The sequence below is a fragment of the Pieris brassicae genome, chromosome 1 (genome assembly GCF_905147105.1).
Source record: "Pieris brassicae chromosome 1, ilPieBrab1.1, whole genome shotgun sequence".
NCBI lineage: Eukaryota > Metazoa > Arthropoda > Insecta > Lepidoptera > Pieridae > Pieris > Pieris brassicae.
Genome location: NC_059665.1, coordinates 11,979,495 through 12,089,648, shown reverse-complemented (window position 1 = coordinate 12,089,648; position 110,154 = coordinate 11,979,495). Strand labels below are relative to the sequence as shown.

The following is a 110,154-nucleotide window of genomic DNA, read 5'->3' as shown; positions in this document are numbered from 1 at the left end:
CAAATATATATACTAACGTAACGCATCACGACTTGTAACAGTTGGTCATAGAACCGTAGCAGCCAATAAAGAGCATGACGATATATTTAACCGTATTATTTTCGAAATACATTTTCTAAATAATATGTACGGAAGTATGTGCATCCTTGGTTTTGTGTTAATCTATACGTACATACATTATGCTCGTAACATTTAAGATGTAGGCTTAAGTTACACCATAGGACAAAACATATGACAAACGGATGACATAACATACAGATAAGATACACTAATATTGTTAAAAGCTATACGCTATTCTATGGGTCATTAAACAGTATATTTCTACAGTAGCAGTACATTATACACACAGCATGTACCGTTCGAGTTACCAAGTTGGCGGCGAATAATTTCATAACCTTTGTATAAAATAAAATACTTTAAACTATCTACTTTATTTAATTTTGTTTGTATTATTTTTATTTTTATAAAAAAAAAACTAATTACACAAAAAGACACAACGCCCGCTATTCCAGATAATCGTTTTCGTTTTGTGTACCTAAGCGGGTTTCTACGTCTCCGTAAGTTAAAAATAAATCGTCGTGTTTGCGTCGACATCTACACATAATCGAGTAAACATTTGAATTTCTACATAAATTCTCGTATTCGCAAATTGATGTATGTATTTACTCTACCGTTGGCGGTTGAAATTTTAATGTGATTCGTTTCGTACCTAGCGTACGAGATAAATCTGTTAAGATATTTGTAGATTTATTAACCAAATTAAGAATTTCATTCAAGAAAGAAATTTCAGTTAAGAAAATGAATGAATAAATTGTAAATCTTATTGCAAAAAGAATAAGCGGGAACTATATTCTACATGATCTAAATTTTTAACAAATTTTGTTAATGGTTCGATGACTTAAGAATGTACTTGAGGCCTAGAATAAACTCTTATTCCGAGCCCATTGACAGATAGAGTCAGATACTGATGAGTTTAGATCCTAAATTGTATCCTATTTTTCGTAACGTGGCCTAAACTGAACTAATTAACACAAAATCTAATTACTGCTGAGGTCACGTGGAAACCTAGATTGGCCGGTGAACTCTTCCCGTGGACTGGCTGTTTAGTTTTAGGATATGAAGTAATGCAGTACGTAAAAACCAAATGGAAACTTTCTTTCCCACAAGTAATTAGTTGAAAGTATTAATTGCGTTCAACACTCATTATTCTAGGTTGAAAGCGTGGAAGCTTCGAGCTTTATTTATGCGTCTGCCTTTATTGCTATGCTTGTCTACCATTTACAGTAATGAAGAATGGAAACTATACTATTTGTATATTAAATTTCAAGAAAGTACTATAGCTATATAATATAAGATATGTGTGTACTACACATAAGTTACGAATACTGCTGTGCGACAATGAACGGTTCGGTGATCGTTGATACACTATTTATAACAATAAATATTTATACGTACCTCGACAGCCGATACATCTCTCGACTTAAAGATACGCAAAAAGGCACACAAGTGTCAGTCGTAGTCGAAAAAAATTGACAGATAATATTATACATATATTTATCTAAATTGGCAAATATCAAAAAAATACAAAATCAAAACCACTAAAAAGGAATGAAATCAAACGTGGCGATCGATCGTGTTAATAACTATATACTAACCTCAACAAAACGAACTAATAGGTTGGGGACCAAGTTTCTCCACATTTATTAAGAAAATTCACAACATTTTTTAATATAGTTTATTTACATTTAACTAAAGGATGTAGGTACCATTCTGTTTGATAACTTTTTGCCATCTTGTAGGACATGATGCCATTGCTATAGAAATTTTGGGGCTTCTGATGAAAATACCGCGACAATTAGTTTTGGCAGTCCTCTCGCGATGTTAACCTGACACTGACTAAAGAATTCTGAAGAGACCGAAACAGGTAGAAATCTGAAGTTGCAAGGTCAAGACTACACGGCGGATGCATTATCACCTCCCAGCCAAGCTCTCTTAATTTTTGCTGAGTGGCTAAAAATGTGTGAGGTCTAGCGTTATCATGATGAAAAATCACAGCCTTTCTGTTGATTAATTACGCAGCATCACCTTGTTGCGAGTTAACCCGGGATTCGAAACAGTCTGTGAAGCCTGACCGGCCGTTGACCACGACCTTTTTCGCACGTTCTTGTCGTACGTACGTCCACTTTTCATCATCAGTTATCAGCTTCTTCAAAAATGGTTCGGTTTCATTAGGTCGTAATAATCTTGCCAAATATCGAACTTATTTGTGTTGTCAGATTTTTTCAAATGCGTCCAAACTGTTTTGTGGTAAATTCCCAATTCTTCAGCTACGTCGTAACTACTGATATGCCGCTTCCGATGCGATTTCTCGCGGCATGCGTTGCATTTTTACCTTTTTTGTAGTAAATTTTTAAAATGTATCGATTTTCTTCATTAGATTCACTCATCTTGACAGAATGAAAAATAAATAATAATCACACATTTTTATTAATTAATTTGAATTTGGTATTATCTTCTTTAAAATTTAAACTCTTAATGATACCAAAACCAGTCAAATACAAATAGTATAGCCGAAGATATTTTATTACAAGTTCACATACTATAATGCGAAAACAGTTTTTCCCCAACTTAATATTTACTAGTAACTTATTAAGAACATACTCATTTTACAGAACGATCGTTTTCAAGTAAAAACCGTCGTCCTTGATTATGTAAATAAAACATTCAATTTCTCTTTTTTTAATATTCGATATTTTAAGCTACAATAAAAATGTAAGCCTTCCTGGCTTCAATTTAAACGACAATTGAATTAAGTGTTTGTAGCCCTTTTGCGTTTTTACAAAGCTCTTGAGCGGTATAATCTCTAGTATCATAAACAAAACTGTCATTGTAACTGTGCTTAATTCCTAGAACATATAGGAGAGTATAGAGTATGGCGGAAGTCTGGCAGTCACAAAGGCTACAGGTGTCGATCGATGCGACGCGACGAAACCGCACCATATCACACGGAACTGCATCGACCAGCGATTGTAGGTACGCTCCATCTTTGTAATTCAAAGGGCAATTAAGAGACCCTCAAAAGAAAGAAATAAAGGTCTTTTGTATTTCAAGAAGTTTTGAAATAATTTAACCTTGAAATAATTAGCTTTACTTAATTGGACAACGTAATAAAATTTGTTCAATCGTTTACTAAAAATGCATTATTGTTACAACTGCAAAACATGCAATTGGTATTAAATGTACTACCTACTTAAAACTCACATTAATATATTAAATGTTGACCTGAATTCTTCCTGCAATTAAAATAAGCAATAACAAAAGGGATGTTCAGTTTAAAAAGTGCACAAAACACTTTTTTCTGTCCTTTGTGGCCAAAGTTTGCAAAAATGTTAGTCATTATTCTCGATAAAGATGTTTAATCAATATCATCTTCTCAAGGGTATAAGATACGAAAATGTTAAAGAATAATTTCCAATTCAAACTTTAGATGCCCATGGAACTTTGATCTTCAACAATTCATTAGCTGAAAGCAAGTAGAGTCAGGGCACAAGTTTAATTGACTTTCAAGATTTTTAATTAGGAAACTGAAGGAAAGATACACGTAAAGGAAGAGCTGCTCGAGGCGACTTTTCAAATCGTTTTATATTTATTTAACTGAAATTCAGACTAACCGTATGAAGTATTAACTTCCTTAAATGTTTAACTATCGTGATATAAATTGCGCCGTGGCCATACGAGTACCTTAAGCGGCGCATATGGACTCATTACATATAAGTCCTCTTCGAATAGAAGTGCACCGTAAACTGTACATAAAAAAAATCCTTATCGAATATATACTTTATCAGTTTTCCACTTCGAACCGAGCATCCGTACCGTAAAATCTGTAAACGCAATTAAGTTTAAACTTTACCTAACACATTGCTTCCTATATTACTCTTCTACATACTTCAACCTTAATACTCGGGCACAGGGTCGAAATTAGCTTAACCCTATGGAAATGTAAGTTTGTCCGTCTGGCCTTTGTTGTCTAGACTAGACTAGGGAGGGGGTTGCATTTTGTTTTATTCCCACGTCTGTGTGTGTCGGATCGATGCGTGGGAGGGATGCATTTGTGATCATTGGATTTTCGAGTTACCTCTTGTTTTATGTCTGTCCGGTTTATGGTTGAGTGGGTTTGAAAGGTAAGCCTACGAGTCCCTATCGGTGATACATGTGCACCTGGACTCTACATTTTATTAAATTTTTAAAAAGCTTAATTTTACTTTTTTTGTTTTTCGAAGTAATCTCCGTTCCTCTCTACACGTCGTCGCATTTGATAGAACCACTGAGAAAAGCAGTGGGCCCATTCTTCCTTAAAGGAGTCTTCTATGGCATGTTCGTACGCTTTACCGCATCTTCAGGGCTCGTAAAGCGAATACCTCGAATGTTATCTTTAGTTCTTGGGAATAAATGAAAGTAACCGGGCGCCAGGTCAGGACTGTATGGCGGATGACTCATTATCTCGACACATGCCATAGTCAAATATTCAACAATCCGTTTTGCGGAGTGCGCTGAACCATTGTCGTGGTGAAGGAGGATCCTTCTACGAGGCCACTGCTGTCGAATTTTTTCCAAGAAACAGGCAAACAGCGATTGACCAGACAGATACCAGTCTGCAGTAACTGTCCTTCCATCTTCTAGCACAACTGTCGCGAAATGAATTTTCCGATCAAAGAATGAGGTAATCATCTTTTTTCCTTGACTTCTTCCTTTCTTTACGTTAGTTGGCCGATCCTCGAAAGAAAAAACCCACTGCAGCTCAGTGTCTTTTGATTTCGAGTTCGTAGCAATATATCCAGCTACCATCACCTGTGACGATGTCAAATACAGTTAATACATATGAGTCGCCGCTGTTGAACTTATCTAGCATTTGGCGACACCAGTCCATGCGACGGTGTTTCTGGTCGTCGGTTAAAGTATGGGGCATCCATCTGGTACAAAGCTCCCTGGTGCCTAAATGTTAGTGTAATATTTTTTTAACTTGACTCATACCAATGCCTCTGCTGATAGGTCACTCGGAAAGTTTAGCCGGTCACTCTCTTATCTTCCTGTATCATGCGTGCACAGCACTGATGTTATCTTCAGTAGTCGCTATAAAAGGACTCTGACGCGGATTATCATTGAGATTGCTACGTCCACGATTAAACTTTAAACATTTCGTTAAACCAAATGTAAATAGTGGCACGAGATGGAGCTTCATTAAGAAATGGTAATCGCAGCCTATCATAGCTTTGTTGTTGACTAAGCCCATCACGAACGTCATAATAATTGACCGAAAATTTTCCTTGTCATTTTCACGTGTAACAAGAGTTTTAGATTTGACGCCAATTCACAAAAACAAATGTCAAATTAATGCAATATACAAAATTAGGTTACCAAAGAGTTCTAAGTTCTTGAAATTCAAAAAAGTTTCCATTAGCAATGTTTCTAACTGGCTAGTTTTAAAAATGTTCAGTGTTACCCACGTATTAACATGTAACGATGTTAAAGGTTTTTTTTAAATTGTAGTCAAATCACAATTTCTTGGCCGACACTGATCAGCCTCGTGTGCCTGAGAGTCGCACACTTAAGCTGCTAGGCCAACACTGCTCGCAAATTAATATATGTATATATATATATATATATATATATTTATATATATATATAGGTTGGGGACCAAGTTTCTCCACATTTATTAAGAAAATTCACAACATTTTTTAATATAGTTTATTTACATTTAACTAAAGGATGTAGGTACCATTCTGTTTGATAACTTTTTGCCATCTTGTAGGACATGATGCCATTGCTATAGAAATTTTGGGGCTTCTGATGAAAATACCACGACAATTGGTCTTGGCAGTCCTCTCGTGATGTTAACCTGACACTGCCTAAAGAATTCTGAAGAGACCGAAACAGGTAGAAATCTGAAGTTGCAAGGTCAAGACTACACGGCGGATGCATTATCACCTCCCAGCCAAGCTCTCTTAATTTTTGCTGAGTGGCTAAAATGTGTGAGGTCTAGCGTTATCATGATGAAAAATCACAGCCCTTCTGTTGATTAATTCCGGCTGCTTTCTCTCAACTTCTTGCTTTAATCTCATCAGTTGTTCGCAGTAGAGTTCAGAATAGATGGTCCTGCCTGGTGGTAATAGCTCATAATGAATAATGCCCTTCTAATCCCGACACACACGCAGTATCACCTTGTTGCGAGTTAACCCGGGATTCGAAACAGTCTGTGAAGCCTGACCGGCCGTTGACCACGACCTTTTTCGCACGTTCTTGTCGTACGTACGTCCACTTTTCATCATCAGTTATCAGCTTCTTCAAAAATGGTTCGGTTTCATTACGTCGTAATAAAGAATCACAAATTAGTACACGGTTCATTAGATTTCTTTCAGTGAGCTCGTGAGGTACCCAAATATCGAGCTTTTTGTGTACACAGTTTTTTTACAAATGCGCCCAAACTGTTTTGTGGTCAATTCCTAGTTCTTCAGCTACGTCGTAACTACTGATATGCCGATCTTGCTCGACTTTTTCAAAAATGGCATCCATTTTTACCGTAATAGGGCGACCAGAGCGACGTGAATCTTTGACATCAAAATTTCCGAATTAAAAACGCTTAAACCAAATTTATGCTACTCTCATAGACACTGCACTAGGTTCATAAACATCGCATATTTTTTTCGCGGCTTGTGTGTGTGTATTTTTCACTTTTTGTAAATTATATAATGTATCGAATTTTAATTTAAACTTTTGGTTGGCACCAAAGAGATTTTATTACAAGTTCATACATACTATAATTTGCTTATTATTTCTCGCGTGTAGTTTCCCAAACTTATACTTACAACTGGCATAAAGTTAAAACTATTGCCAATATATATTTTAAAATTACTTTTTCCCCAACCTAATAGATAGAGATAGACATAAAGAAATGTTATTGAACAAAGATGCAAATTTCGCATCTCACATTACTACTTAAATTTTTAAGATTCAAAAAAAAACTTGAACAATTTTGTTCCCGCTGCCTGGTATTGGCCTTTACTCGAAAATCATACACACTGTAATTACAGTAGGTACCTACAGCATGACTTTATAAATTCACTATTTTGTAATTTCTATTTTTAATGCATTGCTTATTAAATGGCTGCAGCTATGGCTCATAAAATGTATGTAATCGTTCTGTAGTCATAAAACTACGTAAAAATCTTATCCCCTTAAGGTTGTTTTAAGGTATCTTACCTAATATACCTCTTAGACAAATTAAGTATCTTCGCAACAGGTTAGTCCTTATCTGATAAAATAATTATTGTATAAGAATAGTTATATATTCCTAGATAGGTGATAGGTGCCAGGAGACAGGAATCCTTGTAAATATGAGGGAGCGAAACCTAACCTAACCCTACATCCTTACGGCCAGTGATGCCAGCTTCTACAGAATGTTCCACCAACTTTAAATACACCTAAAGTTGTTGTAACGTTTGTTAGCTTCTAATATTAATTTAATTAAATTCTAAACATTTTTATGAAACATATTCTTAAGAATCTTTCTACAAGTGCGCATGTGCAATAGTTACTCATTTGACTCGTTCGGTTGTTTACGAGTTGTTACGAATTTACTCGATCATTTTCCCGAAGTGGGATGGTCGAGTCGGAGGAGGGAGTTGTGAATATAAAAGAGGTTGTGACACATGCGCACGGGCCTTTTCTTCGTACAAGTTTGAGGTTATACAGTTCACGTAAAATCAGTGAAGTAAATTATAGTGAATTAAGTCATCATTGAAGTGTTTAATTTCCTACCCTAAGAACTAAATCAACTACTGCTAACACGTTGTAAACTCGGTTTTAGATGTAATTTCAAATATTTATTAAAAATACTGATATGCAATAAATACTTAAATGTAGCATGAAAAAGCTTTACATTCAAACTTCAACTTAATACTTAGCTTCTGCGCCATCTAGGGTAACAGATGGAGCCCTACGGGAAGGGTAGTTTTGTTTGTCAAAGCAATCGGGTAGGCTCACCACGAGAGCTAAAACGCCCTTGAAGTAGTCTTTGTAAATTTGAGGGTATGGGAGAAATTTACAAACACAGAGCAATGTTGGAATCTCATTGTACCTAACGTATTAGGTTAGTGAGTAGCCGATGTAAATAGATTTCCATTGACATGTGAGATACTAATAATGAAAATATATAATTGTATTACAATTATGTCATCATGCTTCTGTTATTTCCAAACATATCCCTTAATATTCCATAGATTTGCAACGCTATCTGTTAATAAAAATAAAAACTTAAATTAATACTAATAACAAAACGTTTCCACCCATATACAACAGATGGCACTTTAACGACATTCATACCTGAAGCTTTAGGAAAAATTGTATATTACAAAATATATAACTTGTGTATAATTTTTAATATAAAAAAATACTATTCTGTTTTCGCGATCAAGAAGATCTTAATGTAACACCAGCTGTAGTCATGCATTCGGTTTCTTTCGAATATCCCGACTGTACTTTTACATTTCCAGTTGGAAGTCTTCTGCACAGATCATCCTTTAATATCACTTGAGGGCATTTGAGTATCTTCGTCGGAGGGGCTGGATAAGCCAATGGTTTTAAATTCATTTCAGTTATTGTTGCAGTAGTCTTGAATACAGCTTTGCATGACTTTGCTAAAGAGCCACCATTAGCGAGAAAATTCATATTTTTCTTTGTAATAAGAAAAGCGTACAAAAATATTTTTCAGTTCACAAAAGAGAAGTTACAGATAACTGTGCTTTAATTATTTAAACTAGGATACTGGATTGACACTTACTACGATATTTGTTGATACAATGCTTCATAGAAAATAATAATTTTATAGTCAATGACGCTGACTGACTTTTGACAGTTTAATAATGTATCTGATTAATATTAAGCACGACTAAGAAGTGCTACAGTCAACGCATTTTAAACTGGTCTGGTCATCGGGCAATAAATGTCACTGGACATATGCACGAGTTGCATTGCGTGCGTATCGTTACTTAGCTACCTGCGCACGCACTCTGACTCCTTATTGGTCGTCACGAGTATGGGTTGTTGTTTTTCTATAAGATATATATTTTTATGACACTTATTACATTACTTACGTTTAGTTACGCAATACGCACAATGAAGAAATTTATCATCTAGCGTGGTATTGGTAAATGGTAACATTTATCTTACAAATTAAAAACTTTTATTTTCAGACAGCGAAAATTTATTGCTAATTATATCTAACATAATTTAGCATATCGATTGTGACTATCTCGTCATCGATATGCACCTCTACAATTCTTACACACATCACTACACCTCTTCCTATAAGACCTGTAAGTCCAAGCAAGACAGACAGATAAATATGATTTATGGCTCTAAGCTCAGTTCATAATGCCTCGACTTTTTCTGAGATTCTGAACCCTGAGATCGTGCGTTCGAACCCTGGCTGTTTACCAATAGATCTTATCTATCATCTATAAGCAGCCAGTAAGTAAGTAGTAAGAATAATCTATAATATTATCTAACGTTAATATTTCGTAGCCCAACTGGAGTCTGGACTTACAAATTAGGTATATACGTACAATTTAAGTTTAAAACATTAATCAAACTGCGGTCGTATTTCTTTCATTTATATACACTGTGGTCGAATTACTAAAAAATACCACAGTCCAAACCTAAAATGACACTAACAATGACATTAGTATGCACAAATTGTAAACGCCAAACGGGCAACGATGTAGGTGTACATTGTACAATGATGGGCAGATGTATATAGTTCTATAGAATTTGGATAAGAAAATAGATATATAACATGTCTGATAACTGCAAACTTTGCTTTTAAAATTATGTTAGTCTGAGTTTAACTTAACTGGTTCTATACAGTGTACTTCGAGACAGTTCTTGTTATTAACAACAAAATGTCGTTTTCTTTTGGTACGCCTTCAAGTGCTCCAGCAACTGGTTTATCCGGGGGTTTTAGTTTCGGCGCTAACAAGTAAGTTATTTATTATATGGAAAATTAACATAAAACCTAAAGCACAGTTACACATTTACAACTCGACCCTCTATTTGCTCATTAACTTCTTAGGTGTATAACCTATTTGTATTACTTTAATATCACTTTATATAACCTATTTGTATTACTTTAATAATACTTTGACTATATCGTTGATGTGTTAATTTAGTATAATTTAATATTAATTGCCTTTATTGTCACTAGGCCTGCCACACCTGCCTTTGGTTTAGGTGGTACTCAGCCATCCTTAGGGCTTTTTGGTACGCCTGCTACATCAGCTCCAGCATTTGGAACAACAACCCCTGCTTTTGGTTCAACGCCAGCATTTGGTGCCACATCCACAGCCCCGACATTTGGAGCTAATGCTACACCTGCATTTGGGGCAAGTTCTGGTGCTCCTACATTCGGAGCTAGTTCTACTCCAGCGTTTGGATCCACAGCAACACCAGCATTTGGTGCCATATCTGTTGCCCCAACATTTGGTGCCACATCATCAGCACCTGCTTTTGGTGCAACAACTACACCAGCATTCGGCGCAACAACTACACCTGCATTTGGCGCAACAACTACACCTGCATTTAGTGCTACATCTAATCCAGCATTTGGAGCTACTTCTACACCAGCATTTGGAGCTACTTCTACACCAGCGTTTGGTACTGTTTCTCTATTAACATTAACCTTTGCTCTTCATTTACGCCTCTAATAGGCCAACAACAATCCAGAATCAAAATCTTAGCTAGTTATGTACAAAAGCGTCTTATGAGAATGACATTGATAACTATAACTTTATGTCATAAACACTGGACAGTTCACTTCATTAGTCAATGATGCAGCTGCTAAAAAATTAAATATGAATGTAGCATATATGTATGTAAAAAATAAATCAAATGTCTCTAAATTTACATTTACCAATAGATCTCAAATTGGAGTCCTTACTCTCCACTTGGAATAGTGTTTTGCTTAACAAGATAATGCAACATGTTCACTTCAGGGTTTCACTTTAAAAAATATGTAATGTTTTATGAACTACAACGCCGGCCTTCGGTAACACCTCATTTGGAAGTACTGGATTGAGTTTTGGAGCTACAACTACTACCAGTAATATTTAATTATATCAATATATTTATGATATTATACTTGACTGTGCTACTATTTGATAATAAACTAATTTCAGTTTTGAAAGCCTCTTTGAATTTACATGCACATAATTCTGAAATATTAAAAGCAAATAACTAATTTCAGGTCTTTCATTTGGTACAACAACGACAACAAGTGCCGGCCTGGGTGGCCTCGGCGGTTTTGGGTTTAGTGGTACAACCACTGCACAGCCTAACATAGGGCTGGGTGTTACAACTACTACAGGGAGCTTTGGTAAGCATATCTATATATATTTTTTTATTGTCAAATAACATATAAAATGTATGTATGTACATAGTATATCTATTAATAATTTAACCTTTGTTATTGCTTTAAACAGATATTTGCAGGCTTCAAGGAAAAACCATTTAACTGAGATTTTCAATAATATTTATACTTTTAGTTCAAAGCAGTCATTTCCAAATTAAAAGATTAGTATAATCTTGCCGCTACATATTCTTACAGTTAAAAATGTATCCCTAAATACGGCCGAAAATAATTCAATTTATACCGTAAAGTGCGCTAAGCGTGATTGTTATCCTACTGTAATACCGTCATGTGAGTTATTATTTCTTTCCTATGTAGTTTTTATATATTTACATCATGTCAAGTTAAAATTTGCAAATTTGGAATTTAATATTAGACTGCAACTTAAGTTGGCAACATGTAGTGGCTAAAATAAGTATATCTAGATTTATCGTACATTTTAGAAAATTATTTCTCAAAACTATTTGCAGATGGAAAATTAAATACGTCTAACGGACAAGAACCATGTCTATTGTTAGCTCCTAGAGAGGAACTAAGATTCGGTATATTATCTATAATTATTAATGGTTGCGTGATTGTAATTAGGCACGGATTAAGAGGATACAGTTTCGTGGCATCAGTGTTACAAGGGAGGCCGACATCCTTTTAAATAATACAATTGAATCTTTGGTCATATTCTACTCTTATTTGTAGATCATGTTTTGTTATGTGTTTTTAAGAATTTACAATGACATTATTATTTTTGTATTACAGCAACAACCAGTTTAGGATTGGGAGGTGCGGCACCCGCTAACACCGCGGGAGCTAGCGATGGCAAAAGTGAGTACAATATGTATTTGTGTTCATTAATAATTGTTTAAAATATTTAGGTTCATAAATATGTGAACTTTTTTAAGCTCACGCTTATTTGTGTCTAAAGAGAGATCGTCAATCATCAGAAGGACTCACAGATACACATTCTTTGCAGGTGAACCTCCGAAGCAGACAAAATTGCCAAACGAGGTATCGACAACGGTGGAAGCTTTTAAAGAATTTGTAAAGAAACAGAAATCACTCAGCTCCGATATCATGAGGGTGTCTATCAAGCCTCTGCAGAAGGTATTTGTCACTATCGAATCCGGCATCTTCGAATGCTAGTCGACTCCGACGTAACGGTGAACCCGTCCTCGCAGGTGAGTCGCGAAGCGGAGTGCACCCTGCGCCTGGCCATGTCCCTGAACGGCGAGACCTCTCGTTGTCGCGCTCAGTCGCGTCGGCTCCGCACCTCCGCCGCCGCCGCCCTCGCCGCCGCCGAGACGGCCAACCGAGACCCGCCGGGTAACTTTTCTTTCTTTCCTTATTCATTCTTCTAACTCTGCCTGCTTCCGGACGGTGCTCTGAGACCTTTGGACGATTTCTCAGGTTCCGAGTTGGAGGGGATGACTCCGCCGACGTACGTGAAGGACCTGATATCAGAATTGGAGCAGCAGATCATCACTTTCAGGAGACAGATGGACGTGGCCGACAAGCAGATGCAATCCTCGCCCAAACTTCTCACGGAACAGGGTCCGTCTTATTGTGATTGTGATGTTTCCCCGAAAATATTAGTTAAATTTGGAAATACACTCAAATATGAGGTCGCGTCGACCGCGAAAGTGTAAATAACGTTGAACGCGCTTCAATCGCAGAACTGACCATGGGCATGCGCCGAATGCACGAGTCGTTCGTGGCGTTGGCGGGGAGACTTCAGGCCGTGCACGCGCAGGTGCGAGCGCAGAAGGAGCAGTACCTCAACTTCAGGAAGTACGTGCTCAAGGACCCCACCGACGTCTTCGACACCAGCGGTGAGTCTCGCTCGTCGTCGGTCTCCGTCGGGAGACGCGCGCGATTCTCTGAGAGGCAAACGCGCCGTAACGTGGGCCGTCTCGAGATTTCGGGGTCGATCGTTTTGTTCCTTTTTCAGCGAGCGCAAGCCTGGACCAGATATTGCGAGACGCGGAAGGAACGAGGAAGAAGAGCAAGTCGGGAAACCCGAGCGAGTCGGGGTTCGACGGCGCCGTGCTCTCGGACCCCAGGGCCGCCTTAGGTGAGTCGAAATAGAAGTGATAAAGTGGACAAAGAAATAAAATATGGTCTTCATTCCGTGGGCTAATTTCAGGAACCGTGCAGCAGTTGGCCGGACCGACGCCGTTCACGTACCTCGGCAGCACTCTGTCGCCCTTCTCCGCCGCCGAGGCCCAAGGTTCGAAGCGGTTTGGAATTAACTATTTTATGTCACAGAGTAACTCTAACTAAACACGAGTTCGTCTCCGCAGGATCGAACTGGCAACCCACGCCGCAGGCGGTGAATTCGTCGCTGCACTTTAGCGGTTTCGGGTCGCAGACGGACAGTTTTCAGCTTCAAAAACCTCCCGGAAAACGCGGAAAGCAGTGATATTGGCGACATTGAACCGGGCTCGCTGCACTATCTTCCGACCCTTACGGTCTCGAAGGACAGCTATTACAATCTGGAAATTGTGATCTAGAACCCGGTCAGCCCAGTCAGTTTTTGAAGAAACATTGAGAAAATAAGCTTAGAGCGAGCGGAGAATGCTAGATACTTATGTAATTGCGAAATGGCTTTCTCGGTAGTGTAATATTATTCGCTATAAAGATGAGTTTAAGTTGATTCATTTTAACTCATATTATTGATTATATAAGAATCGCTCGACATCGAGAAAATATCCCAAATATGTTTATTGATAATTCTAATTTTTTAGTTAAAACTTTTTGTAATTTCATATTACAAGTTAAGATTTAATTTATAATTAAAATGATAATTCTGTTTATATGTAAACTTCATTCCATTACGATTTTATTTTTGTCTGTCCGTTACTTGTGGATATGTCAAAAGAAATCTTGCAAAAAGTGTACATATACAAATTAATATGTATCGTGTTTATGATTAGCATTCTTTAAATTTGTTAATAAATCTTTTCAGCATGATTTCTTATTTCGGTAAAGTCAAAGTCAAAAATCATTTATTCATATAGGTAACACAATTATTTTACATTTACTGTCGGTCTCAAATCAAGGACGTAGAAAGGAAGAGAAGAACTGGCAATTAACTCTCCGCCACTCTTTTTAATCGCCAAGTTTTTTTTTGTATTACACCTTTGTAATGAGCTGCAACCATTTCACCATATTCCACAGGACATAAGAATATAATAATAATACTAATTATATTGAAATAATTTGATACCACATGGATTACGGTTTGTTCCCACTTCACGTTACAACAGTCGTGGATGTTGACGATCGCCCCAGAATCTGGAAATGCAGCCGAGACATTCTGTCGTGTTACCTCTTTATACTGGAGCAATTCATATCCAAGCACTAGGTTCGTTTAAATATGCATTTATATTATAATACGCCTTAGCAAGCAGTTTTACTTTAACGTTGTACGATTTAAATTTATTTATTGACAACACTTGTATCTCACTAGGGATTTGCTGGAAATACGTATACAATTGTCTTGGAAAGAATTACTCGTTTTATGCAGCCTTGTGGTTGGTGCGCTAATTTTGTCTTTATTACGAGTACTATAATTATGGAAGCTACTATTATTTTTAAAGGTAAATTTTTCCGCACATACAAAACATGCTCAGAAATTTATTGACTTGCCAAAGTCAAAATAAGTAATTCCCTAAACTTCCTTCGGACTGACTCCCGTGGGGACAACCCACAGATCGCTCTTATAGGCCGCTTTTGCACTACAAATATCGATTGAATGTCAGCTGCATTACCCCACAAAATAAACGATCTTTGTGTATTCTCATCTGTAAGATCGCGTATCTACTTCACTGCGAACGCTGCAGAACTTAGCCTATTCGAAAGACTTTCTGCGTAGGTCCCACTGGAGTTTACTATCTAAAGTAATTCCCAAGAACACCGCATTATCAACAAAGTCTATTTCGTATTAAACCAGTGAATCGGAGATGGCACTATTTACATTCTCAAGTTATGGATGGTTTCACTTTAAATAAAAACGAAGTGTCATTAGCAAACAGTACTATCTCGTGAAGCTCCTTTACATGAAGTGGAAGGTCATTTATATAGACGAGAAATAAGAAGGGATCAAGTATGGAGCCTTGCGGTACACCCGTAGTAACAGCCGATCCCTGTGATATAGCTCCATTTACATTTACCTTTTTTTCTCAATACCGGCAGCACAGATATAGGTCTAAAATTTGTGGGGTCAGAAGTGCTGCCTGTTTTGAATAACAGTGTGATTTTACTTAGCTTCATCTGGTCTGATTATAGCTAACTCTGATCTGATAGTATCGATTACTGGATTTAAAATTAATACAGAAACACCCCTAAGATCTTTCGTTCTTTAACTTTAGTTGTTTAAATGTTTTTTTTTTATAATATCAATGCGGCTAAATATTAAGTGCAACATTCTTTTGCAATAATAAAAGGTAACATACATACAAAGAAATGCACTAAAGCAAAACTTATTTAATAAGTTAGTAAATAATAAAATAAGTGGCGAAAGGGTCAAAGAATTGCTCGAGTCGTTTATTCACTTCCTTATTTTGCTTATAAACGGGCGCTTACAATTCGTCTTTGACTAATTTCAAAATTTCGTCATCTTCCTCGGTCCAAATGTCCGGGTTCGATGTCATTTGACCTAACGTTTCCATTCTCCTCTCCATTGTCACTTTGTCCAATAAATGCTCCATCCTCATGTGCATGCAGTCGTTAAATATAGATGCATATTCACATATTTCGAAAATTCCCTCGACTACATCACTGCATTCGGCTATTGCAGACATTAATCTGGTCATCACTTCTGTGTCGTCTCCGTAAACGGCTCGGTTTACTTCTAAAAGATTCTCTTTGCTGATTTCGTTCTTGACGATGATTTTATTGCGTTTCAAAATGCACGCGACGAAACACTTACCCTGCATGGTGGATTGTGGGATACGTTTAAGAAAATTTTCAACGTCTACCATCGAAGCCTTGACTTGTCGCGCACATTCGGTTAAATTCCTTCGAAACGGCTCCACGTCGTCGTTCAATTTATTGAAGTTTTGTATCTGCTCTTCCTTCGATAGAGGCGTAAAGGAGAAAGTGAAATAGAATATCGATACAAGGATGAGGATGAATAGATTTGTCATATTCGATACCAGAATACACCTGTATTCTGGTTCACGTCAACGTTGCGCTCTACTAATCTTCATGGTAGTAACTGTTTTTGCTACAGTTAGCCTGTTAATTGGTCGTTAGCTGTTTACAATCGGCGTGACGTGTTATTCGTAGACTGGATTTAGGCACATTAAACTCTAGTTTAAATTGAGGGCGATTGCGATGTCGATAACCATTTTTATATATGTATTTTTGACTTTGTATCGCACAATTAAATATTTTTAACCGCACGTAAACCGCTTTAATGCTATGCTTTACATTGTATGCATTTAGTACACACTACGCTGAGCGAGAACAACGATTGGGAGCAATAATATAAATAATTCGATTTATTATATTTTATTTTAAGTAACATTGTACATTCACGCATATACTTACACATTTACACAGACAATCACAATATGTATCACATTAATGCATCTATCGACATACGTAGACACAAAAGAGCATTTAGTATAATTTCATACCTCAATTACCTAAGTACTGGTTAATATTTTTAAATACAAATCACTTTAAGTACGTATAATTAATTTTACAGGTTCGCCATCATTTTGGCATCTCGCTTTCTTGTTATTGCAATTTTTAGTGGGTTAGATAAAATGTTTATTGCTTACTAAATAGATTAAAAATAATATTATTAAATTGTATAAAAATTTTATGCTTACATTTTGACATACAATGAATATAAATTGATGGTTGTACTGGAAATCGATATTTACCCTTATTCCATAATTAATATTTTTCACTAGTCTAGCTTACCCCATCACAATATATAAGCTCATTCGTGGTATTACCATCAATTTAAGGCATTCGTACTAATAACACTGTTTACACGTTGCTTTGCCAAAGAAACGTGTGACGATTTGACTGAAATATGTAAATCAAACATGTTTACAACGTTTTAGGCGTTACGATAGGCTTTTTTAAACACAATCAATCAAATTTATTAGATTGCATAATGCTACTAGAAAATCGATAACATTCTCTAATCCATTAAAGGCGAATGTAAAAATCATGCATTACGAATAGCATTTTTTTATAATTGGCCCAATTACATTTTAAAAGTGCATTAGTGCAGAACCTGTATCGCGGTTTAGGACAATTGACTATTTTTGAGACTAAGGAAGGACACTAAGAAAGGATCCATTTTTAATTTTTATAACAAAAAATTAAAGAAATGAGCGACGAACTGTAGTTACTATTTGCAAGTTGTGCCTCAATTATCTAGTAAATAATATAAGTAGACCAAAGTTACGCACCGACGATATAATGTATACTATAAATAGGAAAAATTACACAAACTTTGCAATATTCATTATTTCAACGCAACTTCCGCTAAATGTTAATTGTATGGAGCAAGGTTGCACTTTGGTACATTAAGGCCGACTAAAATCATTAATAACACATCATTACATCACAAATTCAAAGTTTCGATATATTTACACGTTTTCCTACCTAATGTTTGGCAATAAAGTTATTGGCGGCCTCGTTAAAGAATAAGTTTAATCCCTTTCAAGCAATAATCACCATTTCGACCACCCTAGTCAAAGCACATTCACCTTCCAATTCGATACGTTACTGTGAAAATGAATGTTACAATATCTAAGTGTTCATTTCTAAAACTATAACGAGTAAAAATGAGTAATTGTAATTTTACCATTATTTATTTGAAGTGGCTATATCTATTTGCCACTGAGTGGAGTAAATGAATTAAAATGACTTTAAATTCCCATATTTTTAACATCTAGCAAATTAAAAATCTTAGGCTTCGACAGGTTCAGATACTCTTAATTGGTTCCATATCTACTAAATACTACAGAAACTACTCGTATATGTATAATCGATTAGATGTAAAAAAATTGTATAAATCTACATATAAAATGTAATAATTAGTTAATTAGATACTAGATATACGAGTATTATGCAAGTTAGAAGGTTTGCCTACATTCATTCATGATAGGTTTGTTTCACAAAATTACATAAACTTTAATAATATTACTTTCCCTTTAAAATCTTGTTTTCAAAACATTCATCTTCGAGCTCAATCTCATGAAGGTGTAATGATTGAAGTATACTGTCTATACTTTCATATCGCAAAAAAACTTGCTTTCACTTTTTCGCATCCCATGGCAAAACAAACATTGACCGAAATTTCTCACGTTCCACAGAAGACACGATCAGTCGGTCGGCCTATGCTTCCTCAGCTTCCACTAAAACCGGAAGGCTTGTATGATGTTGGCACGTGCTGGTAGCAGAATTAGAGAAGGCCGACAACCATGCGTCTATATCCCGCTCGGGGCACATAAACTTCGCTGAGATTGCATTGTCATAACCTTTTTGTCTGACAATAAATCCACTATTTGTTTCCAATCGCTCTACTGCAGTATTCCTTAAATTCACGATACCTATTGGTTTCGATAATCGTTTCCTTGGGTATATAACAGCGAAATGTTCCTGGGACGTTCGGTAGACGACCACTCGCACGTCCTGCCGAATTCCTCCAGGACCCAGGAGCACCAAGAATCCAGACTTTATTTCAGCATCGCAAGTCTTTTTGCTCAAAGGCCCGAAGTGTTCGGCGCGACAGGAAGACATGATATCAGCCGGCATTGTGTTTGTTTAGAAAAGGAACAAAACAAAAAACCGTGGCACTAGCGTTGCGCTAGAGGTGACGAATTAAACTGAATTAATTCTCCGAGCGTGATTCGCGCCGGCGCGGTAAGGTGCATAGTTGGCCGGTCGCTTGGTTCGTTGTATTACATTCTCTTTAAGCCTTTAGATCCAGCCGATAATTATTTACTTGTCAGACATTTCAAATCAAGTTGCATTCAATCACGAAGACTAGAACAATTACTTGTGCTTTTCAAATCAAATACCATACCATAGTTATCAGGGATTTTTTAAAGTCAATTAATTTATATACACAACACGCCTCGACACGTTTGCTAGAAGCAGTAATTTGATGTGAAACTAATCAATTACGATGTTTCGTGAGTACGTCATCGAAGACAGATATAAACTTAATTATTTTCAGCATGCGCCGGGTAAAGTTAATATTCAGCAGGAAAACTAGGAGCCGACTTAGAGATACTTATTTTAGAAAGCTGCGATTAGCATTTTCCCATTATGACAGTCTAACTAAATCCCAGTTTTGTAATCATCCATTAGCTAACTTTCATATTCACATTTTCTTGCCCGTTCTTCTCAGAACAAGGCCTGGTAATTTTGCGAACGGATGGCGTAGTCTTGCTCTTTCGCGAATTTAGTAAACGTTTGTGACATTCATAAGCATGCGCTAAGACTGAATAAACGTATTTTGGTTTTTGATTTCACACAAGAACATTTATTGTACAGGGACAGGCGTAAGGATACATAAATAATGTAATTTTACGAACATTCTTTAGTCTCTTACGCTCAGATATTGCTCAGTCATCATCAAATGGCATAAATATTAAACTTAAAATCCAGGTTATTTCATTTTAAAGGACTTGGTTGACATTTGAAATTTATTAAAAACTTATCTGGAAGAAAATAATAGCTCTTTAAAATAATAGGTTGTCTATAAAATGGCAAATATCTTTTACAATACCTGAAACTCGAAATGATTTATTTGCATAGTTAGGAAGACCACGCTTGGGAACAGTAACAGAGACAGTAATTTCAAGCTTAGTCTAGACGCATTCGATTCACGTGGGTAGACGTAATATTTACAGCCTGACCTTTTCGAGAAAGCCTTAAGGTCACAGCTAATAAACAGATCTCAATCGCGTCTTAAATTACGCCTCGGTATACTTATTACTTATTCCTCCAGTTGTACTTATTAGACTTAAGAACACTTAGAAAAACTGGTAGTTCCTAATTTTTGGTCGACCCTTTTGTTTGACAGTTTTGAGATCCTGAACTCCTCCTTGTTTGCATGAGTACGTCCACAGGTTGTCAGTTATCGAATCTTGACTGAAGTCAAATAACATACAACAACAACATACAGATATAGAAAATAAATAGTAACACTAAAAGCAAACCACTGCGAAAGCGTTTTGCAACATTGATATTTAGCGGAAGGTCGCATTCAACACGAGAATAAAATTCAAACATAACATTATTACATACTTAAGTTTTTCCATTGAAATTGCAAGTAAGCTTAGAGCATTGTTTTAGATTACACCTTCTTGTCTGTATTTGGACCCATACAGTAATTGAGTGGTTTGCGAAAAATCTGCACACGGTACCTACAATCGTCAGTACGTCAGTAATCAGGAGCATAGTTATCCAAAAAAGCCTTAACAGCAGAAAGCAGAGAATCTGTTATAATATAATTGAAAAACTTAGCGAGTTTATTCGTTTATAAAAGACAACAAATAACGGCATCGATGCTTTCCATATTCTCAAGGTTTTGATCGTGTTTTTGTAGATGTATTGAGACATCAAACTCAAAACTCAAAATAACTTTATTCATATAGGTAAACAAGAACATTTATGAACGTCAACAGAATAGATGTAAAATTAATTGTAAATTTACATTTACTACCAATTAGCAAGGCAAGAACTGGCAAGAATCTTTCCGCCACTCTTTTAGTAGTAAAAACGATGTATTCGTTTTATTTACTGGTTAGTGGTTTATCTTCTGGAGTCTGGTTGGTCGTACACTCAAATTGGTTCTGTTTCGAGTATTATACTGGTGAAGTCACCATTTGTTTTAAAATCGTTTATATTTTTTTGTACATACAACAAGGCTCCAAAAATATATTGACCAGATATTGTCATAATATTTAATTCGTACCGACTCCCTTGGGGAAACACAACCAATACCCCGAACAGCCCGCTCCTTCAGCACAAATATGAATTGAGCTGCAAAGACAGCAGCATGCCAAAGGCAAATAATAATAACTAAAGGTACAACCTTTACCTCCACCTCCTTCTGTGTTAATTTTGCTGTGAGGCCGACGTGCTAATCATTATTGCATTACTAGTAATACAAAAATAAAATATGTTACGTGTGGAACAAAAAATATAAGTTAAAATACATCTAATAAGATTATGACAATTATGTTTTAAAATATCAGAATATCTACACCACTGCACGATTTGTGACTTGTGGAGTAATAATATTTACATACTAATAAGCGGCCAGGTGCCAGGCCCAACAGAAGGATTAACAAAGAATGTGTTATCATAACAAACCGGCTAACCGCACTTGAATGTCAACTTACGGTTGCCAAGTGCATTTTCCAGGAAATTTATCATAAGCGACAGTCTTACGAGTACGTGTATTATAAAAAGCGCCTGAAATATAAATGCCGATTTTTTTTTAAATTTCTAATTTGAATCTGTGTAAATATCTCCTTTTATGCGTTGGTAGAATCGTGATTTGTACAACGAAAGATCAAAATGAGTAAGAATCATTACTTTGGATGGTCGGGTGAAAATAAAACTGGTGAAATTCAGAAGAAATTATTTATTTCTCTCGCAAATCGCCTAACTGCCATCGATATGGTTCTTTTGTCTCGTTACATCAAATGAAATATCCTTATCCTAAATTTCCAACTACAACATATACGCTAAAATCAATTTTCACAAGTAAACTTCAGCCAAACATTTTTAAAATTTCACTAATAATTGTAACAATTTACCTAAACGCTGGTATCAAAACCTACTCGTATCGAAGTCGAGAAACAAATTCGTTGTTTGGAAATAAAAGGGTTCCAATCTAAATCTACAAAGTTTCAAATTAAATACACTTACAAAAAATCAGTTCTTCATAGTTACCATGAGTATAAGGACGTAGAAATGAGTAAAAATATAATAAATACGGGAAACGACCCTTACGTAGAATATACACTTACCGCTAAAGGCTCACACGCGACTTGACACGAAACGACGGCTCCTTCGCAGACTTGTCGACGCTTCGTGTTCAAACGAATGAAGCTAACTTCGAAAAACACTCCTGTTATCTTTATCTTTCGTATTTTTCGAAGTAAAAAGAGTTAAACAGAAAACAATATTGAGCATTTTACACAAAATGAGTGCATGGTTTCCGACAATACAAAATGTTTAAACACTCACTCTACGTGGCCGAAATTCAGTTGATTTTTAGTCAAATTAATAAAAATAATTCACACCAACTAAAAAATAATTTTCCAAATTCATTAAAATGTCGTGAGTAAAGTTCCACAAAACGTCGGATAAGATCTATTCGTACAAAAGTCATGCACTCTCACATACAAAGTCCTTAAAATTATTGAATAATTTGTAGAAACAATAAAATTTCCTACAGCTATAACTACGATGAGAATTTCGGTGGCAGGCAAAGAAAGCATCTCTAAGAAAAAAATTGCACCTAGACGGAGCAAAGTCAGCGGAATAACCAATGAAAGTATCTGCCCTCGAAACCCTCCGAAGACTAACCTACGATCTGTATAGAACGCTGTTAATATTGTAATCTAGTATAATTGCTGAATTTCCTCTAAAATTAATTACTATGTGTTAATGAACTGAATGTTAATATCTAAACTAGTTCAATTTAAAATGGATCATTCGAAGCATCCCGACTCCATCGTAGAGATTGTCAAAAAGAAGAATACAGAATTTTAGCTTCAAATAAAAGTTAGCCGCTTCAGCACCCGGATTCCACATCGAGTCGAGCATCCGATTTTCCGCCGATTATCTGTCTCTGTGGCGGCCACCACGAATATTTGTCATGGTTGTATGTTTAAGTTAATTTATTATAGTCTAGTAACTGTAGGCTGTTGGATAGGATATATTTTCTATGATTTGATCGATCGCTAGTAATTGGAAAATTAAAGCTGTAACAAATAAGATAAGGGTGTGTGCAAGTAGCCATAGGAACCTGTCGAAAGTACTTTCGCTAATGATGCGATCATGACGGATGTCGGTGTTGTACACCTACAGGCAAATAAGGATGGGGTTCACAAATGGGGGCCGTATTAAACACAGGCGCTGGAGGTTACCACGAAGCAGACTGCGATATTCTACGTCTGAAACTGGGAGGCGTAACTTAAACATAAAGATAGCTAAGAAGTAAAAAAAATCTAGACTCCAGTAGCCGCCAAAGTAGTTTAGTAGCCGCCGTTTCCTACTGCAAATTGAGTACAAGAGCCGTACGTTCCAGCTGTCATCGTCCTGCACTTGCAGGCGGAACTTCTAGCACTGGCATATGCGACAAGAACTATATTATGTGACTAAAAATATGAGATTCTACATAGACTCTAGGGTGGCCTTGGAAGCAATAACTAAATCAAAATCACCTGTACCTAGAGAATCTAAGCGAACAGATAGCTCAACATCTTCAAATAGGATATAAAAAATAACCACTCTTCGAGATGCACACGGCATGGCAATAGGTGGTTGAAACGCCGATTAATCATCAGATCAAGTCGTCAGTGGAATTCCAATCATATTTCCTGACAGGCCTTCAATCGAAACCCACAGAGAAAGTGGTCGTCCCAAGCAAACCTGGCGACGTAAAACAAGAGGTTCTTACTGAGGTGTCATTTTGGACAGCACACTGCTTTGGAACAAACACCTCGAACATAAACTAAGCAAAGCAACGATCGCCTTCTATCAATTCAAAAAGATCCTACGCGCTAAATGGGGTTTGTCGCCTATTGTCCGCTGTTAGCGGTTGCATGAAAGCAACGACAACTATAGCAATGAATACATACAGCATACAGCAGGAGGCAGCAATAGCTGCCATCAGACTTATGGTACTGGATCTATGGGGTAAAAATCACCAGCGATTCTCAACAGGGCGATAGAGTACCAACCTCTAATAGCTGCGCCATGTGATAGAATCGTTAATCAACAAGAAATACCATGTACAAATGAGAGAAGAGGCTCAAAAACAGGGCGTGGCTGCGGCGCTGGCATATTCTCTCTTGATGTTAACATCAACATACACCTATTTCTAGGCACACACAGCTCGATTTTTCAATGTGAATGTGTCGCTCTAACCGAAGCGGAATTAATAACTTTTGTGTTAAGTTCGTATCCGACAGTGCGTCTGTGCTGATGGCTTTAGTCAGCATAAAGACAAACAGCAAACTGATACTGGAGTGTCACAATGCACTGGAGGCAATAACCCTAGCAAACAGAGTAACCATACAGTGGATAAAGGGACACAGGGTATTTCTCAGCAACGATGATGCTGCCGACGATCTTGCGAGGAGAGGCTCCGGAATGATGCCTGCTGGCCCGTATCCGCTCTTGGAATCGCCAAAGATCTGCAGAACTCAAACATCAAGTGGTCTCGAAGCGCGGACTACGGACCATTGTCTCCTTAATAAACATCTTTTTCTCCTAGGCGCAGACAGACAGCCAAGCCCGTGTGCAGAGGCTATTTCCGCGCAGAGGAATCAGTTACCCACGTAGTCCTGAAATGCGAGTGACTGTGACTAAACAACGTGCAGTAATCCTCGGAACAGTGAGATCGTGAAGCCTGCGAAGTGCCTAGAAGACTTCTGCTCTTTTGGAAAGAGTCAGGCTGGCTCAGTTAGCCAGGACTATACGCACAACGGATCTATTGAGAGTCTAAGTGCGGAAACTGAGTCCACAAACCAATTAAATACTTGGAAACGAGGTAAAATGCGAAGCTCGAGACCGAACGCGACGAAGGCGCACTCCGGACACCCCGTCATCCAGGGTTCTTAGGTCACCAAGTAAGTCAAGAAGTAAAACAAGACGACGTCTCACGTAACAGAAGATCCGTCCGAGTCAGAAAAAAATGTTAACTCTCAAATTTTACAGCTGGTGGTGGATTCAAATTCTATTTGAGTTTTTTATAAACAAAAACCCCATTCATGAAATAAAATAGTCGTAAATCTAGCGACGTGTTCTTGCTTATTTCGGCGGAGAACCGATTATGATTTCAAGAATTTACTTTAAGTTTACACTCAATAAAATGTGTAAGAGTAAACCCGTGCTCAGCGCCCGGATAGGAATAGTCGGAGACTCGACTCCACACGAATCCCGGGTAATCGGATCGGTAACGGACACGCGTCCGAACACTGCGACTTGTCTACGACGAGGTCGAAACGCCCCTCCCCGTTACGACGTCTGATCCGATTACGGCATTTCATATATCGTTGTACTAATTCTCTACTTTATTGCTTTGAATATCCGTTGCATAAAAATACCTCAGTAAAATATTACCATATCTCCAACTTTATACACGATATCATCTATTTTATAAAAATGGTTCCAAATTTTCTTTGATTTAAATTATAACAAAAGCGAAGCCGTCAGTGGGTCGCAAACGCAGCGAATCAAGTCAAAAAAGAAACCGATTATGTATAATATGGCAGCGGCGCAATCGCGAGTCGAGTCGCGACTCTCGCCGGCGTTCACCCTTCCGGGAACGGTTGTTGTAAAATAATAAGCGTATCGAAACTATAAATAAATTCACAAAATTCTATACAAACTAAGTTCAAATTTGATTTCACATTTAATATCATACACAAAATCGTCCGCGTCCCAAAACTATGAAGTCGGCGGCAGTGAGAAACTCGTCGTCACGATCACCAAAACGAATAGTCGAAATCTCTCGTCGAAATCCGCTTCACGCCGGACAGCTTACCGTCCGACGGTCGGGCGGTCGGTCACTCGGGCGGGCAGCTCTGAACGAAAGAGGCGGGAAAGAGCCCGGTCCTGCCGGTCCTCTGCAGCGTGCCCTTGTACCAGCCGTCGCCCCTCTTCTTGCAGACCGTCACTATGTCGTCCACTTTCAACTCCAACTCGTATTCGGAATTCGGGGGGTACGGGACCACGCAGCGAAACCTAAAGGTTCGAAAAGAGTGTCAGAGCACGCGTCGGCTCGCGTCAGAGCGACGGGTCAGCGAAACGTACCTCTCTTTGACCGGCTGCGAGTGATGTCTGTCCCTCCGGGCGGCCGTCACGTCCAGACTTTGCGACTTGCGATGCTGGTTCTGCCGAAGGCCTTCGTTGCTGCCGCGACTGAATAGATTTTAGTTAAAAACTAACGCTTTTACGCAACTGAGCGGAACCGAGATATTCAGAGTCGAGACGCATCGCGAGCCGGGAGCTGCGACCGCCGCGCGGGCTGGAATTCGGCCGATCGAATCGAATTCGGCTTTATTTAACGTAGTTTCCGACTCACCTCCGTCTCGACTCTCAATTCGTTCGTAGGTTCGCCTGATAAGTATAACAGCAAACCGAATAAAGCACATAAGAGCGATACAAAAGCGACAAAAGGCAAAATGCGTCAAAGCCATTTTCAACGATTCACGATTTTTAAATGAGAGTTGCCAAATCGGAAGAGCGACTCTTACGTGCGAGACGAGTGCAAATGCAAACCTGAGCATGCGATGATCGTGCGGTCGTTCCCTGTGCTTGGCCACTGTCGGACCCGCGGGGGCCGGAATCTGCCCCGCCGAGGTCGGTCCCGCGGGCGACGCTCGCAGCAACTGCGAGGGGCACGAGCCCGACCTGCGTGCAATCTACGCTCTAGTGTGCTACGGGGTTCTACGTGTGTGCTACGGGAGCGCTACGGTCGGCGGCATGTGCTACGGCACTCGATAGCTATCGAAAACGTTTCGATCGGTTTTGCATTTCGATATAATTTATGCTCCGACGAGGGTTAGTCTAGGCCGCGTCGGCTCTGGGAGAGCCAATCGCCGCACGCATCGCCGTTGGGAGGGGGCGAGTCTACTTTATCGGAACGAACGAATCCCGAGCACACCTCGCAGCGGTGAGGTGAAGACGACCGATGTACTGATGTGGACAAAACGAGTGAAACATTCAGCGAACACTACATGTGCAGCCACAGATGCAAATGAAGGCAAACCGGTTCAGTTAAGAGCGGGACAGAGTGAGCCCATACCGCACGTGCACGGGGTGCTGCGCGGCGAACACGAGTGACGCGTTGGGCGAGTCGTCGAACACCGGATTGTCCATGCTGTAGCCCACGGGCGGCGGAGACTTGCACTTCTTCATGGCCGCCAATCGCTTCATCAGGCTCACGCCGCTCGAGATCGACGACTTCTCGGACTTCGCTTTATCCTTCGCCTGGAATTCGACATTCGGCGGTTTAATTTCCGAGATGACGTCTATAACCGACGAAGTCGACTCTAAATCTTACTTTATCGGCTCGGGGAGCGCTCTGCTGAGGCTGGGCCGGCGCACTCCAGGGATACGTCGACGGCTGAGCTGAAATGGAAATCGATTATGTCACTTCGCGTCTCCCGATCGCTCCTTAAATTTAAACGGAAGGAAGAAAAGAGCGAAAGTTCGAAAGATCCCGAGGACGACTGCACTTACGGGCGGCGGCCGGAGGGCTGTCGGCCCTGGGCGGGGCGTCGGGCGGGGCCGGAGCGGCGGGGGCGGCCGACGGAGCGCTCGAGTTGCCGCCGTCGCTGGCCGGGGGCGCCGTCTTTCCGCTCGAAACGGACGCCGACTGCAATCGCAGGTTTCGAGTGGATAACACATATCGTCACTTCGCAAAGCGAACACAAAATTCAGAGCGGAGGCGGCGGCGTATACTTCATCGCGAATACCTTGTCGTGCTTGATCCGGTTGGCCACGGGCGTGAGGGGCGCCACGTAGTTCCCGGGAAAGACCCCCGCGCGCTGGAGCCGCTCGCACCAGCCCTTGTACCATCCGTCGCGACAGCGCTCGCGGACCGTGTACACGCCTGCGGACAATGGGTCTTTTCAATTCTGACGTCGCTCTTGACCTTCGCGGGATCCGCGCGACCTCTCGACCTTTTATCCTCACCTCCCTTCTTCAACTCGATCTCGTCTGGTTTTTGCGGTCTGTACGGATACAGCGCGACGTACGCGGCCGGCAGAGGGCGCTCGTCGCTTCGAGACCGCCGTCGTCTCCTCTCTCGCTCTCTCTCCCTCTCGCCCCGGACGTCTCGCTCTGGTGTGTGATCGAGCAGGGACGTCGCTAGGATTTCGGCCGAATGTCTGGAGGACGGTTTTCGTCATGTAGTCGCCGAGAAACGTTTCAGTGGAGCGAGTGGACTACGCGAACTGTTCCCCGAACGTGACTCAACTCACCTGTTCTGGTTGTGGCCTCCCTGCAAATGCGTGGTCGGCGTCAAACTGTGCCGTTTCTCTCTGTGATGGTGGTCCCTCGGGGCTCTCGTCGCCGCGTAGTTGTCTCTGCCGTGAGAGGGCGACAGGACGGCCTGCAGCCCCAAGCCGAAATTGAGAAGCGAGTCCGGTCCGCTGGATCTCGCCTCCGATCCAGCGGATCGAGTGATCCTCGACGAGCAGGGCAGACTCGTCGGCTCGGCCTCGCGAGCCTCGACGTGGGAGGACTCGGTCGGTAAACTTACGTTCAACGAGGTGTTCGTGGCCGTCGAACACTCGCTCGAGTTCGGAACCGCCAGAGCGTTCGGGTCTCGCGTTCGGGTTCGGTCTCGAGAGGTCTCTCGAGTCCGCTCCCGGATGTCCTCCGGCGCCGCGACCGTCGCGTTCCTCTCCGTGTCGTTGTCGGGCGAGCCGGGCAGACTGGGCTCGGCGCTCTCGCACGTGCTGGTGTCGGAGCTGGTGTTGGGCGTGGTAGTCGAGGACGGTGTGTTCGCGCTGGAGCTCGAGTCGGAGCTCAAGTTGGAATTGAAGCTCGCGACGGGAAAGCGTTCGGTGCGGACGTTCTGATAGGCGACGTCGGCCCCGTTCGAGTGATTGTCGAACTTGGCCCCGAACCTGTCGTAGTTGTCGTCGACGCGCGACACGCTCTGCACCCCGAGAGCCTTGTGCGCACTTGTGAAGTGGACGATGTCGAGGAGGTACTTGGCCCGAGTGGGCTCCGTGATCCTCGGGCTCGCGGCGCGGCGGGCCGACATCGGGCCCGACGTCTGGGACGGCCGGATCGCCGTTTGGGAGTTGGCGTGGGACGGCGGCAGAGACTGGCTCCCGTCGGCCACGTTCTGGTAGTTGCCTTGCGCCGAGGTGGGGGTCGAAGCGGACATCTGTTGATATCGATGAGGGTGCTGAAACGGCGAGAGACGGCGTTGAACGTCGAAACATGCTCAAACGAACCCTAGCGGAGCGATCTTAATTAAGGTAGTGGCGAATGACCTGAGCCTGAAGCCTGTGCTCCGAGTGTCCCGCTCTGACGTGCTCCGGCGCGGGTGGGACGGGGCGATTTATCGGACTGCTGAAGAACGTAAAGTTACTTGATTATTTGAATTTGAGAAAAATGCTGTTTATACGAAGACTGCCGGAAAGTACCTGTTCATGAGGTGCGAAGCGGCCTGGTTGAGTTCGACGAATGCGATGGGGAAGATGCCCACTCGTTGCTCGAGGCGACCCTCGGCCCAGTTCTCGTCCACTCGCCGGTGGACCGTGATTATAGCCCCTGCAGAGCACATTGTCACACGTCACAGGCGGAACCGCAATATAGGGAATATTCTATAATATCTAACGATGTATTTCTTTCTCAATTTACCCTTATCGAAAGCGAGACAGCCCTCCTCGTCTGGGGCGGACATCCGGAAGTCGTACAGCGCTTTGCACAAGGCGGGGGCCGCGGCCAACGGCACCATCACCTGGAACCACACAACCGAATGGGTCGTCAATAAAGTACTAGTAAACAAGAAACGATTTTAAAATATATTGACGTAATATAACACAGTAATATGCCGAGGTCTGATGGGGCCGAAAGTCTTTCAAATTTATATAAAAATTATTTAAAAAATACAGAATGACGCAATAATATTCGCTTCAGAAAGAAGAGCTAACAAGAAACTCTGTAGGAATAAACTGTGATAAACATCATTATAATTATCAATATGACATATTTAAAAATGTGTATGTATATGTTAAATCATACAGTTTAAACAAACACATGACTCACAAATGGAATGCAGTATTGGATAAACCAAACTACCTGCAAATAGGTGATAGGGAACATTCCGCTGCGACCGGAACTCTCTCCGTGATACCAGAAAGGGTCCAATTTCTTTTGCAGGAAAATCGTCTCTCCCTTTTTAAATGAAAGGTCACTGAAATGGGAATATGGGGCATAAACAAAAGTATTTATCTGTTGCTTTTTTCTACATTCTATATAAAAAATAAACCATATATCAAATCAGCAGCGGTACACATACAGATACACTCACCCGGGTTCCTTTGAAATATAATCGTACATAGCTCTCCCGTGCGGTGGCACCTGCTTGTCTGATCGAGACGATGGCTGCGTTTGTACCTGGCCCTGAAAGTAAGAAAAATTACAGAAACTGAGGTCTATGATCAACACCTAAGAATAACAATTGCAGCGGATATAAATCTAGCAGTAGCATTTATAATATGTTACCTGCGTGTGCGTAGTCCTAACTCTCTGTACAGAAACTTTCCTGGGTGCGGAGTTCTTCATGCCCTCCAGGATCCTCATGAGGAGGACGTTTGGAGGCAGTTCCTCCACCTTTGTCTCTACCAGTACCCGACACTCGGGGCATCGTAGCTCTTTGTGAGATTCGACTATTACCTTAAAGATACGAAATAAAATATTAAATACCTATAATTGAAAAACAGTGGCACTACAACCCTTGGGTGCGGCTGATCAGCCTTCTGTGCCTCGCACACCATCGATTTAGGTATCACGCGTGCCGGTTCATCACGATATTACCGTCGCCGTACAAGCGAGTGTTAAATGCGCTCATAGACAGAAAAGTCTATTGGTGCACAGCCGTGATTCGAAGTCGCGATCTCAAGTTTGAAAATCGCACGCTCAGGCCTTGTTTCACTAATCTAATCACAAATACGTGTTGAAAAAGTATCTATAAATTGTTTATTTCATGAACAAATTTGAGATTAGATTGTACTGTAAGATTTTAAAATTATTTGTTAAGATTCAGCTAATACAAATATAATTAATAAATAAAAATAAAATCTGATCACTTTATACTAACAGCTATACATATCACCTATTTATATGTTTCATGTACATGTACTTTATGTTTCATAATTTGTCAATCTAATAGGCAAATAATAGTTAAATGCGCGCATAGAAAGAAGAACGAAACTACGACCTCAGGGATGAGAGTCGTACGCTGAAGCCACTAGGCCATCACTGCTCAATAAAAACTGACTTGCCATTGACATTTATTGTATAGACATTTTGTATATAATTAGTTATCGTGACTAAAGAACGAATTGTTTGCGATATATCGTACGAGATAAATAGCTTTTTTTATTTATATTTAACAGAGACAGTTCTCTAATTATTTAGAAGCAATTTCATTACAATATTCCTTGCCAAATGAAAATAACAGTAAAGGCTTTGGCTAAGCTGCAGTAACAATAAACAACAGAACCCTCCCGGTGGCTGATTAAGACTAGGCAAATGCAGGAACTCGAATAGGTAAACATCAATAATGACAGGGCAATTCATTTCCTCTTTCCTGCCGCCTGTACTAGTCGGATGTGAGCAATTCAAAATAACGTTACAACCGCATCTACCAAAGACGCGCTCTGGAAATATAATAGTTATAAACGAAGGCTTCAACGTAAAGCTAATGTCATTCGCGTTTATAGGATAGAATATATGTCGTCTGATTCGGAGACAATATATAATAAATCTTCAAATTAAGTTAATAGGCTTGTGTCAAGGTATTTATAGGATTCGAGTCTAAACACCGAGACCCTTTTACCACGACAATACGCATCGACAAGATTTAAACCTTTTATAAAATATGAGATATTTCATCACGGAGCTTTACTTTTCTATTAATTATCCTACCCCTTCGACTAACACCAAATTATTATTTAATCCATTTATATTATATAGACGACATTTGACATTGACGAAGTAAATCGCAAATCGTTATCTTATCAGGGAAAACATTGGAGAAAATGAGTCAAGGTGCTGAAGTGTTCTTGAATATGTATAATATGTTTCCGTGTGCCGGTCAATTTTTGTCAATCAGAGCTATCGAGCAACCAAGCATTACCAAAACTGTTACACTTAAAATAACACTTCAAACACATTTATATTTTCTTATCGAATACTTTTATTTAAAACAGGAGAAGGCGAGCTATTCTAAGTAGAAAAAAAACGATCAACATTTGGATCGTATCCCCAATATGCCGACGGTAAAAAGAAAAGTCCCGTTGCCAAGAGTTACCGTGCTCTATTTATGAAACACACCGAAATACATTCGAGTACATAAGTAGGACGATTGCATGATCGATACTAGTGAACTTGTATTAACTTGAATGATTTAAATCAGGTGAAGCACTTGTCTACTCACATTCCCATATACTTTATTAAGCTAATATATTTAGTAAGCACTTGTATTCTCACACATATGAGACCATTAATAAAATCTAAGCCCTCTCTCTGGGTGTTGAAGTTAACACATTATAATTAAGTACAAACTTAAATTTCTGCTTTCCTAGATGGGAACAAGTTCCTTCATATTATTTCATACAGTATGATGAATAGTAAACGTCCTTTCATAGAACCAATACAATCACACAAAAACTAAAAACTTTAGTTTCGTTTCGTGCAGTTTTTATCTCATATTGAGATATTTTTAATTATAGAGAAAGCTAGAGCGAGATGATCACTTGCACTCCTAAGAAGGGAAAGAGGTTAATGAAACAGACATATTACTAAATACAAGTTCAAGCTATAAACAAACAACTATAAATAAAACTATTATAAGAATTTTAATCATTCAGACGCTAATATTTCGTGAATGTCATGTATTAATTGAAACAACGAGTTATGAATTAGGGCACGGATAATACTTTCTAACGTTTCAATATTCCGTAATTGATTGACGGCTTCGATTTTAATAAATCTAAACCGCAATATCGCGAGGTACTGTACTGTTGTGAGTCAACATTTTGCTTGAGACCGCTATTTGTACCAAACTATAAGAATTTATTTAACCGACGCTTCAAGTAATGATTAAGGGCAGAAGTTCTTTATTTTATAAAGCCGAAGATTGACATTATTGTCATAATTACATTTTATATAATATGAACCTGGAACGAATTATGCCAAATTTGATGAGAATTGTATAACATACGCGTGCCAAGCCGTAAATACATCGTTAATAATGATAAAGTACTGTTACGGAGCAATGGAAATGAGTTTGATATACATAAAAAAAAACTATTATTTTGGGGACAAATTAGCACAAGAAGAAGGTAGAAGGAAATAGAAAAACCGCAAGACAGAAAAATAGGAGTTATACAAGGAAGGAAGAGATGTAAATTAATTCAACAGCATATTTATTTATTAATACCAATAAAATTATCGTGAAAATAATAAAGTATTTTTTGCAGTCTTTGTTTTGGCAGAAACACCTTTATTTTATAATTGATTTAGGTACCCTACTTCAAGCTTGATGGTTGATGATTAATCTATAAAAAACTTGCTATAAATAAACTCTGCTATACATGTTGAGATTACCTGCTGTTCCAAATGGAAGGTGTTTTAATTCAATTATTTCAGAAACGATTTAATAAGGTTTTAACACTTATATTATTTTAAAAACTTCTTTTGATTTTGCGCCATTTCGCATATTATTTCGTGTTCATTATCAAATTACTATATGGAATGGGGGGGGGGGGGGGTAATTAAGGAATGAAACGAATTATATGAGATTATGTTACACTTTGATTTGAATTGTTTAATGTTTCTCGATGACGCAACATGCTCAATACCATCCTGACGGACAGGTTTGCAAAATGAATGAGAGTAGAGCAAGCGAAAGTTAACGTAGTCAGGAGAGAATCATTGCAGTGAAAAGCTGCTTACTACTACTACAATGAAAAACAGAGTTCTGTGCAAACTATCCCGATTTTTATTGTTTTCAAATTTTTAGGACAAAACGGGAATTTAACGTTTCCAAGCTTAAATCCTCGAACCAGTTTATGATTTTCGGTTTAGTAAAAAGTAAAAATTGTTACCGATTACAAGTTTTACATAAAACATGCCCATATCAATATAAATAGGGCTTGGAAGGCCAAAAACTATAATAGGGAGAATTGTATAAAAGTTCAAAGACTCATAAGATTATGAAGTTAGGTTATCAGCTGACCGGCTATTCGAAGTGTGGGTGTCCTAATTGTTAAAAATAGCCAATACATAGCTTTCCTGCCTACTGTATTACCTACTTATTCAAATGACATAGGATCCTTTTAAATAACAGACGCTCTTCAGGCCGAGTAGAGACAATTGTGTTTGTTGTAATAATTTCGTTGCTATTTTTGGGATAAAAGGTGGTTTTAAAGTATATACCACAAAACAACCCTCGTCTCAATATTTACAAAAATATTTATTTTAAAAGCTATAGCAACCTCTTTCTGCAAACACTGTCAGCCATAGATCTGATAAAATATGTGATTCTTTTATTAGGTTAAATTATGCAGACCTGAAATATTTATGTTAGTGTAAAAGCTTTTATATAAAAACTATTATCTCCCAAATTCCATCTCAGATGCCACACAAAGCGCAAGGACTATTCAAGGCATGTCAATTGGAAGGAAGAAGGGACTACTAACTTTGGAGATGCATATGGTTGCAATCAGTTGATGTATGATCATAGAAATTAGACATAATATGTAAACTTCAATTACTAAAAACAAAATATAAATACTGAATAGTTCAGCAGAATATAAAAGTAAATAAAAAACCCTACATTTTAAAATTGAGACACAGAAACAAGGCTCACAAAGTTCGAAATCTTAGTATAAGAATAAATTAAAAGATAAGTTTATCTTAGGTTCCATTATTAAATCAAAATAAGTGAAGTAGATTTAAAACAAATTGTCAGTCTACCCACTCCAAATCTCCAAGGTGCAGTGCATCCCTTAGTTAATGACGGTATTCATCAAGAAGTGTATCAAAAACATCTGAATAACCTTGAAAAGCATGGCAAAAAGGCAAACCTTAAGACATTTGAGACAGAATGTGTGTTGGCATGGCAAGACTCGCGATGATGTGTCCAGACGCTCCAAACAGACTGAACACTCCAACAGGTCATTAAGTAGACCCTCATCCATCCCGTCCTTACACTGGAAACAAGTATAAAACTGACTTTCAATTGTACTATTATTGCTTTACATGCAATACAATTTTATTACATGTTAAAATTGCAGAAAGAATTTATTATATCCTAAAATATTGACCCCTATCCCTAAGGACCTCTTTTGAGGATGTGTGGCCTATTTGAATCTAATTTTGATGTATCAACTAACAAAATTAGTTCCAAATTGCAAGTCATAAATGTCCAGGTGAGAGATGAATAAATTCCTTAGAAGTGCACCAGAACTGGCATTGTCTTTAGTGTATTCAAAGAATTGAACAATGACAATCATTCTAGGAAAATCTTGTTTTCCAAGCCAAGTTCACAACATAACTCACTTACTTGTTGATTTTATGAAATATGTGAAATAATAATAATAAATTATACTTTTGTGTATATCTATTTTTTCTTTAAAAATATAGAGACATTTTAAGTACAACACAAAAATACTATAGTACAAAATACAATAAAACAATACAAAGGTTAAAAAGAAAATATATTTTGTCAGTCTTAGACACCATTTTAATATATCTGGGAGAATATATCTATAAATTCCTTTCATTACATTGAATAAAATTACAACATGTTTTCATACTTTTTTGAGAGTTATATTAACAACAGTTTCTTTTTCGTATTTAGTATATCACAGTAATTTATAACAAGAAAAAAATATGGTATAGATTTGAACAAGCGTTTTAAGGCTCTGGTTAACAATAAGAGATCATAACTGAACCTATTTTATAATGAATATCCAAATGCAATACATGTAGACACACACTTTTATAGATGTTCATTTATTTTCGTATAAACAAAAATATGAATCATTGGATTTCAGCCTTTATAAATAAAGGATCTTAATGTTAACATTATTTGGACATTAAGATAAAATTATAAAATAAACCTAATGAAACGAAATACAATTGGTAAACGTTCATTTACAAAACCAATGACTTTCAGCAGTTTTGAATAACATTGCAGGTAACAGTAACGAGTTACCTAAGATTACATGCATTTTAGATCCTAAAAGGCGGTGACTCACCAAATATTTTGAATTCCAACAACGCTAGCGGCTTCTCAATCCATTATTACAAGAAACAAAACCTGGAGCACCGAGCAACCACCCTAAACACTACTCACTTAACAATTTTACAAAATGACTTAACGCTGCTCATAATTAATCACGATAACGACTTTCATTTTTAAACAAATAAGCGAATAAATACTGCGAGGGTAACCGAGAATTAATTACTATTGCAAGAAAAATGCATTTGTTCACAAAAACTAATTAAATTTCACGCAGAAATGCCAATTGCCATTCTCGTTAGTCGTTTCTCACGGCTTGCACCACAAAATACAGATTGCATATTAACAGCCTTACATCTAAAGAGTGCATACTGCTAACGAACACTCACAGACTACACGCTAACTGATACTATTATATAGTCTACAGACACACTATAAATATTCATACGACAGTGGGTAGCAGACAAAAAACAAGGGAAATTGAGAATAAAAAGAACTCTTACTATAAAAGTGGTTTTTTGCGTACAGCGAAGTGCCCCTACCAAGGGCTATAGGCATGCGTGAGCTATCACTGGGTTAGTTTTTCCCATAGATATGCGAACAAGATATATAAGGCCTCTGTAGAATTGCAATCCGAATGATCTGCTAGCATAATTTTTATGTATTTTGTGAATTTATAACTGGAAACTAACTTTCCCAGAATCCATATCTGGGTGTCTCGGGGACCTTGATTGGAACACTTCATGTGACATTCTGCATAAAAAAACGGTTTTTTAATTAATCGGTTGTTTATTTAGCAATAAAAAATCGATTAATAAAAAATAATCGATTTTTTTTATATTTACCGTCTGTTTTACCCCTAGAGTGTTATTTTAAAACCGTAGGCGCGGGAGAAGAGCAGTACCCGCTGTAACAAAGAACAGGCATTATGCAAGCCGTAGCGGCTAAGGCAACCAAAAAACCAATTGTTATCTATTGTTCGGTTAGGTTAGGTTAGTATATTAATATTTCTTAAGTAACTGATTCTGGCGCGTGAAAGTAGTGGGGGGTTTTTATTCTAAAACTTAAAAGTTCAAAAATTATGAAATAATCGATAAATTTTAAAATCGATTATTTTTTATATTTAAATATTTTTTTAATACTTAGACGCAACTCCGGCAGCAAAAATCACTTGGAGGTTTTCAATCAAGGTCTCTCAAGACACCTTTATAATCAGTATCATCAAATTCGCGCAGCGGATTTCTAAACCTTTACCCTTTATGTTATCTAATTTTTACGTGTTAAGAAATATATGATCAACATAATATTCCTTCGATTGCTGTTTTTGCGCGGTTTCTATTCTGTTCTAGGAAAGTATAATCTTCCTAGTCTGAACTCGCAGACATCTGTCACAGTCACCGACTGTAAATTGTAATTACAGACCAAGTAGCAATGTACGAATACTAATGTCTTAATTAAAATGTTCTTGTTTTGTTAAACAAAGTAAAATAGAGTGTGTTTAATATAGGGATTGGGTATGTTCACTAAATTGTGATATCCTAAATTGCCATCATGTCTCGAGATAAAAGCGTTTGGTTTGCCGAAGAAATTTTATTAGATGCTAAACTTATAAATTTTCAATTGGAAACCGGGGAATGGGATGCTGTGGAGGAAATGTTACGCGCTGAAGCTCAACTCTCTAGAGATGCTGAAACTGGACGATTAAGACCGTAAGAAGTTTGACGATTTAATTTATAACTGAACTTATTCTGTATCAAATACACATTAAAACCCATTTTATTCTTTCTACAGGAAAAAAGCATCAGAATATACATTACGTCTTATTGCTGAAGTCCTACATATTATGAGACTAGATGTTGAACAGGCGTCATACAATCGTAGCACATTAGCTGTTGCAGAACAATGCCTTAGGCTGGTCCGTTCATGTGCAGCAGCTGGAACTAAAATGCAAACATACATTTCGAAAGAACTTTCCATTCTTGATTCAATGTTAATTTTGGCTACAGAGTATCAACATCCAAATGTTGAATACCTTAATGAAGAATTACAAAAGAAATATGAGTCGTGTATGGCAGTCCTGATACAAACCCTAGGAAATTTAGTTGTGAATAATCCTTTTAATCAGATAATAATTTGGAATAAGTTTGAACCAACTATACTCAATTGCTTGGTTGGACAAAATGACAAGATTGCTTCAGCTGCTGCTATGATTGTGTACAACATCTTACTAGGCCAGCCAAATGTCTTGCCAGATGATGTCACATTATTGAATTCTTTGGCATATATGTATAATAATGATAATGCTGAATATCCTCATTTAATTATAGAGTATTTAATTGGGGTAGAAAACACATATATAGAAAAACTTTATTCAAAATTAGAGCCAGAAAGCCGAATGTTAGTTTTGAATCTAGCTTATAATATTCTAATGTCTACAGAATCACAAGACATAAATGTGTCTGTAAATTTTGTTAAATTTATGGCACATGAATTTAAGAGTAAATCAGATTGTATCTTGAAGACAATAGATAAATATGTAAATACAATAGAACCACAAGAAGTAGTATTTCTCCTTGAGATTATTGCCACAGCATCTAGTATGGATACCTATATGGACTGCTTACAAAGTGACAGTTCTTTATTTATCAACTGTGCATGTAAGTGTTATTATTTAAAATCTTATAAAAATCATTGTATACAACATATTTACTTGTTTATTTTGTTTAAATGTATTCAAATTGTTTCCAGTTTTATTCAGAGCTATACACAAATTGGGCAAAGAGAGCAACAACTTCTTTTCATCCATTAACAAATTGTATGCTGCAACAGGAAAGCAATTAGTATGTGATGATAACATGCCTGCATGTACCCCACCAGGTGAAAGTAAGTTTTTAGAGTGATTGCATTAATGCTGCCCTTAAATTTTTTTTAAAGTATTATATTAAATTTACAGATATATTAATTGTTTTGTGATTCTGTAGACATTAGACTATTATAGACTTGATTCAAAACTCACATTTGGCTTTCTGGCTCTACTTTTAAATAATCTTTTTTTATATATGTGTTGTCTAGCCAAATTAAATACTGTTTAATTAAATTTGATTTTAAAATAAGAATCTTACTTAAGTGTGAAATGTGTATGGTTCACTTTTTCAGATCCTCTTTGCAAAAACGACTCGGCTGATAATATGCTCTCTTGTAATGAAACTACATCTGAGTGCACAGAATCAGAAAGTAGTGAACAGTTCTTTGAATGTACAGATAATTTAGTTTATAATGATAAATTAGATATTTTAGCTCCACCTGATTTCACTCCAAAGTTTGAAATGGAAAAGTCATCTCGACCCTTAGATGTTAAAATAGATCATGATATAACAAAAGTTGCATTCAAGCGAAGCAGTTCAGTTCCAAAGGGTGTCACTGATGAAAAAATTCAGCTTCCTACCCGCCGAATCAGTTTGGAACATAAAATCGATATTTGTGATGATAATGAGCCACCTTTGATCATTGATGCACAGTCTCCAACTGCAAGTATGAACACAATTGCGGAAGTCATTCCGGTTGCATTACAACCAAAGCTGGAATTTGATAATAGTAGAACTGATTCTCAAGATAGCTCACCAAATGACCCACCTACAGAAATACACCTTATCAAGGAAGAATTTAAAGATACAAGAATCAAAGCGTCCCCAAGTGAAATATCTCCACCCTTATCTGATAATATCCATGATACAGAGTTTCAAAAGCAATCACCTGATACTCCAAAAGAAGTAAAAAAAAGTCAGAACTTATCGACAGATTTTGATTTAAGTGAACAGTTACAAAAGATTCTAGGAATATCGTCAGAAAAGACACGGGGAGATGCATCAATGGAGAAAAAAAGTGATCCAACAAAAGAAGTCAAGATATCTGATGAGAATACTACAAATAAAGTGCCGTTTGTGAAAATTGATTCACCTGAATCACAAAAGACAAGGTAATATCCTAATGAGTTTTCTTATATTACTCTAAAACTCTAATAAATAAAGGGTATACTAATATTTTACCTTCTGCTAGAGATTTGTAATATTGCTTAGAACTTTGAACTTACACAATTTGTAAAAAGGATATTATATATATATATATTTACTTAACTAGATTAACGATTGGGCAGTTGAACTTAAAATACTTAAAATTCTTGTTCCTTCCAGATTGGGAGCAATAGACATGTCAACACCAAAGAAAGCAATAACAAGTGTAGAGACAGTAGAGAGACATGTTGCTTTTGGATTCAAAGCAACTTTAGTTAGAACGCTTGCAAATCTCTGCTGGAAAAACCAAGAGAACAAGAGACAGGTATATGTTTACAACCACTTATATGTTGTTTGGATTTGTAAGTTTTGTGGTTTTCGTGTGATTTGGAGAAACCTTAGTAATTTTAGTTTTATGTATTAATTCCGATCTTCCGATTAATTCCGTGAAAGAAATGTATATTAAAAAATCTCATAATGACATAGCACTATGGCAACATAGACCAAAAGTGTTATAGTAACTGGCAAAGCGTCTAGCCAATTTAATTCTAATAAACATAACAGTTTTTGCAAATTCTTGTTTTTTTGTGTTGTGTTTTAAGTTGTTAATTTGTTTACTTACAACTGATTGACACATTAAATATATCAGTTAATAGATTTACGAGAATCTTATTAGATACTGATAAAAATTGTTTTACGGGATGTTATATATTTCTTATTTCAGATGAGAGAATTAGAAGTAATACCAGTACTTTTGGATTGCTGCAACATTGATGCTCGAAATCCCCGTATCCTTTTCCTGGAAGTCTTTTTCTGTTCATATACTATAACTTAGTGCATTTAAGGTTTTGCGCCTAAGCTAATGGAACCGTTCCAACTAGCAGGGCCGATTTACTTCATGGCTTTTTGGGCTGCAGCCCAGGGGCCCGTGGATACAAAGGGCCTCCGGTCCCCACTGAACACAATAGGCGATATTTTAGTTTAAAAAACATATTTAACATTTAAAAAAATCCGATCATGAGGTTGGTGGTTGATCTTAGATCAATCAACCCGTGTGCGATGTGCGTCTATCGTTAAAATGAATAGAGAAATGGTTTATTTATTCGAGATCTCTATAAAAATTGCAGAATGTTGGGAGTGTTGTAAGAAATAAGGCAAGACTAGCTTCAATTGATAATACAGAATCAGAGTTGGCAAATAAAGTTTATTTTTTAATTGTATAACAAACAGACCAAATTGTTTTAAACAAGTATTTCTTTTGTTTATTTCTTTAGTTTCAGGAATAATTTCCAATTAATTCGATAACGAACGTTTTATTTCTAGACTAGACATTTCAAATTCGAGAATTTGCAAAAGCACAATAATTTATTTTGGGATAATTTCATTTTGAAATTATGCAAAAATAAATCTAATCTTCTAAATAACTTTCCTGATAATGGATTTACAGTGATAATGCAATGGGTTATATTTGCAGTAAGAAACTTATGTGAGAATTGTCCTGAAAACCAGGTATGTAAAAGTTATAACATCTCAATAGGTAGTACATACATAAAATCAATCAATATACGTTATTTTTTATTGCAGGAGGTAATATCAAAAATTACCCTGCAAGGTCCTGTCGACAACGAAGTATTGCAAGAGATGGGTCTAACGCTACACGTCGACTCTCAAGGAAATACTATAAAAGTCGGGCCATTGCAGAGAAACTAATTTATTAAACATCTACCCCTAACAATATCATGTATTTGCTATCTATGTGTAGAATAATAGTCAATCAAAATATACTTTATTATTACACTTATTCCCGTCAGTAGAGATTAATGCCTTTAAATATATAATATATTCACTGGGCGTAGAACGGACGACGAGAAATGGCAACTAACTTTTTGTACTTGGAGGATGGGGGAGGTCCTCTTGTAAAACCTTACGGGGCGGGGCGGGGATTGAATTGGTAAGTTTTAGGTAAAACTGCTGGCTGATGGCTGCAACCATTACGTCATACTCCTCGTCACATCTTAAAGCAATTGATTACAATAATGAAAAATAAGTAAGATAAACAAACGTTCAAATAGTGGTTATTCGGTCCGCAATAGGCAAGTCAAGTCAAATAGGTGTACGCACTTTATTGTGGAAACATAACGCAGTATCACAGAAGAAAATTGTCAATATATATGCGTACATACACAAATTGAAGTCAAACCAGTAACCTCACGTAAACCCATGGTCAGCCATCAACCGATGGGCAAGTGAAATCGATTGCTTATTAAGTATTGTTGAACAGAACATGCTTTATAGTAATTGCTACACCCTCCCTCGCGAGGGGGGTGTTTTTCCCTGTTCGGGGCGTATGCCCCCTGCAGGTGGTGTAGCGGTTCGCGCCCTGCTGATACAGGGCGTTACGGGGGCGGGCATATAGCCCTTGATGGGGGCTGCGGCGCGCGGGGAGACGCGGTATCTACCCGCTGCGCGCAGAACATGCTTTATAGTAAGTGTAGCTGCTACACATTTAGCAAGGTATATGGAATTGCCTAATGGTGACTGCTTCAGTAAAAGCTACATTACCAACTAAAATGTGTATATTATATTATTTACTCCTTAGTTCCTTGAAGTTAAATTGATTTTTATTAACTTTTAGTATATTAATAACTTTATGGTAAAGCCAAAAATCTAATGCAATTATAATGTTGATATGCTCGAAAAAATAATGAGGCCTTTGGAAAAAATAATGGTAGGTCCATTATGTCATGAGGAATTTAAAAAAATTCATTGTAAATTGCATTACATACAGTCCATTGATACTGAATTGATTTGAAAGTTAAAGATATAATATGTACTTTAAAACCAGAGAACGTAAATATATGGGCGTAAACGTAATCTGTAATCATAATTCTATAAATGAATGAAATGGTGAGTTGACTATTGCCATTATATTTTTCTTTAAATTGAGTTGTGAAGGTGCGTAAATGAATATTATAATTTGTCTAGACGATAATTAATTCATAAAATGTTTTATAAACAATAAGCACTTGACATTTATCAAACAATATTTCAATTAAAAAAAAAATTAACGTAGTTATTAAATCTGAATGGTGTTATTTTATATACGTCGCTTCTGTTTTTTTACGTTCCTTTAATATACAAAACACATAGAGCAAAGGAACGAACCATAACAATTACATGTAACGTTTAATTTTTCAATATGTTAATTGTCAGAACATGAAAATGCCAGCCGTTATGATATGTATATTGTATTGTGAAATGTTTCAGATTTTCCTAGGTCTGTGAAATAATTCTGAGATATTGAGAAATAATAATGGTTAAAATAGCGCTTCAAATCAAGGCATCACTTGAATGTATCGAGAAATTGTATACCAATCATCCTTACTACCAGTGGTTTTTAAAACTAAAATGTTGTAGTTGCGGTGAGGAATCAGACAAGTTTCACGATCTTACTGAAGCCGAGAAAGTTCCACAAAAACATAATAGATCAGAATCTAACTTGCTTATCAAATGCAAATTGTGTTCCAGAGAAAATAGTATTGATGTCATTGAAGGGAGCAATGGTGTGTTTATAGTATTTTAACGATTGACTTATTAATTCGTGATTTCAGTTAGCAACATTGGTTACGACCAAGTTTAAAAAAATTATCTCATGAACCGTAAGTTTGCGCAACCTAAAACTTTGCAAAACTCTTTCTTTTAGTGACTACTACAAATAAAATATGGGCATTTAAATCGACTTATATATCTTACATTAATTGGGATGTTCATGCTTTGCATAATTATCTGTAACATTTAAGAGTTAGTTGTACATATCAAACATTTGACTACTTTTAAATATTACACTTTGTGTTACAAGATGCATTTTGGTTACAGTGTATCTCGCAGGTCAGCTTCTTCCAGATCCCTCCATTAAGCTTATCCTTGCTAAGTTTAAGCCAAAGTGCTTTTTAAGCTGTACCCATTTCCATGCTTAAAACAGTTTTTTAATATAATGTCAATAATATTTGCTGATAATTTTAAATGAATAATCTGGGTATATAATATAGTTATAATGTTTCACAAGAAAATTATTGAAGTGAAACTTCTTTATCGGTGTTGGAAAAAAAATTACTGTCACATTTTTCCATTATGTGCCATCTCTTTCTTGTCCTTACCACAGTTGATTCGAAGCCATTAATAACAAAAATATATAATAACTATAACAATGATAGTGATAAATCTATTACAATTACTGAAATTCTGTAATAATCTTAGTAGTAATAAGGTAAAATTAAATAATTGTATTTGTATTCATGTCTCTGATAATAAAAGCCTTTTGTTAAACTTTATCTAATTTTATTTAACTTATTTCTGTAAAGTTGCATATAGTAGATTATATTTTGAAAAATGATACTACACCACATACACTAGCACATTTTTTTATGAAATATATATCAAATATTTATTTTATTAATCATGAAATACTAAAAAATGTATATCTACATTGATCTCAATTTTAGTTTTATGAAGTTTTAACTTATAATGTTATATTTATTTTAGGTATATTAACCAGTGAAGACGAAAATAAATTCAAGACAATAGTTATATTTGACTGTAGAGGAGTAGAACCTGTAGATTTTCAACCAAAATCTGGCTGGATTGCTGAAGCAGAGCATAATGGTTATTTAAATTTTTTGGTATTAATATATTTATAGTTTTCATTATTTTATCATGGCATAACTGTAATAATCTAATAATTTGACTGATTATCAAATTCACCCTCTCCTTTATCATATGAAAGATCAGTTATGGTCCCTAAATTGAATCTCATTTTTCATTATTTATTCCATTCATTTAAAGTCCAATGTCTAAGTGGGGCAGAGGGCACCAAGCGTAAAAGTCAGTCTGATCTGTCCTGGTTGGCTCTCTTAATTCCACTCCATGTCATACCAGCTTCCTTTACCTCTGCAATAATGCTTTGTTGTCTGATTTGGGCGGTCAGGCCACTTGAGGGCTTATATGCTTGGCAATATGACTGGAACTTTCATGCTTTTTGCCGTCTCAATTTGCTTCAAGTTGATTAATACAGTTTTATTACTAACACCGCGCAGACGTAGTTTGCGATGGATCAGCTTCTATAATAGCCTTTAACTCTTCGTTACCAACTTTAGTCTCCAAGCCCTGTGAGGGGGCTTGTTCTGAACGTCGAAATTTCCAGAACGAAAACGTTGGAACCAAAACCACACTCTGTTTTATTTTGCAACATCGCCATACACATCATTTAATCCTTTGAGCCAAATGGCTCTGAGAAATCTAATCGAAATCTCAGAAATCTGCAGCACTGCTGCTACGGTGAAACTCGTACTCGTTAATAACGCGAAATTTCATGTTTTCCATTTTATAAATAGTGAGAAAAAAAATAAAAACGGCAGGATAAAACGAATCAAGGTTTTCGAAAAACAAATGCACGGGTAAATAACTAACGAAGTGGCTAGTACGACCAAAACGTCAAATTCAAATTTAAGGACCTCATATTATAGCTGTTAATAGGTCATGTTACTTGGTAGACCCCAGTTATGGGCTGTCAATAGTCTCATGGAGCTTTTATTGCGAGCCTAACGGGCTTCAAGTAATGATTTGGTAAATAAATGGATCTGTAAAGAACTATATTCAAAGAAAAAATATCTTTGGTTAAATGTATTAGATTTTACATTTTGCGTTTTCTTTTTACTCCCTACCTGTACCTGTAATCTCTCACTTTATACTAGACATTGTTGTGAATTTAATCTAATAAGCAAAATTGGGTTCCAGGTAAGAAGTTCGAAGAAGTAGATTTATCGGAAAAGGAGTGGGCAGAATATGATGAAAAGAATCAAAACTCAGTGGGTGTGTATGAGCTTGAATGGAATTTTATAAAAGTTAAGTAATTATGTTTTATTTATTTTTGTTTACTATAATTAAAATGATACGACATTTTTGAGGTTTTTATTTCGGTCTATATAATGAATAATCATGTCAATATTGTCTACGACTTTAATATGGTATCTATCGAAGATGAAAATACTCTATATCTGTTGATGTATATAATAGATTATGCCAGTGATCAAACTCTTACATATGCATGTAACAATTATTTATGTAAAAAATGTTACGGAAAAGGAAGACTCATTAACGAAAGTGAAATATTCACGGCTGAGTGAATTGTGCGATGTATAAACTTTGCAAATCGTCGAATGCGCAAATTTCGCTTCCTTATTAACGAATGACGATTCTTATAACGTTAATTAAATTATTTAAAAACGTTCATAAAGAAATGCGAAACAAATTTTATGTATAAGGCAAAACCTACTTCTATAAGGCGCGACGAACTATAAATAAAACGATACAAGAGCAAGAGAAAATTGTGTAAAGATAAAATATTAGTGTTCATAATTTTTTGTATTCTATCTTTATTATTGTAATAGATCGCTTATTATAGCCAATGCGTGATAACTTGAAATGGATATAAGTTGTGCGTAGTAAATTCTTAGAAATAAAACATTGTGAGGTGTTATACTTATTTTTTATCTTCATTCATTCACGCATTATTTACAAGTTTCCATTTTAAAGATTAAGTTCAGTCTTCAGAATCAGGCGGGACTTTAAGCTTGAAATTAAAACGTTAAAACGTAATATCACAGCATCCCATTTCATAATTTAACACAAGCACTTCACTTAAATATTACTCTTAATTGTCTTTTTAAGCAGTGCCGGGTGTCGGCGATGACGCAGTGGTGACTTCGTGGTTTGACCTCCACTCCATGTCGTCATAGAGAGAGTGTCCACGGATAGTGACTCCGTAGGGAGTTCCCGTGACGTCATCGGGCCCGCTGCCGCCCATCATATCCGCTGTGACTCCTGCGATCAAATGATGTACTGAACTGCCGCCTGCAACGTTATCATCGTTGATAATTTGGAAGGGATGGTGTATGTAAACAGGGACTTCTATCGGAACCTGCACTGGTACTTTTATTGGGACCTTTACGGGATACGGAACTTTAACAGGATAGGGGACCTTTTTCTCGACTGGGTACGGTTTGGGAACATAAATAGGGACCTTTTTCTCAATCTCGACTCTGTGCGGAACTGGCACTTCTACGCGGACGGGCACTCGTTTCTCGACTTCTACCGGATAGGGAACTCTCTTTTCCACATGAACGGGGACTGGATGAGGTACTTTGACTGGGTAAGGTTTAGGATAAGGAACTTTTATTGGAACATGCTTTATAACTTCAAATGGTTCTCGGACTCTTACTTGAATCGGGAACGGTACTTTCTTTTCTACGGGATAAGGTCGCGGGATGAAGATTTTGAATGGAACAGGATATGGAACTCGCTTTTCGACATGGACCGGTACCGGGTAAGGTTTTTCGACGGGCACTGCAACCTTAACGGGAAACGGCACTCGCTTCTCGACTTGCACTGCAACCGGGTGGGGAACTTTAACTTCTACTTGTTTAATAATGGGCACTTGGTGGACAACCGGGAACGGCCTCGGAATATATTCCTTTTCGACGACCTTTACGGGAAACGGTTGAGGAACTTTTATGTGCACAGGATATGGAACTTTTTTTTCTACAGTGACGGGATATGGTCTGTTCACTACTTTAATTTTTTCTACCGGAACCGGCACAGCCACTTTTTTCTCGACAGGGTAAGGTTTGGGCACTTCAACTTTATATGGGACTTGCACGGGTTTCTCGACAGTCTTAATGTATCGATGATGGTGGTGGTGATGATGATGCTTTATCTTCGTATGTACCTTAGACTGGCCGCTAGCTTCGCCATGGAGTTCACTTAGATCGACTTGTGGAGCGGGAGGCAAACTCGGTTGACGCCTCTTCTTTTTACCAAAAATCATCACATTTGGTGAAGTGGGCTTGGAACTCTGCAATGACTCGCTCATTGGAATCAGTCCGTAGGTATGTAAATATAGTGGGTTATTTGCATTAGCCGCACTCGATTGATGATTATTAAGATAGCTATTGTAAGTATTATCTTTGAAGTTATTATAAAAGTCATTTAGTTGGCTGTCTTTAAAGTAATCATCCGTTTGGTAATCCTTAAAAAAACTCATCGGATAGTTTTTTGTGACATAAGGTGAACTGTCAAAATAGGATTCGACGGAACGTTTGTTACGATGTCGCCGTGACCTTAACTTTGCGAAATGTGACGGTTGTATTGGGACCCATTCGTTAGGTTTTATAGAACCGTTCTCGTGCGTATTATTTCTACTTTTATGCTCTCTTGACACCCTTCTGTATGGACGTTTTGTTGCTGCTTCAGAATTTGCTGTCGTAGTGTCGGATTTGTCGCCGTAAACAAAGAAGCGTCTAGAACTCCCTTCGCCTACATTTATATCACTGTTGTTGTAATTGGCGCTTTCGATAGAACTGCTTGCATTAACCGTTTTGTTATTCATCTTGTCCAATATCCTCTTCGGCCATATTCGCTTCGTTCTCAAAAGGCGTGTGGTAGTCGTCGGTTCAATCGTAGTCGGAGGAGAAAGCTCAAAGACGTGGATGTACTGATGATGACGTGAAGGAGGCTTAACGTAATCGGTCCGTATAGTGTTAACCGTTTGAACCGGAATATTTGCTTTGACTGGAGCTTTAGTAACAGATATGGGATTTCCAGTTGAAGCGGCATATGTCAAGGACTGCAGTTTGGGTTTTACTGATGATTGATGGACGGTTTGCGGTTTTGGTGTTGGTGTTGGAGGTTTTGGGGTTGTCGGTACATAAATCAATTGCTGAGGCTTGTTGTAATAGTGGGGAACTTGTTGACCAGGTTTAACATAATTGATTCCAGGAAACTTATAAATTCCGTTTGTCACTTTGAGCGGCTCTTTTGAATACACGTGCCTCGGCGGAGGTGATTTATAATAGTGCTGAGGAACCGAGATATAGAACTTTTTATCTGGTGTGAGATATATCGGTGGTTTGCTAGGGGGCCTATGCTCGAGTTTCAACGTTTGATTGTAGTTTGAGGTGCCGTTTAGTCGTGGCCTGTGCTTGGGGTTGACGGCAGTCAGATTTGCAACGACCGGGACTGCCCTCGCCTCCATAGCCATTTGATCGACGCTGGCATCATCAGTAGCGTTAGCGGAGCATTCATAGACAACAGTCGATAGGGCGATTATCAGGATAGCCGTCTGAAAAGATAGAAATTATATATTTATGCAGTGCACACACCACTCATAAAATAGTAAATATTAGTAACAGAAATGCAGTTTTGATGTGTGTTTAATCTATTGCGAAATGAATATGATAATAATCTGAACGTTATAATGGTATTACTATTCATAGAGAAACCGGCGATAGAACTTCATCATAATAAAGAATGTATTTCAATGCAACTACTAGTTACTTGCGTGTTAACACAGATTTCGCATTTTAACATTAAGAATATGTTGCGTTATAATCATGATACTATATATAACTATTTAAGATAGAACGGCATTAAATTAATATATAGATAAATCCTTATGTTTGTAGAGATCTTGAGATCGAATATTAATATTTTCACTCTCTTTTTCCACCTTCACAAACTCTCACACACGACATAAGGAGTCACAAAATTCACTTCACTTATATTTATCGTTTTTCACTTTTACACCACATCACATGTCAAAGGTGAATTGGAAATTCCCGCTTCTTATTGCGGCTATACCTACCAATATTTGTTGCATAGTGCGGTGGCACTTCTCAATCGCAGCCATTCGCGCAATGATAGATGCGCGGAAGCATTACACACTTAAATAGCATTGGGTCGTGTTTTACTTTCTCTGTCAATGCCAATGTTGATATTTCTGAGAGCTGGCTGAAATCTCAACGCATCCATTAATTCTATGTATTGTTTAATTATGTTCATGCTAAATATCGAGGACGTCAAAGGAGAGAGTTGAGTTATCTGAAATGCTGTCGATTCAAATCCCAGAGAAAAAGAAAATTTATCTGAGAGGGCGTGCTGTCTGCATCAGTATTTTGATTTATCAGTAATTGTATTTTATTTATCGTAATCCTACAACTACGCTAAAAATATAGCCAAAGACAAATTACAAAATTACTATAATAACACTAAAAATTAATAAATATATTATAAAGTAACTAAGTAGTATACTTTTTGAATTTGTTTTAATTTTCTTTTTTAGTAATTTTTATTACTACTTTGTAGGTTATGAAAATTGTAAAAACAAATTATATGTAGTATTATATATATTATATCTTTTGTTAAAATAGCTTTTACACATTAAGAAAAACACTGTGCCACCGTGACCACGCACGCTGAAAACTACGCGAAACGTCGGAAAAAAAATGTTAAATTTAGAATTATGTAAATAACTATAAGTTTTAATAATAATCCATAGCTTTAATCCGTTCAAAAAGTGTTTTTCTTAAATTATATGTAAATAATATCTAATTCACTGTGATGAGTGATGGTGTGTCACATACTTATGCTCATGATGCAGGTGATTTTGCGCTATCGATATTCTTAACACTATCGAGTTATTGTGTGTCCGTGCTGCGCGATACAAAACGTTTTTTTTGCATATTTAGTGATGTGAGGAACATGATACAGAGCACAACTATGTCTTGTAAGCCGGTACATGGAAGTGCAATTTTTCTAGAAGAGAGCTGCAATTAATTTTATTGGAGATGATGTCATTTAGTAGCAATTAATCATATTGTTTTCGTCGAGAGTCTATTTTAAAATCTTCACACGCGTCTTTATACGTATTTAACTTATCTTTTATAAAATAAATACCAAAAACTTTAGAAACTTATATTTTATATTCGTAAATTTATTTTACAATATTCGCGGGCTTACAGTTAATTTTCACCGATATCTCTCGTATATATAAAATAGTAGAATTAACAAACAATACTGATTTGTCTACGATCCGTTCTTTAGAGATTGAGTGATGTATTTTCTATTATTAAATAATTTTTACCTGCTTGCACTAATTTAAGTCTAATTGGGTTAGGCAAATTTGTTAGAAATGTATTCGTTAACAATCGATTGCCCTAATAAGCAAACAAATAGAATGGCATATTGTAAAATGCGCTAAACAATTTCCCGGTTTCCTGTTTCCGCTCTTCCGTGCGTTATTTTAATAACGAGTGCTTTTGACTTACGCAACGATGTGAATATTTGCACGCACGAAGTAAACACATTCTTAATGCCTAATATTTTAACCATGACAGAATTTAAATATACCGTCATAAATTAAATTTCGCGATATCAAACAGACCTATAGATATAAAATTCAAAAGCCATAGGTTTGACTAAAGGGGACCAGTGTGAAAATTTACTGAATTTCCTTTAAAATCTTAAGTCTGTATTTATCATCAGGAAAGCGTATTTTTACAATATGGCGGATCTCCTCACAACTATACGATTCAGAAAGCTGCTTATCAGTGGTCCATAATTCTGCTATTTCCCAAAGTTGACCCCTGAATAATTGCGGTATTTTGCAGAACTTCTTCCAAGCTTCTACTTTCCCCTCGAATTTTGGTTCCTGAAATATATTATCATACATTACTGACAATTAACTAACATGAAAAGTACAGTGTCCAAGTGTATTTACCGCAAATAGAGTCCTCACATCTCTTATTGTATCATCAAACCTAATCACAAGCATATAAACCAGTTCTTCATCAATTGGTTGCATATTGACAAAAATTCTATTTAACATAGTCTGACAAAGAGCTTGCACTAATGTGCAAAGTGACAGCTCATACATTTTCGAGGGTAAGACATTATACCAATATGATTGCAGCTGCCTCATTAAAGTAATTGAATAATTGATGGCATAGTTAAAAGTATCATAGGAATCTAACGTCCATGGAAGGTCTGAAAGTGAGAAAAGTTGATGAATGAAAAAAATTTAAAATTAAGATACAAAGAAAAAACTCATGAAGTAAAACTTACCATTTGTTTCAACCTTTTCTACAATAATATTTCTATGGTTTTTCAAATAAAGTGAGATCTTCTCTAAACCAATAAGTCTCAGATCTTGAATACATTCCAACAGTGTTATATTTAGTACATCAGCCAATGGCTCAGGTAAAGTATTTTTCCATGGTGGGCCCAATAAGCTATGAGCTAAGTAAAAGCAGTTGTTGAAGAATAATGCTAAAAAAATTAAGCAATTATTTAAAAATTTATTAAATTACTAAAGGTACTGCATTTTTATTATGCATGCATGCATGTCCAATGTACAATTTTACAATGACTGGATTGTCCAACTGTTGTGCATTTATGGTTTATAACTGTTTGTCATGATGTTTGTTTAGGAAACAGACAGAAAATAAAAGAAATTGCTTAGATCGCATTACAGTCCTATGACTTGTTTTACTTAGTTATACAAACCTATGTCCAATGGGCAGCATTCTAAATTCACCCTAAATTTTTTAGGCACTAGGCTTTGATACATAACAGCGATATCCTTGATGTATACAACAAGTTGATTGCCATACTCCTCTGGTAGTTTTATACTTTCTTCTAAATGTTCAATTATCATACACATAATCTTCTTAACATTTTGTGATATCACACACTTTGGTAGAAATAAGGGACTCTTCAAATCGTAAACAAAATCTTTTTGTGTTACATCAAGTATTGAATCACTATCAACTTCTGCTGCAGTTCCAACAGAGATTGTTCCATAAGATATACTTTCATTTAAAAGTTTACGAACATCATGAAGTAATTTATCACACTTTTTATTATAAAGAACACACTTTGTGTCATTGATAAATTTGTTTAAAGGTGATAGGCTAGCTTCAGTAAATTTTATATCTACCAAAAACTTATTAAACAATTCCAACTCAACCACAATGTTTTTATAGTGTTCATAACTACTATCGCAGGATGGCAAGTTGTTTTTTATACAATCATCAATTATTTTGGTGAAAAAACTGTGTCTTATCGTTTTGGCAAAGACTTCAATAAATGTTAAATCAGCTTGCATTTGCGACCCAAGGGCTGATTGCAGGAATTCAAACACTGCAGTCAAATTATTGAAAATAGTTTGTACATTTGGTTGCTTGTGGTCATTTAAATCAATTTTTATATTAAAAACTAAAGCATTTACATGATTTTCTGTTAGTATAATTTCACAATTGTGCCTTATAATATTATGAAGCAATTTATTTAAAAAGAAATCTGAAAAGAGAGCTAGCTCTGCACTTAGCCTTTTTGTTGCATAGAGTGATTTTAAAATCTTTTGCATCAAATTTGAATCACTTTGCTGTACTGACAAGGCATATGTTAAATGGTGCACACCTTTTCTCTCCGTCCATGAAAATATACTTTCCCATTCAACACTCAAGTGAGCTGTATATATGGATATATGATTTTGACACTGTTCAATTAAATTTTTTAGGGCTTTATCCAAGTTTCCCACAAACTTAAGCACTAGAAGCTTACTGAGTAGGCTCTTTATACTTAATATAGCTTCACAGTAATTGTATCTTTCCATATCATGATTTGCCTTATCAAGTAATGGCTTACCTTCTACAAGAATACAAAGATTCTTTAAATAATCAATAGTATGGCTTAAGTTTTTACAAGAGTTTAGATATTCTTCTGTTTTAGCTTTATTATCAAGATTTTCATCAAGAAAAGCTATTTCTTGGTTTAATTTTTCATACTCTATATAAATCATAGCTTTACGATTCGTATAGTTTAACTGTTCCAGTTTCTTAATCGGATTAAAATTCAAATATAAATCAATAAAATTCTGTTGTAAACTAAATGACAACATCTGTATTCTTTCACTGAGATCGCTAAGTTTAGAAAGTAACACATCACGTTGTTTTCTTAAATCTTCACTATTAGTATTCATTATTTTACTTTTAAACTTTGAAAATTTTTATTAAAATAGTTATGGTTTTACCAAGTGCAAGTTTTCCAGTACAATTTGAAATTTGAAATCTTCATTGATGTTGACAGGTAATAGATAATATATTAGTCTTTGGCTACCAGATTAATGCAAACAGCAGCTTTCGAGATCACGCAAAAACATGGCGGCAACACGCCCTTTTTTCTACACTGCCAAAACATTAATTGACCGTTTACTATCGAAAAGCGTGATTTTCATTTCTGTTCCTTTTTTTCATACATTTCATAATTTTCGACGTTCTGCATACACAACTGTTAAGCCATCTTGTCTAGGAGGCAGTCGAAGACTAAATTTGTAATTTGTATGAAAATGACAGCTCGTGTCGACAAATTTTCATACAAATTTATTTATTTATACAGAAGAGTTTTAAAAGATGATAGAGTGGTAGCCAATCGTATGGTTATCGTACGTATCCACAACTTAATGCCGGAGATCCTAAATGAATTGCCTATGAAGGATGAGCTGTAGAATGGAACTTACAATAAATATCTATTATGTTTTTCTTTACTTTTGATGTGCAGTGTCATTTATAGATTCATTATATATTTTCTCTTATACAAGTAAACACAATGTTTTCAAGTATTACTTACGTTTTATATAATTGCTATGGCCACTAGTCCACCCTATTATTTAATTAAGCCTCAATTATTCCTTGAAAAATTTACAAAATATAAACACACATAAAATGTATATATACAAACATGTACACATACATATATATATTTTTTTCAAGGACCTCTTATTGAGTATAGGTCTCCTCCAATTGGCTCCATGTCTCTCTGTTTTAAGCATTTATCTCCCAATCCTCTCCACCAACTTTCTTAAGCTCGTCAGCCCACCGTGCAAGAGGGCGACCACGCTTTCTTTTTCCTTTCCACTTTGTTATCTGCACTCATCGGCAAAGAAGACAGAGGATGTAGGCCGAGAGAGAAAGCCGGCGTAAAAAACTCTCGGTACTCTTTTAAAATAGCAAATCATCAAACGACACTTATTTTAAAACAAATATCGCAAATTAATTAGAAGTAGCCTGTCTAGCACTAGGCCAGGCCTTTTTATCAAGTAGATAATCGTTAACGTTGTACATGCCTTTTTACACAGCTTTTCTTTAATACATTTCTTAAATTTATTAATAGGCGGAGATAAAAGAGCCCCTGGGATTTTATTAAAGAAGAGTATCCCTTTTCCCAAAAAAGAATTACTAACTTTAGATAGTCTAGTACGGGAAAATTGCAACCTGCGTTTGGTCCGAGTATTAACTTTGTGCGTATGTTCTATTATAGTAAATTTATCACTATTTTTGTACACATACATAATATTTTCATAAATATATTGCGAGGGAAAGGTAAGTATATTCATTTCCTTGAATTTATCTCCCAGAGATTCCCTACATTTTAAATTATAGATTGAACCAACAGCCCTCTTCTACAATATGAAAATAGTTTTGACATCAGCAGCATGACCCCATAATAATAAGCCATAGGTGCGAATTTTTTTAACCGCGTAAGCTGCAGTACTAAGTCTCTTCGCCAATCCATTAATATGAGGATGACTACTGAAGTTTTGAATCCATGGTGATTCCAAGAAATACAGTTGTATCATCCAGATTGAATTCCTCATTATTTATAATTAGTCTGGTATCCATAACCCTTGCATATTTTGCAGTATTATTTTGCTGATGATACGTCCTTGATTTTTAAAATAAGCAAACACAACTATATTATTTATTATATATCATCTATTTATATAAACAAAAAAGAGGAAAGGGCCACGAATTGAGCCCTGTGGTACCCCCATATCTTTTGCCGACCAGAGGACCGCTTACCATTCCCTTCAACCTTCTGTGTTCTACCGTGTCAATAGAAAGTAAGAAGTTTTAGTGCGGTATTCTTGAAGCCATATTTTTTATTTTTTTTTGAGAATGGAATCTTGCTGTTGGCCTTAAGGGCCTTTACAGCTCAGCTCGGGCTGTTTTGGCGAGCGTAGGTCGGCCAGACTTGAAGCCATAGTGGCAGAGTTTCCTTATTAAGGTCTCGTGTTGGACACAATCAAATGCTTAGAATAAGTCGCAGCAACCCCAAGCTTCATGCAACTCCTCCCAAGACTTAACGATATATCTATATAACTCAACACCGGCATCGGCTGTCGAGCGACCCTTAGTAAAACCGAACTGATTATTATGTAATAATTTGTTTACGTTAAAATTACTTACTTAGTTGATTTAATATAGTTTTATCAAATATTTTTCTACAAGTAGGTATTACGGAAATTGGTCTAAAGTTACTGGGGTTGGATATACTACTAATAGAATAATGGAATCATACACTACTGTTAAAGCATCTTGACGAAGCCCCCAGAGGATTTACCACAGACTGGCGTTTAAACAAATAAATATTTGGTATCCATAGGCAACTGGTTTTATTTTATGCAGTCACAATTAGTTTACAGTGTTATTGATTTTGTAAATGTAGTAAGTATTTTTATTTTATGTAACTTAAGGGCTCTTGTAATCAAAACTACTCGTCCGTTCCAAAGTAAAGCGGCACTTGGAATTACGGCAAAGTACAGATATTCAAAATTGCATACTTACTGTGCAATTTAGTAACAATAAATTAAAATAAAGACGCGGCGCAACGTAGCTGAGATATTTGGAAATTTGGTTTGATCAATATCAAATAACATTGTAAAGAAGTTATTCTAAGACAATGAACGACAGCGAGCTAGACTGCTTGAAAACAGAATTGGAACATGAAAAAAATTGCAGGTATGAATAAATGTACGAAGTGGCAGTTTTCTTAAATCAATAACGATCAACTTTTTTTTATTTTTTTTTATGTAATAGCAGGCAAACGGGCAAGAGGCTCACCTGATGTGAAGCGATACCGCTGCCCATGGACACTCACATTGCCAGAAGGCTCGCAAGTGCGTTGCCGGCCTTTCAAGAATTGGTACGCTCTTTTCTTGAAGGACCCTAAGTCGAATTGGTTCGGAAATACTTCAGTGGGCAGCTGGTTCCACATAGTGGTGGTGCGCGGCAAAAACTGCCTTAGAAAACGCTCAGTTGTGGAACGACGGACGTCGAGGTGATACGGATGGCATTTTGTATTTTGCCTTGACGTCCGATAATGAAACTCAGCTGCGGGTATTAGACCGAACAACTCTTCTGAACACTCCCCATGGTAAATGCGGTAGAAGATGCAGAGGGACCCAACATCTCTACGCAACGCCAAGGGATCAAGCCGCACGGCACGCAATAAAAGGAACGTTGTTTTTCTACGAAAATTGTATAAAACCACACTGTAACAGTTGATAACATATATTATTTTACCATTACCTGTCTCTCATGGTTTTTAAATTTACTGTAGAGAAACAGCATCATGGCAGAACGGTGAGCTGGAAAAACAAATCGTTTGTATTCAAGAGGACTTGCGCAAAGTCGATTTCCCTTGGGACTTCGATAAAGATTTGCAGAAGGAAAGCGCAAGACACCGACAGTTACTGGAAACCATCGAAACTTTGCGTGAACAACTCCCATTCCTGAGAGAAAAAATAAGAAACGCCAAAGGTTGTGGACCAGGTACAAGATAGACAATTAATTTTGAAGAAGCTCTATCGTCCACTTCAATGTGACTACATGTATCGCAATATCTTGTAGTGTTGTTTTTTAACTTTCCATATTTCCACCCTTTTAATAATGTCTCGTATGACGATAAAGATCCTAGATACATTTATTTTCACTGATTAGATTCTTCAAATATCGTAGTCTGATTAACGATTTATATTTTAAGGATTTTTTGTTAATTACAAACTGATGAAAAAATAGTCAAAATACGTGCCAGAAATCCATTACAAACTCGCTAAACTTTACCTTTTTATAATACATATTATTAGTAATTTTAGTATAAATATAAATGTGTGTATTTTCGTTTCAGATTGCAAGCTTAAACATGATGACCTAAATATAAACTTAGATATTCTAACTCCGGTAAATATAATTTGTTTTATAATGCAAAATTAGCCTCCGAAAGCTTGGTGTGCTCAGCTAGGTAAGACTTCACGCCGAGCCATTGCTTGCATGGAGTACTGTTCTCACCTCTGCGCTGGAGTTCCCCATATAGGTTATACATTATTTTCACACGTGTCTATCCTTTTTATAACATTGTTTGATTGTCCTTATTTTAAAATGTGATGTTTGACAGCTTAAAACAAAATTGTTAAGATGTATGTTTTTGTTTTCAGGCGGAGTTACTGCGAACGGTAAAACGTTTTGAACGATTAAAGACTGATCTCGTGAGCACTTTGCGCAGTAAAGAGTGGAGGCTCGATTCGGAATCTAAGGTAAACAAATTTCATAATCACAGTCGCGTATAAAATTCCTTAATTTTCCATTATTCTCCCCTAAATATAATCCAAATTCAAATTAAGCTATATGATGTGAAATATTGGGATATTGTAATTTCAGTTATTCGTGAGAGTCAACGACCAACGCACGTATTTGCAGAACGAGTTGATGATTTGCCAAAACAACATCTTGCGCCTTCAGAGAAACGGAGCGTATTTCCAGTGAGTTTTGTGTTATTTGGGAAACATTTAAGAGAGGTCTTATTTATAGCTCACGGCGCTCATAGCAAAACTTCACGTTTCAGAAATATTCCGCGCAAATACGACGAAAGAGTACTCGATCCCAAACGCGAACCGATCAAGAAAATATTCTGCAACGATCGTCTACCACCTATCGTCACCTAACTTGTTGTCTGCACATTCTTAGATATTAATTATCACTTCAGTTCACGCATGCTCAAATGATTGTCGGAAAACACATAGAGAAAAGAAAAAGTATGCCTTCTAAAGAAAATTAAAATAAATTGCTAGAAGGTCTCAGTTTATTCATTACAAAGAGAAGATATAAGAGTCTGTGTGAACTGCTAATTAGAAGCTTGCAATAAGTATAGTAGAAAGTTAAATTAAATTGATTATCAATATAAATAATAATGTTTTCTCCTATTGTGAATTTCCTTTAAGTGTTACCTTTAATCATGTTTAATATATAATGAGAATTTTCCGTTGTCGATATTCATATTGCATTAGAAATATTTATGAAAAATGGTTTAAAAATGTAATCCTGACGCAATTTTTAGTGCTTCAATCTTCGTCGTCCAATCATCAAAATTTTGTAAAACCACAATGAGAAGACCGTTAAGTTAGGAATATCGAATAAGTATTTATTTATATTTTTTATGCTATAAAGATGTAAATAACGTATAAAAAATACGAACGGCGACGTTACATTTTCTCGTATCGACCTCTCGCTTGGCCGGGGAAATCTAGCGACGTACTCGAATACTCCTCCCCGAAGTCCTCGTACGAGGGCACACCTGTGGAAACGAGAAGGAAATGAGAGCCAAAGGTGCGAGGAGAGGAAACGAGAGCGAAGCGACGTACGTACGCGGCACACAGCGACGTCTGTCCTCGTGCAAGCGCAGATGCGCGGGACACGCGCAAGCGAATCCTCCCGCCGTGTTCACGCACGCGAACTCACAGCCGGACGTCTTCTGCTCACATTCGTTCACGTCTGAAACATCGAGCGCCCCATTTCATGACATATGAACCGGTACCTATTTTATTGTTGTTGTATGGTAAAATTGGCCGGTATAGTAGAACTATAGTAAAAAAATGATTACGATAAACGACGAACCCAAACAGCGCTGTCCAGCCCCGAGGGATACGTAGCCCCTGGGACACGAACACCGGTACCCACCGACTACGTTCGTGCACACTTGGGTTCTATGGCACCGGTTCGTGTCTAGGGTGCACTCGTCTATATCTATCGAAAGAAAAGGGAAATTAATTTAAATAGCTAACTAGGCTCGTATCCGTCACGGCCCTTGTGGTCGAGTGCTCACCGAGACAGACGTCGTCGGCTCGGTCGTGCCAGAGGCCAGGGGCGCAGGAGCCTCGATCGCTCTCGTCCAAGTTCTCCGTCACCTTTACTTCGTAATATGGAGACGGTTTATTCACTGAAACGTGAAATAACTTTATACCACTTAAACGTGTTCGAAGTTACTGGAAATATATTTTTTTAATCATATTATTAAGTAAATATTCAGTTTATTCCTTCTCTTTCTTTCTTTTATTTATAGTCACTTAAACTGTGGCGGTTTGACTTTTGAATAACTTATTAACCGTGATTTCGAGATAAGTAAAACTAAGTAAACACACACTAAAATACCTGAATACGTTGAGTAAAAGTCGTCGTAATCTTCCACTACAGAGCTCCGAGATTCTGGTGGTACTTCAAACGTTATCTCCGGCAAATAATCCAATTTCTGTAAAATATAAATTCCATTTTTCTACCTTTCACAATGCAGTGTGCAATGTGCTAGCGACGCATTAGGAATAAACGGTTACCGAATTTCTGTTGACGATTGCACCGCCGTATACTTTGTTCGTCGAAGAGCTCGTCCGACACGGAGGGAGGCTCGGACATTTCCTTATCTGGAAAGAAAAAAATACTTTAATATAAACAAAACTCGGTTTCCTCTACAGTGAGTTTAAGAGCTTTTACCTGGACGTTATCTCCGCTACAAGAGGCGCGTAGTGTACAAGCGCGCGTGCGCGTCTGCGTGCCGGACCCGCAACGCGACGAACATGCAGACCAGCGAGACCAGGCAGACCAGTGCGATAAAGATACTTCCTCCTGACGATGTTATGTTATTTTCAACAGTTTAGTTTGATTATATAAATAAATAATATGCAATTGTATTTCTATATAATCTTAAATACCTCACATGGTGGCATGTGACATTTTCTTCTATCCACAGTACTGCCTTTGCAAGCGGACTCTTCTAAAAGTATTTTTTCTGTTTGGGTAGTTTTATCTGAGAAGTAATATAACATTTGGAACTCTTTGTAACAAATCATAATAATATATAAAAAAGATAATTCAAGACATTCGTGAAAATATAAAACGTCGAGTTAAGCTTCATTAAGCCTCCACTCACCATACACGTTGTCACCGTCGTCTATATATTGACAGAGGCGCGTGCGCTTCTGATAGCCGTGTCCGCACGTCACATTGCAGTAACTCCAGCCCGACCAACCGCTCCATTTACCTGGCACTGAAATATTGTGTTTTTCGTTTTATAGTTTCTCCTTAGCATCAAATGAATACGACGTGGTAGGTCATACGAATACCTCGCACGACGAGATCGAATCTCTTGTGGGCGGTGCCGGCCTCGTTCTCGGCTATGCAGATGTACTGCCCTGCGTCTCGAACGCTCACGCTCCAAATGGATAGGAGACTCGTGCTTAAGAGATTTTCTATGTTCGGCAAATTCTCATGCAGCCTTTGGATATCCTGAAAATGATTTTTACGTTTATTATGAACAGTTTTGGAACATAATTAATTGGTCTGATATCTCGTTCTCACTAACAAAAGTGATACCCCATATAATGATCATGTTATTCGTCAATTACCTTCAACCAAGTAATCCTCGGTGGAGGATTCCCATCAGTCTCACATTTCAATACAATGCTGCGTCGCAACGCGATCACGTGTTTCTCGGAAGCATTTCCTCTAGGCGCAATAGATGGCGCTTTCTGAACCACCACGTCGAATATTATCTCGGTGGAACCAACTTTGTTGGTCATTACACAGGAATATTTGCCGCTATCGAGCACGTCTGTATTGTTTATGGCCTAGAATTGAACATTTTAAATACACGTTGTCCATTTCAGACGTCGTTTCAACTGCACCCTTAGGACTGAGTATTTTAATACTTACTAAAGTGTAGTTATCCCTTGACAGATTTATTTTGGCGGTCGGTTCCAGCTCGGTGTAGGGATGTTTGACCCAGGTCACGTGGGGCGGAGGGCGACCCGTCGCAGGACATGTCATATTCAATAATTGTCCCATATAAATACTTATATGTTTCGTATCATCTTTCGGCTGAGGTGGGGCCACTAAAAAGAGTAATACGCGCGTCGAATTCAAGCCTTAATGGTTTGAATGCATTTTCAAAAGAAGTCAAATATGATACCTAAAACATCGAGTAGGTACACGACGCTTGTTTCCCCAACATTGTTTCTGGCAACACACGTGTAATTTCCAGTGTGTTCTTCTTTAGCCCGCCGCACAACTATAACTTCCCCGAAATCCTCGGACACCATGCTCTCATCATATAATTTTAGTGGCAACCCATTCTTGAACCAGTATATTTCGGGAACAGGGTTTCCGTATGCATGGCAGTGCATGTAAAAAGACTGTTCCGATAGCACATTCAAATTTATTACATTTGTGTCATTTATATTCTGGGTCAGACTTCCAAAAATTCTTGGTGGTTCTGAAAAAATTTCAATATTCAAAATGGTGTGAAGCAACATTGCCATTTTAAAGTAGCTGATTAATAAACACTGTTCTATTCTATACTTGAAAAAACTCACCCAGAACGTTGACCCTTATATCCCTCTCGTCGAAGCCACCCTCATTCGCAACGAGACATGTATATTTGCCTGCCTGAGTCAAGGTCACGTTGGCAAGGAACAGATCAGCGTAAGAAATATTTGCGATATTTTGGCTCACTTTATAACCATTTCGGAACCATTGGATGGTCGGAAAAGGATTGCCTGTCGCAGAGCAGGTTACTCGCACGTCATTCTTGAGCTGAAAAGTGTTTTTTAATACAATTGGACGTATAGCGTTCAGGATGTGCGCTATTCCATAAAAAAGTCAATGGCGCTACAACCTTTTTAGGTCTGGACCTCAGATTTCTGTATCTGTTTCATGATCATTTGTTAATCGAATAGACAAGTAGGTGATCAGCCTTATGTGCCTGACACACGCCGTCTACGTTTTTGGGTCTAAGGCAAACCGGTTTCCTCACGATATTTTCCTTCACCGTTCGAGCTAATGTTAAATGCGCACATAGAAAGAAAATCCATTGGTGCACAGCCGGGGATCGAACCTTCAACCTCAGAGATGAGAGTCGCACGCTGGAGCCACTAGGCCAACACTGCTCACAGCGCTATTACATACTCGAGCTTTTTCTTTACCTTTTCCGCACTCGTGCGTTCTCTTACCCAACTGTCAAAATAATGTCTTTTAAAAAGAAAATACCAACCACGAAGTTTTTACTAAAACAAATTTATAGAAGTTTTTATGATTCATGCAAAAAAATTCTAAAAAGAAGCTACTAATTTGCTTCAATATCAGATTTCATGATTTGATCAATGAAATTAATTTCATTTCATCTCATTAAATTTCAATTTCATTTTATATCAATAAATAAATCTACTGAAGACTTGGCATAGTTCCCTTTGCCTGCCCAGAATGAGTGAAGAAAACAAAAAAAAAGTGCTTATATTCTTTTACGGTTGGCGCCATTTTCCAAGTGTTCTTGCGAGTTTAGTTGTTGCACAAAATGACTAATTTCAACGATATTTTATTTGAATTAACACCACTCGAACTCAGTATAATAGCACAAAATGCTTTGGAGAACAACTTACCGGAAAAGTAAAAAAAGTCGCTACATATCTACATACGACGAATTAATTGCGTGGAGAGAAGAGAAAAAAGCAAATAGTTTTATTAAATTGTTTTATGAAAAGCAACCGTGATTGCAACTTGTTCCAACTGTTAACCCTCACCTTCGGCTGCGCATGAAATAAATATACTACTGAAGCTGAACTTGAACAACTGCACCGCGATATTAGCAAACTCCTCTCGCTTTAGACATTAACAACTACGCCAAGATAAACTATATTAGTCTAGGCGTTAAAAATTTGATAGTAATTAATCATTAACTTACAGCTACGTCCACACTTTTCTCTACATTATTTCCTTCTCCTCCTACAAAAAAGGCAATATCTTTCACTATAGCAGCACTAACTACGGTGACTTTGTAGACTAGGTGCGTGACTCCAGCTTTGTTCTTTGCGTCACAGCGAAAAATTCCTTCAGATTGTATAGATACGTTTATCGATATTAGAGTCAAGTTAACAATATGCCAATCCGTGTTTCTGCAAAATTAAAAAAAATTGTAAAGCTTTTGTAATCGTAAAAATATGATTAAAACACTATTAATCTAGAAATGAATTTACTCGAAAGTCCATGATATCTCGGGTAGGGGATGTCCCTTCGCCATACATTCGAGGGTCGCGTTCGTCCCTTCTTTCAAATACACCTCGAGCAGATCAAATTCGGAAATGTATGGCGGTACTGAAATAGTTTTAAAATCAAATTAAATTATTCCCTTCTCTAATTCAAATATGACTGTGATCTAAAAATAATGTATATACCTAGAACATCTAACTTGAATTCTCTAATTACGCTTCCATACTCGTTGCTAACCACACATTTATATATTCCACTACGGCGTGTCTGTGCGTTCATCACCTTCAACTTGTGCCCGTCCTCTCCTATTAGCAATTTGGAATCGAAGAACCATTGTATCTACAAATAAGTAAGTAAGCAGATGAGTAACGAGAGCGACCCAAATGTAATAATGTTCAGGTAATGTTATAGACTAACTAACGTTTGCCCGTGGATTAGCATCAAAGACACAGTCAAAGAATGCGTCATCACCCTTTAAGAGCTGCACTTCATTTTCCGGTCGATTCACAAAGCTCGGAGGCCACACAATGTTGACAGTGACCAAAGCATGGGTGGAGCCAACCCTGTTGGTCACGACGCATGCATACTGTCCGGATACGGATCGGCTCACGTTCGAAAGCGTTAGAGAGCCGTTCGCTATTAACACTGCATCCTGTTGGAATATCTATGTTTAAATTTAACAATTTTATCAACACAATTGCTTAAAATGGAAATAATATAATAAAAATCGAACCTTATACCATTTGACACGTTCCCAGTGCCGGACGGGACACTCCAATACTGCACTGGTACCTTCGACGAGGTCTCTCACTGACGATTTAGCTTCGTCTGATTGGCGTGTTGGCATAGCTGCATTACGTTAGTGCATGTATATTAATATAAGACTTCTTTTATTTAGATAATTGTGTAGTGTTTTATGGATATAAATAACTTACAATAAACCTGTACTTGAACAATTCTACTGATATTTCCAAGAGAGTTCTTAGCGATACATGTGTAGTTGCCACTCATCTCCAATGTTGGCTGTTTTATTGTTAAAGTACCATCGTCATTTATTTCATATCGGGAATCTAAACAACAAAGTCAATTTGTTTATTTGCAGCATAATGGCTAAAATTTTAACAAAAACCGTTATTAGACAATAAAAAAATATTTTATAACGTTAGCAGAAAACTTCTTGGATAGCAGTTAGCAGAAAATTAATCTACTTTAAGTAGGTGCGTTAAAATCATAGTAAATTACCCATTCACGCTTAGGAGGAGAATGAGACCGAGAACGAGAGGAGAACGAGAGGAGAACGAGAGCAAGCGGGGAATGGGAGATGACGCTAAAATGTACGAGTGGAATGCATGGGTAAAATATCTAATCTCCTTTAGCAAATATGCGCTTTTAAATTGAATTCAAGTCATAAAATAAAATAAGTCCCCATTCAGGACTTCCTAGAAATTATTTTTTACTTTTCGATCGTTACCCCATAGTATTTCATATATCCGCGAGAGGGACGTCCTTTAACAGCGACTAGTGAAGATATCATCAGTGCTACGCGACACATGATAGAGGAAGAAAAGAGAGTGACCTATCAGCAGATACGGGAAGCCTGGGCATGTTATGAGTCAAGTTCAAAAAATATTACACGAACATTTAGGCGTCAGGAAGCTTTGTACCAGATACATTCCCCATACTTTAACCGACGACCAGAAACACCTTAGCATGGACAGGCGTCGCCAAATGTAAGATAATGCTATATTTGACATCGTCACAGGTGATGAAAGCTGCATATATTGCTACGAACCCGAAACCAAAAGACATTCAGCTCAGTGGGTGTTTCCTTTCAAGCATCGGCCAACTCAGGTAAAGAAAGGAAGAAGTCAAGGAAAAAAGATGATTGCCTCATTCTTTGGTCGGAAAGGTCGTTTCTCAACAGTTGTGCTGCAGGACAGTTACTGCAGACTGGTATGCCACACGCCATTTTACTGTTGACTTGGAAAAAATAAGACAACAGCGCCCTCGAAGCAAGATCCTCCTTGACACTGCTCAGCGCACTCCGCAAAACTGATTGAATATTTGACTATGGCAGGTGTCGAGGTAATGAGTCATCCATCCAGCCGACCTTCATTTATTCTCAAGAACTAAAGATAAAATTCGAGGTATTCGCTTTACGAGCCCTGAAGATGCGGTGAATGCGTACGAATTAAGCCGTTTTTCATTTTCTAAACATTTTCAGTGTTACCAACTAAATTCCGCAGGACAAACATTAACCTTCTAAATAAAGCATCTATGATATGCTGCGCAAACGTGAAATCCGGAATATACAAAACACGCAGTTTACGGACTTTGCCTATGCGTCTAACAAGTTTAGTTCCTAATCTATAGTCGTAGAGTGTGTTATTCGGAGTGACACCGGAAATCATCACTTCGCATTTGTATAGTTAAAGTGGAGTTTATTTAATTCACTCCAATGAGGTTTAAAGAAGTTTGACCAAGTTCAGCTACATACAGAAAGTCATTGTTTGTATTAATTACCTTAATGCCAGTACTTGTTGGATATGGTTACGAGATATATTGTCTGCATTTAACAGGTCAATTACGATTCGATGTATGTATCGATAGATCTTCGATAACTAGAAAAAATTGGCCAAATTCTGGAGAAGTCAGACATCTACCTGAGACAGCTTATCAGTTTCTTGAGACATATTATCAGCCATTTTTGCCATTGTATTGACTGGTCTATACATGTGCTGGGGTGGAGTATGGGGCAAGCATTCAGGTAACATTAAAGATAGAAGGCACATTTCAAACTCCTTCGCAAAAGAACACAAGGTCACAATGGGCCTGTAGTTTCCGACTGTGCTTCTATAATTTATTTAAGGAAGTGGCGTCGCCAGATGTCTTCCATAACGTCAGGTACCCCTAAATATAAAATCATATTGAAAGTTATAAACCTACCTCTGTCTAAATAAACCCCGTCTTTAACCCATAGCATATAAGGGCGGGGTTTCCCTGTCGCTTTACAACTAAGTACCATGTATAGATCTTTTCCGGCTATTCCGATATACTCATCTAAGCTTTCAGTGTCGAAAACGGGGCGTTCTGAAAATGTAGGTATTGGTCTAAATGGCTTTTATAAAACTTTAAAATAATAAATCATTAACGTAACAAGAAAGATTTTTATGAATCAGTAGAAAAACTAACTTACGGCGAGTATATACCTACCTTCAACAATTACATAAAAAGTTTTAATTGCTACACCGGCAACGTTTTCAGCGACACACACAAACTCTCCTTCCATATCCATGGTCACATTGTGTAAAAATAAACTGCCTACATCGTTGAAACTGTAACGAATTTATTAAAATGTTACTCGACTTTTGATGTTTGATTTGTTTTTATAAAATATATAACACGGGTGCGTAAGTAACAACCGCGTAATTCTACTTACCTGATATTTGTCGTATTAGCTTGAAGTGATTTTTCATTGAACTCCCAAACTATAGTTGGAACCGGAAACCCGACGACATCACAGTTTAATGTCGCATTGTCCGCTACTCGTACATTTAAAATGTTTTCTAGAGGTGGATCGATTGAAGGCGCCACTGAAAAAACGACGAGACTTGATAAATATTTCTCTAATATTATATGATTAATACCATAAAATATGTAAAAACAAGTAAAGGTAAATATGCCTACCCCAAACATACAGAGTAAAGTTGATAGTGGCGAAGCCATACCCGTTGCTCGCTTCACAAACGTATTCGCCGAAGTCGGTTAAATTCGCTACAAATCTGTAATTTGAGTGAAGTCAAAATACATATTTCTCGTAAATTTTTCTTTGGGCTGATACAATAAAATTATAAAAAAAATTACCTGATTCCATATTCATCGATAAACTTTCGCCCCTCAAATATAGGTTTCCCATTATGTGTCCACTTTACAGTGGGGGACGGTAGACCCCGAGCAAGGCAGGGAAACTGAACTAGTTGCCCTTCTAATATTTCCTTCTCGGGATCTGCGTTTGACTCTATTACGGGAACCTCTGAAAGTTAAGAGTTTCGTTATATATTTAAAGAAATTCTTCGTATTACTTAAACAAACCCGTTAATAAGTACCAATAAGCACTCACGATAAACGTTAATTGTGAAGTTGTGACCCACGGAGCCCAATGGACTCAGGGCTTCACAAGAGTAAATACCGTTTTCGTACTCAGTCACATTGCGTATCATTAGATCGTTATCTTCACTCAGATATCTGAAAAGAACATTTTCCCACAATACACAATGTCATTTAATGTTTTAAAGTTATACAATTCCATTAAACAAGTTTTAAACTAACATATTTTTAGAGAACGCAATCGTCTGGTAGTCCTTAGTCCATACGATGACGGGCGGCGGATTCCCAATCGCGTCGCAACTGAGTTTCAATTTATCACCGAGTTTTACATTCATTGGACTGGACTGGAGAATCTCTGGGCTTTTTAATTCTGGTGGATCTGTAAAGAAAACAAAATTATAAATCAAGTCAGATTTCCAGTTTACATTTAAGCATATTCAATAGAAAAATACTCACATTGAACAATCAGCTCGATGCCATATTGATCTTTTCCCAGGATATTATGTGCGATACACCGGTACATTCCCTCAACGTCTGTATTTGCACTCGATATATTTAAATCATCTCTATCAATGAGAACATCTTTTGGCAAACTTGTATAATTTGTCGAGTTGTTTCGTTTGTGCTGCCATGATAGAGTTGGTTTTGGGTTGCCTTTGATAACCCTAAATATAAAACGTCTTCTATAATACAAACGTATTTGGTAATTTACCTACGCGGACTTAATAATCAATTTAAGTATCCCAATATAATATTGAGTGACCAAATACAGTTAATAACGTAACTGGAATGGTTTAGGTACATGTACAGGAACTACATGGAGTCACACTAGACACCTGTTAATCTGTGAGCTTTAAAATTTTGGCCCAGACGCAAAAGTGATCTATGTTCCTTAACGGGTTTAATAACCGTTATATTTCCCGATAACAATTAGAATAAATAATACAAAATCTTACCTACATGTCAAAACAACTGATTTTCCTTTTTGAGTGACGATGTTGGCTGGGACTTTTGATAACCTGGGAACATCTATAAACATATGAATAATTTATAGCAGATTGAAGCACTAATTGACACAATGCAGAAGAAGATAAAATTATTTCGAATATATTAAAAAGTAAAACTACATTAATTGATCCAGAAATAACACATAAAATACTGAAATAACAATGGGGATAAAGTGATAAGAGTAAAGAAGCAAGGTAATAGAGCCCTAGAGGTGGAAAGCAAGAGAAGAAGCAAGCAGGTGAGTTTTGGGAGGACGACATAAGAAAGATACCAATAAGAAAGGTTGAATGGTATATAATAGCAAAAGACAGATCAACACTTGATCAACAATTGAATGGAGGTCTTTGTCGACAAACATTAAAATATAAAAATGATTTCAACTTACCCAAACCTTTAACCGTGAGTGTTGCATTCACCTGTAGGACTTCATACTCGTTTTCAGCAACACACGAGTACGAGCCGAGATCGTCGAAATCTACAATCTCGATGGTTATAGAAAAATTTTGCATCTTGGTGGAATCGGCTGGAAGCTGTGTATCATTGTGAAACCACGATATTTTTGGTGGAGGATACGAGTCTACTTGGCATGCCAGTTTGACTTTTGAGTAGATTTCAACTGATTGATCTATGGAAATAATATTTGTTATTTATAATTGTTTGCTGGTCTGCAATTCCATTAATGTTGTTTTATTCTAATTACTAGTATGTCACACACCCCTGAAGCCCTCGACCAAAATCATTTTTCGTCTCACTCGCACGGTGATGCTGTCTTGCTCGATCCCTTCAGTATTTTCCCCAAAGCAGAAATAAGTTCCATTTACAGGCTCTTTGGTGCTGTCCAAAGTAAGAACGCTTTTATATAGGTTTGACGATATTGTAGTTACCTAAAAAAATATAACATATACAGAAACAAATACGTGATTTAAACGCCAAAATTGAGAATGTAGTAATTACTTCGTGTGGAAGAAATCGTTCAGTTTCCATGTGCCACAGAATCCGCGGTTTCGGCTTGGCAAGTACTATACACGCGACTTTGGCTATCGCTCCGCTTGAAACTGTCATATTATGAGAGCCCTGTATTTTAACTTCCGGTTTGATTAGTACACGAAGTTCTAGTGAGTCGGATGCTGGAAAACACATTTATTTGTAAAACATGTACGGTTACGTTAACGGTCCCATAAAATATTAAACATTTTCATTCTTTCATACCTGTATAATTGTATCTGACGGCAACACACGTCCAAACCCCATCTTCCACAACATCATGTATATCTAAAAGTGCATTATAAGAGCCGTTCACATCGACTCGGTCCACGATATGTTTCTTCGGGTCCATCCAATACATTTGCTGGGCGTTCTCTATACAACACACGAATTGCGCGCGTGTGTGCGCGTGGCGTGTCAGCGTGTGCGGCCCGAGAATGTGAGCCAGGGGATGAGATTGGATGCTAATGTGAGTAGATGAGTTTGAAGCCCCACCTGGTTATAGCAAACGTGCATTCATATTACTGTAAGTATACTTGACTTATTTACTAGACAAACGTAAATATTGGAAAGGTCTCTTTTTCATTTTTCTCTCACCCTTATTAATCGCAACACACGTGTACATTCCTTGGTCTTGTTCTGTCGCATTTTGTATCGTTTTAGTGAAAAAGTATACTCCATCAGGATTATACTCTAACGCAAACTGTATATCTAAAAAAATACATAAATTAACAATTCCAAATACATTTATTATTTTCAATTAATCATAGCAAAAAATTATTACCATAGTTGTGGTCTGTTCCGTTAAAAAGTATATATGCTTTTCGCAGTGAAGTGTCGCTGATTGCTGAACACGAAATAGTCAGATTTTTCTCTATCACAACTGTACTATTAAGTGGTGATACAATAATTTGAGGAGGTTCCACTAAAAAGCAATAGAAATTATATTTATACAAGAACAGGCAGCTAGACAACATATTTAAGCCTTTATTAGACGCAACGGCCGACTATTGAAATATTCCTTGGCATTCGATTATCTTTTTACGAGGGAATCTCGTTAAGCATTTACTATTCAAACTACGGTATTGACTATACCTATGAGATCTACGACTGTCACCGCAGAAGATGACCCAGCAACGTTGACGGCAACGCATTCATATTGGCCGACGTCCAGTTCCGACATATCTTGTATCACGTATTGCACTGAGGTGCTCTGCCTAAGCCAGGGAATTTATATTATTTAAAACCATTACACACTGAGCTTATTCACAAATATTCAACTCATAACTCACAAACTGGAAATGTTCGACTGTGTTGTCTGTCCGCCTCTGTGCCATCCTGCCGTGACTGGGACGAGGCTCTCAACTTTACACGCCAACACTATTCGATCGTGCGCTTGCGCCTCTATCTTACAATTAATTCAATGACTTTAAATTACGCCAACACTTTAAATAAATAAATAATAAAAATTACAAAAGTATTGAACTTCTTACCTTTTCAGTTACAGCCAAATTAGGAGTATCTGTAAGAAAGATATCATAAAGACTCATGATGTATTTGGTGAAGAAGCCTACTTTTACGAACAATTAATCACTTTTACAGTGTGTCTTATACCTCATACAAAGTTCTTATATATTATAAGTTCGCACTACAGTAAAATGATATAAAAAATGGTTTCGGAACTCACCAGGAGATTTCCCTTGTATTGCAGTAGCGCCAACTCTTCTCAAACTATTGCCATTCTTGTCAACTCCATTTATCTAAATAAGTGTTTGAATTCATACTATAATAGAGGACTTCAATCAAATTGTTGCGAATCAGTCCATCGCAGCAACTGAATTATATCCCAATATAGTGCAAAAAGTATCTACTTCGAATATAAGTTATTATGTGATTCCACGTCAAAATGCGTATTTGAGGTATTCAAGATAAGAAATGACTTACAGAAATATAGAACAATTCTTCTGGCGGTAAAAACGCTCTCGTTACGTATAGATTTGTCCTAATATCCAACAAATTGAGCGGAACTTCGAACAATATCTTTCCGTTTAAACTTAATACCTCCACATAATTTATCTTTTCGGCTACGTTAGAATAATCGCTTAGAGATATAACCAGGTGGTTATAGGTACCTGAAATCAAAGAAAATTGTTAAAACTAATATAATGTGAATGTTCTATCTTTAGCGGATAGATGGTGTAAATGAAATGCCCAGATACTTTATAAATTAATATAATTCAAAAAAGGATGTGAATTGTACAATGATCGTAGGTCAAGTGACATGAGTACACAGATTTGTATGAAGAATCTCCAAGCGCCTGATGCGGGGGACGGCAGTGTTCACGCGATGGTGTTTTGGCGTAATATTTGCGCAGGCGTTAAGCCTGAACATCCTCCCGGCCGTTGAAAGATTTCAACCTTGAAGTTCCTCGGCTGTCGGCAGCTTGCACAGCCTTACTAGAGATCGGCGCACACAGCCATTATTAGTGGTGATGTCTGCCACTCTCGCTGTTCCATCGGATCCCGTGATGAGGCGTAGTAATCTCCCGAGCTCCCAAGAGAGTGAAGGAGCATTGTCATCTGCCAAGAGTACCATATCTCTATGTCCAGCTTTGATGTACTGCTTTTCCATTTTATTCTCTGCTGCATCTCAGACAGATATTCACGCTGCCACCTTTGCCAGAAGTGTTGCTGCATTTTTTCTAAGCGTTCATAGCGTTGAAGTTTACATTCCTTAGAGTCACCCAGATGTGGCGACGGTGGAGCAGTTAACGGTCTCCCGATCAGGAAGTGTCCTGGGGAAAGGGAAAGGAGGTCATTAGGAGAGGATGATAGGGACAACACAACGGACGGCTGTTCAAAATCGCCTCCACCTGCGTAAACAAAGTACATATTAAGTTCCTCAAAAGTGAGGTGGCTATTTCCAACGACGCGTTTTAAGTGGAATTTTTTCGATTTAACGCCGGCTTCCCATATACCACCAAAATGAGGAGAGTAAGCCGGAATAAACTTAAACTGGATAGAATTTTGACTTGCGAAATGAAATAGAGGGTTTTGATTTTGCTTGATAAATGATCCTAACTCCCTTGCGGTTGCTACGAAGTTAGTTCCGTTATCACAAAATATTTCCGTTGGTCTGCCTCTGCGCGCTACAAAATGACGAAGTGCCATTATGGATGCATCCTTAGTTAAATAACTCACAGCTTCGAGATGGATGCATTTATAATGCAGACAAACGAACAAACACATGTAGCATTTTATTAAACGACTTCCACGGCCCTTACGATTTACGATCGTGAACGGTCCTGCGAATTCCAGACCCACTGACAAAAACTGATGCCCTGGGGTTATACGTTGGAGTGGTAGATTACCCATTTTAGGTAATGTAACGTTTCACCGCGTACACATCTACATCGAACACAGTTATTAACTGTCCGCCATGCGAGATGTCGTCCGTTTACTGGCCACACTGTTTCCCTTACAATAGTTAATAACCGTAATGGACCCGCGCGCATTTTGTTGACGTGTTCTCTTTCCAAATGCAGTCTTGTTAACCTGTGCGAGGCATGAAGTAAAATTGGGTGCCTTTTCTCATATGAATAATAATTAGCCGCATCCAACCGACCTCCAACTCGTATTATTTTATTATTTAAGAACGGAGACAAACTTAAAATTTTGCTTTTATTACTTAAGGGTCTATTTTTAGTTAGCAGGTCGTATTCAGTTGTGATGGATTGAGTTTGAGCGATAATACATAATGAATGCCATGAATCACGTAATTCCTCAACTGTTAATAAACCTCCGCGTTTCGCATTGCTATTTTTAGTATAATAAATATGAATCTTTGCACGTAAGTAAGCAAATAAACGTTGTAGTTTATTGAGAGAAGAATGTCTTTCAAAATCTAAAAAAAGGTTCACTAATTGTTGTAGAGTGCACTTTCAATTCGGGTAAAGGATCAGATTCCTTGGCATTCAATACTGGCCATTTGATTTAATTTTCAAGTAAAAATGTGGGTCCCGATCACCAAAGTGACAACGACATGATGTTCTTTGCATTTACCCCTCTTGAAATGAAATCAGCAGGATTTAAATCGGTTGGAACGTATCTCCATGATAGCGGTGAAGCATGCTCCAATATTTCGCTAATACGATTAGCTACAAATTTTTTCAGTCTAGTGATATCACCTTTAATCCAGCCCAGAACCACACTCCAGTCACACCAGCACACAATCCTTGCGGGCTTGTATCGTATAATATATATTGCCTTGTAGGAATCGACTACATTAGTAAGCTTAGTAGCGACCAAAGCGGCACATAACTCTAATCGTGGGATGCTGGTCGGCTTTAATGGTGCTACTTTAGACTTAGCACATAGTAATTGGACGGTGACGTCACCATTTGTGCTTATTGTCTTAATATAAACACATGATCCAAATGCGGACTGAGAAGCGTCACTAAACGAATGTAAATCTATATATTTAGGAGAATCACATAACACCATCCTCGGAATTTTTAAATTTTAAGTTGTCCGAAAATTTTGTCCATTCCTTTTTTATTTCGGAGGGTACTGGTTGATCCCAGTCACAACATCATTTTAAGTACTACTATTACTGTAAATATTTCAATCAAATATTTTGAAGGAATTTGACATTATAAAACGTTTCGTTATAGGTACATCTGGTTCCTGTGTCACTCTTATAGGAAAATGTAAAGTGTCGCTAGAGGGTTTCCATCCAGACATTCATTCCATTTATGTCAAGGTTATCAAATACATACTCTTGCTCTTATATTTTCGAAGATTAAAACAACCTAATTTTAATGCATTGGATACTGACTTTGGTATGTAAATTAATTACTGACGATCATCAGCTCCTGTTATTAAATCATCCACATAAAAATCATTTTGGATGATGTTTTTGATAAGTTCATCATCTTGTTCCTGTCCTAGCTGCCACAAACACCGTGTACTGAGGTAACTTGCGCTTGCTGTGCCATAGGTTAAGGTATTTAAGACCAACGTTTGGATGGCGCGTGACTCGTCCTCTCTCCACAAAATTAGCTGCAAGTTCCTATCACTTATCTCCAGTGAGTAGGTACTTGTATTGCCTTGCCCGCATTAAGATGGAAAAGAGGGTGTCTTGGACATTAGGGCCTACTATCAAAATGTCATTCAATGAGTAACCTGATGTAGAAGAGGCTGAGCCGTCGAATACTACGCGGAGCTTGGTAGACTCGCTCTCTTGACGTATGACCGCATGATGACACAAGTAGTACGCTGGGCGAGGGACAGGTGAACTATTATAGTTAGATACAGAGAGATGCCCTAATTCTGCATATTCTCTTATGAATTCGGTGTATTTAGATTTAAGGTTTGGATTACGCTTGAACCGTTTTTCTAAATTAATGAATCGTTTTTTCGCAAGATTGTAGCTACCACCTAAACAATCTACTAATTATTTCAAAGGTAATTTGACACAAAACCTACCTTCTTTATCTCTTATGGTATTAGCGAGAAAGTGCTTTTCACACTCGCTTTCATCTTCACTTATGATTGACTTTTTCGGAACTTCTTCAAACCCCCAAAATTTAGAAAGTAACTGTTCTATAGTTTCATTTAGAGATGAAGAGACAATGGCGTGATTACAGTGTATCCTATTGCTAGATACTACTAAATTTATAGAGCCAGAGATTATCCAACCTAACTGTGAACCCCTTACTTAGGATTGTTTGGTCCTAGCGAACGTTGTTCGTTGCTTAGAATGTCCCAGAAGAGATCAGCACCTATTAGAACATCTATGAAAGCTGGCTGATAAAACATGGGGTCAGCCAACTGAATATTTTCTGGTAATTTAAGTGACTTGATGTCAACCGGCGTCTTTGGTAAACGACCAGTGAGCTCATTTAACACAAAACACGATAACATTGCACTGAAATTACTATGTGTTGCTTTCAATTGAATATCACAACTTTCAATTACATTCATTAAACAAGTGTTGCCTATAACAATGACCTTTAGTATGTCAATGTGGCGAGACTTTAATGACAGTCTGGTCTTTAGGTACTCAGATATAAATGACGATTGGCTTCCGCAATCTAAAAGAGCACAAACTTTGACCTTTTGATGATCAAGTGGATTCGATACTTCAATGATAGCAGTAGATAATAACACCTGTTTTGTATTGTGATTAGAATGGTTAACGATAATTTTATTTTCATCTTGTTCATCAATGAAAGCGAGGTGGCTTGAGGAGGATGATGGGCGATGGAGCTGACTATTGTGACGCACGGTGCAGCCGGACATGGCCCCCTGCGACACTCACTTTCGGAGTGAGCTTGTCTCAAACAATAATTAACACACAATTTATACTTCGTCACGTCCATCATTCGCTCGTCAACCCCCTTCGCTTGAACGTTGGACAATCATATATCCTATGACGCTCATCGCAAATAATACACATAAATGTAGTATTTGGTTTCTAGCTATAAATATTGCTGGTGCTCGCAAACGATTTTACAACATTGTTTTGATTTTGACCTTGCCTTTGAATATAATTATTATTAGCTATAAAACGCACAAGGGCACTGGTCCACCTTTGGCAAATTTAATGGACAAAAGCGAGGAAATAAAAGCGGAACGGTCATGTTGAGGACAGGCAAAGAATATATCATTAAAATCCCCAACGTCATTGCCACAGTGACATATATCGTTAGGTAAAAGGTTAAGCCTTGCCAAATGCAAGGGAATGCATGCTTGGCCCAGTCTAGGTATATCGACCTGAATCGTGCTGTAATAACGACCTTTAGTCTGACTTGAAGAACGCCAAATGTTTGTCCAAGAATTCAGTAACTGAGATTTAGGATGGAGAGCCAAATCACAAGAAAAGTTTTTGTACGGAACCAGATCTCCGTCATTGACCGCAGCCTTGGCTATCGGTCTTGATATTGCCAAAAATACCTGAGTGCCCCGGAATCCAAGCAAAAAAAACTGTGCAATTTTTGATGTAACATCGATACAACAAATCACGACATGCAATAATGACTGGATGATTATTTCTGTTACTGGTAAAAAGAAATGTTTCCAAGGCTTGGAGGGCACTTTTGATGATTATTGCTGTCATTTACTGGAGGTATGGTTAATAAATATTGTTGAACTTTGTCTCTAAATAATGACCAGTTGGCATCCTTAAGTCTATATTTTAGCCAGGGAGGAGCCTTTAACGTCTTTTCGCCAATTTTTTTAGGAAATGATACAATTAGCGGAAATCGCTTCCATATAAAGACGATGGAGGCCACCAGTTTAATATTGGATCAAGGGAAGGACTTCACAGGGTAAGGTCTGGTGCACTGATACCCTCATGGGGCTTTGTCTTTCTAGTAGGACAACCAGAGTTTAGAAGGCATAAATTATTATCATCTAAGATGTCTACGATTGTAGCCCCATAATGATCAGACTTAGAACTTCCCCACATAGCATGTTGTGCATTGAAATCTCCCATGACCAAAATAGGGCGCGGGAGGGAAGATAGAATGCTACAAATATCGTCAAAGACTTCAGTGGAAGGGTGAGGTATATACATATTTACAATACAAATACTATTTACACTTGTAGCAATAATGGAAAATTTATCACTGTGATTAGGGATGGGTATGTGGACAAAGGGCACACTTCCCTTAAGAATTAGTGCAACTCCACCATACCCATCTCTTCTGTCTTCTCTAAGACAGATATGTCCTGGAATTCTTAAATTGAATCCAGGATGAAGCCTAGTCTCTTGAAGAGACACAGCATTGTAATTATTCAATAATTAAATTAAGTCACTTTTTTACCATTAATACTCCGGCAGTTCCATTGAATCACCAGAGACTGGTTTCGTTGATGGTCCTGTCTGTCCATGAGTTAAAAAACTTTTTGAAGAAGTGGCATCGTTGGACGGTATTTTAATTATGTCAGATTGTGTAAGGTATTGAATTATAGAAATTATGAGATCCTTTGTTATGATTTCTGACAAATCCCGAAACTCCAACCAACGGAAATAGGCGCTATCAAATTTGGCTATTTGAATTTGAGGTAGTTTCAACCCTAATTCGTGGGGGTGATTAGGATCATCTATGTAACATGACGCGTTGTGACCCGAATTGCGCCTTTTTTCGCATCCTAATTTTTTGGAGAAAAGAAACGTTATTTAATTCCATTAAACAGGCAATGCTATTTAAATAATTTTAAATTTTGTAATTTGTCTCTTGGCGGACGTTCTTCTAGTGATTAAATCGCGTAAACTTTGTTTATTAATTCTGTCATTAAATATAACACTTACGAACAAGCAACAACAAAACAATATAATTTAAACTTTTCTTTTTTGTAGTCAGTTAAATAAATATTGATTCTCTTTATTTAAATAGCAATGCAATTCCTGCGTAATTCAATTGAAATGGCTCACGTTCCTCGTTCTGGTGGTACTTGCCTCTCAGGGAACCTGGCTGCGCACGCTCAACAGTTCGCTTCCGGCCGGTGCAGGAGCCGCGGCCAGCCAATGTAATCCAACGGGATAAGTATGTACTTGCAAACGACGCACGGCGATGATAAATATTAGCCTGGAATATTCGGCAAATACGCTAAATATTGTATGTATAAACAATACGAAACGAGAAAACCTAAAATACGAAACCAACGTTACTTCGTAAAATAATTTAACTTTATATCAATTGAGTGACCTTTTATTGCTTGATATACTTCTGTTCCTCAAAGAACGGTTCGGTGGCCGTCGATACACAATCTTATACTAGAATAATAAGTCCTGTGTACATACCTAGTTACAATATCTTCTTACCAGGAAGAAAGGCACACAATATTATCAGCCGTAAGGATTTGGAGAAATTCTATTAGTTTGGGAACAAAGAGAGGTTAGACTGATGCTAATTAATACCTTGCCTCACTATAGTTCTCAAAAACGCACTAAACACTCACTATAAAATTCTAAGTAGTGGACTTAACTATTATAATTAACAAAAAGTATATATCAAAATAAAAATGTGTCTAACGTAACCCGAGTAAATCTCAACAATGACTCAAATAATAATGGTGACGATCGGCCGAGAAAAAATATTTGGGATCACCCTCATCAAAAATTATTAAATTGAAATTATGTATTTCGAACAACTTCCATTGACCTATTTTATGGAATAGTGAACATACAATTGAATGATTTATGTATTAATTTATATAATATTGCAATAAATAGCTAAAAGTTCATTCCATTGTTCACTTTTTTATACATACGGGTAGGTAAAAAAAGATGATGCAATTTTGCTCTAAATAACAAATTTACGTGCATAAAACGCTGTAAAACTTGTCTAAAAACACTTAATTTACACAAATGACGAACGATTTTGATATTATTTTGTTAGTTATTAGGTTTTTTAGGTATTAGTTAAGGAAGGACACTCATCTTAGCGGACGAACTCGTAACTGCTCGATGTGAAACTTTAGCTGATTCACTGCTCGAATCTTCTTTGTTTTTCTGCTTTTTGATTTTAGAAATATCCACTGCAAGGCTCCATCCACAGGAATGATTTGATGTGATGTTGAATAACGTTAGTTAGACCGGTGTCTCGTCGTATTTACGTATTAATTGTAATTATGTCGCGGATTCTTCTTTGTTCTCCCCTCATGGGCCACCATGTTCTATCGTTAACGGATAGATGGTGTAAATTAAATGCCCAGACTACTTAATAAATTAATATAATTCAAAAAAGGATGTGAATTGCACAATGATCGTCGGTCAAGTGCATGTCACTTAGACAGTAGACAGATTTGTATGAAGAATCTTTAAGCGCCTGTTGCGGGTGACGGCAATGTTCCCGCGATGGTGTTTTGGCGTAATATTTGCGCAGGCGTTAAGCCTGAACAGTGAAAATGATGACTTTTTAAAGAAAATACAATAAGTAATTGATGAAAAACAGTACCCTGTAAAGGTCGATAGCTGGTTTCCGCCATGGATGAGGGAGGCAGCACTGAGAAGCCGTGACTGAATGTCAAGTTGGACAGTCCCACAACCTTGACAGAATGTTCAGCAGAACTGCCTACCGTTATGCTCCAGTTACCCGGCTCGGGCTCTACAACCTTTACGATCTATATAACAATAACGTTTAAAACAAAACATGTATAATTTATAAAGTAAAATACCTAATTGAATTAACCATTATTATATTAAAAGATGCTGCCACTGCTGACTCTTTTTCTAATAAAAATATGGTATGTGGCACCATATGTTCAGCCATACCAAAATTTCTGAAAGATCAAGCGTGGCGACTAACTGTGGTGGCCCAGTCAACTCTTTGCCGCTAGGATTCACCACTCGTATCTGGGGTTTGGCGCCCGACACGGAAACGGTCACTTCATTCACTGAGCTGTCGATCGGAATCTGCAAGCAATATTCATCTATAATTAGAGTAACATCACAATCATAAAGTAATACAATCTAAATACAGAAGAAAAAGAAGGAAAACCTTTTGTGTGTGATTGTATCCAGGAAGATTCACAGTTGAAACAAGATTTACTGATCGGCCTATTATAGAGCTTCGGACGAAATCCAAGACCTGAAAAAGGTGATGAGGTGAATTTTAAAGGGACAATTAAATTAAAGTGGATAAATCGAAGAAAATTTCTTTAATTTAGTGTAAGATATCTTTCAAGAGTACTTAGGGAGTAAAGTTGTAAACTACTATTAATCTGGAAAGTAGCTTTTTTTCGTCAGAAAAATGCCACCACGATACGTTAGATACTTTAGTGGTACCTTATGAACATTGGTCTTGTTCAAAGTAAATACTTGTCCCGCGCTAGCTGCTGCTATTTGTTGGTACACTTTGTATGTCGGCTTTTGGAGATCATTGCAATGTCCTGTTAGTACAAAAACAACCTGAAATATTTACAATATCAATGTACACATCAACAGGTACACACATCCGGATGTGATAAATTGATAGTATTTATTTTGATAAAATATTGTTTAGAAATTTATTTTCATTTAGATGAAATTTAGGTAGTACCTAACCTTCCAAACCGCACTTCGTGTTTGTTCGGCAATGAAAGCCCCTTTTTCCATTTCCACATTTCAACCCAATGCTGCCCTTGTAGTATTTACCATCGTAGTAGTTTTGTTCAATTTTATTTTTTTCACCAATTTCAGTACAACAAAACGTGTTTTTGGCGCCAACACTTAACACAATCGGCGACTTTTTACTCGCAAATAGATAGATATAGCTAACATGAAGTAACGACAGTTTTGGAGACAAAGTTGACAACTCAAATGTTCTACTTTTTACAGACCTGGCTTTGCTTCCTCTGCACTGCATCCAAGACCTGTCCTATCAAATGATGATCAAACGCTGTTGCATCAGTAAACACATATATATAGGACTGCGGCCGGCTGACGTTTAGAGCCATTTGAATACCACCCAAAGACATTTCCGGACAATCGCCACCCCCGTACACCTGGATCTCCTGTAAAGCCGCCTTCAGGACCTCTTTGTCTTTTGTTACCGTTGGTGGTCCCACAGCTTAAAAATAGTTTTATTTATACTTCTAGCGCAATTATAAATTTACTGCATCATTATTTCTAAATAGTAGTAGTAACTTGCTTTCGATTTTTATAAAAAACGTATTTCTTAATCAACTAAATGGTATTTAATTTTTAATTAACTTCATTCTTTGTTGGACAACAGAAACTACGTGAAGCACTTTTGAATTCGTATGAGCTTCGTACTTATTTGCATCTTCATCATAACGAGGAATAATGAAATATTTTCATATTTTGAAATGATTAAACTAATTCTGAATATTCTTGTACCTATAGAAAAGAACACGCCCAAGCCTCTCATAGAAAACGCGGCTGAAAGCTTTTCAAGACATGAAAACAATTGACCATTTTCAGTTATATTTTTTACCTTACACATAAATTTCATAGATTTTTTATTAAAAAAGACAAACTTTTTAGATACTACGTTCCTCATCGGAATCTTTTTTCTACCTACATGTCTTAATCTGTTTATTTTCGTGAGATCTCTATCTGTATATTCCACGCGAGCGAGAAAGTATAACGGCTGAGTGAATGCGTGGGCATAGTTAGTTTTTTTAGCATAGGGCGGAATCACCCTGTCCTCTAACTTTGTGCGGCTATACAAAGACCATTGATGTTTCAGTATTTTACTCTTACGTTTTTATTTTTGTGTAGTTGTAGCGTTTAAACCCGTAGAAGATTATAATATTTAAGTTTATATTGCAAAGTAAAACAAGGAAAACGTGTGTTTTTTGCATGTCCCTCCCTTGCTAATTTTTGTAAAGTTATATTTTTCTGTCCATTAGACGGAACGGTCTTATTATTCCCACTTCCCTGCTGAATTGGATTCTGATTTTAATAAATAAAACAGTATTATGTCTATAGAAGACACCTTTTTGTTGTGTCCACGACGAATGCTGCGAAACAAAGGGGACAAAAAAAGAGACGTAATGGAACAATGGGGACTACAGTTTCATATTAGTATGTTCTTTATTCGTGTTGAATTTTTTTGTTTAGCAAATGCTAAAAATGTCTTACATTATAAAATTATAATGTAAGACAATTAACTTTTTTATTTTCTTTCAGAGATCTATCTGTAACCTATATGTTTAAGGCCCAGTGGGATTTTAATTATACTTTTTCTTATTTATCTGTTTAGAATATACGTTACCAGACCCTGCAGTTCATTTTGAGATTTAATAAGTATATTATAAAAAGTTGAAACTACAACCTTAGTGCCTCGTGTGCTTTAAGGGAGTGACCTAAATTAATTAAATTATGAATAAAACTGGCCCGAAACTCGTAGTTTCATAAGTGTATTTGTGTCTAGGTTTAAGTATACAGTTTCCTTATGATTCATGTTTGTATTTCATCAATAATTAATAAAACACATAAAATTGGTCATGCAAGTGTTTTTTTTTTAATGCATCGTTTCTTCTAGCTATTTATACATATGTTTTTACATGTCCATTACGTCACACGAGAATTCCCATTTCGTAACTGTCCCATTATTTTGAAGACGAAAATTATATTTCATTTGATATCTATTTAAAATATATAAAAACATGCTATGTTCAAAATATAACCAGTGAGTTCACTATATTAGTTATAATCTATAAATGTATGAAAATATCTATATTAACCGATTAAAGAAAAAATAAAGACAACAAAAGACATGAAAGTGACGTAATGGACTAAATTAGACAAATTACATTTAAATAAAAAGGATTTGATGAATTATAATGAAACATTATTGCTTTTACTGTTAGATTTACGTTGTATTATGTAGTAATAACCACATAGTTTTAGAATTACAGCCACTTGACGTAACGGACCAATGTATGCATACTGTTTTACTGAAACTTGATATTTGTGCAATATCTTGGATTAATTTAGTAAAAAACTTAACAGTACATTTAAAAATATGTATTTTATCAAATTAACGTAAATTTAAAAAATCTCACTATGGAAGCGAACGAATCGCGAAATTATAGATTTTTAATCACTACTATACTCGTAATATTCGAATGGGACTCGTACCCCTGACCTGTCGCGTCCGCAAACTTTGTAAGTACATTTCAAAGGGCGATTGCAGTATTGTGATCTTGACTCGATAATGAAAGGCATTATAGGTCACAGTTGTCGCATTCGATTTCTATATTAATGATTTTGACGCGCAAATAAAAATGTTATCATATAAGTAATCAATTGATGCGAATAAACTACGCGACCGTTTAGTACACACCTGGGTCGTGGAACGGCACAAAAACAAAGTCGGCTATAACGTCGCTTTCCTCCAAAGCAGTCTTCAGTATCATTTCGGCGCCATTTTTCAACTGCCTCAAATCGTTTGACATCGACCACGTCGTATCAAAAACAAACACCAAACTACCTTTTCCACCTTCAGCGCTACATATCACGTGCCGTTTTGACAGTAAAGTTAAAATTATAAATATCACAAACACCATGTTCGTGCCAAACGTGAAATTGTACTGAGTGGTTTGTTTGGCCATTTGACCCGTGACCGCACTATCGATGTGGGTTAGGAGTACTCGATTAGGAACATCGTACTCTAGCGAAAGAGTTCTTTGATTTTGTGTAGATTACTTCGGATATTAGCTAATTTACGTTTCTTTACAAATTGATCGCTAAATTGACGTCGTACATTGTATAAGTAAGGTTATCCTTTTCTTAATCCAGAACAAAGGCTACCTGTGTCATGAAGTTAGTGAAATTGACTTCTGGCCAGTTTTTTAGGTATAATACCCCTATCTATGTGCGCCGTTTCGTTATCTCGGTTTAATGGATTGCAGTAAAAGCCGTCGTTAAAAGTTGAAAGGGAAAAGAAAAACGGTTAAAAATAAAATCTTTAATAAAATTCACACATTTCAAAAAGACGTTTACTTACAGAAAACCACACTGGCATTCCCAAAAATTGTCTCAAAAATTTATTCTATTAAACTTTATTAAAATTGCAAAAATCATGTCAAATCCGATTCAATAGTATTTTTACTAAATCACACAATATATTTCATTACTCTATTACAATCGGCTTCTTATATAGTAAATAAACGAATCGAATTATTTTGTACAATGAAAATACCCTCATCTCACAATAATCATCATCGTCATTACAAATATTCTTTATTTATATTCGACGATTTCAAAGGCGCTCTATCTCTATTACCTGAACATTCGACCTTCGCCAATTAAAGTAATGATTAAAGTGCGCGAGAAGTTCGCGAGTCTAGGAGTGCGTTCCGCAGTCCGTCCCGAAGGACGCTTCGGCATTGGGCGAGTGCCACCGGGCGGGGTACGGTCGAGGATTTCTAGCCCGACCTGACGTCGCGCATATATCTCATAAAAATATCTATCGTCATAGAGAAATATTTCGCTACAAAAATCTGTACGATACGTTCAAATGCGACGAACCGGTCGAAGAAGACTACGCTTAAATCTGCACCAAAAAGTGCACACGAAATGTCGGCAAATAAAAGCAATGGCGTCAAAGGTGGGAAGACATTTTTAATTATATTGTTAGTTTTGTCTATTTTGTCTATGAATGCTGCGAGGGACGTGAACTCGACGACGTTACGCTCGGCCGCGCTCCGCCGGTTCCGATCGCGCGAACACCAGCACGCTCGCGCCGACCTCGCCGGACGGGAACTGAAAGTCAACATCACTATTGCAGATCGTCTCTCCGCTGGAGCCGAGGAGGGAAGACGGGCCCTCACCTGCGTGTGCGGCAGGTCGCCTATGAGCCGGTACCGGTTCTCGAGCAGAGACTCGACGCGGCCCCGGAGCGCGTCGAACATCACGAGCAGAGCGGGTGGCCGCCTGGCGGAGTACTCCTCGGCCCACCAAGCGCCCGGATTGTTGAAGAAAGCCTCGGCCTCGAAGGTGCGGCCCGGGGGAGGCGGCGAGCAGTCCAGGTGGCGGACCGACACGTTGGTGTGCAAGTGGCTGTAGAGAGGCGTGGAGTGACACGGCATCAGAAACAGCACCGAGCTGCGGTTGTCGGGGATCGCCTCCCGCAGGAGGGCCATCACCCGCGTGGTGCCTGCCTGGTGCACGGAGCCGAAGTAGGCCGCGGGGACGGCGTTGCCCAGCAGGATGACCGCCGCCAGAGCGTACAGTTGCCATCTGAAAGGAAGTGCGTATCGGGTGGGATCTAATCTCCAATTCGGACGGCCGGCCTTTGCGGCGGAACACGCGTACCTTTCGGCCTTCCTGCTCCAGGGGACGACGACGTCTTGGGCCAAATACAGCAAGACGGGAAGCAGAGGCAGGACGAATCTGAACTCTTTATGAGCGATGCAACTGAAATCATCGAGAATCGGCAATCAGCCACGGCTAAGTTGCCTCGAGAGCACGAGATGTGCAAATATTGTTACCTATGAATTCCCAAATGAACGACGGCGGCGGTCAACAAGACGACCCCAATTTTGTTCTCTTTGTGTCTTCGAAGCACTGAAATGATACCCCACAGTACGAGAGGGAAGGTCACTCCCAACACTGCGGGTATACCTTGAGTCAAATACCAATGCCTGAAAATGAACACTTGAAATTATATAATTTTATTTATTTGATTTTAGATTGGTCTCTGAAGGAAAACGGACCGTGTCACTCTTTATGAAGATTTCGACTTAATATTAAATTTGTTAAGGTTAAAGGCGAGACAAGTTACCATGGATGCGTTCCGTAGAAGGACCCGATATCTTGCAGCACATTAAACTTAAAGAACTCCCAGGGTGTGATGATCAATCTTCCGTACATGTATGTATCTAGAGCGACCAAGCTTCCGCCGGCTATGAGACTGAAAGTTGGATAAATATATTTTAAATTATAGCATATAGCCAATGCTGCCGTTTTCAATTTTCAATTTGAGGCTAAAGTTGACTTCGAGTTGCAAGAGGAATATTGAAAGAAACATTTATCATGTAAAGTTAGTTGGAGGGTAAAAACAAACACCTACCTAATTGGCACATAGTTTTTAAAAAAATGAAATTTTCCCTGGTTGGTAGTAAACAGGTTGTACATGCCGAGGACGAGCCATAGCGGTGCCGATGTGGGTCGAATGAACACAGATAAAACGGCTAGCCAAATCCATCTATTGTCCTCTGAAAATTATATTACTTTTATGTACACTTTGCAATTTCATGTATCCTAAGCAGAAGTCATCATGATTAAAATATATATATAAATATACATGGTGTAAACTCCATGTGAAGTTGCTCGATTTAACGACGAACCCCCTAGTTGGTTTAGCTTGTCTTCCATACAATGATACACATACTTTACATGTATGTAAAGTGTATCATTGTATACTGGTGGGCATTACACCCATTCTCAATAACGACAAAAATAGAATTGCTAAAATTAGTGAAAACTGCGCTTTAAAAACATTCTTTTGTCACTTTATCCTAGCCTGCAATTCAGTTAAATGTAGGCATAATTCATACAAGCTATCTCTGAAATTAGTTTTTTTGTTTACAAATTGGGACATGTGCAAGACTGTTGTTGGCCATGACCAATAAGTAGGAGTCGTAGATTATCCATACGTTCTCAAATTCAAACTGTAAAATCACCGAGTATTTATGAAATTTTTTTAATCATACGCGCAACAGAAACGCGATAGCGATGTTGGCAAACGCTTTGGATTATTGGAAAAACACTTCCTTTATCACCAAGATGCCTAAATACAACAAAATTACTGGTGCAGCAGGAGCTTTCAAACAAAAATAATATGGCATTGAATTAAGATTATTTTTTATGTACATAACTACTAACACTCAAAACTCTGAAATAATCTTTTTATTTTTCAAATATTTCTTCTAACCCTTTAAAGACAACTCTCTATGACACTATAAAATGCACAGTGTCATTACATACAGTCTATATATATATTTATTGTGGGAAAAAATATTAATTTTGTTTTGTTGTATTAAAAACATTCTTACCTTGTTCATAATATGATAATTTTCCCGTTTTAAAAGGGAAGACAGACAGAGCAATAGCAACTAAATCTGTTTCAAATGTTTGCAATAATGTTCGGCTGGCTGAGTAGAACCAGAACCATGATGTGAGTATTAAAAACAGCGCCCATTTGCGCCCGCCTGTCCATTTATAGAAACGATAGTCTGCAATAGCACTGAGAATAGCTTGAAGGATCCTTGGTGTTGCAACCTTGAAATGTAACAAGTACTTGTAAGAGAACAAATTTTTAACTGAACTAGAGGTTAGCAGTTCTAATTTACTGTTGCTATAGATTCTACAGTAGTCACCATAGAATCAATGGCATCTTATGTTTTAAAAATGGCTTAGTTAAAAAAAAATATATATATATAAATAAAATTCACCACAACTTCTGGATAGTCTAATGAAGCAAACTTCAAAAGAGTGTAGAACACAGAGACAATACTAGGGTAGAGATAGCTTCGGATACCCTTCTGCCATTCCCAAGTCAATGCTCCATATCCAAAAGCTTGCTTATGTGCCACTTCCAAAGTCTGCCAGTACTCGTCTGGGACGTACCACGTTTTCACCAGGAACACTGACAACACTCTCAGAAGCAAAATTATGGAGAATACCTGGTGCAAAGCCAGGCCCATTACCAAAGCCATTCTCCCGCCTAAAAAGGTTACATTGTAATAATGAAAATAAGGTCAAATTTAAATGAACACCAAAAAAACACATTTATTAAAAATATTATAAATATAGATCATTCATAAGGAACATAGGCATTCGTTTAAAAATAGACGCTATCAGTTAAAAATACGCTATTCAAGAAAATGACAACTATCGCGTCCTTTTTATTCTTGGAAAAGTTGAATGAAGTATAACGAATATTTTAATACTAGTGTTCTATAACATTGTGCATTATAAACAACCTTAATCACATTTGGAAATTACTTGCCTACATTCATTCATTAATTTTAAGGATATTAAACATTAAACCACACCAACCTCACCAGTATACCGATCCACTGTTCATAGAGATCATATCATAATTCATAGTATCCAGAGTCCTCAGTCCAGACAGCGACTTCAACATAATATAGGGTACAGATAACAGACACCTTTCATAGACTAGCATATGAATTATAACTGTTAGTTATGTGTGCACTGTGCGGTCTGCCGGAACACGGAACACCCCTGTCCCCTGTGTTGATTTTTTATTGAATAAGCGTAATCAATGTTCAGTGTTGACTGTTGTGTCTATATAAAAATTTAATATGCAGTAAAATGGGTAGGTAACTTCGTTTGAATAGATACATTTTGATATAAATATAATATTTATAACTATTTAAATTTTATAGATACTGCGAAGGATGAAACTTTGGATCTATCGCGGCGTCGACTAAAGAAAATAGAGAAAGCTCCTGCGGAAGAATCAAAGCCGATTATTAGTTTAATTCTAGATCAAAACGAACTACAACGTTTAGACAACATCGATACTTATATTCGCGTAGAAAATGTACATATTGTTATACTTCTAAGCTGAATTACAAAGCTTTGAAATTAGTTTAAAAAGAACAACATTATTAAGCTATTCTTTACTATCAAATATGTTACGCTTTTTGTGTTAAATTAAAAAGTAGTAGTAAAAGTACTCTTTTGTAATTATTAAAATGTTATATATTTTCCAGCTTTCAATATGCAACAATTTTCTACTGAGAATGCATGGGGTATCTCGTTTGACAAATCTCAGGATTCTGTCGTTGAACAACAATGGAATCTTACAAATAGAGGGGTTGAAAGATATGATCTATTTAAAAGTCCTTAAATTGGCAGGTAAGGAAATTTGTATGTATTATATTTAAGGTTGTATTGCCATCAAAATTTATAGACAGTTATTCTATGTATTTAGTTTATTGTTTGCTTTTAAATATACTAGTGTATAAATAAATGTAGTGATTGATGTGATACTGTTGAAATATTGTATTTCCATTGTTCACTCATCACTATTTCTGCTTTACAGGTAATAATATAAAATCAATAGAGCATTTAAACCATAATATGCATTTGGAACATCTGGATCTTTCAAACAATCAAATATCCTTTATAGCTGACATTTCATACATGAAACATTTAAAGGTTGGTTGTTATATTGGCATGTGTATACAGTACAAATACAATGTAGTAATTCATGTTGTGGTACTTAATTTAGTAATGTTAATGTAACCTACTATACTCTAACAACCTGAATCATGCACTTAAGTATATGTGCTTTAAATTGTTGTTTTAGCATTTAAACTTAGAACGGAATCGTATAATGGATTTACGTCAGTGTGATCGATATCTCCCAACACAGCTCAGTCACTTGGGATTGGCTCATAACAACATTCCTGATCTGAATGAAGTCTCCTTCTTAGTACATTTGGCTGAACTTGATAGCTTTACAATACAAGGAAACCCTTGTGTTGCGATGGCTGGAAAAGACAATCTGTATCCTTTTCCAAAATGTATTGTTATTTTAGTGAAAATTGATTTAACAGATTGATTGATGTGAGATATATAATGTGTTAAACTAAACTATGACTATGCTTTATATTCAGTGTATGTATTCACTCTCTTTAAATGTAATTATTTTTCTCATAAATAGTCATTGAATAGATAAATATCGCTTGACAACTTTATAAGGATAATGTCCTTAGGTTCTTTGATTGTTCATCTTTATTTATATCATGATTCATATTAACCATACTGTATTGTTGTCTGTCTTACATTTGAAGGTAATTTTAATGTTTTTTTGGATTTCAAGTAATCAAGTAAACTTTTTACTAATTCACATACATCTAGCCAAACGGCATCAGTGTTAAATGAATCTCATTTTCTTAATACAATTCAGAGGTTTCGATTATCGGCCATTCGTGCTCAATTGGATATTAAGCGTCAAGTCTATTGATGGATTTATTGTCAGCGCAATTGAAAGGTAACCAACTGTTTTGTAATGTGTAAAAACTTATAGCGTGAAGCCCATTTATGATAAATATTGTGGGTGCAGCTTGAAAGCCGAATGGCTGTACAGCCAAGGCAAAGGCCGGCACTTCCAGACGGGACAGCACCGCGAGTTGTGCGAATATCTGTCCTCGACTTGCCCCCTCACCGCCGACGCTCTGGAGACGGAGGATCAGAGAAAACTTAGGCTTATATTGAGCAAGGTATTCATTTAATGTCTAACATGTAACTCACTGCAACAGTTCCAGTTTGGATTATTAGGAAAATGTCTTTCAGGCCCAGCATCACCAACAGCAACTGAAGGATCAAAATCACAGTCCCAACAGATCCAAACTGCAGTCGCCGCGAATGCAAGGTAGCACTCGGCTCTACTTATAATTACATTGATTCACTTTCCGAGTATCACATACTAACCTAGGTTTGTGTCAAGCCCGCATGACCCCGCGCCACATGGGTCGATCGCCCGATCGCCTCAGCTCGAGCTACCATGCCGCCGTGTCGCGGACATCATCGCCTGCGCCCCACGCCCCGACTCATGATCTCATGTCCTTGTCCTGTTCCGAACTCTCCGCGCGGGACTCGTCCAGGGAGAGGCGAGGTAAATCACGACCGTCGACAGCTTAGCGCGTCTGTCGAAGGTTCTCCAAAGTCCTCAAGACGAATCTGAAGTTCCAGATCGGCAACAACAACCGCCTATTCAGCGACACACCCAAACCAAGCCGGCAAATCAGCCTCTGGAGGCCGCTTCTAAGATGGTTCCGGTCCCAGAATCCCTCATGAGTCCCGACTATCAAGACCCCATCTACGACATCCGAAGGCCTCGGACAGAGTTGCCCGAGAGCTCGGCGTCGAACGCTTCGTCGCAGTCCAGCGACGGCAGCGCACACGAGGACAAGACTGGTAGCCGGAAGGGATCGCCGCGTCTGTGCAAGAGGTGAGAGCGGCTAGAAGCGTTTTAATCGACCTACGAACGCTTTCGTTTACTCCTAACGAAACGTTTCAGCGCATCGTCCTCGCCAAAGTTAAAGACGAAAACGGAGCAGCGGGTCGGAGGAGCCGAGGCCGTGACGAAAATCGCGAACGGCCCGACGCCGGCCGATAAATCGGAAGCGATCAAGTTGGCGTCGAACCAGCGGCATCAGAAGAAGGCGAGCGTGGAGAACTCGGCGGCTACCACCATTCAACGCGTTTGGAGAGGCTACAGGAGCCGCAACCTCAACAGGGACACCGTGAGGATCCTGCACGCCATCCAGACCGCCCGGGCCAGGCAGCACATCCAGTGAGTGTCCGGGCCGGGCGACCTCCGTCGGACGTTCCGTTCGCCGCTAACCGGGCCGCACGTTGAATTCCAGGCGGCTGACCTGCGACATGGAGGCCACGAAGGCGGCTCTCGAGAGCGAGCGCAAGATCCAGCAGCTGCAGATGCAGGCCATCAACGCCCTCTGGAAGAAGGTCTCCTCATTGCAGGCGCCAGGTTAGTCCACCCCCCCGACCTCTTTGCGCCACAGACGAACACAGACGATAAATGTGGATGACGGAAAATGTCTCCAAATGTCTCCAAATGGCGTTACCGCAATTCGACAGTGACAGTTCAATTTTTTTTATGGTCCTTAGACGTCCACAAGCCGAAGGTCGATCTCGAGGATAACGCGGACGCGTTGAGGCAGCTGACCGAGACCTGCGGCAATCTGCAAGCTCAGGTGAGACGCGTTACGTTAGAAGTCGTCTCACGACGAAGTGCGTGACCACGTTCTACGGAACGAATGAATTTCGTGTTCAGGTGGAAGAGCTCCGAGGCAGCGTCCGCGAAGTGCTTCGCTTCGTGTCTTCACCCCGAGGCTTGCCGCGCGCCTCGCAGACCGACGTCACCGCCCTCGTGGCCTCGCAGGTTTAGTCGATTTCGTACTCGCGCGCTCGCTCCGCGCGTCTCTCTCTCTCTGACCCGTCTGCTTTTGCGACAGGAGGAGCTGACGAATCGACTGCGGAGGCCTCGCTCCTTAGCGCTGAACGCTTCCTCGCCGCTCCCCGACACGTCAGTGCAGTCGTACCGTTTGAAATTTCGTCTCGTTAAACATTATGCTAAAACGCCTCTTAAACTATTCCAGCGACAAAACCGAGGCGGACTCGATACGGTCAGAGAGAACGGAGTCGATCATAGAAGACCGGGAGCCGAGCGTGAACCCGCAGATCGAGAGGGAGATCGTCGCCGACTGATGAGTAGCATTCGATTTAGTTTGACCGACGTCTCCGGGGGCGAAGGGGACCGTGTCGTTCGCCGCCCCTCGACTCGTCGGAGGTCACGCGGGACGCGCTTCTTCGCTTATTTCTTTTCTTGTCACATTCCCAAACTCCGAAGCGAATTCGTAACTCGCGACTCTTGCGACGCATTCTCTGTCGCTATAGACGCACCGAAAGAAAGGACATTTTATATATTGACTGATTAATTTTAAGTTTATAATTTAAATAAATGTCCGTGGCTCGACGCCGCAGCCCGCGATATCGATTTTGGTATCGATCGGTCCCTTTTCGTGGCAGCTTTCGGGTCACGACGCGAATCTCTACGCTTTAATTATTTTTTAATCGTTTAAATGTTACTGAAAAGCGAGTTCTTCCGAGCAAACGACACCTCTGCGATCGATCCGGCTCGGGAAAACTCGTGTTGTCTAATTTTGTAAGAAATATTTTTATTTGTAAGCGTACTTTACTAGTCACTTTTATCTCCCTCGTCCCGTTCCGGACGACATCCGCACCCCGGCCGGAACTTATTATTTGAATCCCCGAATTGTTTATTCGTCCGCCGTCCTCTCGTCTATCGCGTGTCCACCGTTTGTTATCATTTCGTTGAAGCCTGTATTTATTGTGTTTAATAAAAATAATTGGGAAAATATTGTTTTATTCGACATCCATCAAAGTAAAAGCCCATCGAAGTTACCGTTTTCACACAATAAAAGTCATATTTTAGATAAAAAATTGTATATTACGTCACGTATAAAACTATTCTAGTGCGTGAAAAGAGAAGTAGAAGTATTCTTTCGCGGTCGATAACCCCCGGAACAATAATTACGTACATCGATCGTCATCCCTTACACCTATTATTAATATATATATATATTAACGTCACAAGTAAGTTTATCTAAAAGCTGTGTTGGAATGAAAGTGAGTGCGATGTGTTATCGATTCGTTATTCTCGATACGTAAAGTGAATCGTGAAAGTCAGCGCTCCGTGGAAAACGCCTGGCCGCGAGCTTGTCGAGGAACGCTCGGGCGACGGGGCGTTCGGTCAAATCTCATGACGTGAGCCGTCTTAAAGTATTAACTAACAATTTTAAGTAATACACGTGAGAGATCAAAAAATCATAATTTACCTAACATTACAATTACTTAGCTTAACATTTACAATTTTTACATTATTATCTGATACGTATTTCGGTCGTCTGCGGTCAACCGAGTTCGTGACGATCGTATCTTTGGCACTTCCCGTTCGCTCATTCGTTTTGCAAATTGTTGGCAGACCTCGATGAGAAAACTCGGCATAAAAAGGAATTGGAACGGTTTAAGGCACTGCTCTCGATGCTTTCGACGTTTAAGCTGCGAACGGATCTTGTTCGAACCCAAAACTGCTTTAATATGAGGCAGTCGCGCGACACGTTAGACGAGTTCGGTTCTGGAATAAGTTACGAGTCGGGCCCGTCAGTCATCGGTAGCGATAGATGAGCACGTCGAGCCGCAGCTCAGTGACGGCCGAGGGCGGCCGCGGCGCCCTCTCGCTCTCGAAAAAACTTGGCCAGCCTCCGCCTCTGCACGTCGTCGTAGGTCTTGCTGGTCGCCTTCACCTCTTCCAGAAGCCGCAGCACGGCCCCGTTGCGCGGCGAAGCCCTGTCGGCCTCGCGGAGGTCGCGGAGGGCCGCCTCGTAGTTCTTGAGGGCGTAGTGCGCGCGGCCCCTCCGGTACAGCGCCTTCCCGTTTCCGGGATCCAGGCGGAGCGCCTCCGAGCAGGGACCGACGCAGGCGGCGTGCAGCCCCAGGCGGGAGTAGCACGCGGCCAGGTTCAGGCTGCACTGGGTCCGGCACGAGCTCGCGGCGGCGTCCCCGGCGAGCTCCAAGTAGCGCAGGCACTTGAGGTACTTCCGAGCCGCGGCCTTGAACCGGCCCGCTCCGAACAGCGCGTTCCCGCTGGACTTCACGTTCAGGATGCCAGCCAGCAGATCTTCTATCTGGGAAGGATTCGAACCGATTGAACCGAGGGCGCGACGTCCGCGCGTCCCGTGATCTCACTCTCTTTGAACTCGTCGACAAGGCTCCGGAGATTAATTCCACTCAAAAGATTTATTAAAGAGAGAAATATTTAATTTATTTTAGAATTTGTTTAACGTTGATTGTGTCAGGTTCCTAGCATTATGAACCCAATGTACAGAGCGACGTTTCCATTGCCGTACACAGATTGAGTCTAGTAATTATTTGTCAACCGTCAATCACCCAACAGGTGTTAGCGCGACATTGCCTTTGCTTAACGCAGGCCATGTCAAGCTGGAGATGTCGCATGGCATAACCGTATCATGCAAGCTCTTTATTTTAGCGAGACGTACATCAGAGAGACCCATAATTATAGGCCTATATATGTAGAATGTGGACGTTGAAATTTGACTCAGATATAATCAGTCATGGGGTCGTTCGACATTTAATTCTAATAATATTAGGTTGGGAAAAACGTCTTTTCGCATTATAGTATGTATGAGCTTGTAATAAAATCTCTTTGGCTATACTATTTGATTTGGCTGGTTTTGGTATCATTAAAAGTTAAAATTTAATTCCAAATTCAAATTAGGAAAATATGTGATTTATAATTAATTTTCGTACTGTCAAGATGAGTGTATCTACTGAATAAATTCGATACATTTTAAAATTTTACTACAAAAAAGGTAAAAATGCAACGCAAGCCGCGAAAAAATTTGCGATATTTATGGACCTAGTGCAGTCAGGGTCTGTGAGAGTACCACAAATTTTGTTGAAGCGTTTTCAATCCGGAAATTTGTGGTCAATTACGGATTATTACGGATAAAATGGATGCCATTTTTGAAAAAGTGGAGCAAGATCGGCATATCAGTAGTTACGACGTAGCTGAAGAACTGGGAATTGACCACAAAACAGTTTGGGCGCATTTGTAAAAACTGGGTACACAAAAAAGCTCGATATTTGGGTACCTCACGAGCTCACTGAAAGAAACCTAATGAACCGTATACTAATTTGTGATTCTTTATTACGACGTAATGAAACCGAACCATTTTTGAAGAAGCTGATAACTGGTGATGAAAAGTGGATCACGTACGACAAGAACGTGCGAAAAAGGTCGTGGTCAAAGGCCAGTCAGGCTTCACAGACTGTTTCTAATCCCGGGTTAACTCGCAACAAGGCGATGCTGCGTGTGTGGTGGGATTAGAAGGGCATTATTCATTATGAGCTATTACCACCAAAAGGACCATCGATTCTGAACTCTACTGCGAACATGAGATTATGAACTGATGAGATTAAAGCAAGAAGTTGAGAGAAAGCAGCCGGAATTAATCAACAGAAGGGGTGTGATTTTTCATCATGATAACGCTAGACCTCACACATCTTTAGCCACTCAGCGAAAATTAAGAGAGCTTGGCTGGGAGGTGTTAATGCATCCGCCGTGTAGTCTTGACCTTGCATCTTCAGATTTCTACCTGTTTCGGTCTCTTCAGAATTCTTTAGTCAGTGTCAGGTTAACATCGCGAGAGGACTGCCAAAACCAATTGTCGCGGTATTTTCATGAGAAGCCCCAAAATTTCTATAGCAATGAGATCATGTCCCTACTTACAAGATGGCAAAAAGTTATCGAACAAAATGGTACCTACATACTTTAGTTAAATGTAAATAAACTATATTAAAAAATGTTGTGACTTTTCTTAAAAAATGCGAAGAAACTTTTCCCCAACCATTTTTATACTCGAGAGCACTCACACTCAGCTCCTCCCTCAGGTCTTCCGGATACTCGGGCAAACGGTCTACCGTGCCATCCCGACATCGGACGTCCCACGGCTCGTCTTTTAACTCTCCGCAATCCTCGATGATACATTCCTACAAGTACACCGATATATTAATAATATTGTCCATTATTATTTTTTACTTCGAACGTAGAAAAAAAACAATCTATTTTCGAATAGAGATATAAACATTCCTATCAAACTGGTTTGGTGGATCTTTTAATTCGATACGTATACGTATCGATCGATATACAGGAATAAATAGTTTTTACGGCGATAAGAATTTCATTAGCTATTCCCACCTTGGGATTGAATGGCAATTTCACTTCTTGCCGCAAGACATTTGGGATATTAGAGTCAGAGAATTAGTCTCGGTATTCGCAGGTATCATAGTAATACGGTTTATAATATGATGTTGCGATTGATTGAACTTTCCCTAATGATTCCTCAACTTAATGACCCTTGAAAGAAAACACTTTTTAACCGGATTGAAGCTATGTATTCTAAATATTTCCGAACACCGTGACCACGCATGCTGTAAAGCACGCGAAACGTCAGAAAATTTTAAATTATGTAAAATAATAATGAGTTTATAATAATACATAGCTTCAATCCGATTAAAAAGTGTTTTCTTTCAATGTGTAAAAGCTATGTTAACAAAAGACAATACTTTATATTCCCTTATATGACCCTTTTTTATATTCTCGTAGTTCCTAGATAGCTCAGATATAGTAATAACATCCATAAAAAAAATAAACAACATACTTATGTAAAAGGAACAGAATATAAATCTACAATTTAGGTTAGGTATCAAACCGTTAATAAACAAATTAATTTAAATAAGAATCAAGTTTAATACACAATTATGAGACATACATTACGAGAATAAAAATTAAGTATTTAAATTTTTACTACTTACAACGGTGGGTCGAAAGTCATCAGCCGTTTTCTGAACTTCCTCCAAAATCCTAAGACCAGCTAACACCTGTCCAAAGACGACATTAGTTCCATCAAGGTGGGGACAGGGCACACTCGTCACACAGAACTGAGAGCCATTGGTGTTGGGCCCCGAATTCGCCATACTCAAGACACCCGCTTCATGCTGTAATTATTATATTTTCTTGTTAAAAGGCATTGACAATCAGAGATAAAAACAAACAAAAGGAATGCATGTTATTTCAGATAACAGCAATGGGAATGTAAAAAGTGTATAAGATATTGTATTCACATACATGCACTAATATTGTAAATAAATACATGGAACTAATATTGGAGTTTCAAAGAAATTTTAAAACTTTTGCCTTAAGGCATGGCTTAACATATGGATGCCAAACCTAGAAATTTACAGCCACACAAAACACAAAATTCCCTTCTGCCAGCAAGGCCGATCAGAGGTGAACAATAAAGGAAAATTTGTAGAAAAGTCCTCAAAGAAAAACCACCAAGTTGATGGGAAGTTTAATAGAATAGTAGGTCCAAAGTGCAGTTAAAAAGCATGCAATCTGGCTTAGATGGAATGCGATTGCGATATGAATAAGAATCCTATAAAGAATCTCATTGAAACCTATGAGATCCTTACTGGCGACTATAATGCTTCAGGAATCGAGAAGTTCTTTAAAACTGAACACCACTCAATATTAATATATATTCCCCTTTAAAAAGAACCTTCTGCCAAACCTAGTAGTGGCTGACTGGAATAGGCTTCCGGAAAGTGGAATTAGTCCAGGGTGCACTATTCCCACTTTAGTTTCTTTTAAATATAGGTTGGATGATTTCCCAAATCCCCAAATATGCACTTATCAACCTGCGACTGTGTTTATATAAATAATAATATATTTTTAATTTAATTTATACTTAATATAAGTTAATGAGTTTGAAGACTAAACTTTTGGTATGGAGACATATGTTGAGTATAGTGGGTACCCACTTTTTATTGTTCTTTAAAAAAGTATTTTATTGTGGGTAAAGATACTGCTGAACTGCTAATTACACATTCACATAATAAAATGTATCAACCTTGCATAGGCCACAATATTACTATATTATTTTGAATTTACACAATGTTAACAGTGAAAGTTTCAAATAACAGGTTCACTGTACATATGAAAGAAATAAGAAGAAATTATGACAAATTTAATAAGTTTAGAAAACAAAATTTTTTACTCCACCTTAAGAATAAAGTTCTCATCTTCAAAAGTTGTTCCATATATGCTTTCACCACCTGTACCATCCCCATTAATAATATCACCTCCTTGAACCATAAACTGTGTAATAGCTATAAAAAAATATTATTTGTAAACATGGTCACAACACAAAAAATTAAACTCAGCTGAGTTTTGTGGCTTGTGTTTATCAAGCCAGGATGTATATAGAAGAACTTAATATAATTGAGTTACATGCAATCCTGTTATGATTAAAAGATAAAAATTAGTGTCTTAGCACTATGTATGACCCCTTTTTAATATACAGCTGGATCAAAAAAATCGGAAAAAATTAAAACATCAAAGCATTATGATCCCTGATATGACATTGTATAAATACATATTTATATAGGTCAGTAAAAATATTAATAAGTCTTTAATTACATACACAGCTTTAATTATGCTCCTCAAAGGAATTTTGCAAAGTAAGCTATCTAAAATAATAATTCTCACCTTTATGAAAGCGAACACCTTTATAATGTAAAGGTCTTCCTAATTTACCAATCCCTTTCTCTCCTGTGCACAGAGCTCTAAAATTTTTGGCTGTTCTAGGAACAATATCATCTCTTAATTCTATAACAACTCGGCCAGCTAAAATATAAAATATTTATATACAGAAAAGCTATTATATCTATATAAAGAAAAACTACTTATATGTATTCTATACTATACTAAACTCCATCTTATAATAATTGAGAGTCGTGTGCGAAACGACACTATTTTGCTTATTCTTTAATATCTACTAACATATTAAATTCAGATATGCAATTTTTTATACAATTGCGACCTCGTCCCCCTGATCTGAATAAACCGTCCTTTTAACGGGTATGGTAACGGGTTTAAATGAAAATAAATACACACCGTTATACTAAGTTAATCATTTATACTATAGTAGATGATGAATTATACAATTAATACCTTCACAGCCACACAAACCTGTCTCGCCATCGATTGATATATCTAAAAACACCAATGGGTTTCTCTGTTTAGCAGAATTTTCTGATTTCATCTTAATTTGGGTCACAACGACAATTAACTATAACGATATATGAATGAAAAAAGACAACCATGATTTAATTGACAATAACATCATACTTTATTCGGAAATGAATCGCTAAAAATAATAAAATTTAAGAAATAAACAAAGAAAAACCGACTCCCGAGGCGCAACTTCGAAAACCGAAGTTAGAATTTGGAATTACAGATGACACAGACTTCATATAGGTCTACCGGAATCTCACGGCAAAGTAAAAAATTAAAATACAAAAGTCAAGTGTCGCAATCAAATCAAAGTATGAGATCTGTCAACCACTGCTGAGATTTTATGATTAACTTTTTGAAATTTGTTATTTTTGTGAAAATGCCGAAAAAGCCACTTCGATCTCAAGTGAGAAATCCTGTTTCTAATGTTTATCGTAAAATGAAGGGTGTTTATCAAACTCAAGCTTTGCTATTAAAGCTAGTAGAGTTGGCCAATAAGTTGGATTGAGTGGTTTTAATACTTTTAGTTTATTTTATATTTTTCTTCTGTACTTAATTGTGACTTCTTTATAGAAGTTTCCAGTACTACTACAGATACGGGCACGAAATCGTAGCTGAGGGCACATCGAATGATCTATTTTCCACGCCTGGTAAAAAAAGGACCGTCCCTCTGGACAGTTTGAATACAGTAGAGGAATTAACACTACATTTCGGAAGTAAAATCGAACTTTAATAAAACTGTTCCAAATTCTTCGAAAAGAAATTGATTTCAATGGAGGAGTATCTCTGAGTTTAGAAAATATTAAGTAATAATATCTCTCACTCTTACTGGTTAGAGGAAGCCTGCTCTAAGCAAAGCTAACGTTTGAGTAATTTGAAATTTTAATATGTAAAATACAAAAGGACAAAACTAACAGTTTTTGATGCGTATAAAGGAAAACTGAAGCTGAAGAGCATAATAAATTAGATTAGATTCCGAGTTAGGTGGATTGTAAGGATTCTAGACGCTGTTGGAGAATATGGTTTTGCACCAAATTGTTGTCTAGTCAACAAGTCCATCTGCTGACTAGACGACGACTGCTGACGACTAGACTAGACCAGACTAGACGCTATGAAATCAAAATCAATTTTACAAAACGGGTCACAGAGAAGCTAATTTCAAATCTAACAAGACTTTCATTAATTGTTATAGATAATGCAAGTTATAATATCGTACATATGAATGTGGGTGGTTCCACATAAGAAATCTGTGAAAAATTAAGACCTTTTAGTCTGCACAGCCTGCGGGACGCCATATCATTTCAAGTGCATTAACATGACTTCAAACAAAATCAAAATTCATTTATTCAGTTGAATCACATGATCACTTTGAATTGTCAACTCTACCGCCCGTTCGGAATCGCGACCAGCACACAAGGAGAAAGGCAAGAACCTTGGGCTAGTTTTTTTCTTCTTTTTTGATCGTCTTAAGTTATTTACGATGCTTATATTAGCTACAGTTAAATTAAATTAAATAGCTGGAGCAAATTATTTTTAATTCCAAGTTTCCTTATCTTCTAGGTAATCCGATATTTTATAATAAGCTTCTGTTTTATATTTTTTTTGTAATATTTGACAAGTATACCACATCACTTGGTAGTTTATTATAGAAGTGTACAGTTTTACCTATGAATGATTTATTAACTTTACCGCCTAGTTGTGGGAACAGAGAGTTGGTCTTATTTCTAGTATTATAAATATGATTGTCACATTTTTTTTCAGACAAGTGTATGTTTTTATGTGCATATATATATATAATATTTTCATAGATATATTGGCAAGGCATCGTTAAAATATTTATTTCCTTAAACATACTTTTTAGTTACTCTCTGGGGCCCATTTTGTAAACTGCGCGAATAGTCATCTTTTGCAATACGAGTATGGTGTTAATATCTGCAGCACCTCCCCACAATATTATGCCATATGACATAATACTGTGAAAGTAACTCAAGTAAACCAGTCGAGCTGTATCAACTTCAATGAGACGACGTATCTTTTTGACTGCGTATGCTGCAGAACTCAGTCTCTTCGCTAGTCCATCAATTTGTGGGCCCCATTGTAGTTTATTATCTAAGGTTAATCCCAAAAATACAGTTTTATTAACTAGTACCAACTTTTCCTTTTTAAATTTAACATTCACTTCTACTTCTGTTACATCAACAACAACTAAAAATAAATTAAACAAATCTTATACATACAGGCGTATAGGTGATAAAGGTGAGACACCCGTTAACACTCAGATTTTGGAGACCTCTCCAGAAAGCAGTGCATCATCAAGTAGCATTTCACACTCCGGGACTGGCCCAGTAACGTATGCATAACAGGTCAAAGTGCTCCTGGAATCGGATATAAGTGCTGCTCTCATCGAGATTAAAAACGAGTTCTCTCAAACGATTTGTTTTTTGACCGGTCAATTAGCTGAGTATAAAAATGAAGTGAATACTTAAAGAAAACACTTTTTTACCGGATTGAAGCTATGTATTATTATAAACTTATAATTATTTTACACGTGACGACGCATACTGTAAAGCACGCGAAACGCCGAAAAATTTTAGAAGTGAATACTCATATCAGGGGAGAATCCTGGCGCTTGAAAGTCATAATGTAGCATTGCGGGCTGAGCTGAACACTGTACACAAGCAACTTTCGTCACAGAACACCTCAGATCCTAGTAACACCGTCACAGAATTGCGGTATGAGTTAAATGAACGATACAAGATGGATTTACTCAACGATATTGAGATCTCTGGTATCCCGGAATTTCCAAATGAGTCCCCCGGTGCACCTCGTTCTCACTACCGCACAGAAGATCGGGGTCATTATTGAAGAGCGCGATATAGTTAATGTACACCGCGTTAGTGTTAAGCTTCCAACTATTAATGATTCGGACAGCTCGCAAATCATTACCCGTCCCTCCCGTCCCAGGTTAATTGCGGTAAGACTCGTGCGCCATTCTTTTAAACCTGTCAGTTTACTTAAACTTTTACTTTTGAACCTGTCAGTGAGCATTTCGTTGGAAAGCTTATTTTGGACAACAAGACTAATGCACAGGGGGTTGACGGAAATAATATGTTTATTTTAATGTTTCCTTATACTCTAAATATTATAACAGCCATAATAAACAAATCTTTCAGCCTACACTTTTCCATCACAATGGAAGATAGCACTTGTTCGGCCAATTCCTAAAATACAAAATCCAATAGAACTCAAAGACTTAAGACCGATCAGCATTCTCCCTGACCTTTCAAAGATCCTGGAAAGAGTAGTTTACAACCAACTCATCAAGCATTGCGAAGCCACCAGTAACATACTACCTGCATTTCAGTCAGGATTTAGACAAATCCACAGTACCACTACTGCATTGTTTGATGTAGTGAATAACTTGATCGCAGCTCAATACGAAGGTGACCAGTTCATTCTCGCTCTTCTTGACTTCTCAAGAGCTTTCGAATGTAACAATCGTCCTCTTCTTATTTCTAAGCTGCGTTTCTATGGGTTTGATCATATCACTACTTGGTGGTTTAGTGGCTATCTCCAGCATCAAAATCAGAGCGTGTGAAGAAATACAGATAGATTTACCAAGGATCCCGTGGTATAACAGCTTCAAATACATAAATAGGAAGTTATGAACGTGAATTAATTGGTTACGTGTAGGACCGTGTTCCAACACACCTCAAGAGGAAGAACATCATTCTTGATGATAATTGTACTCATTGTTCAAAGGAAAATGCAGACATCAAGCATGTCTTGTTCGAGTGCGAAACGTTTAACATCCAACGTTTATTACTTGTCAGTGTCATTAGTGACATTGCAGAAGAAAATTCATTAAGTTTTCCCCACCGCCCTCAAGATTTATTATCTAATTGTGCTTTTTTCATACCTATGTTTAAATTTATTTCAAACACAGTTGAAGAAATCTAATAATTACTTTTCGTTAGTAAGAATATTTGCAATTGTATAGAGTATTTTTGTGTTATGTCATTTAGTTTTAATATCTTATACTTAATTTACATTAACTACTTCGTATTACTAATTGCTTAAGAATGTTTAAAGTAAAAATGTTATATTTGTGATATAAATTCCATTACATACTTTTAAGAACTTTATGTAATATTGTAATCTCTTTGATTCCGACTGAAGAACTCTGTATCCACGGTTATGAAATAAATAAAAAAGGAATTTCGTCCGTCAAAATGACGTCACTTAAACTTGACATAATGGCTGGGATAGAATATGAATGAAGTCATGTCACATGTGTCATATTGATAAAAACTAAGTGCTTACGCCTTACAATACGTTATTAATAAATCCTACTATTATTGCTAATTAAAGAAATGTAAATTTAATTCTTACTAAAATACACCCTCGCCATACATCAACCAAAGTAAGTAATTGAATACGGTATTTATAAGTGGCATTGAATGTTGTAGTTGCTGTACTATCTTTTCACTGTTCATGATTAAAATTTACCAACTCGACAAACGCTTTTATCCACTTGTTTTAGATGTCGTCGTCGGCAGTTTACATATTGGATGTAAAAGGAAAAGTTCTTATTTCGAGAAATTACCGTGGCGATGTCGATTTAGGTGTGATCGATAAATTTATGCCACTACTAATGGAAAAGGAAGAAGAAGGCATGCTGACACCACTGTTACAGACAAGTGAATGTACGTTTGCTTATATAAAAACTAATAACTTATACATTGTTTCAACAACTAAGAAAAATGCAAATATTGCATTAGTTTTTGTGTTTCTGTACAAAATTGTTGAAGTAATGACAGAATACTTTAAAGAACTGGAAGAAGAGAGTATCAGGGATAATTTTGTTGTCATATATGAGCTATTAGATGAATTATTAGACTTTGGTTATCCTCAAACAACTGATAGTAAAATACTACAAGAGTATATAACACAGGAAGGCCATAAACTGGAGATGCAACCTCGCATTCCAATGGCGGTTACTAATGCTGTTTCATGGAGGTCAGAAGGTATCAAGTATCGAAAAAATGAAGTGTTTCTTGATGTGATAGAATCTGTTAATCTACTGGCAAATGCAAATGGAAATGTTCTTAGAAGTGAGATTGTTGGAGCTATTAAAATGAGGGTATACTTGTCTGGAATGCCAGAATTGCGTCTTGGCCTCAATGATAAAGTTCTTTTCGAGAGCACTGGTAGAGGAAAATCAAAATCTGTTGAATTAGAGGATGTAAAGTTTCACCAGTGTGTAAGACTATCACGTTTTGAAAATGACAGAACTATTTCATTTATCCCTCCAGATGGTGAATTTGAGTTAATGTCTTATAGGCTTAACACTCATGTGAAGCCTTTAATTTGGATTGAGTCTGTAATTGAACGACATGCTCATTCAAGAGTTGAGTATATGATCAAAGCTAAATCCCAGTTTAAAAGACGTTCAACTGCAAACAATGTTGAAATAATCATTCCTGTACCAGCTGATGCTGATTCTCCTAAATTCAAAACAACAATTGGTAGTGTAAAGTATACACCTGAACAGAATGCTATTACTTGGTCTATAAAATCCTTCCCAGGTGGCAAAGAATATTTAATGAGAGCTCATTTTGGTCTACCTTCTGTTGAATGTGAAGAAACTGATGGTAAACCTCCAATTCAAGTTAAATTTGAAATTCCTTATTTTACAACATCTGGTATTCAGGTAAGATACTTAAAAATTATTGAGAAGAGTGGATATCAGGCTCTACCATGGGTAAGGTACATCACCCAAAATGGAGATTATCAGCTTAGAACTAATTAACAAGTTACATTCCTTCTATGTTTTATACTTATGCACTAAACAATATTTAAGATTATTATGCAGTTATAATTTAATTTCAAGTATTATATTGTAAAAGTTTTTTGACACAATAAATTGTTTAATCTTTATAGGCTTCTTTTATTTTAATTTATAGTTTAAATTATGGAATGATGTATAAATGAAAAAACTCTAGAATAGCTGGACCAATTTCGCTAATTTCCATCTTTTCTATCTTGAATTACTTGTGGTGTACTCCCAACTGGAAGGTTTAAATGGTGGAAAATATGAATATTATAAAATTAAAGAAAGATAAGAAGCATAAATAATTGAATTTTCCGATTCATTTGATGTTTTTGGTTTTTCATGGTTAGGTTCGATTTTATTATATAAAATAATATTGTTCGAACTCAAAAACTGCTGGTAACTGTCAAACGTTTAACATGGATCACGGTCCTGACGGTAAAATCCCATCAAATTAAAGAACGTATTTTAATAAAGGTTTCGAATTGACAAGGTAAATCCACAATAGTCAAATACTCCCTGTATTTAAAAAAAAGCAGAATAATGCCAGAAATTAAAAAGGATTGGCATATACGCCTCTTGGATATCGTGAACTGGAGGTCGTTTTTCTCATAGACGTGAACATATGACTCGCATAAAAGTCACTGCACGTTTTGGATGTTTGTATATCGTAACAGAATAATCGATATCATGAGCCTATTACTAAGTGTGTATTTTTTTCGCGGAAGTTTTTTGTAAGAAGTTTTTTTTTTTTGTAAGATAGATTGTCGTACTACTAGTCATTACTAGTAAATAAATAACATCCCATGGATGTTCAATTTATTTAAAAAATATAGGGCATAAACTTTTCCAAAGCCGTCATGTTCACGAGATCGTCGAAATCCGTGATAGTGGAGAAGGAATCATCCGTGGAAAAGTAATTCCACAGACCAGAGTAAGTAATCGACCGTACGACGTGAAAGTGGAGGTATGTATTAATTATAAAATGAATTCATAGTTGAGTAATAATCTAAACAAATATATTTTCAGCAACTTTTCAACCATCCATGCAATTTATAAATACTAAAACAATGAAATAAAAAATAACTTGCACGTAACTCTAAAAATGCAAGCTTTATAATTAATCACGATCAACATTCTGCATGTTGGTTTCGAATTTTAGTGCTGGTTTTTGTGCATGTATTACTTAAAAGCATGGAATACCGTCAATACAAAAATTAATTTTGAATACGGCTTATTTTGTTTATCCGCTTATTTCTTTTTTCAACTTCCCAACTCCGTTTCGGAAACGAATAAAAAGTTAATTCACGATTCCGAGATTGGGAATTTTTACACCCCACAACACAACGGTACCTCGTACCACCCATTTTTTTTTCTTTTTTGAGAGCATTCAACGGGTTCAATAACGTAGCTAAACGCGAAACGCCCACGAGTTGCCTAAATCTGCCACAACGCCGCGCCACTAGCGTTATCCAAGAGGAGTATATCGGATGTCAAATATTTATTCTTGCGTTCAATCATTTATTTCATTTATTTATTTAGGAATCAAAACAGATACATCTCTAAAAGTATAAAACAAAAAAAAAACATAAAATTAACACATTGGATATATCCACAAAAAGTTTCACTGATAGAAGAAAACTAAGGAAGTTTGAGTAAACTAAGGAAAATAAAACAGGCTGGGGAAAAAGTTTCTTCGCATTTTTTAAGAAAAATCAAAACATTTTTTAATATAGTTTATTTACATTTAACTAATGTATGTAGGTACCATTACGTTCGATACGATCTTTTTGCCATATTGTAGGTAGGGACATGATCCCATTGCTACGGAGCTTCTAATCAGAATTCCACGACAATTCGTCTTGGCAGTCCTTTCGTGATATTAACCTGACACTGCATAAAGAATTCTGAATTGACCGAAATAGCTGAAAATCTGAAGGTGTAAGGTCAGGACTATACGGCGGATTCATGAACACCTCACACTCAAAACGGTTCAAACTAATTTTTACGATACTCGTATTTTAGGTAGTTTGGTTTAGGTTGATTGGTCCTTATTTGGTTAAAATAAAACTTCCTAATAATTCGTAGAGAAGAGGTGAAGATGGAATGTGGAATGTGTTTAATTTTTAAAAACTGTAGATTTATATACAAAAATTATCCTACACTGGCCACTAGTGGTAACATGTGGTACCAAGATGCGAAGGGTGCGTAAACGATAAAATCGCGGCGCGGCAAAAAGTTGTCCTTTTCTGCGCGCAACCGTCGAAGCGTACGAACGTGTTCTTCTCAGAACAGTTCGATATCGTGGTCTTACGATGACGAATTAACTGTTCTTTTCAGAACAAATTATTGTTTCATGACAATAACGTTTACAACTGTCCTTGTCAGGACACATCACTGTTTCATTACGACACGTACTAATCACCTACAGGATTCCCCCTCTAGCGAAGCGTACCGGCAGGCGTATAACGCGGCCTCGGCGAGTTGTTCTTGTAGGAATTGAGGTGTTCCCAGTGTCTTGTTGTTTCAGGTGGTTGTCATTTTGATGTTTCAGGCTGTTGTCATTTTGATGTTTCAGGCTATTTGATGGTTCATGTAGTTCGCTCGCACTTGATGTGATTTGCTTGTTGCAGGTACTCGTTGTTTTATCAGTAGACACATCTTGCTCGGCGATAGTGTAGGCAGGTTTGAGTCTGTCGATAGAGATATTCATTTCACGGTTAGGTAACTGCAGCTGATCACCTACAGCTACTTTATATCAGCGAATTTACCACTGATATACGACACGTCAGTGGATCTCAAAATGCAGCCGCAGATGCATTATCACGTGTCGAAGCAATCACCTGTCCATCGCCAATCGACTACAATCTACTTGCAGAAGCTCAAGAACGCGACAGCGATACCATTAAAGCACTCAGTTTACAGAGCAACTTATGTTTCAAGAAAGTCAACCTGCCCGTCTCAAACATCAAATTACACTGCGAAACTTCAACCTCACAGTTACGTCCGTACCTACCAGAAGAATACCGACGTACCGCATTCAACGCAGTACATAACGTTAGCCACCCTGGAATCAAGACTACGAGAAAATTAATTACGCAACGTTACTTTTGGCCCTCAATGAACGCAGACGTCGGCAAGTGGGCAAAAGTATGCCTACAGTGTCAGCGCGCCAAAATACAACGCCACACATCAAGTCGATTATCAATTTTTTCACCAACCGAACGATTCGAACACGTTCACATTGATATCGTTGGTCCGCTACCTACCGCGGCCAGCGGTCATCGATACCTCGTGACAATGATCGACAGAGCAACAAGATGGCCCGAAGCATACCCATTATGCGAAATATCAGCTGAAGACGTCGCCAAAGCGGTATACGAAGGTTGGATTTCCCGTTTCGGTTGTCCTGTAACAATAACAACGGACCAAGGACGCCAATTTGAAAGCAGAGTATTTGCATCTCTTTCTCGCTTACTAGGAATCGAAAAAACGCGTACAACTTCATACCACGCACAGTGTAACGGTATCATCGAACGATGGCACCGTGTCCTTAAAGCCGCATTAAAAGCAAGACTACAGACCGCAAGAAGCTGGATCAACGAGCTCCCAACCGTCCTACTCGGATTACGCGCCGCTATGCGAAGTGACACCGGCGTAAGCGCCGCTCAGCTTACCTACGGTTGCAACATACGCTTACCCGGTGATTTGTTATCAACGACCTGCAATGACGTCATCATGGACTCTGGCTACATCGATCAGCTGCGCGACGCAATACGTAACCTACAACCAATG

The 110,154-nt window shown here is 37.6% G+C and overlaps 14 protein-coding genes and 1 pseudogene across 30 annotated transcripts; 6 read left to right on the top strand and 9 right to left on the bottom strand.

Moving 5' to 3' along the window:
* The first annotated feature begins 9,763 nt into the window (after window positions 1-9,763).
* Window positions 9,764-14,398, top strand: LOC123713209 (nuclear pore complex protein Nup58-like). 3 transcript variants are annotated; one of them, XM_045666773.1, is made up of 14 exons: window positions 9,764-10,033; window positions 10,259-10,707; window positions 11,078-11,152; window positions 11,297-11,425; window positions 11,657-11,749; window positions 11,929-12,000; window positions 12,212-12,277; window positions 12,426-12,556; window positions 12,631-12,775; window positions 12,860-13,003; window positions 13,126-13,281; window positions 13,401-13,523; window positions 13,596-13,679; window positions 13,753-14,398. In XM_045666773.1, exons 1-14 carry the CDS (start codon window positions 9,957-9,959, stop codon window positions 13,869-13,871), a joined length of 1,863 nt encoding a protein of 620 aa, XP_045522729.1. In that variant the 5' UTR covers window positions 9,764-9,956; the 3' UTR covers window positions 13,872-14,398. The 3 variants fall into 3 exon arrangements, with proteins under 3 accessions (XP_045522729.1, XP_045522738.1, XP_045522747.1); XM_045666782.1 differs by lacking the exon at window positions 11,078-11,152 and having other exon boundaries at window positions 13,753-14,397; XM_045666791.1 differs by lacking the exons at window positions 11,657-11,749; window positions 11,929-12,000 and having other exon boundaries at window positions 13,753-14,395.
* A 1,571-nt stretch (window positions 14,399-15,969) lies between these two features.
* On the bottom strand, window positions 15,970-16,761 carry LOC123710287. Its single transcript, XM_045662094.1, has one exon. It carries the CDS (start codon window positions 16,597-16,599, stop codon window positions 16,033-16,035), a length of 567 nt encoding a protein of 188 aa, XP_045518050.1. The 5' UTR covers window positions 16,600-16,761; the 3' UTR covers window positions 15,970-16,032.
* Window positions 16,762-22,067: 5,306 nt separating this feature from the next.
* On the bottom strand, window positions 22,068-36,979 carry LOC123707462 (E3 ubiquitin-protein ligase SH3RF3). 4 transcript variants are annotated; one of them, XM_045657820.1, is made up of 18 exons: window positions 36,691-36,979; window positions 35,515-35,640; window positions 30,926-31,096; window positions 30,732-30,823; window positions 30,500-30,614; window positions 30,059-30,158; window positions 29,842-29,968; window positions 29,689-29,767; window positions 28,944-29,600; window positions 28,663-28,793; window positions 28,376-28,569; window positions 28,156-28,292; window positions 27,920-28,055; window positions 27,741-27,808; window positions 27,483-27,667; window positions 26,957-27,088; window positions 26,489-26,596; window positions 22,068-26,419 (listed from the first exon to the last, which is right to left on the bottom strand). In XM_045657820.1, exons 2-18 carry the CDS (start codon window positions 35,626-35,628, stop codon window positions 26,242-26,244), a joined length of 2,724 nt encoding a protein of 907 aa, XP_045513776.1. In that variant the 5' UTR covers window positions 35,629-35,640; window positions 36,691-36,979; the 3' UTR covers window positions 22,068-26,241. The 4 variants fall into 4 exon arrangements, with proteins under 4 accessions (XP_045513776.1, XP_045513519.1, XP_045513600.1 ...); XM_045657563.1 differs by having other exon boundaries at window positions 28,663-29,600; XM_045657644.1 differs by having other exon boundaries at window positions 28,663-29,600; window positions 29,689-29,764.
* Window positions 36,980-37,864: 885 nt separating this feature from the next.
* LOC123712186 lies at window positions 37,865-42,485 on the top strand. Its single transcript, XM_045665178.1, has 8 exons — window positions 37,865-38,383; window positions 38,466-39,331; window positions 39,423-39,557; window positions 39,831-40,650; window positions 40,865-41,009; window positions 41,409-41,472; window positions 42,132-42,193; window positions 42,269-42,485. The coding sequence occupies exons 1-8, from the start codon at window positions 38,226-38,228 to the stop codon at window positions 42,392-42,394; spliced, it is 2,376 nt and encodes a 791-aa protein (XP_045521134.1). The 5' UTR covers window positions 37,865-38,225; the 3' UTR covers window positions 42,395-42,485.
* A 1,423-nt stretch (window positions 42,486-43,908) lies between these two features.
* LOC123708981 (UPF0587 protein CG4646) lies at window positions 43,909-46,641 on the top strand. Its single transcript, XM_045660045.1, has 3 exons — window positions 43,909-44,247; window positions 45,227-45,346; window positions 46,478-46,641. Exons 1-3 carry the CDS (start codon window positions 43,998-44,000, stop codon window positions 46,591-46,593), a joined length of 486 nt encoding a protein of 161 aa, XP_045516001.1. The 5' UTR covers window positions 43,909-43,997; the 3' UTR covers window positions 46,594-46,641.
* Window positions 46,642-47,139: 498 nt separating this feature from the next.
* Window positions 47,140-50,634, bottom strand: LOC123716262. 3 transcript variants are annotated; one of them, XM_045671933.1, is made up of 3 exons: window positions 50,382-50,634; window positions 48,468-49,859; window positions 47,518-47,593 (listed from the first exon to the last, which is right to left on the bottom strand). In XM_045671933.1, the coding sequence occupies exons 1-3, from the start codon at window positions 50,424-50,426 to the stop codon at window positions 47,570-47,572; spliced, it is 1,461 nt and encodes a 486-aa protein (XP_045527889.1). In that variant the 5' UTR covers window positions 50,427-50,634; the 3' UTR covers window positions 47,518-47,569. The 3 variants fall into 3 exon arrangements, with proteins under 3 accessions (XP_045527877.1, XP_045527884.1, XP_045527889.1); XM_045671921.1 differs by having other exon boundaries at window positions 47,140-49,859; XM_045671928.1 differs by lacking the exon at window positions 50,382-50,634 and adding an exon at window positions 50,005-50,241 and having other exon boundaries at window positions 47,140-49,859.
* An 842-nt stretch (window positions 50,635-51,476) lies between these two features.
* LOC123713669 (centromere/kinetochore protein zw10-like) lies at window positions 51,477-54,643 on the bottom strand. The gene is made up of 4 exons (XM_045667466.1): window positions 53,081-54,643; window positions 52,640-52,843; window positions 52,296-52,561; window positions 51,477-52,226 (listed from the first exon to the last, which is right to left on the bottom strand). The coding sequence occupies exons 1-4, from the start codon at window positions 54,555-54,557 to the stop codon at window positions 52,017-52,019; spliced, it is 2,157 nt and encodes a 718-aa protein (XP_045523422.1). The 5' UTR covers window positions 54,558-54,643; the 3' UTR covers window positions 51,477-52,016.
* A 2,673-nt stretch (window positions 54,644-57,316) lies between these two features.
* LOC123720749 lies at window positions 57,317-59,548 on the top strand. Its single transcript, XM_045677492.1, has 6 exons — window positions 57,317-57,375; window positions 57,977-58,188; window positions 58,544-58,596; window positions 58,851-58,949; window positions 59,074-59,174; window positions 59,258-59,548. The coding sequence occupies exons 1-6, from the start codon at window positions 57,317-57,319 to the stop codon at window positions 59,355-59,357; spliced, it is 624 nt and encodes a 207-aa protein (XP_045533448.1). The 3' UTR covers window positions 59,358-59,548.
* A 264-nt stretch (window positions 59,549-59,812) lies between these two features.
* On the bottom strand, window positions 59,813-79,883 carry LOC123715353 (hemicentin-1-like). Of its 4 annotated transcripts, none has more exons than XM_045670356.1 (41): window positions 79,868-79,883; window positions 72,766-72,953; window positions 72,509-72,581; window positions 72,315-72,343; window positions 72,114-72,229; window positions 71,917-72,038; window positions 71,606-71,746; window positions 71,419-71,532; window positions 71,047-71,316; window positions 70,792-70,964; window positions 70,553-70,721; window positions 70,223-70,462; window positions 69,786-69,858; window positions 69,286-69,494; window positions 69,052-69,208; window positions 68,843-68,967; window positions 68,587-68,755; window positions 68,410-68,504; window positions 68,162-68,315; window positions 67,936-68,057; window positions 67,669-67,812; window positions 65,658-65,792; window positions 65,456-65,571; window positions 65,144-65,374; window positions 64,908-65,061; window positions 64,710-64,827; window positions 64,418-64,628; window positions 63,054-63,273; window positions 62,651-62,953; window positions 62,395-62,573; window positions 62,088-62,309; window positions 61,806-61,968; window positions 61,613-61,729; window positions 61,395-61,489; window positions 61,177-61,308; window positions 61,020-61,106; window positions 60,841-60,937; window positions 60,515-60,628; window positions 60,307-60,435; window positions 60,058-60,183; window positions 59,813-59,986 (listed from the first exon to the last, which is right to left on the bottom strand). In XM_045670356.1, exons 6-41 carry the CDS (start codon window positions 72,002-72,004, stop codon window positions 59,895-59,897), a joined length of 5,484 nt encoding a protein of 1,827 aa, XP_045526312.1. In that variant the 5' UTR covers window positions 72,005-72,038; window positions 72,114-72,229; window positions 72,315-72,343; window positions 72,509-72,581; window positions 72,766-72,953; window positions 79,868-79,883; the 3' UTR covers window positions 59,813-59,894. The 4 variants fall into 4 exon arrangements, with proteins under 4 accessions (XP_045526312.1, XP_045526287.1, XP_045526304.1 ...); XM_045670331.1 differs by lacking the exon at window positions 79,868-79,883 and adding an exon at window positions 78,651-79,650; XM_045670348.1 differs by lacking the exon at window positions 79,868-79,883 and adding an exon at window positions 79,286-79,426.
* Window positions 72,960-76,298, bottom strand: LOC123715449 (annotated as a pseudogene).
* A 34-nt stretch (window positions 79,884-79,917) lies between the features above and the next one.
* On the bottom strand, window positions 79,918-85,163 carry LOC123715442 (hemicentin-2-like). Its single transcript, XM_045670448.1, has 7 exons — window positions 84,624-85,163; window positions 82,150-82,379; window positions 81,617-81,739; window positions 81,330-81,419; window positions 81,104-81,244; window positions 80,787-80,952; window positions 79,918-80,505 (listed from the first exon to the last, which is right to left on the bottom strand). Exons 1-7 carry the CDS (start codon window positions 84,889-84,891, stop codon window positions 80,489-80,491), a joined length of 1,035 nt encoding a protein of 344 aa, XP_045526404.1. The 5' UTR covers window positions 84,892-85,163; the 3' UTR covers window positions 79,918-80,488.
* A 69-nt stretch (window positions 85,164-85,232) lies between these two features.
* On the bottom strand, window positions 85,233-89,471 carry LOC123715406 (GPI mannosyltransferase 3). Of its 3 annotated transcripts, none has more exons than XM_045670410.1 (9): window positions 89,345-89,471; window positions 88,738-89,009; window positions 88,339-88,564; window positions 87,354-87,498; window positions 87,066-87,194; window positions 86,773-86,925; window positions 86,597-86,698; window positions 86,113-86,521; window positions 85,233-86,044 (listed from the first exon to the last, which is right to left on the bottom strand). In XM_045670410.1, exons 2-9 carry the CDS (start codon window positions 88,999-89,001, stop codon window positions 85,970-85,972), a joined length of 1,503 nt encoding a protein of 500 aa, XP_045526366.1. In that variant the 5' UTR covers window positions 89,002-89,009; window positions 89,345-89,471; the 3' UTR covers window positions 85,233-85,969. The 3 variants fall into 3 exon arrangements, with proteins under 3 accessions (XP_045526366.1, XP_045526358.1, XP_045526372.1); XM_045670402.1 differs by having other exon boundaries at window positions 89,295-89,355; XM_045670416.1 differs by lacking the exon at window positions 89,345-89,471 and adding an exon at window positions 89,269-89,290.
* Window positions 89,472-89,511: 40 nt separating this feature from the next.
* On the top strand, window positions 89,512-93,783 carry LOC123715379 (centrosomal protein of 97 kDa). Of its 4 annotated transcripts, XM_045670390.1 has the most exons (16): window positions 89,512-89,627; window positions 89,698-89,855; window positions 90,028-90,172; window positions 90,360-90,475; window positions 90,627-90,826; window positions 91,230-91,313; window positions 91,386-91,542; window positions 91,616-91,694; window positions 91,770-91,937; window positions 92,009-92,273; window positions 92,343-92,618; window positions 92,692-92,813; window positions 92,954-93,039; window positions 93,120-93,227; window positions 93,301-93,371; window positions 93,445-93,704. In XM_045670390.1, exons 1-16 carry the CDS (start codon window positions 89,624-89,626, stop codon window positions 93,551-93,553), a joined length of 2,148 nt encoding a protein of 715 aa, XP_045526346.1. In that variant the 5' UTR covers window positions 89,512-89,623; the 3' UTR covers window positions 93,554-93,704. The 4 variants fall into 4 exon arrangements, with proteins under 4 accessions (XP_045526346.1, XP_045526332.1, XP_045526323.1 ...); XM_045670376.1 differs by having other exon boundaries at window positions 89,520-89,627; window positions 92,015-92,273; window positions 93,301-93,783; XM_045670367.1 differs by having other exon boundaries at window positions 89,520-89,627; window positions 93,301-93,783.
* Window positions 93,784-93,875: 92 nt separating this feature from the next.
* LOC123715428 (peptidyl-prolyl cis-trans isomerase D) lies at window positions 93,876-100,758 on the bottom strand. Of its 2 annotated transcripts, none has more exons than XM_045670428.1 (6): window positions 100,464-100,758; window positions 99,999-100,136; window positions 99,513-99,619; window positions 98,264-98,446; window positions 97,322-97,438; window positions 93,876-95,553 (listed from the first exon to the last, which is right to left on the bottom strand). In XM_045670428.1, the coding sequence occupies exons 1-6, from the start codon at window positions 100,552-100,554 to the stop codon at window positions 95,071-95,073; spliced, it is 1,119 nt and encodes a 372-aa protein (XP_045526384.1). In that variant the 5' UTR covers window positions 100,555-100,758; the 3' UTR covers window positions 93,876-95,070. The 2 variants fall into 2 exon arrangements, with proteins under 2 accessions (XP_045526384.1, XP_045526393.1); XM_045670437.1 differs by having other exon boundaries at window positions 100,482-100,757.
* A 4,028-nt stretch (window positions 100,759-104,786) lies between these two features.
* Window positions 104,787-106,460, top strand: LOC123714095 (AP-1 complex subunit mu-1). The gene is made up of 2 exons (XM_045668225.1): window positions 104,787-104,949; window positions 105,070-106,460. Exon 2 carries the CDS (start codon window positions 105,070-105,072, stop codon window positions 106,336-106,338), a length of 1,269 nt encoding a protein of 422 aa, XP_045524181.1. The 5' UTR covers window positions 104,787-104,949; the 3' UTR covers window positions 106,339-106,460.
* Window positions 106,461-110,154: the final 3,694 nt, after the last annotated feature.

Bases quoted from the DNA above. Each gene is read 5' to 3' on its own strand.
- LOC123713209 (XM_045666773.1), top strand. From the start codon at position 9,957: ATGTCGTTTTCTTTTGGTACGCCTTCAAGTGCTCCAGCAACTGGTTTA. The intron at 12,278-12,425 runs GTGAGTACAATA...CATTCTTTGCAG, and splicing joins GGGAGCTAGCGATGGCAAAA to GTGAACCTCCGAAGCAGACA. The intron at 13,680-13,752 runs GTTCGAAGCGGT...TCGTCTCCGCAG, and splicing joins CTCCGCCGCCGAGGCCCAAG to GATCGAACTGGCAACCCACG.
- LOC123710287 (XM_045662094.1), bottom strand. From the start codon at position 16,599: ATGACAAATCTATTCATCCTCATCCTTGTATCGATATTCTATTTCACT.
- LOC123707462 (XM_045657563.1), bottom strand. From the start codon at position 35,628: ATGGATGAGGGTCTACTTAATGACCTGTTGGAGTGTTCAGTCTGTTTG. The intron at 28,293-28,375 runs GTGAGGATAAAA...CATTGTCCGCAG, and splicing joins GATCGAGTTGAAGAAGGGAG to GCGTGTACACGGTCCGCGAG. The intron at 26,597-26,956 runs GTTTGCATTTGC...AAATCTATTCAG, and splicing joins CACGATCATCGCATGCTCAG to TCGCGGCAGCAACGAAGGCC.
- LOC123712186 (XM_045665178.1), top strand. From the start codon at position 38,226: ATGTCTCGAGATAAAAGCGTTTGGTTTGCCGAAGAAATTTTATTAGAT. The intron at 38,384-38,465 runs GTAAGAAGTTTG...TTCTTTCTACAG, and splicing joins GAAACTGGACGATTAAGACC to GAAAAAAGCATCAGAATATA. The intron at 39,558-39,830 runs GTAAGTTTTTAG...TCACTTTTTCAG, and splicing joins ATGTACCCCACCAGGTGAAA to ATCCTCTTTGCAAAAACGAC.
- LOC123708981 (XM_045660045.1), top strand. From the start codon at position 43,998: ATGGTTAAAATAGCGCTTCAAATCAAGGCATCACTTGAATGTATCGAG. The intron at 44,248-45,226 runs GTGTGTTTATAG...TATTTATTTTAG, and splicing joins TGTCATTGAAGGGAGCAATG to GTATATTAACCAGTGAAGAC. The intron at 45,347-46,477 runs GTTATTTAAATT...ATTGGGTTCCAG, and splicing joins TGCTGAAGCAGAGCATAATG to GTAAGAAGTTCGAAGAAGTA.
- LOC123716262 (XM_045671921.1), bottom strand. From the start codon at position 50,426: ATGGCTGCGATTGAGAAGTGCCACCGCACTATGCAACAAATATTG. The intron at 49,860-50,381 runs GTAGGTATAGCC...CTATCTTTTCAG, and splicing joins GCACTATGCAACAAATATTG to ACGGCTATCCTGATAATCGC.
- LOC123713669 (XM_045667466.1), bottom strand. From the start codon at position 54,557: ATGAATACTAATAGTGAAGATTTAAGAAAACAACGTGATGTGTTACTT. The intron at 52,844-53,080 runs GTTTGTATAACT...TAATTTTTTTAG, and splicing joins ATGCTGCCCATTGGACATAG to CATTATTCTTCAACAACTGC. The intron at 52,227-52,295 runs GTAAATACACTT...AATATATTTCAG, and splicing joins ATGTGAGGACTCTATTTGCG to GAACCAAAATTCGAGGGGAA.
- LOC123720749 (XM_045677492.1), top strand. From the start codon at position 57,317: ATGAACGACAGCGAGCTAGACTGCTTGAAAACAGAATTGGAACATGAA. The intron at 57,376-57,976 runs GTATGAATAAAT...AATTTACTGTAG, and splicing joins GAACATGAAAAAAATTGCAG to AGAAACAGCATCATGGCAGA. The intron at 58,597-58,850 runs GTAAATATAATT...TTTTGTTTTCAG, and splicing joins ACTTAGATATTCTAACTCCG to GCGGAGTTACTGCGAACGGT.
- LOC123715353 (XM_045670331.1), bottom strand. From the start codon at position 78,717: ATGGACAGACAGGACCATCAACGAAACCAGTCTCTGGTGATTCAATGG. The intron at 68,968-69,051 runs GTTAGTTTAAAA...TGTTCTTTTCAG, and splicing joins ATTGCGTTCTCTAAAAATAT to ATATCTGAGTGAAGATAACG. The intron at 61,730-61,805 runs GTATTCGTATGA...ACAATATTTCAG, and splicing joins ATTCGATCTCGTCGTGCGAG to TGCCAGGTAAATGGAGCGGT.
- LOC123715442 (XM_045670448.1), bottom strand. From the start codon at position 84,891: ATGGCCAAACAAACCACTCAGTACAATTTCACGTTTGGCACGAACATG. The intron at 81,420-81,616 runs GTACCACTAAAG...CACCTTTTTCAG, and splicing joins ACAAGACCAATGTTCATAAG to GTCTTGGATTTCGTCCGAAG. The intron at 80,953-81,103 runs GTATGGCTGAAC...ATTGTTATATAG, and splicing joins TTGATCTTTCAGAAATTTTG to ATCGTAAAGGTTGTAGAGCC.
- LOC123715406 (XM_045670402.1), bottom strand. The intron at 87,499-88,338 runs GTAAGAATGTTT...TATAATTTTCAG, and splicing joins ATTATCATATTATGAACAAG to AGGACAATAGATGGATTTGG. The intron at 86,699-86,772 runs GTAACAATATTT...CGATGATTTCAG, and splicing joins GTTCATTTGGGAATTCATAG to TTGCATCGCTCATAAAGAGT.
- LOC123715379 (XM_045670367.1), top strand. The intron at 89,856-90,027 runs GTACATATTGTT...TATATTTTCCAG, and splicing joins CTTATATTCGCGTAGAAAAT to CTTTCAATATGCAACAATTT. The intron at 92,619-92,691 runs GTGAGTGTCCGG...GTTGAATTCCAG, and splicing joins CGGGCCAGGCAGCACATCCA to GCGGCTGACCTGCGACATGG.
- LOC123715428 (XM_045670428.1), bottom strand. From the start codon at position 100,554: ATGAAATCAGAAAATTCTGCTAAACAGAGAAACCCATTGGTGTTTTTA. The intron at 100,137-100,463 runs GTATTAATTGTA...TTTATATTTTAG, and splicing joins AGGTTTGTGTGGCTGTGAAG to CTGGCCGAGTTGTTATAGAA. The intron at 97,439-98,263 runs GTAAGTAGTAAA...GTGTACTTGTAG, and splicing joins ATGACTTTCGACCCACCGTT to GAATGTATCATCGAGGATTG.
- LOC123714095 (XM_045668225.1), top strand. From the start codon at position 105,070: ATGTCGTCGTCGGCAGTTTACATATTGGATGTAAAAGGAAAAGTTCTT.